Here is a 111,367-nt window from a genome sequence, read left to right as displayed (position 1 = left end):
ATATAATAAAATTGTTTAAAAATTAAATTACCAAAAGGCTTTCCTTTTATCAATTACATCTATGAAGGGAAAAGATGACCTAAAAATAGGAAGACCCAGATGCATAAGACTGTCACGGATATCATTTGTGAAACAGAAACTCATACTGAAGGTATGTTTTGAAGACATCTTAACTATCCTTTTTTGTAAGCATACTAAACTGATGGGGCTTTATTTTATAAATTACAACCATCCTTTCTGACAATGGATATAAACAAGATCTCTTCTTAGTAGTGGGAAAATGCAATTAACATGTAGGTGACAGTCACCAAAGAATTGTTATATGGAAGAAAATTATTTGCTGTTGTTTATGTTCTGGTTTGTCTATATTACTTGAACTTCATTTTGTCTTTATGTAAAGAGAATAAATTTCAGCAGACTCAGGTTTGAGACATCCTCAAATACTCATGTACTTTTGCCTTAACTCTCTTAAAAAATGTTTAAACCATCCAGCAATCCCATTATTGGGCATCTACCCAAAAGAACAAAAGACATTCTATAAAAAAGATGTCTGCACCCGAATGTTTACAGCAGCACAATTCACAATTGCAAAGATGTGGAAACAACCCAAGTGCCCATCAATACATGAGTGGATTAATAAAATGTGGTATATGTATACTCAGCTATAAGAAATAATGGGGATATAGAATCTCTTATGTTCTCCTGGATAGAGCTGGAACCCATTCTACTAAGTGAAGTATCCCAAGAATGGAAAAATAAGCATCGCATGTACTCACCATCAAATTGGTTTCACTGATCATCACCTAAGAGCACATTAGGGAATAACATTAATCAGGTGTCAGGCAGATGTGGGGAGGAGGATGTATGTATACATATGTATGTATGTATACATACATAATGAGTGCGATGCACGCTGTCTGGGGGATGGACATGACTGAAGCTCTAACTTGGGGCGGGGGTGGGGTGGGGTGGGAGGGCAAGGGAAATATACATAACCTAAACTTATGTACCCCCATAATATGCTGAAATAGTAAAAAAAAAAATTTAAAAAAAAAGTTTAAACCATCCCTGAAAACCAGTCCTTTCCTTCTCAAATTGCTACTGAAGACTCTATATCCTCCCCTAGTAACCCTGTTCAGTGTCTCAAGCTCATTACAAGATTTCACAATACCTAACTTAAATTTTTCTACAGTATAAGCCCACTTGCTTTGCTCTAGTTCTCTTAATACCATCCAAATAACAGTCCTTCAACCATCTGAAGATCCAAATTCCCAACCAGTATTCTCTTTTCCACACTTAATCCAGTTCCTAAAGCCTTTAAGAATCTTAAAATAGGAATGTAATAAAGGAGTGACCCAAGTAAAAACCACTTTTTAAACTGCCATTAAAACAGTCTCAGAAATCATGAACTTAGAAATCTGACAGTGTGCCATGTGTGGGGAACATGCTATGTCTAAATGTCTTCAGTGAATCCAACGCAGAATTTAAAATTTCAGTTTCCTGTGGTTACCAGAAAGTTGATGCTCTGGCACAGGTGAGCCCCCTGCAAACTACCACTGCCCAGACAGTGGTACACAGCTTGACCTTTGAGTGGAGTTAGTCTTTAACTCAAGTGAGTTGAGACTTCCAGATCATTACTCTTTAAAAACAAAACAAAACTTATATAAAATTCCTTATAGCTGGCATCTCATGAAAAAATGAGAATTTATCATAAACAAATATTGAAGAGTCAAAATAGTTATTTTTCTCATTTGTAGGATAAATTTAACAGCTACAGTTTAAATGATAGCATAGAATTGTGTATAAGATGGACATCTTCTGTAATTGTGTTATGATGAGTTTTTTGGGCTTGGCAACTTCATTTTTCTTCTCTTTGCTGAATGTATTTTATATGGTCTTTTCTATACCCCTTTGGAGGAGAATTCTTATCTACATAAATAGTCAACTTTGAGTTTTTCTGAAGTGTCAAATATCATCCTGGTTTGAAAAAAGAACCAAAAAGCTGCAACTAGAAGAATCTCAAAGATAAAGTTGGGTTTACTATTTGTTAATCATTTATCTTTTAGAACTTGTTTATTATCAAGAACATGGCAGGTATGATCTATCAATAATATAACCTAATGCACTATATGGTACTATATATATAGTGGTATAGGTTGTATTATACCTACTATAATAATATTTTTTCTATATATATAGTCTTTTTCTTTCACAAATTCAAACTGAATTTTTACCTTTTTATTGCTTTGTGTTCAATATTCCTGGGGATTAGAGAGACGAAGGAACTTTATTATCACTGAATAGTAGATGGTGAAACCCAGGAAAACTGAAAAAGTGACTTGTCTGTGTCCCCACTATCAATAACAAAACAAAATCTGTATTCTGGATCTCACTCAGCGCCCCTGGTTTACTCTACAAGACCTGGTGATACAATCAAGTCCCTAAACTCCCTGGAATGACTTACCTCTGTTTCCCTGGCTCAGTCCTACCTGTACTTCAAGGTTCAGCTCACACCTCACACCTCCCTAATGCACTAATTTGGATCTTTTTGCTCACTAAAAATCATGTATTTCACCTATTTGTTTTATGTCTGGAGAAAGCCAGCAAACTTTATACTTCCTTGCAGAAGTACTGAAGTGCCCAGCGTTTTCTACAAAAAAGGCAGTCAATTGAATTGCCGAAATTGTTTCAATCTTTTTTTTGAGATATAAGTATCTTAAATATCATAGAACCTAGTGATTCATTTTTATATTTTATTGCTTCGAATGCTCAAACTATGGGAGATCTTTGGTAAAAATAAAGACAATAAAATTTTCACAGTAACTTTACACAAAGCATTGCACAACAATGTTCTTCAGTACACATGAAATAGTATAGGAATGTTCAGAATCCTCAGTGAGGAAATTAACTGTACAATATTCATAGTTTTTCATTTTAAAACAAAACTGTTTTCATAAATATTTAAAATATTTCCTAGGTTCTTATCACATATTAACATTTGTATTTCAATCAATATGTAGAGCTTTAAAGTATTTATATTATTTAAATAAAAATCAATAGAAGTTTTTTTTTTTTTCCTGTTGTCGACTGTAGCATCAAGTCCCCTCCTCCCCAATTCTGCTTATTTCACATAAAACTAGAGGGAGGTAACTAAAATAAAAATCAATATGGTTCTCAGTCGAGCCCTCTGTGGAAAAGAGGAAAATGTTTCATGTCTATATTACACAGACATTTCTCTGGTGGTTTATTTGTGCAGTTTCAAACTTGACCAGCTTTAAGTTGATCTAAATGAGCTCTCAGCTCAGGACACAGTTCAATTAGCAGCAGTTCCATCAGCACCTGAAAAAAAAAAAAAGGTGGAAAAATGTGTTTTTTCTCCAAGGGTTTACTCAAAATAATTATTTGCATCTAGGAGAAAAGTCTAATTTTAGGTCTAAAATTATTCTCAGTACACAAGTGATTCTCAAGCAAAAGAAATTAATACCACATAAACTCTAGTTAACCATTATCAAACCATCAGCAGTATTTAATATTGGTAACTATAATCAGAAAGATGACTGGAGAAGAGTTGGCTCTGCTGAAATAAGAAAACCAAGCAGTCATGCAGAAATGTTGCAACAAAAGTCAAGAGAGTCTGGGCGCAATGGCTCATGCCTGTAATCCTAGCATTATGGGAGGGCAAGGCAGGAGGATCTCTTGAGGTCAGGAGTTTGAAAGCAGCCTGAGCAACATAGTGAGACCCTGTCTCTACAAAAAATAGAAAAATCAGCTAAGCATGGTGGTGTGTGCCTGGAGTCCCAGCTATTCAGGAGGTTGAGGCAGCAGGATCACTTGAGCCCAGGAGTTTGAGGCGGCAGTGAGTTGTGATGATGCTACTGTACTCCAGTCTGGGCAACAGAGTTAGACTCTGTCTCTTAAAAAAAAAAAATAAATAAAGTCAAGAGAGACAACTATTTAATAGTATGTAAGAATGAGAATGCTGAATCCACGGGGGGGTAATTTTTTTTTTAAACAAGTGAACAAACAAAATGAAGCAGAGAAAATAGGTTCAGAGTTATAAGTCATAAGAGTGGTTAAAAATGTGAAGAATGAAAATCTACCCCAATATGTGAACAGAAATATAAAATAGTGGTCTGGAAAACCTCCCTGAGCTTTAATTTACTCACATATAACAGATGCTTATTGGCTCTTGTTTCTTGCAGTGCATTGAATATTTTTATTATACCATGGCGGGCATTTTGCTGTCCAACAAGGCTCTGAAGCATATCTGAAAAATTAAGTTTATATTCTATGCTGCCATTGAAAAAATGACAATGCATAGATATTTGGTGAAAGAGATACTACATGATACATACACAATAAATAAAGGCACTGAGGCATGAGAAACATGAATGGTCAGTTCCCTCAAACACTTAAAAGAGAAAATAAGTTTATTTAGAATTTTTCAACGTAACTCACACAAACTACAATTTCATATATTGCTACTACCAATTTTAATAATTAAAATCTTAACATATTACTTAAAATGTTGCTCTCAAAACAATATACTTTAGTAGGACTTCTAAAGCACAAAATCTGTTGTTAGTATCTATTCTAAAACATTTTTCTAGTTAAAAAGTTCTTATTAAGATTCTCAGTACAACTTCTTAGCAAGCAGTAAGAAATGGCTTGAAAGAAAGGAATGTGATCTTTTTTCCATTGTAAATAATGTTTCCTGAGAGATATAAATGAAAAATGCCATAATACGGTTAATGTTCCCTCTGCCTCACCTGGAATGTTTTCGAGTAGCTTTTGCTGTGCTCTCTGTTTTGTTTCTTGACATTGCTCTTCACTTCTGATCTTGGTCGGTGGTGCCAATTTCCCATTTGGCCAAAAAGCATCCCGGAAAATATTGACGTAGTAAACCAACATTTGCTCACTGAAAATCCAATTCACTGTGTCCCGGATTTGTCTTTTAAAAGAAAAATATTTATTGGATGAGGTTTTAAAAAAATGTACTCTAGTCTCAAAAGGCATTTATCAATGGGTAAGTTAAGATACAGCCCGATCTAAATGTTTGATGAATAAACTAGGAATTGGATTTTTAACCTCTGGCTCTGAACGTTATTTTTTATTTTGATGAACTGGATGACCATTTATTTCAGGAGCTATTTTCATTGGCACTAACTTCTCCAAATGTTTGCCACGCAGTACCTTTCAATCTGTAAAGCAAGAACTGAGAGACTAACTGATTCGTTTGAAGACTGCAATTTATTTCTCTACGAAGCGTTATAAATTGAAAACATAAATCCATTTAAAGACTGTTAAAAGTGGTCTGGAAAACCTCCCTGAGCTCCTGAAGTCCTGGAGGAGAACCAGGCTTTTTCACTAGCTGTCTCTTAGTGTTCTCAGGGCAGATAATGCTGGGCAGAATACTCTGACCCGGAGGATGCACCTCACAGCTCACGAGACAAGGAAAAAGATACTCCCTTTCAAAGATACACTGCTCTGTGGTCAATGTCAAATTTCCACGGAAATGAAAAATTGGGCAGACATTTGACTTGCACAGTTATGCACAAAATGGCTTTTATCTGGTTACCCAGGTCTTCCACACAAGTCATTACTCAAACTTCAGGTTTTCTGCTGCCAAGAAACAAGTAAATACAGTTCAAAGAGCCCAAGAGTAGGTATGAGGTTGGGAGGAGAAAGTATCTCTGTTGAAAAGGGGGGAAAGAATCATCTTAGACTATTAATGCCAGAAAGACCTGAAATTTCAAACTCAATTCATGAATAATAATAAATCAAAAAGCCCTTTAAGAATCCAACATCCAACCAGATTTTTAAAGGGACAACGTAGGGTTTTCAGAAATGGTATCTGAAATAGATGTTTTAAGCCTAGTTCTTTGCACATAGTAATCAGTCACTATTGAATGAATGTCCAAACTCCACTATGATTCAAATTATAATGTGAATTCTGTTTGTAACTGCACATTTCCTAAGATCCTTTCCTACAGTGCTTTGAACTTTGCAATTGAAATCTAGAATATAAAATAAATTTATTAATTTAATGGGACTTCTGCTTTAAGGGAGACCTGCCTGCCCACCTTCCCACAATTTCAGTTTACAATTTAAGATTAGGTAAGTGGCTTTCACCAAAGGCCATCACCTAAGTATTTTCTACCAATTTAGGTCTGACTTTTCTATTAGCCAAAACCTGTAGGAAGCTTTTGAAGCAATTCTAGTAGGTGAAATTGTAGTCGCTACAAGGCAAGAGGCACACACTGTACTGCTGCTTAATTTTATGATGTGTCATCATCTGCCAAAGGCAAAAATAGCAGAGGACCAGGTGCTCCAGAATTCTGTACCTGATAAAAGCCCATCGAAATGAACAGCCTGAAAAGTCTCTACATGATGCTTCTCCTCCATCCCCATGAAAATAACTGCCAAATGCTTTCACCACTCACAAACCGCAGCTGCTCATTTTATAATTAAGAGCCAATATCATAAATAGGAACAAGGAAAGTATGCATGATTTGCTCAAACTGAAAAGAAAAATAAATCTGCAAGTCTCAAGTACTGAGAAAAATATGGCCATTTTTGAAATTTCTTTATCTAAGGCCTGTCAATACTGAAGTTAAGAGGTTTGCCTTAGACTAAAACAATCAGTTAAATACACCATTTTTTCTGATTAAAACAAAAGCCTATGATACTAAGCCAACTAAAACTTTTTTAAAATATTACAAATAAAATAGAAGTAAACTTTTGCTCATGAGCGCAAGGAAAATATATTCTATATGTAAATCAATAAAAAATAAGAATTTTTTTACAATGTTGCATATAAAAATTTATAAGCTTTATATGATAAAACTATCATACTAACCTTGTACAAATGTTTGACAACCAAATTAATCTTTCACTTAGGAGAATCTGATAACTTTACCTTAAAACTTATTTTGTTATACAAAAAAGTGATTTTTTTTCTTATTTCTAGAAGTTGACTCACAATTATTTCTGTTCTGCAGGAAATCATGATGTTTACCTCATGAAGAATTTTGGGTATAGCATTATTATTTAAAAGAACTCAATAGTAGCAGTTCCCAATTCTAGGCACAGGCCAGGAGGCCAGGTTGGGTCTGCTGACCAGTCTGGTGACCTCAGACAAGTCACTTCACCTCTTAGGTCCTGTTTCCTCACCAACAAAATGAGGAGTTCGACTTACCTCGAAGACTCCTTTCAGGCCTGAACCTATCTAAATAATTCTATTTGACTTCTACTGACTGCATGATTTTGCAGTTAAGAAAAATTCCAATAATTTCTTAGAAACTAATATTAATTGACAATGAGTTCTCAATAACAGACCCAAGGCTTTCATAAATGAATGACCAAAATGTGGATTACTTTTTATGAACACCAGAACACTCTGTGAAAGATCTATTTACATGTATAATGCTTTTATGTATATGGATAATGTAACATGGTTAATACTATACATATAGCTTATAACAGTGCTACTATGATAGAGATACACATACACCTGGTGGATTCTCAGATATTAACTAACAAGAAGAATTAACATTTTAATGCTATCCTAATTCTTAAAAAGTTAATGCATGGTTTGTATTTCCCTCCAAGCAAATACCTGCCATGTGCGCTCATCCTATTTTCATTGTGGCTTACAGTGTAAACCCTAAACTGATTTCCATATGACATAAAAACACTATATCCAAGACACTCCAACCAGTCATCATCATGGTCAAAAGGGAACTTTACAGGGCACAACCTTCTGGTCCTCACCAGCCAGAATGCCGGGGCTAGCGGATGCTTTCATCTAATTCACCGTCTATTCTGTGGGAGAGGGTCTTTTAGAAATCTGCTTCCCTATCCAATATTAGACTCACATCAAAAGCAAAAAGTAAGATAAAATAAAATACTTTCAGTAAAACCACCGGCTACTATACCATAAGGTAAATTGACTATTAAGGCAAAGAGCAGGGCATTGATCCAAATATTAATTTCAGACAACTCACTTGTTGATGGTTCTTCCAAAAGTGACCTGAACGAGGGCAATTAATGTTCTTCTCACCCATTTAAACACTAAAATATAAATCAGAGGAAAACTTTTTATCACAAGATATCATAATTATGACATTTTCATAGCTGTACAAAGCTTAAATCTCACCACTTAACCCAATCTGAGTCCTGACATCGAGTCAACGCTGTGGTACCTGCAGAATTCATGTCCAGGTTAGCAAACGGCCTCTCAGGAAAACTCTTCTAAGTTTCCATTTTCAACTAAGCAACTGATGAGATGAAACCAAAGAGTTTGTGCAGCTTTTCAATGCCTAAACAACAGCTGAGCTGGCAAGTGAAAATGATACCTCACTTCATATGTCCCTGGGCTACTGGCAACACATCGGTTTTCCACTAGCAGACAGCATAATTCCTATTTCAGATTTCTGTCTGGCTTCCTGAACCCAATTTTCGAACATACTACTCTGAATGAGAAACATCTGTAGTCAAATGTTGAAAAATATTTTGAAATATAAATGAATTGACGAGTCTAACTGCCCCCATTTGAATGGTAGTTTGTAGATCATCCTGTATTTGTGTATATGACATGTGTTTGGGGGAAGAAAGAGGAACTGCAAAGAGCCAGGATCCTGACTGAGATATGACTTGAGAGATCTCCTGTGTCACCTCCTAGAGCTGCTGGGCACAGATCACCTTCTCTGAACCTCAGTTTCCTCACCTGGAAAAGGACAGTATTAACATGTGCTTTTCTTTGCTCTCTGGGTCCTTTTGTGTGTGAAAAGTGTTGTGAAGGGTTCTACAGATATAAACTTTTATTGTTAACATGGAGACATTGTTATAGGTGTAGAATATGAACATAAATAAGCTAAAAGAAGGTAAAGAAATGATGTGATATTTTAGGTCTGGAAATTGGAATCTAAACCAACTTTTTCATTTATATATCCACCCCCACCCATTGAAATGTTTGGTTACTGACACAAGAAGAAATGAGAAATTCAGACTTGGCTATAATGGAGCCAGGAGTTCAAGGCTCCTGCATCCAGTAAGAAAATATGAAGGAGCAAATTCACAAATGTCTCTGTACAAGGGCAGCCGCACAAATAAAAATCAACTATCAACACAGACTTGGTACTTTAAAATGTTTTAAAGTCATTTCTAACTTTTTAAATGGGTCAAAATATCCAGTTAAAGTAGCATTAATCCCTCAGGTAAAGTTAAGTTTCGGAGTCAGAATCATACTTCAAAAATGCCTTAAACGTTTTGATGGAATTTGCTGGAATGCTGCCAAGCATGCAGACTTGTTCATTTTAGGTTGGCATTTAGGCTGGGATGAGCATGTCTGTCAGTGATGATAATGTCACTCTGCCTTTCTAGGGCAGGAGAGAGGCAGTTCATATCCAAAGGGTCTGAGAACAAATGCAACTCCAGGAAGAATGCCTAACAGCCAAGCACTTATTAAAAAAAGAGGGGGGAGCTATATTACTGGTCCCTTTTTTGTATACTGAACTAGAGCAGAAACCAAATGGATTTTGCTCCATATCCTCTCCCATCACGACAGCCCCTTACTCTACTACTTTTTCCTATCCTTCCGCCGTCCCCAACCGCCCTAAACAGCCCCATTACTCCTTCCAAAGGCTCATTTATTCAAAGCTACAGAAGCAGCTGCAGCAGCACTAGGATTTTGCTGATGGCAAATATACCACATCTCATTATAAATGATGTTCTATTTATTCCTCTCTGAAATGTTACTAGCAAAACCAGATATGCTCTCAGCAGGCATCCGATGGAGGAAGTGTACACTGCAAAGACAGGATTACAGCCCTGCTTCGGCCGTGACTAGCTCTGACACGTCTACCACATCTCTTAAGCTCCTTGCATCAATCACAAGGAACAAAATGACAAAGGGTGGGATAGCGCTTCTTCATTCTTACCAACTCTGTGGGAAACTGGGAGGATTCATGATTTAACGGCCCAGATTTCACTAAGGAAGAGTCAGACTTTGATGGAGTACTACTTTTTTCTGCCTATACTGAATCAAGGTAAACATCAGTAAATATCAAAGTTTCCAAAATATTTAAACACTACAGCCTTTTCATCTGAAAGGACTTTTCATATCTGGATAATATTCCATCATACGGATTATTTCCTAAATAATTTAACTCTCCCCTATTTCTAAAGCTTATCTTAGTTCTAACTTTTCATTATTGTAATTATGATAAAAATGAACATCTTTTTATGTAAATCTCTGCCTGCAGTTTAGAATTTAGTCTGTCGTTTACTGTGAAGTACATTTTTGGAACCCTTTTACTATAAATTCACTGAAAGTAAAATCTATACCTTGATATATTTTTGTTTCCCTACAGAAGTGCATCTAAAACAAAGGCTTCCAAAGTATTTACCGATTGACATTATATATTCTCCTAGATTTGATTCAGGAGGAGAAAAAGTTCAGTAACCAAAGATAATTCATTCTGGCACTTAAAATTTTCTTGCCTATGCACTCATCAGTGTATCCATCCAGGAATTTTATTGATCAGGCATTACAGTAGATACTGAGGATTAAAAGACACATTAGACATGTTCAAGTTTATAATAGTACTTGAAGTTTTTTCATGTAGTTCTTGAAGTGACATGTTAAGGGATATATAAGTGAGAAGGGATGTACAGCCCCATTTCCTATGTGAAACCCACTCCTTAGCCTATCTCCTTTGTCTCAAGGGAAAAGATGCTAATCTGAGTGGATAAAGCCCAGGACATCGGGGCAACATTTCACTGGTTGGTGGCATTACTGTGCCTTACACACTCTTGCTCTTCTCATTTGCTTCCTCTTCTAGGTGGTTAGGTGTGCCTGTATAGGTGTTAGGCACCTGCCATATCTCCACCTAGTACTGAGGCTCCAGGTCTGACCAAATAAATTGGCCTCATGATTTAGAGTGCTGGGGGGTTGTGAAGGTGTGGGCAGAGAGTAGTAAGTCCTATGCAAGACTCAAGACCAATCCATGTCGGCTGGTCAAGTGCAGTGGTGTTTACAACTAGTTGATCACAACCAGTTACAGATTTCTTTGTTCCTTCTCCACTCCCACTGCTTCACTTGACTAGGCCTTAAAAAAGCAAAAAAAAAAAAAAAGCACAAGCTATGTAGTCCAGTTTACCTTTCACTAAAGCATTGCTTTGGGGGATGGGCACTTGGACAGCTCTTAACAAAATGGTATTTTTGATCCTGATCTTGCAATTGTTTCTTCTAAGTACATCTCCTTCAGGAATCACTAGGGGAGGATTTCTCAACCTCAGCATTACTGCCTTTGGGCAGGATGATAACTCTGGTGAGGGCTATCCTGTGCACTGTAGTATGTTTAGCAGCATCCCTAGTCTGTACCCACTAGATGCCAGCAGCTCACCCTCACCCCAAGTTGTGGCAACCCAAAATGTCTCCAGATACTAGCAAATGTCCCTCCCTCCCTCCCTCCACTGAGAACCACTGCTCTAGAGTAAGAAAGGTGGTTGAAAAATAGGGTTGAGGCATTCCTGCATCCCTGGCCTTAATACTATCCTAGCAACACAACCTCACCTTAACAATGGGGTTTTTCCTCTACTATGCAAAATAATTTTTTGTATAACTTTTGGTGATAAGGCAATGAAGCCATGCCAAGTTACACAAAAAGAAATTCAAAGCATTCTGTCTTTCTGATTTCAGAGGAACATGGTGTAGGGTAAATAGGGACCCTAAGTTCCAAGAGCACAGAGATGTTATCTGTCTTAAGGGTGTATGCCCAGCATACTACGTGGCTGGCTCTTAAGACTATTTGTTGAATGAATGAATGCATGAATATATATACGTGGCCGATGCACTTCAGGAAGGGACATTAAATGTGTGTACGTGGGTGTGTGTACCACTTAACTAGCAAGTACCACTAAATAATAACAAAGAGGCTTACTTCCTCGAAGCTCAAAAATCTCCCCAATCAACATGAAACATGGTTCAGCCAAGGCGTCTTTCCTCCCATCCACATCGTCACCATAATCTGACAGGTCACTGTCCTCCTCTATCTCCTCCTGGGGATACAGGAAAGTCATAGAAAGCAGATCACTTATCCAAGAAAACTGGTAGAGCTACTCTCCTTCTGCAAGTATAAATTCCAAACTATTTGCTCATATTTTAACCTTACATAATCCTTCAACTTTGATACAGAAATCTATCCATTTTCAATACGAAGGACAGAATGAATCTAACCTCAGGGAAAAGCTGGACTCCAAAGCTTTACTCCAGGTTTAAAACATAAGCTAATTTTAAAAAACCTCTGTCACTGTATTAATAGTGTTCTAACCAGTTTGAGTTTTGAAAGTAAGACTTTTAACTTAAATAATTTTAAATTCACTGCTGTTTTTTAAACATGAACATTTCAAAGTAATTTAGTTATTTTTAAAGCTCTGATTCAAGCTTGTATTCTGTACTTCAGCTAGTCTCATTTCCTGATGTGCATCTCAGCAAGTTTCAGTTCAAAACTCATTCTGTGCCAGGCACCAGGCTAGTGCAAATGAGTGTGACGGGCCCAGATGTTCAGCGCCCATAGCCTTCTCAGGGGACTGACAGGTACACACACAAGTAGCTGCTTCCACAAGGCAGGACGAAGTGCCATCAGAGAGGTGCAAACCTCAGGTGGTGGAAGGACCAGCTGAAGAAGTGCATTCTAACGTCTGCACAGAGGCAAAACTCAAGTGTGGGCCCACGCAGAGAGCTAACGGCAGGACTCTGGGAGACACCTGCATCAGGTGAGCGGGGAAAGGACTGAGGAGAAGTCACAGGGGCAGGAGGAGTTCCCTAAAAACCTACAGCTTTGCAGAAGTCCAGCAACATCAAATGTCCGAAGAGGCTGAGAAAGGTGAAGACTGAGAGGAAACCGCTGGCACTCCCCTTCAGAGAGTCATTTCACAGAGTGACTGAGCCACATGTAAACCCCGCAGGGTTCGGGAATAAAAGGGAGGTGACAGAGGTAAGCCAGCCAAGTATAGACAAACATGAAGGACAGCAGTGGGAAAGAAGGTTGGGGGGGAGCGGGTTTACACGTGGACCTCAGCAGAGGTGTGGGCCTGCTCTGTGGTACGCACTGACTGCTCCCAGCTCGGGATGCGGGAGAGAAGCACACTCCTTTTCATCACCAGTTCCTCTGCCCAGACTCACTGAGCCAGTCCTCATGAAGAGGCAGTGGCATCTGGCAATAGGCTAAGGAGAAGCCACATTTCAGAGACGGTCTTGTACAACTGGCTAGAGCCCCAGACAGGGGCCTCCGTGGCCTACATGTGAGTTGAGAGCCTACTCTGGAGGAAGCCTGAGGTCTAGCACATGAGATCAAAACGTCTACAGTCTCTCCCTATTCACTCCTTTACTCCTACATATCAGTGCCTGATTCCTCTTCCTTCAAAAGATACCACAGTTCTCCATTTCCTCAGAAGACCGTCTAAACTTCCCAGCCTGGCAGGAACCGTGCCCCAACTTCTGCCCTTTCCCTTGTCTCCCACTAGAGCACTGCGCAGCCCTCCACTCTGGACCAATGACCTACGTCCTCCTCTCCTGAACCCTAATGGCAGTCCAGCTCCTCCACCATGACGGCCCTCCTCCCCTCCCCTCGCAGGCCTGGCACCTCCACCTCACGTAGAGCAGCTCCTACAGGGCTTCCCGTCCACATCTCACTTACCCACCTTCTTATTCATCTTTCCATTCCGTATATTAACTCCTCCTCTTGCAGGGGAGGACAAGTCGGTGCCCCAAAATATGACAGCGATAGTAACTAAAAATGGATATATTTGCTTTCCCCCCATTAGTAGCATGTGCCCAACAAGCATCTGTTACTCCAAACAGCCTTCAAAAAGATATCTGCTTAAACATGCTATGAAAATGGTACCACCTTTAGACGGCTCACCTCCTGGTGGGAGAAGAAGTCACGAGGAAGTCTTTCCAAAAATGAAGATAATGAAAAAGTGGTTTTTTTCCCCTGCACATCAATAACCTTGAGGTAGTCAGGAGAAGGGCTCAAAAAGGCATAAAGTGCTTCACTCTGACACAGTCTTTCATCTGAAAGCAGATTCTGTGGAAGAAAGAGGATGAATTGCTCCTACATAGGAAACTCTCTGTGCTGCTGGGAGCTACTACAAGTAAAGGCAAACAAAGCAGAATTGACTGTATCACAAATTTACTTTCATCATACTTCTGAACCCCAAACCACTTCCCTCTCCCCATGAAATGAATCATCATTTCTCAGTGATCTTAACAGCAAACCATACTGCCCAGGTCAATTGGTAGTGCCCTAATCACTCTGCTCACGGGGGCCCTGTGCAGATCGAACTCACCCCACTTTATACCATCTGGTGCAACTAAACAGTCTTACTTTGTGTACAGTGCACAGACCCTAGGTGCTACCACCTTTGAAAGACAACTTTCACCCATCTGTGTTTGAACAATTTAAATGTTTGCAAATTACACACGGATACCACTAAATTGCTCTTTTTTGGCTATGTTCAGACTTTGTACATTGGCTAAAAAAAAGAACTTTGACTTATTACATGGTGGCACTGCCTGCCAAGCAACAGTTTCATTTCGCTATGCTGCCACCTTCCAGGCAGTGCTTGTTTATGTAAGTACGCAACTGTTTTTATTGGCCCTTAAACTGGCAATTTCCTAAAGTTCTGTACGTACTTATTAGGCCTTAGGGGAGAGGAGAGCAGAACATAAATCGTGTTTATGTATAAGCAAGTGCTATGGTAAGACAGTAAAATTAACAACGTGACTACAGAACATTTAAGTCTCTAGTATTGTAAGATATAGGGTAAAGGAATAAATAAACCAAAGGGAACTATTGCCCGCTTCTGATGCAACCCCTTGTGGAACACTGGAAGCCAGCTATGCTTCTAATGACAGAAACTGGGCTAGAAGTGGAGGTTCAGGTCTGGTCCCGGAGCAGCTGGTTCATGATGGTCACGTCCTATTTGTTCAGATGGCAAATGACCTGACAAACCCTATCACCTTCCTGAGAATAAGCACCTTTGGGAGGGCCCAACACTGGAGACAAGGAGGTCTAGGGGCACCACCAGCATCCCAGCAGTCACCAGCTTTGTACACCCTGCAGAGGACTGGCCTGACATGGGCAGGTCCTGCCTGGACACCGGGAAGGAGATTAAGAGGGATGGGCCGGGCGCGGTGGCTCACGCCTGTAATCCTAGCACTCTGGGAGGCCGAGGCGGGTGGATTGCTCAAGGTCAGGAGTTCGAGACCAGCCTGAGCGAGACCCCGTCTCTACTAAAAATAGAAAGACATTATATGGACAACTAAAAATCTATATAGAAAAAAAAAAATTAGCCGGGCATAGTGGCGCATGCCTGTAGTCCCAGCTACTCGGGAGGCTGAGGCAGTAGGATCGCTTAAGCCGAGGAGTCTGAGGTTGCTGTGAGCTAAGCTGACGCCACGGCACTCACTCTAGCCTGGGCAACAAAGTGAGACTCTGTCTCAACAAAAAAAAAAAAAAAAAAAAAAAAAGAGGGATGGCCAGTTAGTGCCACCACTGCCTTCCCGTCCCTGCACCCCGCAGACAGGCCTTTATTCCTTTTTCAGAGTATTGAATGGTCAGTTCAACTTATATGTGAGGGTGGATTTGGAGGAGTGAGATATTCTCTCCCATGTCTTGATTTCCTTTAGCTAATCTACGCTCCAACATTATTTTATAAGATAGTAGGATATGATACTAACTGGTAAGTCTCAAATTTAATACGATCAATACAAATAAGGAAATCACCAAGGGGGATAAATCTTTGGGCTTAATTACATTCAATTATGAAGGAAAACAAAATTAAATATGTATAAAATAATGTTAGAAATGTGATCAAAGACTATATCTGTAGGCAAGGTAGTGATTAAATTGGGATTTTATCATTTATAAGCTCTCTGAGAACAGAATCCCACTCCCTGTCCTGAACTCCCCTGCCTCTCAAACATGCTATTCTAGTCTGGCAAAGATCTAAGACGGCTACTCCGTGGAGCCAGAGAAAGGTGTGGGATTCCAAGAAGTATGAACAGCATATGCACGCCCAGAAGTGGGGTGGAGTGCCTGTCGAAGGAAACCCAGCATGGCTGGAACAAGTGGATGTGCGTGGGAGGGATGGGGAAGATAGGGTGTAGGCAGGAAGCAAGACAAACATGACAGCATGAACAAGAATGAGCAGCTAGATTATTACTGTCTGTATTATTAGTACGCCTTGATAGGGCACCATAGGTCATATTTAAGCATTCAAGTAAACATACACTCAATGGAATCATTTTTCTCTGGAAGACCCTGGGGACCTAATATATCTGCCTTGTAGACTGACCATTTTGCATTTCACTTTTCCTGTCTGCAGTCTGTGGGATGATATATTTGAAACTACAGTCCGCTGTGTGGCCTACCTAAATATACTCAATAGTTAGCACTTTCAAATAAAGTCTTTGAGGAAATGAAAAATAATCAAAACATTATTTCCCGACTTAAACTTCTTTTAACTAGAAGGCAAATGATCACTTGAGACCACTGACTGTTTCATCTGGATTAGCAGCAGATTATTCTTGCCCTGAGCCACGCTCATACTACCTACCAGCAGTATGCCAGCGTGCATGCTTCTCTTGGCACAACAGCAGAACTCACTAACACATTTCCGTCCCTAACCACCCAATAAGAGCATATATCCAGTTAGAGTGAATAATATAAAAAAAGACAAAAGAAAACCAAGTGTTGGCAAGGATGTAAAGAAAAGGCAACACTTACCGTTCATGGAACTGTAAATTAGTATAGCCATTTTGGAAAATAGTATGGAGATCCCTCAAAAAATTAAAAACATAACTACCACATGATCCAACAATTTCACTACTGGCTACATAAGAAAATGAAATCAGTATGTCTAAGAGATATCTGCACTCCCATGCTTATTACAGCACTATTTATACAATAGCCAAGATACATTAATATTACAGATTCAACCTAAGCGTCCAACAATGGATGAATGGATAAAGAAAATCTGTCATATATACACAATGGAATACTATTCAGCCATAAAAAAGAATAAAATCCTGTCATTTGTGACAACATGGATCAACCTGGGGAATATTGTGTTAAGTGAAATAAACCACACATAGAAAGACAAATATGGCATGATCTCACTTATCTGTGGAATCCAAAAAAATAAGTTGATATAGAAATAGAAAGTAGAATAGTGGTTACCAGAGACTAGGGAGAGGAGAATGGGAAAAGCTGTTCAATGGGTACAAAGCTACAGTTAGACAACAGGAATAGGTTCTGGTGTTCTACTGCATAGTAGGGTGACTATGGTGGACAGTAAGGTATCGCATATTACAAAATTGCTAGAAGAGAGGTTTTTGAATGTTCTCACCACAAAGAAATGACATATGCATGAGGTGATGATGGGTAGGTTAACTACTCTGATTTGATCATTATATAACACATACATGTATCAAAACATGAAATTGTATTCTATAAATATGTACAATTACAATTTGTCAACTAAAAATAATTAAAATGACGAAAATATGCAAAGCATATAAAAGAAAGTCTCAGAACTTCTAGCTACTACTGCATATGGATAATGTGTTTTATGGGGTAAAGATCCAAGAATTTTAGGGCTTTATGGTCCACAGTTTAAGTAACATCTATACTCTGGACATAGATGGTACAGCTAAGGAAAGAATAAACAGTGGTTGCTATTGGGAGAACATACAACATATGGCCTTATTATTGAAAAACAGACTGATGGAAAACAACAGTGTTTAAATGAAGTTTATCTTCAGGGCCTTGGAATAGGAAAAGACTTCTTAACAGGTATAAAAGGCATTAACAATAAAAGAAAAAATTGATAAATTGGGCTAAATTAAAATTGGGAACTTCTATTCATTAAAAGAAATCATTAAAACAGTGAAAATGCAATCCACAGAAAGAGAGAAGATACTGACAGCACATGTGGTCTGACAAGGAACTCGTATCCAAAGCACATTCAAAACTTCTACAAAGCAACATAGAAAAAACAGGCAAGCCAATAGTACACACAATTTTAACAGACACTCACAAAAACAAAAAACTATCCAAATGGCCAATAAACATACACAATGTACTCAACTTCATCAGTCATCAGGGAAATGCAAATTAAAACCACAACAAGATACCACTACATACCCACCAGATGGCTAGAAGAAAAAGGCAAAAATAAAAAGTGTTAATGAGGACGTGGAGCCATCAGAACCCCTACACACTGTTGGTGAGAGCACAAAAATTGCTATAACCATGTTGAAAAACTGAAAAATCCCAATTCCCTAGGTATTTCCCAACATATATTCACCAAAAGACAAGTACTGGAAGTCTATAGAGGCACTCTTTGTAAGAGCCTCCAACTGGAAACTAGCCAAATGCCCATCAACAACAGAATGAATGGACTAGAGCGTATTCACACAATGAAAAACTTATATGGCAATGAAAATGAATGATCTACAACTAAAACACCACTGTGGATGAATCTCACGAACATAATGTTGAGTGAAAGAAGTCAGACACAAAGGAATCTGCACTGCATGGTTCTGTTCACACGAAGTTCGAAACCAGGCACCAGCCTATGTTTTTGGGAGTCGGGGCAGGAGCTGCCTTCGGGGCAGCAGTGATGGGGAGGGGCTGGAGGTACTGGAGACAGTCAGTTCCTTGGACTGGGTGCCAATAACACGGGGGTGGGTCAGTTTGTGAAAATGAAGACAGTTGTACACTTACGTGTAATTTTTTTTATGTATATTATACTTGAATTAACAAAAAAGACTAAAGATATTTTTAAAGTCTGGCACGAATTTCGAGAACAAAAAGCAAAATAGTAAACTCTTAGAATGATGACAGTTTAACCCCAAATAACTAATTTTTCCTCTCACATCTAAAACTTTTCACTTGCTTACCTGTAAAAACTTATTTAATTGATTCTTTGACTTTTCCATAAACTTTTGATCTATTGATTTGAAAGGCAGCTTGCTAAGAGAAGGCAACTGGACTTTTTTTAAAGAAGGGACACACTGTAGGGGAAAAAAATTAAATATTAGTATTTTGAAATTACATTTTAATCTTAAAGATTTAGAATTATAGCTAGAACAAACCAAATAACTTCCTTCTGTACATGTTCCCCTGAGATTTAAAACTTTGAAAAGCAACCTGTTCTAATCAGGCTGAAAGAATCTGGGGGAATGGGACATTAGGTGGAGAAAGTTAAAGCTTATTCCCAGACCTGCGGATACCCGGAAGCTGGGAAATAATGAAGCCGGGCTGGCGAGATGGATTTGTACAACACGCACAGTAGCACAGTGTGCTACATCTAGAAACCCACTCACAGAGAATTTTTCCACTACAACGCGTTGTGTTTACAACATGTCTGTAAAAAGTTAAACAAAAGAAAACAATGGAAAGAAAGAAACCTTGGGTTGTAGCTCTATTACTGCCTTTCAATAGCAAATTGTAGAATGGAAATATAGTAATAATAAAATACATTAATAATAGACTGCCCTTTGTGGATTAAATCCTACATTCTGCCAGACACTGTGCTAGAAGCAGGGCATGTGTTATTTCATCCTCACAACAGCTCTATAAAATTTTAGAGAAGTGAAACAGGCAGTGAGATTTGGAAGGGAAGATTACAGTCACTAGGGACCCAAAAAGGTGCTTCCTGTCACAGTTATCAACAGGAAGGGTTCTCACAACAGGAAAACTCAAAGTGTAGGAAATATTAATAGCAAGGGTAAGAGAAGTGCCCGGCTATCAATCCACAGAGGAGGAAAGATGACAATGAGGACACACATGGGCTTTTGTGTTTGTTTCTTCTAATGCGTCACTGTGATTGTTTTGATTTTCTAAGTACATTTTATTTTCCAAATACGTTTTATTTCAAAATCTTCCCTAAATTCCTTTTCCTCCTTCTGTTTTTACCTGCAACTCGACTGATACTAAACTTAGGTTCCACAATGGCTTGTCACAAGGCAAACACCACGTGTATTCTGCAGTGTCAATTTTTTTCAAAACTTCTGGGGAAAAGGCATTGTTACACTGAGATAAACATTTTGCTTTCCACACTGCTGGGGTGGACCAGAGTCCATCTGAGAAACGCTATAGTGTGCATGACACTTGGTTTTCGCCATCAATCCTTCGTGATTAAAAATCACCCTAGGAGACAAGATTAAAGGAGACACATTTCATATGCAAAAGAGGAGTCTGAGAGATGACCACAGGGTTATACCAGTGTCAGTTCATTCTGAGCAAAAGAAAAATTTTCTACCTAAATTAAAGTAGAAATGATTGAAGACTTTTTCATTGCTGGAGTAAAGGGCAGTTACCCCCAGTAGGAGAATTAGAGAAGATGCAGTTACTGAGGAAAAGTGGGAAGAATAATAAAAAGTCAGATTCTAATCCTAACTTGGCCACTATGTATACATCCTGTGATATGTCAGTTATGCTTTGGGATCAGTTTCCCTCATCTATCAAATAAATGGCCTACACTGTGAATTTCAAACATTTTAAACTAAAACCCACAGTAGGAAATACATGTGTGCAACCCATAATGCACATACATATATACATATAAATATATAAAACCAAAACAAATACTCTGTGAAACAATGCTCTTTACCACTACTACTACTAATGAAAACCACAATAATGGTTACTGTGTGCCACACATTCTAAATGCTTAATCCTTACAACAACCCTGTGAGGGAGGTATTATTAATATTCGTACTTTACTGATGAAGAAAAGAGGCACAAAGAAACTGAGTGTCACCTCCCAGGTCATACAGCTATAAATAGTAGAGGTAAGATTCCAAGCCGAGCAGTCTGGCTTTAGAGGTTGTGCTTTCAACCACCACACTTTGCTGCCTCCCTTAGTATATGTGATGAAATCCAATATAGTCTGTTCTCTTTCTATTGTTGTAAAGTCATGATTGATTTCACTACCCCTTAATGGGTCAGAACTGGTAGCTTCAAAACCACTGGCCCTAGATGATTCCTAGGTCTCTTCCAATCTGGGGTTCTATGGTAATTTACAATGAAAATAACACAAATTATCTGTTCTGACAGCACAAAGTAGACTAGATGGTCCGATCTATGAGTAAATTTCCAAATGTCAGGCTGAAAATGCCACTTTGCTAGTATCAACAGGAAAGGAGAAAAATTAATCAGTTTCCTTATGTGTAAAAATTGAAATGAGCTCTTGAATCTCTTCTTGCTCAGTAATTCTAGAATCCTGTCACAAGGATTCTACCTCATGAATATTCATACCTCACTAAGTTTCCGGTGTAAATTCTGAAACTCACTGAGCCTTCTTGGGACTGTCCAGTTCTTAGTTTCAACTCCTCCAACTTCTTGTAGGCTTACCATGACAAAGTAACATGGCATTTGCTCACCACTCTCTTCTGTAATCTTGAAAAACAAAAAATGAAAATCAACAATAACAAAAAGTACAAATGCACCAGGAAGATTTTTAACAGTCCCCTGATGAGATTTCCCTCTCCCTGGTACACCCTGTATGATGCCCTGTATAATCCTTGGAACTGTGAATAAGATGACTTTTACTCTGGCTATTTAGTTATGTTATATAGCACAGCAGGTCTTAAAATAGGGGGATTACCCAGGTGGGCCTAATCTAAAAGCAGAGAGTTTCTGCTGGTTAGTACTTGAAAAGGAAGTTGAAAAGATTCAAAGCTCAAGAAGGAAGCCAGCAAGAATATAGAGAATTCAGTTCTACAACCACAGGGAACTGAATTCTGTCAATAACCTGAATAAGCTTGGAAGTGGATTTTCTTCAAAGTCTCCATACAAGAACTCAGTGTGGCCAACATATTGATGTCAGCCTTGAGATACAATGAGCAAAGAACCCAGCCATCCTGTGCTGGACTTCTGACCTACAGAGGTGTGAACTAATAAAGGGGTGTTGTTTTAAGCCATGAAATTTGTTAAACAGCAAAAACTACCACCACAGACTTTACATCCTGTGTTTCCTTGAAAAAACAAATTAGCAGCAAGCAAACAGGTATCAGATGCACCTGTGAGAGCTTCCTCAGTTTAATTTCAGGATTCATCAAACCATGATTTCCATTCTCATGAAATTTGACACTGAGAGACACAATTTTCTTTACCTCCCCACTTAGACAATTCACATACACATGCGCGCACACATACACAATTCAGAATAGGCCACTATTAACATAAATAGATGAGAAAAAAAAACAGAAAATACATTGAATTTGAGCTTGAATTAGTATCAGAAATTAACTAGAGAGAAAGATTCAATACAAAAGGCAAAGGAAAGATGCAAGATTTACTGAGCCCCTGCTGAGCCCTGTGAGGCAGGATGATTATCCCACTATAACGACGATGGGAAGGAGAGGCAGAGGAAGGGTAACTTTCCTGGGACCTCACTTCCAGTGAGTGAGTCCGCCAGTGACAGAATTCAGGAGTCTGGCTCCATGAAAACGCATCTTCCACACAATCCGATGTGGGATTGCTCTGTGAGCTCTGGCAGTCAGGTGTAAATCACCCCCGTGATTTACATTTCTATTATCTTTTCAATGACCAAGGTGCCACAGCAAGCTCACGAATAACAAGTGACTTCCAGGGCAAAGGATACCTCATGAGGGTATCCTTCCCATTCCCTTCCTCCTAAATGAAATTATTTTTATAGACAAATGAAAAAGGATACAGTATATTCTGCAAACTTATCCCATTTCCCTCAAAGAATAGCAAAATAATTCAAGGGAAAAACATTCATTATTAAAGCTTTTAGAGCCACTGAGATTTAAGCAATTGAAGTCAGCAGGATGGAACAATCACATACACTTAAATTTTCAATCTTTCATCTCCAAGTTCCAAAAAGCGCTTTCCATTTTATTCCAACTCTCAATGGAAAAAATACATCGGTAATTCAAGAACATTAAATGTTCCTATGTCAAAGTTGTTTACAATTCTGCTGAAGGAGGATAACTACCTGTCTGAAATGAAGTGAGATCAGATCTACCAAGCAGCCTAGCAGGACTCCCAGTCATGGGCGAACTGGAGTGAAAATATGGGGGAGAGCAGGTAGGACGAGGGTGGTCTAAAAGAAGGAGTTTAAGTTTCTATACTCAATCTTAATTCTCCAGGATAAAATCTTGTCTTACAAAGTCAAACTTTTAAAATAAATTGGGAGGAAAAGCAGTCAAACCTACCTCTCCACTGGTGATGGACGCTTTCCACATGCCGAGGTTTTCACACCACCAATCTGTTCTTGCCATGTGCAGCTGAAGGTCTGTGCGTTCTTTCTCTATTAGAATTATTTCATCCTTCAACTTGGAAACAATCTGCCACAGGAAAACATCCTGGGAGTTATAAAAACACTTACAATGCTATGCAATTCAGCAAAATAGCAGGATACAAAATCAACACACGAAAATCAGTTGTGTTTCTATACACTAACAATGAACAATCTAAAAAGGAAATTAAGAAAGCAATTCTATTTACAATAGCATCAAAAAGAATAAAATACTCAGAGATTAACTTAAGCAAGGAGGTGAAAGATTTCTACAATAAAAATTATAAACCATTGCTGAAAGAAATTAAAGAAGACAAATATTTGCAAGGACATCCAAGTTCACAGATTAGAAGACTTAATATTGTTAAGATGTCAATAGTACCCAAAGCAATCTACAGGTACAATGCAATCCTTATCAAAATTTCAATGACATTTTTTGCAGAGATAGAAAAGTATATCCTAAAATTCATATACAGTCCCAAGGGATCCTAAATGGCCAAAACAATTTTGAAAGAGAACAAAATTGGAGGGCTCACATTTCCTGACTTCAAAAACTACCATAAAGGTACAGTAACCAAAACAGTGTGGTACCAGCATAAAGACAGACACAGATCAATGGAATACAGCCCAGAAATAAAATCTCATATATACGGTCAAAAGATTTTTCAACAAGGGTGCCAAGACCATTCAATGGGGAAAGGACAGTCTTCTCAACAAATGGTGCTGGGAAAACTGGATATCCACATGCAAGAGAATGAAGTTGAACCCTTACCTAACACTATACACAACAATTAGCTAAAAATGAATTAAAGACCCAAATGTAAGAGCTAAAAACTATAAAACTCTTGGAAGAAAACATGGGAGAAGGCTTTATGACACTGGATTTGGCTATGATTTCTAAGCAACAAAAGAAGAAATAGACAAATGGGTCTTCACCAAAATTTAAAACTTTATGTGTCAACACTATCAACACAGTAAAAAGGCAAAACCACAAAGTAGAAGAAAATATTAATATTTGCAAATCACACATCTGATAGAGGTTTAATATACACAGTACAAAGAGAACTCCTAAAATTCAACAACAAAAGACCCAATTAAAAACCGGGCAAAGAACTTGACTAGACATTCCTCCAAAGAGGATATACAACTAGCTAATAAGCACATGAAAAGATGCTCAACATCAATAATCATTAGAGAAATAAATATCAGAATCAAAATAAGATAGCACCTCACACCCATTAGGATGACTGCTATTTTAAAAAAAAGAAAGTAAGTTTTGGTGAGGATATGAAGATACTGGAACCCTTGCACACTGTTAGTGGGAAAGTAAAATGGTGTAGACACTATGGTAAGCAGTATGATAGTTCCTCAGAAAATTTAAAAAAGAATTACCATATGCCCCAGCAATCCTACTTTTGGGTATATAACTAAAAGAATTGGAAGCAGGATCTCCTGTACACCCACATTCACGCAGTATTATTCATAACAGCCAAACGGTGGAAGCAAATCAAGTGTCTATCGATGGATGAATGGTAAACAAAACCAAATGCAGTATACACATGCAATGAAATATTATTCAGCCTTAAAAAGGAATGAAATTCCAACACATGCTACAATAGGGATGAAACTTGAAGACATCAAATGAAATAAGCCAGTCACAGAAGAACAAATACTGCATGGTTCCACTCACATGAGGTACTTAGAATAATTAAAGTCACAGAGACAGAAAGCAGAATGGTGGCTGCCAAAGGCTGGGGAGGGGGCAATAGGGAACTACTGTTTAATGGGTACAGAGTTTCAGTTTTTCATGATGAAAAAAGTTCTGGTGATGGATGGCACTTATGGTTGCAAAAGAATGTGAATGTACTTAATGCCACTGAACTGTACACTTAAAAATAGCTAAATGGTAAATTTTGTTAAATATATTTATCACAATTTTTAAAGAATAATTTTTTTTAAATGCTATGCTCGCCATCTCCTTTGATCTCTTTTTGTGAGATAACCTATAGGGTTATGTAACTTTGTAATTTGAGGAGGACAACAGCTTTGCTCCAAAAGTCTCTGAATATGGAATCTACATCTCTTTCCTTCCCCAGAAAGCCTAACAGGAACCACTCCTTGTCTGTGCCATCATCCTGTGTTTTATCACCAAATAAGGTCTGTGATTATGTTTCATTTTCATGTGAGTATGTTTCAATTCCACAACCAACATGTCTGCTCCTTGAGGGCAGGCACAAGACTCTGCTTCATTGATTGTTCACCGTGACTAGCACAGCACTGTGCATTTGCTCAACATGTCTGTTACTGAGATTCTGTATGGTTATTGGTTTACTCCCAACATTAAACTAGAATTGGATCATTTGCTTCAGACTCACAAAAATCTCTGTAGAGAAAAAAAATAAAACCTAGGCAGATTTCAAGGAATCAAACTAAAAGGCTAACTTGACATCCAGTAGCTAATTACACTGCTAGTGCAGGATCTGTGAGAGGAGAAGGGTGGTTAATCAAGCCCCTGGCTTTCTTTTTGAGGGGAAGAAGTCTGTACCATTATATATGCATGGGAAGATGATCTGATTAATAATTAGATATTTAATCCAGAAAAGTCCTTCTATTACAAAATTTGGGAGGAGGGCATGTGTTCATTGCTAGATTACCAAAATCTTTTCAAGACCAATCTTTTTTTTTAAAAAAATTAACTAATTATTAACTTTTTACCAACATGAATAAAAGGCATAAAAGGAGGATGATGTCTCCTTCTGGAGAGAAGTATCAACTCCCTTATATCCTTAGGGTCCTCTGAGCCCTGTACACAACTGCCAGAAACAGGGTGCTCCCTTGAGCAGCCTGTGCACAATCTGATTTCACAGGAAATGTGGATCAGAGATTAGTGTTCAAATTAAGCTATAATCTCTCTAAATTTCTTTAGAATTCTTTCACATAGTTATACCTTAGAACATTTTATCCCATGATTATCATAAGTTCTTTTAAGAGAGGCTGATGTCTTTCAACCAAATGATGAATCAAACAGAAAATAATTCAATGAACATTCTCTAGCTCATCTTTCATACTGTTACCCATAAATACATTTTAGTTTATAATGAGATGAATCCACAATAAACAAGACAACTGTTCTTAAAGAACATGCCATATTGCAGGTACTGATCATCTACCATGCCAGCTAATTCTGTTTATCATCTCAAAGATGCTTGTTCTTGTCCCTACGGAGACCACGGGCTTTCCAAGTTCTATGCATACTAACTGGGAATGACTCCACATAAGGGAGAGAATGAACCTATTTCTTATGACAACCCAGGAAACTTGGCTATTTGTTTTCAGAGTATGACTAACAATTATTAAAGTGACTTTCACATTAAACTTCCTTTTCCTTCACAATTTTGTAGAAAGATTGCTACTGACAAAGACCATATGCCTTTGCAGGACTTTTTTCTTTTTTAAAGAAAACGTACTTGTTTAACTAGACAATAACTGGATTATAAATGAATAGATATTTTAACTATAAATTGTTGATAGGCTCATAATAAATACATTGTTTTCCTTACATCTTGTTTCAAGAATATTCTCTTACTACATAAGCATCTGAATGTCCACGAAAGAAGTACTAAAGATGGTTCAAAAGGATTGGGGACATGTTCATAGGAAACCCAATGTGACTCACTGAAATTGTTTTATTCAAAGTTGCTTTCCTGTTGGACTGCTTGAAACCCTCAAACACACATTCAGAAAGTGCCAGGGGAGACCAATTTGGCAGACCAAGAGCATCAGCCACATCCCTATTAGAGAAACCTCTTTGTTGAACTCTAAAGAGGCATAAACACAAAGCAAAAAGTCACGCCATAGCTTGGGTTTGAAAAATGCCAATTAGTGAGACGATCTTTACATTTGTAAATTTTCAAATCCTGTTGGCTTTTAGAAAAACAATTTATTTTTTGCATTATTCTGTAAGGTTCTCTAAATTGTACTTGCAGTAGTTGAAAAAAAAATTTTTTTTTTCCAAAAGATTGTCCTCTGTGAATTTAACTTACTTCCAGAAATGACTTTAGCACAAGAGAAAGCTTAACCCCCTTCCCCAAAGGCGCTGCAGGCAAGCCTGACACAAGGAACACAGAGTTCCAGTGGATGAATGAGAAAGAACTTCAAATCATAAAAGATTAAAAACAAATGTTTTCTAATTCTAGCCTAGAAGCAAAAACAAAAAACAAAAAACAAAAAAAACCCAAACCAAACCAATGGAACTTGCTAACAGTTAAAAAAAATTCTTTTTAAAGAAACTGACATTTCTCAACAGAAACTGAAAACTACTCTACAAAATTAGACAAATGGCAACTTTCAAAGACAACCTTGAAAGCAAAAGTTACCTTCTTGTCAGGTTTTGGTGCATTTTGAATAGAATTTAGAGCTTGCCTTTTATATTCAAGTTTCTCATTTAGTTCTCGTAGCTTGTTTACAGCAAAACTGGCTTGTTCATTAATCCGACTGGTACCTTCAACTACAGCTTCCTCACCAGCCTCACATCCTGGACCCTGTGGGGAAAAAGTCACATATCACCATTATCCTATATTGACAGAAAATTTAACATTACCTACTGTACAGATTCTGTATCATTACAATACACTGTTCCAAAGTAAGAAAAGAATACTCAAATAGGAAGCTTAGAGGCAGACCGCTTTTTCTCAGCAAAGAGAAAAATCAAAGTATTTGGAACCAAAGAAACTGGTAATCAGAATTACATTAAAAAAGGGAAACATTTAACAGCCTAAAGAAAGGGGGGAAAATACTATGCCATTATTAATTATCCAACTGCTGTATCTGTGGAAATCTACATGGAACAAGGAAAGCAACTGAGTTATCTTCTCAACTCCACCTGAATATTCTGTACCTAATTTTTGACAAAGACACCGAGATTTGGCTTCTTTCCAGTCTCCTAAGAATATAAAACTTATGCAAGTCCCTTTAAAAAGAAAACTTTCCAAATTCCCACTAGTAAGAGTATTTTCAGTACATACTTTCTTCAGCCCTTCTCTTGAATATGTATTTTACAAATCAATAGGTAGATTATAAGTAAAATAGCATTTGAAAGTGATTTAAGATTTGCAAAGAACTATATAACTTGGAAAAATGTGGATTATCAAACAGCATATGCATTAGATTCAAGAGCAGCAACAGCATGCAGGGCACTGAAAAGAACTGCTGAGAACCATCTCCTGGTTTGTCTACTCCTTATCTAATCTTTCTTCCAGAATTTTTTCTTCTAATTTTTATTAATTGCAACAAACATTAAATTTTTTTCAAAGAAAAATATTGATAGTCACAGAAAACAAGCTGTTTTCATTTTTGTATGCTCTCTCTACTTGTCTGTAAGTATATACATGACATAATTCTATACCTTGTATTCATTTTCATATAATGTATATTGCTGGGTTTTGAGGGTATTATAGTCTTAAAAAATTATAGTTTTTATGGCTGCATTGTGTTCTATTGCACTGATAATATACTGAGGCATATTTCTATCAATGCTCTTGCTATGGGGTTGATTCTGCTTTTTTGTTATCCCAGATGTACTAAAACAAACTCCATCATGTGTAAACTTTTTTCCTATATTTTAATTATTTGCTTAGGTTAAGTTTCCAAAAGTTCTCACATCTAGAGATTATTTGGACAAAGAGATAGGAGTTCTCAAAAGGTCAGTAATATATATTAGCCTTCTTTGAACCCTAGGGGAAGGTGGACATTTTTTCATGTTTGTTTACTGTTACCTCTCATGTCAACTGTTAGTTCAAGTACTTATTCAGTTTATCTGTTGGGCATAAGTGTTTTTATTAATTTGAATAATCTCGTTTACAGCATTTGCTATACTGTTAACCATTTTAAGTTTTGAAGTAGAGAGATAACACAGTTAAAACAAACTGTGACCTATCAAACATAAAATGCAAGAAGTAGGGATTTTGGGACCAATCACAGTTCAATGATTTTACATGTAAAAAAACCAAATCACAAAACTTTAAAAAAGAGTCTAAATGAAGATCACACAATCAACAGTTCAGAGATCACAAGCTGACTTCTAATACCGTGAAAAGAGCAAGTACTTCATTCCTTAGGATTAGAGATACAGTGAAATGGGCACAAAAAAAAAATCCAAGATAAATTATAATATTTCTATGTGAGATGTGTAAAAAAAAAGTTTGTTTTTCTTCACACAAATCTTATAAGCTCTTGTAAGCCACTAAGAGCAAATGATAGATGGTGACTAGAGCTAGTGATCAAGTATACTATAGGAAAACTAGACTTAAAGTATGGCTCAGCAAGGTTTCTTTTAGAGCATTTTAATTTCGTCTGATTTTTTTAAACTTCAAAATATTTCCTGTAACTCCACCCACATTCCCTTTTTCTCCTCGTTTTTCCCCCACCCCTTCTTTCTTTGGGGCTGGACTACATGCTACAGATTCTCTTAGCTGGTCTAAGCCACAAATATCCCACCCCACAGACTTTCCACCCTCACTTTTCAAGAGTCAAAGCAGGAGTGTGTCTAAAACAGACAGAGGGCAGGAGGTCTCTGACTCAATGCTGGCAGGTGGTAGCAAGTAGGTCAGAAGGACAAAAAGGGAAGAAAGAAGTACATAAGCAACAGAAAAGTAATTCAAGTTTACTTTTTATTTGATTTAAAGTCCTATATATCAAAAGATGAAGGTGTACATTAAATTTGGCTCATACAGTATGAGCCCACGTCCTCATCAGCTTATCCACTGAAAAGGGAACAGAAAGTTATATGTGACTCACCGTTTCATCCTTGTTGGGAGTCAACCGTGAGGCTTGTTTTTCTTCCTCTTTCATCATTAATTTCTCATATAGGTCACTGACAATAAATGAAGGGTAATACCTATCCTTTAGGGTCTCATAAACATCTCCCTGGATTTTGCAGAACACTTCAATACCTTTATTTCCCACAAGACATTGCTGGATTTCTTTGTAAAGCGATTTTTCCACAGGTATTTCTTTGCTCTCCACAAAGAAATTCTGATAAATTTCACCAACTAATTGTGGGATTTCATTCTGAAAAGAAAGGAAGATGAGGAAAGAGAGGTAAGGAATATCATCTCTGAGAGAAATTATTTTCCTCTGAATTCTCTGCATTTTAAAGCTGGAAGGAAGACATTTAGGAAGGACCCTGCTGCTGGTACCACTGTGGGGCTTAGGCTTTTGTGTCAACATTCAAGGCCAAAGGGTAAATGTCAGATTCCGAAAAAACATACAAACAAAAAACTCAACTGATTCCTTAAAATGAATACTTTATGTTGAATACTTAACATGCAATTTCTTTTAAGCTCTGGAGGGAAAAAAAAAAAAGAATGAGAACAGGTCTCTTCCTGCAATGGATTCCTTTGCAGGAAATCTCAATTCCACAGGGACAAAATTTATCAGTGAAAACCAATTTGACTTTTTATCTAATATAAATAATTAGAAGTGCCAGTTCTTACCCCAGAAAGTCAGTATCATAATTGCGCAATTTTAAAAAACAAGAAAAATATTCTTCAGAATGACGCCATCCTAATCAAGCTTACATTAGACAGCACAGTCTTCAGCAGTGCACGTGGGGCCCCACCAGCCTACTTCGGAAATGCAAACATCTTTTCTGGTTAACATCATCTTTACATTTCCTCTAGAGGCATGTCATTAACTCTAGGAATGTCACACAAAGTTTCAACAAAAGCAAAAAGCAAAGACATACAACTTAATGAATATAACTAATTTAACAAACATCCCAGAATGTTTATACTCAAACCAGTGTTGCTAGGTCAAAATAAGGCTATTTTGAGGAAGCTGTAGGCTCTTCCATTGAAATTTTTCAAATTGTCTTCTGTAGTTTAAGAAAAACTCTTTAGATTGCTCTTTATGATAATCTTTTGAGAGCAGCCAGAAGTCATTTGGAGTCAAGCCTGGTAATTAAAACGAGTAATAAAGTTGGCAAATACAATATTGGGTAAAATGAGGTAATTTGTGGCTTGTAAATTAACAACAGGCATTCTTAAGAAGACGATTTAAAAATACTACAAGACTGTATTTAGTTCCTTAACCAATGTGATTTGTGATTTATATTTTAAATTAGTATTCTAGCAACATTTATATACAAATGAGTAATTCAATGTACAAAATGCTCTTTGTGCTTATTTTAATAAATCCCTCAAAATGTTATATATTGACATAATATAGTGTCATATATGTATCTATACTATACATATTATGTTTATAGACATAGATATACATATACAGTTGTACCTTGGTATCTGTGGAGCACTAGTTCCAAGACTTCCCGCAGATACCAAAATCTGCAGAGGCTCAAGTTCCTAACATAAAATGTTGTAGTACTTGCACATAAACTATGTACATCCCTCATACACTTTAAGTCATCTCTAGATTACTTATAATACCTAACACAATGTAAATTCTATGTAAATAGTTATTATACTGTATTTTTTAGGGGATAATGACAAGAAAAAAAAGATCTGTACGTATTCAGTACAGCATAATTCCGCCCCCCCCCCAAATATTTCCAGTCCATGGTTGGTTGAATCCACAGATGTGGAACCCACAGATAAAGAAGGGGGACTGTATACATAAAGAATATATATATATATATATATATATATATATATAAAACTTTTAAACACATATTAAGAACTTGCCAGATGCAAAGCACCATGTTTATTGTTGGGTTCTTCATTGCAAGAAGCATGTGTAACCAAAAATGTTTATGTTCTTTTACTGAATCATATTTTAAATGAAATAAAAGTAGTGCAAAAAATGCACATTATGATATTATGAATGGCAATGTTAGGAGACTGAATGTAGGTAACAAGGCCAAATTCATTATAACCGCAATGTGGATATATATATGGTTTTTTTTATAGTGTATTAAAAAATAACTACCCAAAACTAGATTCAATCTTTTGGTACATTTATAAATCTTTTTTTTTCTCTTGACTACACATTTGAAAACATCTTCTGGAAAACTATAATATAATTTTATTTGCCATTATGGGCTAGAACATAATGCCAATATTACATTTGGTTTAAGATATTCTTTTATGTATCCTTATCTTTCAGCTTCACTGAGAAAAACAGATACACTGCCTCACAGGAAAGTTTTCACCAGCTACTGATTAATATTCCTTTGAGCGTATATACACCACCTTGTTAGCATTCTTCAAATGTTCCACAGACTCCCAAAAACTAATCAGAGCTCTCTTGTCCATCCTTTCCATGTACCTTCGAAAGTGCTCTCTGTAGAAAGTATTGGCCAAGATATCCTCAAACTGAAGAATCTATTAAGAGAATTTAAGAAAAAGTTTTTAAAAATCAAATTTTAAATTATCAGTTTGCTTTAACTTCCAATGGACTAATTTCTACATTTAGGAAAAGATGCATTTTTTTAAGGTCATAGCCAATATAATATAGTACCTCTGGGTAAATTGATATATCTCTTCTATCACCTTCCTAAATTTTAAATGGAGTAAAGCTTATTGAATTTTTGAAATGCACATAACCAAAACATCAATTTTCTATTAATCATTCACTCACTGAACAGCAATTTATTTGGTATCTGCTTGGTAGCAGGTACAGTTCTAGGAAATGAAACAGAAAAAATTCCTGCCCTATGGGATGTATATTCTATTCTAAAAGCAGTAAGTGCTAATAATAGGAAAATTGAAGAGAAATGTATAAAATACCAGGAAACTATAGTTTGTGTGGCATTTTTGCTTTCCAAAGTATTTTTACATAATTGAGGAATCTAAAAATGATTTTATATCTTGCCTTTTTGTTTACAATATCACATTCATTAAAAAAATCTCTTGTAAGCATCACTTTAATTGGTCCATAATATTCCACTATATGGGTACCAAAATCAACTCGTCTACTCTTTTGTTTACTATTTTGCATACTGAGAGAAAAAGAAAATGCAACCTATCTAAAGACATTGAAGGAACAATCTTGAGTATGGACTGCTATACTAAGAGAAAGCAGAAGACCTTCACAATACCTCATGACTCAATTAATTAAGAGAAATGCCTCAAATTAATTTAGATGGAATTTAAGGCTCATATCCTTAGTTATGAATTAGCAATAAAAAATTACATCTAATAAGTGGAGCTCAAATGCAATTAAATAAAAACTTGTATTTTGAAATTTTTAAAATTAATATTACGGCAGTTGGTAAATTTCCAGAAATGTTACTGTAAGCTATTTATAAAATCAAGAGCATACAATCAATGTATTACACTCAACTCTTCCACCAACAATAAGCCCTCGCTTAATCTGTTTTGTGGGCAGAATAGAGAAGGTACTTTCTCACAACTTCTGGTAACTAATTAAAGGAGATGGACATCCCTTCCTATGGACTATTAATAATTAGTTTCCATAAGTATTTCAGACCACTGGTATTCAGTTAGTTTACTAACTTTGGGACATCAAAACATCTGTCTTTACTTTGTGTAAACCCTACCAGTGAAGCATATGAAGTACAAATCCTAACCATATGTGCTCCAAAGAGGTTTAAAGGAACCCCAGCAGCACTGGCTAGGGAAGAAGGGCCAACAACTCCAGCATCAACAAAGAGAGTCAGGAAATTTTTCACACTCAAGTTTAGAGTCCTGGACTACATTCAATAGTGTTTATTTTGGATAAGCTATGGATCAAATAAATAGACTGATATGCAAATTGGCCTTAAAGAAAAGGTCAGACATTTACTGCCACTGATTTCCAACCTCCATATATTTTCATTTCCTCTACTCCCTTTATTTTTCCTCAAACTCTTCCATATGTCCATTTTGGGGCCATTTGGGGGGTGCTACCTTATTAAAAAAAATAAGGCAATACAGATTTTTGGTTTTCATGTTGGGATAAAAACAAAGCAAGATAGGATGGCAACACTGTACAGCTAAAATTGCTCAGGCTGTGGCACTAGACATCTCTAGGTTTGAATCCTGATTCTGCTACTTTCCAGTCCCAGGGGCTCTATATCGCTCCATCACTCTGAGCTCCAGTTTCTTTATCAGTGAAATGGAGATAATAGCACTTTTGTGAGATATATAATAGCTGTTGTGAATCACAACAGACAACAACAAAAGCTAATCAAGAAGAGTCTGAACCACGATTTTTGGCCAAGAGAGAGAAGGCACTGGCAGACGCCAAAAAATCAGAATAGTTAAGAGGTCACTTTCTAGTTGAGTAAATATGGATGAAAGGATTAGCAATAGATTTCAACCAGGGTCAAAAGAGATTACAAAGGGTGCAAAAAAATATTTGTGGGTGATGGATACTATCTTGATTGTGGTGATGGTTTCATGAGTATATACATATGTCAGGATTTGTCAGCTTGAACACTTTAAATGTGTAGTGCACTGTATGTCATGATACCTTAATAAAGCTGTTTAAAAAATAAATATTCCATCAAGGCTTGACAATATCATTGCAAATAAATGAAGTATGTAACGTTTACATTAAGGATCCACTGTTAGGAGAATTTATCTTGAAATTATTTTTTCTATTTATATATTACTTGATTTATTAATACTAATACTTTACTAAAAACTTTTCTGTCTAGAGTCCTGTGGAACATTGGTCTATAGTTTTCTTTCCTTATAATCTTTTTCTCTGGTTTAGTATCAAAGTTATGCTCATCTCCTATGATGAGTTGAAGAGTTCCCTTCTTTTCCATTTTTTGAAAGAGTTTGGTTAAGATTGGTATTATTTCTTCCTTAAATGTTTAATAGAATCACCAGTGAAATGATCTAAGCCTGGAATTTTCTTTGTGGGAAGGTTTTTAATTATGGATTAATTTTCTTTAATACAGATTGGGTTATTAGATTTTCTATGTCTTTTTGAATCAAATTATCTCATATCTCTACTGGATCATTTACTTTTTTATTTTATAATTATATGGGGCTCTTCAAGAACAGGGATTATTCATTTTATATCTTAGTACCTACCACCATAAGTAAGGGATTGTGGGCCCTCAATAAATGTCTGCTGAATGATGAATGAACAAATGAATGAATGAACAGGACATAAGACAAAGACCTCATCTATGAGAAATGTGGCTAGAAATTTACTTAAGAAGCCAAAAGCTGAGGAGGAGAAGGCAGAGAGGCAGTATTCAACCTGTCAAATCTCCTCTCTCTGAAGTTCACCAAAATGTGAAGTTTCTACTTTGGACCACAAAGCCAAACTCTCAGAAAGGTATATTTACTAACAGAAAAATAAACAGACCTCCAGTGGTTAGGGGACCCTTCCACAGGACAAGAGTTCCTTGGAGCTGCATTTGTACCACTATGTAAGATGCTGCAGAACTCTGGCCTGTGCTGGGGTTGGTCCAAAGATGGGGCAAAGAGCTTCCTGAAGCAGCTCTGATGAAGACCAGGGGAGAAACAAGTAAGAAGGTAAAGGCTCATCACTGGAACAGGAAGGCAGGAGAAAGTCACGGAGAAGCAGCCGAACTCAAACTGAGAGCGGAACAGGAAAAGATTAGAAGACTAAAAATCAGAATTGGTGAGGTTAGAGGCTATTGCCAGGGTTAAATTATTAATATACTGATGGTGGTTTCCCTGTGACTAAATGACACATTATGAAAAGAGAAGTTTGGCATTTGCCTTAAGGTCCTGTTCCCAGGGGTACAGCCAAGCTCCTCATGGGGTGCTGTGGCTGTTTCCTTCCATCCTAGTATGCCCAAGGTCTTGGAAGACAACCTTGGCCCTTTAGAGTTAGGACAGGTACTAAAGTAGGGCTAGAACACTTTCCTGAGCTCTATGATTTAAGGACTTAGGATCAACAGACAGTCCAAAGTTTTGTTGTACAAAAACAGTCATTGAAATATTATGGTTTAGTGAGAAAAAACTCAGATTTGTGAACCAACCATGTCTGGTTTTTTTTTTTTAAATCTAGTTCTGCCTCATTTTTCAGGTGATGAAATGGTACATTTCATTAACTTGCCTGAGGCCACACAGATAGGAAAAAGCCAAGTATGTTTCATAGCACTGTGGCAAGAGTCAAGTAAAATAACTTCTAACATGCCTACTACTTCATAGGTGGTTATTTTTATCCAATTGATAATGAGTAATTTATTCAACTCCTGTAAACATAAACATGTTCTTCTGGGACTGGGGGAGGACAAAGGAGAAATGGAAAAACACACATACATATATACGCATGCACACACACTCCACGCCTACCTACCACACCTATTACCTACCGTTCACACAAGTCAAGGACACCAAGAGGTGTAGCTCTTTGACTCAAAAGCAAATATATGAATCCATAGTTATGGAGCAGGTGTCTTAAGTTAAACACTAAAAAATTAAAAGACTGTATATGTGGTTATACTGGTGTTTACAATACACTTGAGATGGTCAAAACAAGAAACTACAAAGCTCTACCTTCTGGCTTTGAGGCCCTTCCCCCTCATCCAAGGCCCCCTCCTCTTGCTGGTCATAGGCAGGGCCTCCCAGGGTCCTGATTCTCTTCTCGCACTGCTTCTTTGCCACAGTCAGTTGGTTAATGTACCTTTTCATATTCCTGGCCCTCAGGAGATCAGCTTTCATTGCAGCAGTTTCTTTACCTTGAATAGGAGTAATGAACAGTCCCCGGTCAGAGGACAAGGCATAGAAGAGGGAACACAACAACTCTGAACCAGATCAGTGTCTGATGTGGTACATTTTGAACAACAGTGGATACTAAACAGAATCATAGCATAGAATTCATGATAAATACATATACATATACTTCCCAACACAAATACCCATAATTTCTAAATATACAACTGCCAAATGTTACTCAAGCATAAAACACTTTTTAAAAAAACCTCTCTACGCATACAGTCACAAATCGATGTGCATGTGTATGCATATACATATATTTAATAGCTTTATATGTATGTATACAGATGCAAATTCATGTATAAGCATGTACAGAGATTCTAACCCAGGCTTCTTTGAGGAAATGATATTCAAACAAACATGAATACTGGAGTAGAATGTGGCAGACAGAATAGCCAGTGTGAAAGTGAGAACCTGTGGCAGGAAGAAGAACAGAGCTCGGGAGGAACTGAAAGAAGACGAATACAACAGATGCAAAAGGAGCTGGAAGATCCAGAATGAATGGTTTAGGAAATGGATGCAGCAGCTTCCTCTTTAAAAATCCTCCTCTGAATTTTCTGAATCACAAGTCAGAAGTGCTGTAATTTAAAGAATGCATGAGGTTTGACAGGGGAAGAAGAAAGGAGGAAAGAGGGGAGAGAATGAGAGGGAGAGAAGGAAGGGGAAGAGAAAGAGCTTGTACAGCACAAGCTAGCTTGTCCACAGACTTCTCACGCTATTTTGGAAGCATTATCCATTCCAAGGTCTGGTTCTAGTTTAGAAATTAAAATGTTAAATACATTCAAAGTTGATTGAATCCCAAACTCCAGTTATTAATTTGTTCATTCTTTCAGTAAAGAATCACTGTCCATTATGGTGTTAGTCTTGTCGCTCTGTGTTGCGGATACAAAGGAGAATAAAACATACAGTCCGTCCTCCCTACTGGAGAGTTTTGCATCTTTGGATTCAGCCAACCACAGGTCAAAAATATTTCGCAAAAACCCCACAAAACAATAAAATATAATGATACAAAAATAAAAAAAATACAAATTTTAAAATGTAACAACTATTAACATAGTATTTACATTATATTAGTATTATAAGTTAAAAAAATTTAAAAAAAGGAGCTAGAAGATCCAAAATGAATCTGAAATAGGCAGGAGCCAGAAAACACAAAGCATTATAGGACAGAGAAAGAACTCTAGTCTTTAGCACGGGAGTACTGAGAAACTTGTAATGGGTTTTGGCAAGAGTATGCCATAAATCGGTTTGTATTTTAAAAGATTACAAAGGAAGCAGGATTAAAAAAAGAGATTGGAAGGTCAAAGACTGCTTGTGGAGGACTAGCTGGAAAACCATGGCAGTGACAGGCAGGAGGGAGGGAGGTAGTGATGGCCTATATATACTAGGGTCCTGGAAGGGCGGCAGAGAGGACTGGAGATTTGAGAACGGCAGACCCAGTCACCGGCTAGGTAGGTTGGAGGGCAGTTTGCTATAGAATTAAAAGAAAAAAAGGTGTCAAATGTGGTTCCTAGGTTCCCAACATGAGCAGTCATGGGGCTGGTGAGGCCAATTACTGAATCAGGGAACACTACCGTTGCCAAGATCACTAGTGACCTCCGTGTCAAAACCAGCAGAGAGCTTTCAGTAGAGTCTGCCTTTACAGTTAGATTGGAATCCAGGCTCTGTTACGTGCAAGCTGTGTGGCCTTGAGCAAAACGTTTTTAAAATTTAATTTAAAAACAATTACAATGGTTTGTTTCCTTAAGTTGACATTATATAATTTAAAGCAAAAAACTCATACAAAATTAATTTTTTAAAATGACTAAATATTCAGCATTATGTGTGAAGAACGGCTGGGTTAAAGAAAGGCTTTCTATTTTATTTTTTTTAAATGGGAGAGAATTGAGCTGGTTTTTTAACTGGTTTAACAAACCAGTTAAAAGTAAAGAAAGGTGATAGGGAATGGAATCCAGAAGACAGGTGATGAGGTCAGCTTTGGAAAAAGGCCAACTTCTCATGCATGTAGATACTGGGAAGTTTGCAGACTGGTGGCCCAAAGCTGGGGCAGTTCTCACATGGATTCAGTTTTCTCCCCATGGTGAGTGAGGCTGCCTGTGTGGAGTGAAAGCATGAAGAGTGAATGATCAGAGGCCTGAGGAAAGGGAAGTGTAGGATCCACTGTGGAGAGCAAAAGAGAAAGCTCACTTCGGAAACTCAGTAGAATCATGAGGCACGTCCAGGGCCTAGAGGACTGCAAGAGAAATGTAAATATTCTGATTTAAATAAGGTGACTACATATTTGGCAGGACAGATCACACTCTCTGGAGATGAGTCATAATATACTTGGCTTAGATCTGGAACTACCAATAATAAAAGAAGAGGGTCTGTGTTTTGTTTCCTGGCTCCCTAGCAGTGCAATCTGAGTAATGTTCTGCACATAGACAGACCTCCAATTCCCCAGCATGATCACTACCTCCTCACATCCACTCAGTCAAACGTACAAATGCATAAAACAGTACCTAGCCTGGCTGAACAAATTAACTGAAAAAACTTAGACATGGTACTATAAAACAATTTTATCTGTCAGAAGCAGCTTTTCCAGTACTTTTCACAAAGGGTCATAGTCAGACTTCAGGTTCACAGATAACCTTGTTGGAGATGATCTGTCAGATGTTATAGGATGTTTTTCCACATGTGGGTGCTGAGGAGACATTTTCATTTGACTTCAATAATGGTTTCTGAACTTGTGCTGTACCTGGCTAATGGAGAGATTCTGACCAAAGGACTCACTAACTTGGCATTTATCTCAACAGGAAAAAACAGAATCTCAGAGTTCCATAAAGGGGGGATTATGAATTAAGAAAGGGGGGGGAATATGAATTAATCTACTGCAAACTAAAATGCTTTGTGAGTGTACCTAAAGAAATGCATGCTTGGAAGAGCTAATTTTTAAGGGAAATTTTCACTTTTTAAACATATATCCTGTAACTCTAAATTCTGTATATAACATTTTAAATTACCCTAAAATTCAGGGACAAAAATTGCCTTTTATATTAATAAAACAAAACTAGACTTCAATTTTAATTTTGTGTTAAAACATGCTAATAAAGAGAGAGAGATATACAGGAGGAAACTGACACCCATTTATCAACCACCATATTCTTTTTTCACCAAGAAAGCTTAAAGGCCTTTCTAAGAGGACAAAAACTAGAAGCAAAGTCCAAAGAGAAAGAAGAAAGAAAGAGAATAAACCTTTCCCTAAAACCCAGCTGCAAGGCTCAGAAGAATATTCTGGAGTTCCCTTTGAATGTGGCCTGCTCAGGCGAATGCATTCTGTTTGTTAAAGGGCAATACAAAGCCATTGTCTCATCACAAAGCTTGTTGCTAACAAATGCAACAGCAGCTTGTTGCTTAGACAGTTCTGTTTATTTTTTGCCTCAGAAAACTAATACCACGTTCAGAGTTAAATGACTAACATGGAGCTCATGCAGCCCATGCTTCTGGCATGCAAAAATCCTTGTAAATCCAGCGATGCAGATGAATACATTTCTTTGTGGCCTTAAAACCCATTCACCCAAGAATATTCACGTCAAGAAAAGTATAGGCGAGTGGGCATGCAACAACACACTGAGACCCAGCGCAAACTAGTCCTATGGCTGTTTCTCTATAGTCTCAAGTAGCAACAGTATGCATTGTTAGAAACCGGGTTAATCACACAACATTTAATCTAGTTTAAAAAAAAAGTGACCAGTGAGACAACCGACAGCAGTGGCTCTTTAAACTGGTGCCTAGATGGACACACAAGTGATATAATATTCCAAAGCAATTAATTATAAATATTTACTGTTTTTTTCCTTCTAGATAGTCTAGATTCCACTGAGATTAGAGCAAAAGGAAATGGGTTGATTTGCTGAAAAAGACATTTAGATTAGATATTAGGTGAACCCTTTTGGCTGTAACACATTACAGTGGACTTATGAACAACATCATAGAAATGCTTTTTGCTATAAATCTTCTGCCCATGATATAATTCTTCTTTAAGCAAGTGAAGTGGCTTGCAGTAAAACAAAAACACCAGGGGACAACTGTTAGGTGCTATTTCTGAAAAGGCAACAGAAAGTGAAGTAACTTCTAGTGCAAACTTATGACTACAGAAATAGTACAAGTATAGCTGGATTAAAATGGCACCACTGTGTTTTCTAGGTATTAAAAAATGCCAACAGTAGATACTTTTCTTCTCTTATAGCATGCTATTACATTCCATGCATATCCTAACAGCAGCATTCTCAGCAGACTGACTGAGGAATTTAATGGGTAGCATAGAGTAGGGTTTCTCACCCTGGGCACTGCTGACATTGTGGGCAGGATGACTCTGTGTGGTGGGGGCTGTCCTGTGTACTGTAGGCTGTTTAGCAGCATCCCTGGCCTCTACCACTAGATGCCAGTAGCATCCCTTCCCCCAGAGATGACAACCAAAAATGTCTCCAGAATGTTGTCAAATGTCCCCTGGGAAGCAAACTCCCCCCTCCCCACTGCCACCCAGCCCCATTGTGAAGTACTGATACAGAGGTACAGCCGCTGTGACCATGAAGAGGACATGGCCACACACCCCTCCCCATTCCCCGACTCCTCAACACGGGTTCTCTTCTCCACTCTCTCCCCAGGATGCACAGGTTTTCTCGCAAGACCCAGGCCACCAACATAAGGAACAGGAACTTCCTCATTAGAAAATGCTGGGCCTGCATTCCTCAACCTGTACGCACACTACCGGACTGGCCAGCCTCTTAGTCTTTCTTGTACATTTAACTACAAGTTTTACTAAATCCACTTGACAGAGGAGTTCAAGAAATGAGTATATATTTACTTAGGGACCAGTTAAGATTCAAAATGAGAAAATGATACTTGACTTCTTAACATGAAGCTGGCAGCAATTCTCAGTCATGACCAATCATCACAAAGTGCTTCAAAATTACCTGGAAATCACCCCAAAAGCTTCCCAGGAACTCAAGAAATATTTACCTTACTTTTCAAGTTGAGGCCAGTATGTTCTTTTTTTAAAAGAACAAATGAGATTTTCTCATCACACCAAGCACCTGAAATTCCATAGTTTAAAGTGTCACTCCACTTCAGTGCAAAGTACATTTGAGGAATAAGCAGAAATCATAGCAGGAGTTGATGGCGGAACCACTCACTTTATAATGGAGAAGAGTAGAGACCTCACAGACCTTGTGCAGCCTAGTCAGGGCATGCCTACTGCATGCTTTTTCTTTCTTTCCTTTAATGTCTCAAGTGCTAGAACTTCTAGCACTTCCTTTGGTTTAAGGCCCTCCAACAGGCTTGCAATACAGATTTAAAGGAATAATATTATATCAATCAAATCCACATATAAAATTACAAGCAGAACCCTGTTCCCAAATTAGCACTGTGAATTGAACGGACTTGAGATACACACTTAGAGCACAGGTCTAGCCCATACAATGTTTGAGTTTTGAGCATGACTCTCATGGCATCTACCTGTGTGAATCAGCAGCACAGCAGAAAGAGTCAAGGACTGAAATCACAAGACCTGGGTTCAAGTTCTGGATCTGTGTATAACTAACTAGTTCTATTCAAACCAAGTAAGTTGTTTAACATCTCTGGACCTGAACTTCATTTGTATAAAAGGCAGGTGTTAGAATATGCAATGACTAAGGTTTTCTTGGGGAAGAGAGTGAGAGTAGAGTTGGCTATAAAATCATGATACTATAAAGAGTATAATGTAAGTGCCTGAGCCCTTAGTTTTCCAACACAGAGGACAGATGGGGGCTGGGTGGTGATACTGGAGAAGAAGTACTCACAGTAAGAAGGCTGGGAAGGGAGGGAGCCTGAGGTCTGGTTTTAGTCCATTTGGACTGCTCTAACAAAATACCATAGACTATGTGGCTCATAAACAACAGAAATTTATTTCTCACAGTTCTGGAGGCTGGGAAGTCCAAAACCAAAGCACTGGCAGATTTGGTGTCTTTTTGCTATGTCCTCACAGGACAGAAGGGACAAGGCAGCTCTCTGATGCCTCTTTTATAAGGGCACTACTAGGAAAAACCAACTCAAACTGTGTTTTTCCTCTGTTCTCACAACACAACAATCAACACAGAAGACTGCTGTGACCCAGTGTGTGGGAGTTTTTTCCCCCCTTCCATCAAGCAGCAGACACCAGCTAGGTGCCCTCCAATTCAATTCTGACTCTATCTATCTGGAGATAACCTCAAATCCCGCAGGTGGATGCTCAGTCTCACAAGACTGCCCCCCGTTCAGACACTAGTCGCAAGTCTGGGCCCCGGGAACTTCTGACCAACCAGCTACAAGTTGAGGTTCCCAGACCCCCTCTTTGGGTTTAATTTGCTAGAGTGGCTGGTTTATTATAAAAGATATTACAGAGGATACAGATGAAGAGATGCACAGGGTGAGGTATGGGGAAAGGGGTGCAGAGCTTCTAGGCCCTCCCTGGGTGTGCTGCCCCCCAGGAACCTCCACGTGTTCAGCTATCTGGAAGCTCCCTGAACTCTGTTCTCTTGGGCCTTTTATGGAGACTTCATTGGATAGGCATGATTGAAGACAACCATGTCAAATGATTTTGGGCAAAAAGGGCCTCTCTGTGCATTCCTTCCTCCAGGGTATGGGGCAGGACCCTCTGGAATGAGGGTCTTACGGCCCACAATCAGATTACAGTTCTGCCTTGGGCAGGTGAAAGGAGGACAGGAGAAGTTAAGAAAGAAATTCTATTTCCTGAGGCCTGCGTCTGAGGACTAAAATGCCCCAACATTATAACAAAAGACTGTAACAAGGGTTATGGGAGTTATAAGCCAGGAACTAGGACCAGAGACCAATATAAAATATAAATGTAAATATACCAAATAAATATATATCTCATAATATCATAGTCACTAATCCCATTCATGAGAGTAGAACCCTCATTACCTAATCACCTCCCAAAGGCTCCATCTTCTAATACTATCACCTTGGTGATTAGGTTTCAACATGTGAATTTGGGGAGGCACACATATTCGAACCATAACATGTCTTTTGTAAGTTTAGGTCATTCAAATCAGTTAGGAACTGTTTGTATCACTTTACTGCTATGCTATAAAATCAGATCATATCAAAGCATTAGAAAAGACCCCCAGAGGTCCACTAGAGTCCACAGATTAGCTAGTTCACTTCTTTCAGGCAGGGACACCTTTAAATCCTAGATTGGACAAAGAAGCTACATAATACCATTAAAAAATAATTCCTGGCCAGGCAGAGTGGCTCACACCTGTAATCCTAGCACTCAGGGAGGCTGAGGCAGGAAGATCCCTTGAGTTCAGGAGTTAGAGACCTGCATGAGCAAGAGCAAGACCCTGTCTCTACTAAAAATAGAAAAATTAGCCAAGGATGGTGGCATGCTCCTATAGTCCCAGCTACTTGGGAGGCTGAGGCAGGAGGATCACTTGAGCCCAGGAGTTTGAGGTTGCAGTGAGCTATGATGATGACACCGCACTCTAGCCAGGGTGACAAGGGAGATCTTGTCTCAAAAAAAAAAAAAAAATCCTAATGGAAATCATTTTGCTTATCAGCAAGTAGCACTGTGTCTGTGTATGTATTTATACATATTTGATATATTCTACAGTTCTCCTACAGTTCTACTTGATATATTAAATTCCAAAACTGTTTAGCTATACTTTAAAAAAAAATTGTCTAGTTACACTTGGGCAAGATTCACAATTTTACAAAATGAATAAAAAGGCAGAGCCTTCCAATCTATCACTCCCAAGTGTGTACTATTTATATATAGCAGCTTCCAGCCCACTCAAATCAACTTCATGTCCTTTGTTGTAGTCAGCTGGATGAACATTACTCTTGAATCACCTTAACTGTTCTTGGTAACATTTCAGGATTCAGAACAGCAGAAAAGCAAGCATTAAAGGGAGGTGATATTCTGGACCCACTCACATCAAACTGCAGGGGAAATTTAGCATAAGTCCATCACTACTAGAGTTCTTACACTTAGCCAGCTTATTTCAATAGACCATTTCTCAACTACTCCAGCTGTTCTCTGTAGTCTAGTTGTAAATAAAAAGCTAGAAGTTGGGTACTAAAACGCAAATACATCAATGGCTCTGTATCATGTATAGCAGTGATTCTCAAAATGTGTTCTTGGATAAGCAGCACAAGCATCTCCAGGGAATCTGTGGGTAAATGCAAACTCTTGGGAGTTGCTCTAGATCTACAGAATCAGAAATTTTCAGGTGAGGCCAAGCAATCTGCCTTTTAACAAGCCCTCCAGGTGAGTCAGATGCACACTATAGTTTGAGAACCACTGCTCTACAGGATTAAGTCCAGACTTCTTAAGATGACTTCAAGGCCCTTCAGGATTGGCCCTTGTCTACCTATCAAGCTTCATCTGTCCACTGCATGCCAAGCACCAGCACAGTGTCTCACATGACATAAACTATACACACGAGGCTGTACCACAACTTTCTTCTTTGTATACAAGTGGCACCATCTACCCACATCCCCCTGACAAGCCCAGAAGCAAATGAAAGCTACTCAATCTTTGACTCAACTCAGTATTACTCTTAAAGAAAAGCCTTTCTTGACCTCTGTTCCAGGTAGAGCTGACCACTCTACACATCTCTGCCACTACCAAATCCTGAACATGCAACTCTCACTGTACATATCAAATTGTACTGTCATTTTGTATGTGTGTCTACAAATTAGACTATGATCTCCTTAAGGTGAATGACAGTTTTTATTTATTGTACTGCTGTACCTAATACACAATGGCATTCAAAAAATGTTGAGTAACTGAAGACACATTTCTGGTGAATAAGATATCCTCCAAAGCTGTGGTCCCCAACCACCAGGCTGCAGCCTGTTAGGAAATGGGCCACATATCACCTCCTACCACCACCTGAGCTCCGCACCACCTCCCCCTTTAGTTTAAAAAAGTTCAGAAGTCAGGAATATCAGCTGTTTGTCCTAGCCAAAATCTGATAATAAGAGATTTAAAAGGATATTTTAAAAAAGAGCTCTATGGTCAAAGGTCAGCTTAATTATAAGCTGATATTCAAGCTCCTCCTTCCTCTTGTTGTCTTCTTTACCACATGAAGAAATCTATGAGACTTCTAATGACTTGGACCCCTTAAGGAACACAAAAAGGTGCCACTCACCCCTTTGGGGGGATTTTATGTCTTCCTGTGTAGCGTGACAAGTCGTGGACAGCTTCTTCACATGTGTAAAGCTCTTCTCTCTTTTGCATTACATTACCTGATCTCTTTGGATTTTAGGGTACCAGAGATTACTCTGCACTGTGAGAGAACACAACCTTTGGGTATGCAATGACTGACGGATCACTGGCAAGGGTTGTGGTTTTGGAGGTGGCTGACAGTGGTTGCAATAAATAGTTGTTACAAGGAGCTATTCGTTTCTTTGAGTGTTTACAGATAAAAAGGCAGGTTTGAACACTTGGAGGCTGTGAGAGTACTCACCACCAAGGGATAGGACTTCCATGGGGGATGGGCTGATTGCAGAGTCACCAGCCCCAGGGGAATGTCTTTGTGGTAAGGTGCGCTGTGGAAGCCTGTGCAGTCCAGTGTCATGGTGTTTCCTCTCTGCAGGGACTGAGATTCAGTGTAAAAGTGGGATCCTTGATTTTTTTAAAAATTTAGATGCACTGCCCTCCAGTTGTAAAGTAAGTAAGGAATGTCACTTTCTGACGGGCCCCAGAATCGCAGGATATTTTGGGACCTCGAGAAGAGAGGAATTCAACCAATTCATACAGGTATTACAGGCACAGTCTGATGTTGAATCCTTGGCGTGACTTCCTCCCCTTGAGAGGCTTTTAAAAGTCTAATCTGAAATTCATCATGACAAAGCTCCACCAAAGCCAACTTTAAAAGGAGCCTATATAGCCAATCACTATTCTTATTGCACTTTATGCAAACAACAGGCCAAATATAATACTAAAACTTTTTTTTTACAAGTAAATTGGTCCTATTAAGATTATCTTTAGTAGAAATGGAACTCGAGAGAGAAAAATTATTTTTCAGAGTAAAACTATAGCATACCTGTCATAAGATTTTAGCCCTGACCATTATTTTTGAGTTTTTAGTATCTGCCTACAATTTGGACTAAATGTGGAATTGTTTCCTGGCTACAAAAAGTCTCTAAAGAAGAACCTAGATTTAATTTTCTTCATGACATATTTAGCTAGCTCACTAATGGAACAGGGTTTGTTTTTTTTTTTTTTTTTTTGCTTTTTTCCCCATTCTGGCATACAAATTGTCTTTTTGGTTATAATCCTTATGTATTAATTCTTCCAAGAAATACCAAAATCATGGAATTCCGAACACCAGAGATGATTCAACCAGCAGTAGCAGCTATATAAATCAATGACTTGACTAAGGTCTCATTTTTGCTACTCTGTGATGCCATCCCAAATCGGCTTCTGGGTGCTCTTAAAATTTCCTAACTGAGAAGTCTCCTTTCCTTCCTTGATGAGGGATAGGACTATTGGGAAATGAGCCTTCCTGGCAATGAGAAACACCTTGACACTCAGGTCTTGATCATCAATGCTTTTAAGAAGACAGATTTTGATCAAAAGGGAGGAAAAGAAAATCTGAGGAATGCAAGCCCCTTTAAATTATCAGGCCCAGAAAGGCATTTGAAAAGTAACAGTTTCACATCTCACTCGCCCTTGAGCTAAATAATTACCTCTGGAAGCCTCTTGCTCTATGGGCTCTAGATGAACCAATGGCGGGCAGCCACAAAATGCCATGCACCCTATAGTTCAACAATTTACAGCCAAAAACTAACCAGTGTGATTTCTGTAAACCAGTAAGAATTCCCAATGAACAACTTTCATAATCATCCGCTCTCATGATTCATCCTTTTTCTCTTTAAAAACTGGAGCCTCTCTTTTGTTCTCTAGAGCACTCCCCAAGGCAAGTTGGACTTGTGTCCCCACCGCAGTCCTCAAACTTTAAAGAGAGTTTATTCAAGCACAAATTCTGACCTTTTTGATTATTTTAGGTAGACAGAAACTAGTACTTAGAATAAATCAAATAGTTCAGTTATAATTAAAATTCAACAAGAATACTCCACATTACGAGTAACTTCTTGCCACTTAATTTGTCCTTACATATATAACATGAGCACACATTCTCACGTTAAAATTTCATGTTAAATACTTAACATGTAAGAGCTAATCTTGGCAGTTTAACATTGCAGAAAGCAGGAAGACTGAACTCCTCTGGAGCACCATACTACGCAGACACAGAGGGTGATGAAGATAATCGCTAAGCGTAACCTCAGAGAAGTAAGGAAACCAGTCTCCCATGGTTGCTGTCCCAAGGCAAAATAGCTCCAAGGCCCCAAGTGTGCTTAGTTTGTTGCTCTTTCCCTCAATGCTTGAATAGTAGGAAGCCACGATCCTGAAGGCAGTTGTGAGGACAGCTTAGATGGAAAACGGAGACATGAGAGAAACAAGTGTCACAGAGAATGTCTAGTAACATACTGCTATGGGCTGAATTGTGTCCTTCTCCACACCCCCAAAATAAATTCATATGTTGGAGCCCTAACCCATAGTACCTCAGAATGTGACCTTACTTAGAGATAAGGTCTCTGTAGAGGTTAGTTATCAAGTTAAAATGAGGCCATTAGCATGGGCCCTAATCTAATAGGACTGGTGTCCTTGTAAGAATAGGAAATGTAGACACAAAGGAAAGATAGTACAAAGCAAAGAAGATGTGAAGACGCAGGGAGGCAGCCATCTGCAGGCCAAAGAGAGGCCAGGAGCAGACCCTTCCCTCACAGCCCTCAGAAGGAACCACCTCTGCCAACACCTTGATTGTTGGAGGCTCTTCCAGCCTCCAGAACTGTGAGAAAGTAAAATTCTGTTGGTTTAGCCACCTGGTGTGTGGTACTATAGAATGGTAGCCCAAGCAAACTAACAGAGTAACAAAAGAAGAAAGGTATTTTTCTGATTAAACTCATAACAAGGGGCACTAAAAAAACATAATGGTGGCAAGAAGACATCGCTCTCTAGTAGTCTCTGAAGTATCTATCAAACGGTCTGAAAGTGAAGCATCTTCTCTGCAAGAACGGTGAGCAAAAGAAGAGGAACAGAGTCCATACTCTTGTAGGAATTCATCAGATCAAGTCTCCTCAGCTCAAAAGCCTATAAAGACGTCCTTCCTCATCGAGAGTGAAAGCCAAAGCCCCACAGCACCAGTAAGGCCCTTTGTGGCTGGGCTCCCAGCCACCTCTGGGCTCAGGTTTGGCTTCGCTCCACTGACTGAGCCCTTTCTTCTGCCACATCAGCTTCCTCAAACACTGCAAGCTTTTGCCTTAGAGTTTTGCAGCTCCTCTTCCCCAGATACCCTCAGACTCCCAGATCACTGCTCAGAGGTCTCCATTTAGGGCAGATCTTCCCCAGATCACTATGTGAATGCAAAATTAGCCTCCCTTCCAGCAGAACCCCACCACCTCTTCCCTTTCCCTACTCACTCTGTTTTACTCCAAGCACACATCGTGTGAAATACTGTGTATTTCATTTGTTTATTGTCTGGTTGCCTCCCAGACTCCTTTAGGGACACGGAATGCAGAGATTTTGTTTATTTACTACTGTACGATTATCACCTAGTAGGGGCTCAGTAAACACTGCTGAATGACTGTATTTGTACACTCTTCCTTACTGGGCTGAGATTAAGAATTAGTGTCTCTCTTCATGGTCCACTTTCACTTGCTTTATACCGTGCCTACCTTCTGTCAGTGATGCAGAGAGACAAGTCTCCAGCCTGAGCTTCCTTTTGCTGCTGTATGCTAATGAGAAGCCTGGAAGCCTGTCACGGCCCAACTATTCCCTCTTCTTTTAGCCCTCTGCTCCCCGACAGGCACTTGGGCAGGTCTTGTGGGAAGTCTGCTCTACAAGGTGAAAGTAGTTGTTTGCTGCCTCTCACCTGTGAATCAAGACCTGCTTTGCCTAGATTTTAACATGTTCTCTAACCTCATTTATTTGAGGGGGAATGTTTTACTATCAGGCAAACTATAGGGAGTTGAGAGCTATCCTCATACCTTAATTATTCCTTAGTGTCAAGCCTGGGTAAAAATCTTACTTCATTTGAAGAGAAACAAACAGGAAAAAAAAAAATAGTCTTTTTTTTTTTTTTTTAATCTACAACACAAGAGTGGAAAGCGGAAAAAAAAACTACTAATAATCCAAATGCTTAAGAAAAGGAAAAGATTAAGTAAATTATGAAACACTGGAGTCATTTAAATGATTATAATTTTTCATGATAGAAATATTAATGAATATTAAAATTAAATTTCAACATAAGAAAAAATCATGTAATCATGTTTAATTTAAAAACAGAACAGAAACACTATATATCCGATGATTTTAATCTTCTAAAAATTATGTCTACAGATGAATAAAGTTTATAAGGGAATACAGAAATACAAAGGTTTTTGTTAGGATGAAATGATATTTACTTTCTCTAATGCTATTATATTATTTTAATAATTTAATATTTTAGTAAACTTGAACTATTTAAATGTAAGCCAAAAGAATGCTCATATTGCCAAAAATCAGACGGCGGGGGGCGGGGGGCGGGGGGGTGGATAGACCTAGGGCCATTAACATGTCACTGAGGAAAACAAACTGGTTCTTACCCTTGTGCCTCTTCATTTGGGGAAAGCTGCTAATTGTAGTCGCTTGGATTATTTCCACTACAATTTGATACCTGATTTTTAAAAAGAGAGAAAGAAAAAAGATTTAACAGGAAGAAAAACTATTTGCAGAAACACCATTATTTTATTTATTCATTTTCTTAGAGACAGGGTCTCGCTCTGTTGTCCAGGCTGGAATGCAGTGTCATGATATAGCTCACTGCATCCTCGAACTTCTGGACTTAAGGCCAGTGGTCCCCAACCTTTTTGGCACCAGGGACTGGTTTCAAGGAAGACAATTTTTCTATGGATGGGAGGGAGAGAATGGTTTCGGGATGATTCAAGTGCACTACATTTATTGTGCACTTTATTTCCACTATTATTACATTATAATATATAATGAAATAACTATACAACTCACCATAATGTAGAATCTAATGCCACCACTGATCTGACAGGAGGCAAAGCTCAGGCAGTGATGCGAGCGATGGGGAGCTGCTGTAAATACAGATGAAGCTCTGCTCACTCGCCCACCGTTCGCCTCCTGCTGTGAGGCCCAGTTCCTAACAGGGCAAGGACCAGTACTGGTCCATGGCCCAGGGGTTGAGAACTGCAGCTTTAGACTGTACTTATACTAAATAAACGTAACACAAGAGCTGTGAATCCTTACCAAGTCTCACTGAAACAATCCATCATGGATCGAGCACCTATAACAGGCCGGGCACTGAGCCACGTGCTAGTCATTTCTGAGGCCCTAATGTAAAAATCACACACCCACTTGCCCCCTCTCTACTCCCCATAACGGAAGTATTACTACCTACCCCTCACCGCGGGTAGAAACTCTGAGGTTTTGCTTAACTCCTCCCTCTCCTCCATACTCCTAGGCAAGCAGGGCCTATTGACTCTACCACCTAAATCTGCACTGTCCAATAAGGTGGCCACAAGTGCTTTGTAGCTATTTAAAGTTATTAAATTAAAAGTTGAGTCACTTTTCAATCACACTTGGTACATTTCACATGCTCAACAATCACATGTGGCTTGTGGACCATACTGGACAGTGCAAACAGAAAGAACATTTCATCACTTCAGAAAGTTCTATTGGATGGTGCTGTCATAAATGGATCTCAAAGCTGTCCTCTCCCCTGCAGCTCCACTGCCCCTGCCTGAATGTAGTCCCTCACTACTTCTCACTTATAAGTCGCTCCAGATCAGAATCAGAATATCTGCAATGGGACTCCGGCATCAATTAACATACATTCTTTTGCTTTTCAACTAAAATCCAGGAGACACAAATTCGTCACAGCCATAGCTATTTCATGGACTCCTCACAAATTCATATCTTTTTTATATCTTCACTTGTGTAATATAAATATCAATGCCTGACTCACCATCTCAATGGGTATGCTGTCAGGAGTAGTGTCGGTGTGTCACCCAAATATGGTGGCAGACGCTGTTGGTTGCACACACAACGTCCAGTCTCCTTTCCTTCCTTACTAACCCACAGGTTTTTTTGTTTGTTTGTTTGTTTGTTTTTTGAGACAGAGTCTCGCTTTGTTGCCCGGGCTAGAGTGAGTGCCGTGGCGTCAGCCTAGCTCACAGCAACCTCAAACTCCTGGACTTAGGCGATCCTACTGCCTCAGCCTCCCGAGTAGCTGGGACTACAGGCATGTGCCACCATGCCCGGCTAATTTTTTTTTTGTATATATAATATATATATTTTAGTTGGCCAGATAATTTCTTTCTATTTTTAGTAGAGACGGGGGTCTCACTCTTGCTCAGGCTGGTCTCGAACTCCTGACCTCGAGCGATCCACCCGCCTCAGCCTCCCAGAGTGCTAGGATTACAGGCGTGAGCCACCGCGCCGGCCTAACCCACAGTTTTATTAGGGAAAGTGACCCTCAGCTAAAAAGGCTAACCTTGCCCCCAGCAGTTAGAGCTGGTCATGTGACACCATTCTAGCCTGGGAGATACAGGCAGAAATGGCTGGGTGGGGATTCCAGGAAAGCAAACCCTCTCAACTTTTTGTCCTTGCCCATCCCTCATTTTTCTACATAAAACAAGGACGCAACTGGATGAAGGTACAGCAGCCACCTTGTCATCAGGAGATAAAAGCCACAGGCTAACAAATTTGCAGTAAGAAGACAGGAGTTGTTTAGGGCTCCAGTGACATCATGAACCATTTTAACAGCCTCCATCTGCCTATCTCAGGACACGTTGTTGCAGGAGGAAAATAAACTCATAACTTATTTAATTCACTGTATGTCAAGCTGTCTCATGGCCAAATGCCACTCCAACTGACAGAGAGCTCTTTAAGGACTCCATACACACAGACGACAAACTCTAGGCTGCACTCAGGCAATGTTTTCCAAACTGAAGTCTTGGTAGCACATTAATGACCAATAAAGTTTTTGCTGGAACTGCCTTCATTCCTCCAAATAATGGCAAACCACAAAAATAGCTCATTACGTGAGTAATTCTGTTAGTTACTAAATGGATGAGGAAACAGCTTATAAGCAGCATACAAAAACCTGGAACCATCGAAGCCCAAGTCCTTAATTTAACCTTGGGACTTAGGTTTTACTAGTGAACAGCATGGACCTTTCACACAACTCCAGCATGTGTTTCCAAACATCCCTTTGTACACTGCCATCTAGATTAGATGTCCTGCAAATGGATTTTCTTCCACATAGCAATTCCAATCTTGAGAATTTATTATCAATTTAAGGAAACAGGCCGGGCGTGGTGGCTCACGCCTGTAATCCTAGCACTCTGGGAGGCCGAAGCGGGTAGATCGCTCAAGGTCAGAGGTTCGAGACCAGCCTGAGCAAGAACGAGACCCCGTCTCTACTAAAAATAGAAAGAAATTATCTGGCCAACTAAAATATATATATAGAAAAATTAGCCAGGCATAGTGGCACATGCCTGTAGTCCCAGCTACTCGGGAGGCTGAGGCAGGAGAATCGCTTCAGCCCAGGAGTTTGAGGTTGCTGTGAGCTAGGCTGACGCCACGGCACTCACTCTAGCCTGGGCAACAAAGTGAGACTCTGTCTCAAAAAAAAAAAAAAAAAAAAAAAATTTAAGGAAACAATTAACAGAAGCAAAAAAGAAGAAAAACAAAAACCAAAAACTATCATATACATATTTGTTGTAGTAACTTCTACAAAGCATGAAAATAATCTATGTGGTCAATAATTCTTTCATTAAATAAACATTTGTCAATCTTTTCTTGTTCACAGGAATGAATAATACCAATATGTTCCCTGCTTTCAGGAAGCTCTGAGAATACATCAGATTAAAGGGGAAGCACTCAGCCAATAGTATTTATGATCATAAAGATTACATGAAAATAGAATTTATGATGAACTAATTTTAAAAATGCAAAATGGCACGTACATTAATGATTGCAGGTATGTAACCATGTAGGTATATATGAACCAGGGCTACAAGGCAAAATGCAGGTAAAATAAAGGGCAGTTGTGTTGAATTGGTAGAATTATGAGTCTTTTTTTTTTTTTTAACCAGTTTCCAGACTGTTTACCTACCTATCTATGCCTATTCAAACTAACTTTACTTCCTCTCCTGCAGAGTAAGTTTTCTTTACCTCCCCATCTCTGCACTATTACCATCATCTTTCTCAAGATGTTATCATCTTAGATATTCACCCTACCAGCAATCGTCAGTCTCAAAGCCAATATATTGATTGGCTTTGAGCTTTAAATAAGCTCCTTTCTTTCTGCCACCACCCTGTTTCAGGCCTCCTCCTTTCACACGTGGGGCACTACAATGGCTAAACAGTCTAATTGTCTCCATGACTTTAATCCTTCCCTCTCCAAACCACCTTGAGCACCCCGTCAAAGCACCTTCCCACAAGACCACCTTCATCTTATCTCTCCCTTGCTCAACACCTCTAGCCTGCCGTTCCCTCCACAGCTTGGCGCTGGCTCTCTTATCCAACCCAGCTTCTTTTTCTCCTTCATAGACACGTGCACATAAGCCGGGCCAGTTTCTATACTGTCCTCTCTATGGTCTCTCTAGGCTCTTGCTCATGCTTTGTTTGCTTCTTGAAGGCAATCTTCCTACTTGTCCACCTAATTAGACCTTATGTATATATCACTTCTTCCCTCAAGTCTTCCCCAATCCCGGTTAAGCAACTTCATACCTGCCTTCGCTGAAATCTTAAATTACTTATGTTCTTTAATAGTGCCTTTTTATTTACTATTTTACATTGTTGTTTTAAAGAGTCACACTCCCACAAAGAATGCTGTGAACAAAGAAAATGGTGTGTCCAGTATTTCAGGGCCTAATTCTCCTTTAAAAAATGGTGACATATTTTTGAGCCTAAGGCAAAAGTGTGACTTTGCCTATACTAAAGATATGCTACTTTTTTCTCCCCAACTAGATCATGAGCCTCTTAAAGATAGGAGTTGTGTCTTATATTTTCCTATAGAAACTAGTTTGGCACTAAACATAAGGTAGGCACTCAATAAATATTAATAAGCTACATTAACAAGAGTTAACATCTCAAACACTTAGCAGGTACAAATAATATTCTGAACAATTTGTTCTTTTGATATTTGTAATGATTCATGCTTTGGAACAAATGAATCATCAGTGGTACTGAAGAAAATACACACCATCTTAGTAAAGAGTTAAAAATTTTAAATAACACATTAAAATAATAATATAATACCAGCTAACAATTTTAGATTCCTTTCATTAAATAACAGGTATCTGTTTAGGTACTTTAATTTATATTATCTCACTTAATCCTCATAACAAAGTGCTATAATTATCTTCACATTACAGAGGAGGAAATTGGAGTTTAGGCGGATTAAGAAATCTATACAAGGTCCCATTGCTTCTCAAGCATTAGGGCCAGAATTATAATCTAAGGCTGCCTGACACTAAAGCTCATGCTCTTAACCATTCTCCTGCTACTCCAAAATTCAATATAGGTTAATACTTACCTTGCCCAAGGCTTTTCAAAATACATAAGCATGGTCAATGGCAGATAATCCAGCCTTTCCAGGCTTACTGCCTTCTATATCCCTCTTGGATACTGTTTCTGCCAAATCAGACCACATGCCATACCCCGAACACACTCCAGTTCTTTCCTGACTCCCTTCTCCTCAATATTTCTTCTGTTTTTTCTCCCTCTTACACACAATCACTCCTCATCTGCTGAAATCCTATTAACTCACTCAGTTCATGGCCATTCCTATCTATCTGCAGCTTTCTTAGATTCCTCTCTGTTATAAGATGAAATATTTGCTCCTACCGACTTCTTTAGCTCTTCTTACTCCACACTTCTGGGCATTAGTATCTTGCTTCCTACTTAGCTATTTATATGCTGGACTGCAAACACTTTGATGGCAGGGGGCAGAATCTAAGGATTCACAGCCTGTTCACCTTCATATACACCAGACTCCTTACATAGTGCTTTGCAAGTAGCAGGCATTTGAAGATGATTATTGAACTTGTTTAACTTACTTTCACTTGATACCAAGAGGAAATGATTGACTTTTTTCATTCTCATTTTTTTCTACAAAAACCACACAATATATATACACTGAACTACATCCCAATGCTGGCTATTCTTGAGGGCACAGGCTTCCCTGAACTCTGGGAAGCAATTCAGAGATACTGAGCACTCATTCAGCTTTCTTTCTCCAGAGGAGGATATGGCCTTCTAGGTGCTGAGTTTGGTTCAAGAATCAGGAAGATTGATATTTGTGTGCATATATTGTTAGTATATGTTTTTCCAAAATGATAATGTAAACTCAAGTATTAAGGAGAAGTGGTATAACAAGAATTCAGGTGGGGCACGGTGGTTCACACCTATAATCCTAGCACTTTGGGAGGCTAAGGCAAGAGGACCGCTTGAGGCCAGGAGTTGGAGACTAGCCTGAGCAAGAGTAAGGCCCCATCTCTACAAAAAATAGAAAAATTAACTAGGCCTGGTGGCAAGTGCCTGTAGTCCCAGATACTTGGGAGGCTTTGGCAGGAGGATGGCTTGAGCCCAGGAGTCTGAGGTTGCAGTGAACTACGGTGTTACAACTGTACTCTAGCCAGGACCACAGAGCCCTGTCTCAAAAAAACAAAAACAAAACAAAACAATACAAAAACAAGAATTCAGCTGTTTTCCAAATGTGGCAAGATCCTACCTACAGTATCATATCCTTTGTCCCAGGGACTAGGAAAAAGCCACATTAAGATAACTGCCACCACCTGCTCTTCTGAATTGCCACCCCCTCCCCCTTTAGTGTTACCCAATTGGCTAAACAGAGTGAGTTTGTGTTTATGAACACTCCCCACCAATCTGAAACTCACCTGAAATGCTACACAGAACTTCAAAGTATATAATTACCTTAGAAATCTATAGATTTATTGCCCTTCTACTCTCTACTGTTTAGAACAGCTTTGGAATTCAACTAGAATTGATTTCAAAGTTATTTGCATGCCAAATATAAAAAATCAGTCTCTTCATTTTCATTAGGCACACCTTATACAGATTTTTAAGAAATTATTAGAGTTTTCTGGGCATGCACATGGTGGAATTTCTTGGGAGAGTCAAAGGCCAGACAAATATTTACCATTTTAGCCCAATCAACCTAAGCCCACCAGGATCACTGTAGTTCAAGAAAATCAGGTTTGCTGACCCACACAGTGAGTGAGACACTACATACTGGAGGAACTGGAGGGTGTCTCCACAAAGGAAAAGATAAAGTTACTATGGGATTCCAGGGAAAAGTGGAGTTCAGAAGAAATTTAAAGGAAGCAGCATTTTGATAAACTCAAAGCAGGATTTTGTAAAGGGGTCAACTTTGGGCGGATACAAGGTCCCATTTCCTTGAAAACTATAAAGTTAAGATAGATATGTTGAGTCCAGAAACCCCTTATGTGCAGCTCTGCATCTGGGTTGTAAATAAAAGCTGCTTCTGTGTCTCAAACTGACTTAGATCCTCCAGGCAAGAGTAGGATGTGTCATTCTTACTGACATAATTTCAAACAGCAAAGTTCCTGACAGACTAAGATGTAGAGAACGAAGTTTCTCAGTGACTAAGAAAGCTCAAAGAAAGGGATCATTATGACATTTTAAAGCCATAGTGTGGATAGCTTGTATTTGGGAGAAATATTGTTTCCTGTTAACTTTGTAGCTGGCTTTAATGTCTGTTACACCAGCCTGATAAATGGCTGGGCAGATATTACTTTGTCAGTCTGAGCCAATTTTTTCTTTCTCTAAAATAACATATGTTCATTGAAGAAAATGAGAAAATACACACAGCACAACATTCGAAGTTAACCACTACTAACATTTGGAATATCTTTATAAACTTTTTTCTATGCAAATATTGTATCTTTTGTTTATAAGACTGGGTATACATACTGTTTTAGAGCTTTTTAACTGATTAATTTAGCTAATATCTTCCAATATAATTAAATATTCTAATATTACACCATTGCCAATACCTGGCAATCTATTGTATAAATGCACCAACTTTTTTTTTTTAACTAAATCTCTCGTTAGACATTTTGGTTATTTCAAGCTTTTTTCTATTTTAAATAACATTGCAAGAAACATTCTTGGAGAAATCTTTCTATACATTCGTGATTATTTCCTTAAATTATTAGGAGTAATAAATGGGTGAAAAAGAATGCATATTTTCACATTATAAAATTGTGTTACAGAAAGGTAATCATTTATACCCCTACCTGTAAAACATGAGGTTCTATTTTCCCACACCGTTGCCAACACTGTCATCAAATTTTAATCAACAATAACAATCACCACCAATATTATGAACAAAGAAAAGTATCCCTTTTTAGTGTTTATGTCTTTGAGTACTACTGAGGATATATAACAAGAGGATTCTGAGCTACCTTTTGATGAGGTATGTTTAGTGACATTAAGCAGGGAGTGTCAGAAGCACAAACGGCGGAAATGTTTTAAGTTAGGACTTGGAGGAATGAGAGGCTCTTTCGGCTCAAGGACTTGGCTTTTAAAACTGTTTTCCATCTTTCTAGTGTGCCAAAGGTGGCTGATTCCACAGAAAGACTAAGACATGCTTCCTAATGTTTTTCCACTCATAGCACACATATTAAATGATATTTGAACAGAACACGGGGGTAACCACCCATCCCAGACCCTCCCCAGCCACCCCCAAGGGCTGAGGAAACCATCTCCACACATCTATACGCTGAGTCACACCAGGTAGGGAGTTCTGAACCACAGCAGCCTGAGGTGAGGTGTCCTGAACTTAGGTAAACACTCCCCCCCCACACACACCCTTTCTCTCTCTCTCACACCTCCCTCTCACACTCCCCTCTCTTTCTCTCTCTCTCTATTCACACACACACAGAAAATAATCTGGAAATATATTCACTAAGTATAGTTTTTATGTTTATAAGTGATACTTTTCTTAATCTTGTTTATCTATATTTTTTATCTTCCTAAAATAACCAAATGTTACCATATTCATTTTCTAGTTCCCAGAGCTACAGAAATTACATGTTACAGAAACAACCAAATTTATGTCACCCTCAGCTAGCTGGTGCCCTTTAGTTAACCTCAAAAAAAACCAAACTTTTTCTCTTTGTTATCTAGTTTCGACCAGTATTCCTGATATTTTTATGTCAGCTACTATTATCATTATAAAGTATTTATAGATGTATAACCACTGCTAGGATTCATTCCTGATTCTCACATTAAGCATTTTTGTTCAGAATGTTTACCAAGTATCATCTTTAGTTGCCTACTTTTATGTTCTATACTGAAAATGTCCCAATGACTTTCCTATACATTTCGAGTAAAGTTTTTCTGAAATAAAATATTGTGTTGCCTCATTAATCCGATTCAAGTCAGGATCTGAGAATTTATATGCCTTCTTCTGACAATTGCTATTTTTTTTAGCTCTTCCTGGGAGCCTAGCATGACCTGAGAACTGTGTTAATGCATTACATGCATGATCTCATTAATTATCACAATCCTTTGAAATAGAAAGCATTTTCTCCAATTCACAGTTAAAGTTGAGGATCAGAGTTTAAATGACTTGCCCAAGATCATGCAGCTTGTGAGTAGCAAAGCGAAAATGCAAACCTGTTCTATTAAGTCCAGGTCAATCTGACTCTTGAGTCCAAATTCTTGGCCAGGGTCTACTTTAGATGCTTGACTGATCACCACAGGTTGACTTCTCATGTTGCTAACCCTCATCCATCTCTACAAGAACTGCACTTCTGTCTAGTGCAGGGCCATCAAAAGAGAAAGCATGTGTGGTTACCACTCAGTGCTGCACTGGAGCCAGTTCACAAGGCTTGTGCAGGCTCATGAGACCTAGCTGTTAAATTTTTAAGAATCAGGCTGGGTACAGTGGCTCACGCCTGTAATCCTAACACTTTGGGAGGCAGAGGCACGAGGACTACTTGAGGCCAGGAGTTCGAGACCAGCCTGAACAAAAGTGAGATCCTGTCTCTACTAAAAATAGAAAAACTAAGCCGGGCCTGGTGGCTCGTGCCTATAGTCCCAGCTACTTGGGAGGCTGAGGAAAGAGGACCACTTCAGCCCAAGAGTTCAAGGTTGCAGTGAGCTATGAAGAGGCCACTGCACTCCACTCCAGCCTGGGTGACAGAGTGAGACCCTGTCTCAAAAAGAAAGAAAGAAAGAAAGAAAGAAAGAAAGAAAGAAAGAAAAGAATTTTTAGGAATTAAACTCATTATTAAAAATCAAATTATACAAACTTACAATTAAGTGTATTTTTGAAAAGGTAATTAAGTACTCAAAGCTCATCATTTCCTAATAATTTTATTCATTTTATCATTACATATGCTCATGAGGTTATTTACATCTATGATATCAGTATTCTGGAAATACCATATGCACATATAATGGTGTGCTATTGCAAATCTCTTCCCAATTCCATGTCCAGTGATATCATGCTGGTGGCTTTAAAGCGGCCATGGCGGAATATTAACACTAGAGAAATCGGCAAATGCTACAAGTCAGGGTTTCTTACCCACCCAAAAGCCAGCTGTTAAAAATTAGCAGCATACCACTCTTCACTACCATTCCCTTAACAGACATTAGCAATTGCAAAATTCTCTTCTGCTGAGTAAGAACTTAGCACCACCTTTCCTCCCCTCAAGGAAAAGAGCATTACCCACCCCCCAACTCTTAACGTTCCATTCCAAATATAAGAAGCCTCATCCCTGGCCTCTCTCAACCCCTTACTCATTCCTCCTTAGTGAAGGAAGAGGTTGTTAACCTGACCACAGAGAAGGAGGAATTAGGCATGTGAAGCATAGGCCTTTCTTTTCTCTGTTCTCTTAAGGGCATGTATTCTCTGCCTCCAAGGGCAACCAGCAGATGGACTCTGGACCTACCAGGGAGAAGGGGCGGGAGGGGAACACAGGGACAAGGAAGCTATTCTGGTCCAGCATAGCTGGGCAGGAAAGACTGTCTAATCCTGAGGTTCTGTTTTAGAAAGCAGGCTGCTTGCACATATAAACTGCATTCTCCATTATCTGTTAAAAATAAGAGTGACATTTGGTCTTTGTTGGCCTTATTCCTCAGCTCTGAAATGGTTCGGACCTCAGGGGGAGAAGAGCATTGCTATTTATTGAGCCTCCTCAAACCCCAAAACTTAACACTGTACTCTAGCCAGCCACTAGCAACTGATTAGTGTTCATAATAAAATTAAGTCTGTTTGCAATCCTTGGTTTAATGACCATAACAACAGTAGCAGCTAACAATTGGAAATGTGTCAGATCTTGGGCCAAGGGCTTTATATAAACTGACTTGTCCCAACAGTCACTCATAAAGCAGATACATTTACCCACAGTGCTGGTATTGCTCCAATTATAAGCACATAATTAATTTTTTAATTTCAGAGAGATCATGAACTTCTTGACACCAAAATTTCCCCTTCTTATATCAAATTTTACATTGCTGCCAATACTCAATTATCTTTCTTCCTAAATAAAAATGTGTGTTCTCTGATATGTTTTAACTCCCACCTCTGTGCCCTCTGCTATTTCTTGGACACCAACAAAAGGAGCTATATTTCTGAAGTCAATATACTTTTATTTCTCATAAGACTGAAAAATCTTTCAGAACATTTTTCATAAGCAGCCACATATTTTATCAAGTTTTTCATTAAAACTAAATTTACATTCATTTATTCTTTCCATAAAAATTTGCCAGGATTCTCTTGGTTTTATACATGATGGTTTTTCATCTCCTTGTCCACCCACACTCATCTTTTCCTTAGCAGTTAATGTGTACTTATTGATTTCTGACACGCTGCATTAGTTTGTCTTGAGGTATGCTTGATTTCTTCTTTCATGTTCCTCTACGACGTAATCCTATTTTACTGCTCATGACTCACAATATATTTTCAGAATCAATGTTCAAAACACAGAACATTTAAATAATTTAAGTTCTTCTTCACAGAAGCATGCAATGTTAAGAATTTTAATATTTTAATATATTATCTTCATGTGTAAATGTACTAAAATAATTCAGAGATAAAAATCCATTCCTTTAATATCTAAAGAAAAAATACTTAGCAAACTCCATCAGTAGCCCACTCCATTGTTAATTATTATCTCTTAAATTCATCCATTCATTATGCCCATTTCCTCTAGTTTTACTCTAGCAAAGCAGAAAATACCACCTCAATCTCAGTATGTACTAGATAAAAGTAGATAAAAGGTTTTCTTTTCTTCTCCAAGCTAAATAATCCTTCATCTTTTCAATTTTAAACTTTCCAGCCATTATTAAAATTTCCTCCCTACTATTTTCAGACTCTCCATTTTGCTCTTTAAATAACGGATCAGAAATAAACAGATCCAGAACTGAAAAATCTAATAAAGATTGGACTGGCAGTAAATAAGATTATGGCAGTGGTAGTCTGCTCTGATTTTCTTTATCACTACTTGTTTATCTGGCAGTATATCACCGCCTTAATAACAGATGACAATACTTCTGATGGTATTATTCTCTGTCCAAAGGATTGGTGCCAGCCAAGACTCACAAACAGAAGAGTTATCTCCACACCTTTAGGAAACCCCAGAAAGTTGGAGCCCTGTGTCACTGCTGTTTTCTGCCCACCTGGTAAGCAAGCCACCCAGCTTTAAATACAGGATTTGAAGTCAGGCAGACCTGAGTTCAAATCCCAGCTATGTTGCTTATTAGCTCTGTGATCCTGGGCAAATGACTTTGTTCTCTTCAATCATAAAAGGGAATAATAATCTCTAATTCACATGCTTGCTATAATGATCAAGTAAGAGGATGATTATAAAGAATCCAACATTGTGCTTAATACATAGTAGATGTTCAACAAATGGTAGCTTGAAACACACAAAGAAAGTTTTCCCTTCTTGAGCATTTGCTTGGCATCTCTTTAACCTTGGCAAATGTCTCCTCTAGGAAAGTTGTATTTTTCTAATGCTTATGTGGAAAGTGGAGCTATTCTGTCTCACTAAACTATACAACATACAGTATGGTAGCAAAAATGGCCACTTGCCTATCCCATATATCCATTCTTCTTTCTTCCTTAGTAACAGAATTCTCCATTTTTCAACTGGGCCTAAAGTTGCCCAGAATAAGATTCCCTATAATATTTCAAGTGTTCTGACCAATAAAATATGAGCAGAAATATCATATAGTAGTATCCAGAAACTTCCTAAAAGACAGCCAGTGCATGACCTTTGCCACCTTCTATTCTTGCCTTCTCCCTGCCTCCTGGAATTAGGATATGATGAATGGCACTCTAGAATCCATCCTGGACCCTAAGGACTCTGGAACATACCCAGAGAATGGCAGAGCAGCAAGCTAGAAGGAGCCTGGGTCCTTAAGAGGGGTGGAGCCCCCATCCCAGTCCTGGACTGCCTATCTTACTATTCAGCCTTAAAAAAAGAGGAAATCCTGCCATTAGAGACAATATGGATGAACCTGGAGGACACTGTGCTAAACGAAATAAGCCAGACACAGAAAGACAGCTACTGCATGATCTCACTTACATGTGTAATCTAAAAAAGTCAAACCCATAAAAGCAGAGAGAATGGGGTTACCAGGGGCTGAAGGGGTGAGGGTGGCGAGATGCTGATCAAAGGCTCAGTTAATGGAGGAGGAATAAGTTCTGGGGATCCAATGCACAGCATGGTGACTATAGTTAGTAACACTGTATTGTATACTTGAAATTTGCTAAGAGTTGATCTTAAGTGTTCTCACCACAAAAAAACAATGGCAACTATGTGAGGTGATGGATATGTTCATCAGCTTGATTGTGGTAATCATTTCACAATAAATACATATATCAAAATTTTTATTTGTCAAGTATACCTCAATAAATCTAGGGGAAAAACCACTATACTTTGGATAAGTCATCATTATTTGGGTGAAAGGGTCCTATAACTTTCATTTGAATCAAATCTTAACAAGTAAGTACCTCCAATCTACTCATGGGGTTAAACCAGTGGCTCTCAATCAGGGGAGACTTTTTCCCCTGGGAACATTTGACATGTCTGGAAATATGTTTGGTCGTCACACCTGTATGGGTACTACTGGCATCCAGTGGGCCCAGGCCAGGATTCTGCTAAACACTGCACAATAAATAGACCAACAATAAAAAATTATCTAGCCCAAAATGCCAATTTTACCAAGGTTGAAAAACTTTAGGTTAAAAATGCCTCTCAGGAAGGTCAGTGATAAAATTCCCTTTGTTCATTACAATAAACACGGTAAAAGAATGAGGTATACTCAACAGTCACCATGTACCTCAAATAGTACAAACAGTTTTCAAAGAGTCAGAATACAATGAAAGACATGACATAATAGCTAGCCTGGACTTCAAATTGGTAGCGAGTGGGAGAACACTCCATTTGAAAGAGATCCTACTAGTCTCACGTTACAATCACTTGGGGGATCTTTTTAAAAATACTGATGCCCAGGTTCCCCTCCAGACAAACTACATAAAAATTCCAGGGGGCGAAGCCCAGGCACCAGTTTTTTATTTTTTTAGTGGAAGAGTAAATAATTTTCACTGGAGTACTTTTTACCAATAGGGTGAAGAATTAATTACCCAAGGCAGGCAGCACTGCATGCTTTCCTGGGCTACAATCCTACAATCTGCCCATGCCTTTATAAGATGTCTGCAAAGGCAGACCTTTCATTTCTCCTTTGGTATTCTTTTGACCCCACTTTATCTTCAAAATAAAGGAACACTCAGTATTTTCTCTGCTATCACTGTAATTGTCGAGTTTCACTGATGGACACACCTTCATTCTGAGCTCTGGTTTGCCTTCCTTAATTGTGGCATCATCTCCCCACCCACACCAGCAGTGGGAAATCTACTCAGCTGCTCTTTAATATCCTGTACCAAGATGGCATTCACATTTCTGGCTGAGCAGAGTTGGTCACTGTTCCTACTAGAAAACCATGAAAAACTAAAAATATTGGACCAGTGTAGCCACCACATTTTCACTGTGACATCTTGGATCCAGAAAAGAAAAAAAAGGAAGCAGCTACAAAGGACAAGAGGATATCCAACTGTACCCTTTTTTAAGGCCTGAGCAGTTCCAATATATAGCCAGGGTTAAAAACCACTAAATTTAGTATATTTAAAGGATGTATTTCTAGCTCTATAATCCTACTGTGAAAACACTTCATGCTGACTCAGAAAACAACCAGACTATTCCAGGACTGCACATATCACCCTCAAAGTTTTCTGTGTTTTTCTTTGTTTGTGTGGATTCTAGCCTAGCAGAGCTGAATGACTTTATTTCCTTTAGAAAATAGGCATCTATCTACCAAATATGTATGAAATAAAAGTGGATGTGTTCATCAACTACTGGGTCTAAATAAAACACATTCCCTGCATTAGGCAGCCTATGCCAAAATTTTACTCAGAGCAATTTAAAGATAGTGACCTAATATGCTAATAAAGTCAGACAACAGAGCACTCTAATTGTACCAAAAAAAAAAAGAAAAAAAACCACAACAGAACAGCTCAGACTATGATTAAAGAAAGCAACTCCACTGGTTTTGGGAGGCTGATAAGCCTCAACATACAGTGTAGACAAGAGTCTAATAAAAAGTAATTCCGACTGTCAATACAATAAGCAGAACTGATCTTTGAACAAGAGAGTAATTTTTTGTCAAACAAACAATAAGTAACCAAGTAACAATGTAACGCACGGAATGGCCTGAAAAAGGGTAAAATGTTTTAAAAGTTATCTCTTTAAAACCTCTCCCATTCTTTTTGGGAATTAAAACCTGCCTTCCTGCCCAAGGCAAGTAATCAGAGGGGCAGGGGAGTGTCCTTTATTCTTTGTACCACAGGAGATGGCACAAAGGAATTGTCCAGGGGCGGAGGTCACCAAATTGTCTTCCCTGGAGAAGGGATGGATCAGGACCATCAACTGTAGTTAAACAACAATAACCTGAAACAAACAAACAAAAACCCTATAAAAGCTCTGTACTTCTGCTTCTAGACAGGACATTGGTGCTTAAAGACGGAAGTCTGCCAACCTACTCATTTGCTGGCAAATTAATAAACCTTCCCTTTCCTTCTCCTCAAACCACCTGATGCGGCCTCAGGGACAAGTGCTGAACTTTTGGTAACAAGACAACTTATGTAACATCACCAACGTTTTGGGGCAAAATATCAATCTCTGCTATTGCATTTGTTCCTGACAGATTTTCTGTTACAACTGTGCACAAAGCAGAGAATAAAGCCCTTGGGTGTGCTCCTAAGATACAATGGATAAGACAACTGCCCCATGGATAAAAGACTTGCCAGTGCCACATCAAACAGAACTGCCTGAAATTCTACTACACAGCAAAGCCTAAGGAGTCATCTCACAGTTACAGGCCCAGGGAAGACGCCTTAGGATATGCAGAATCTGCACAAGTATTCAGAAATAACTCTGGATGTGTATATCTATCATTGAGAAAAATGCCCTGCACACTATTTTCTCCCAGGTTCTTTGCCAAGATTGCTAAGGGAACTATGAACTCTTCAGGATCACCATGATCCCATAGTTGATGTTGCCAGTTGCATGGAAAAGTTTATACCTCTCGTCACAAAAGAACTCTCAGCCCTTCTGCAGAAAGTTATCAACACATTTCCCAAGCTCTACATGAGGAACTGAAAGCTTATAAAGGGATGGAGGTCAGGACTCAGTCATTATACCAATGTAATTATATCTAAAAGTGTATTCTTTCTGTCTCTAATATACACTTTAACAGCTTTATTATCTAATAATTACAGTACCTCCAACTGCCCCCAGGCCAACTCTGCAAACTCTCCTGAAAACACAAAGCCTAACAGTAAAGTGAAAGACACAGAAGAGATACGACATATGGAACAGGAATAGTGCACACCAGGAATATCCCCCCTCTGCCTGTGTTCCATCAACTCCTCCTTGGTGGTAGAAAGAGATTAGGACTCTGCAACATTTTACCTTACTCTCCTTTATCAATAGCCACTGATAATGCTACTGAAATGGTACCGAAGAGGCTCAAGGGTCAGTCAAAAGGCATCCTTGAAAGTGCAAACAACCCAAATTGCCCATTAACTGATGAATAGATAGGCAAAATGTGGTATATTCATACAATGGCATATTATTCAGCCAAATAAAGGAATGAAGAATTGATACATGCTGATGGGGCTCAGAAACTGTACCCTCCATTGAAGGCCTCAGAAGCAAAATTTTTCTCTGACCCTCTCTTGTCCTCCTGCCTCTCAGTCCCATTCTCCTCCGAAGCTAACCAAGAAACCAGCATCCCTCTTCCCCAAAGAGGGCCATAGAAACCAGAATGCCTTTTCCCAAAAGCCAGCCATAAAACCTAAAATTATGCTGTGCAAAAACTGTCTATAAAGAAATTATCAGATCTACCTTGTTTGACAGTAAGTCGTAAGACCCCCATGGGGCCTGCTCCACACCCAGAAGGAAGGAATGCTGCTCAGATAGACCAATATGAATCTGGACAGACAGACCTTGCTGGGTTTCCCCACTCAGTCTACTAGCATTAGGTCATATCCTTTTTGTCCCAACATATTTCTACATTGAAAGGAAAGGAAAAAAAGGATTGCCGTCTTTACGATTCACTACACGGGTCTTAACTCTCGGTCTTCAAGATTAAATGCCTGCTAAGATTTTTTTTTTTTTTTTTTTAACAGCATTTGAAAAGAGATGAGCAGACAGAAAGTGTAAAAATCCTCCTCACCAGACCAGTTCAAACAGACTACTGATAAGCTACTCTCCAGGAGAAGAAAAAAAGAAAAAAATCAGAAGCAGTGGCTCCACAGCCATTTTTCCTATCTGTCTGCCACAACCAATTTTTCTTTTTTTCCCCCTTTTCCCCATAAAACTCCCAAGCTCCCCCTTCCTCAGAGCCAATACTTCCCCTCTCTTTCCCTTCTGTCTCTCTCTCTCCCCTTCTCTCTCTGAGAAAGTTAAATGAACTTTTTATTTCTTTCTATCCTAACTTTTGTGTTGAGAATTCTTTCTCATCCCATGTACAAATTCCCACATACATGGCTGTCCATACTTTGTTGTACTTAAGTATAAAAAAGGATAATTTCCTCTGTATCTTTGGGTATTAATTCTGAAGGCTTCCATGTATACAGGCTAAAATAAATCTGTATGCCTGTTCTAGAAATCAATCTGCCTCATTCCAGTGATTTTTCAGCAAACTTTTGGGAGTTCAAGAGTCTTGGTCCCTATAATACTATAACAACATGGATGAACCTTGAAAATATTATGCTGAGTGAAAGAAGACAGATACATACTGTATTTGCATAGGCTGTAAAAAGAAAACTAAACACACATAAACACACTCTCATCCCTAAAATATCTCAAATATGCTAAGGGAGATTGTGTTCCCCTTTAAAAACACTCCTGTAGTATTTTCAAATGTGTTCTTGAAACAATTAATCAAGAACTTCTTATTCCCAAACCTGAGTCTCTGCATTTTCTAAGAAAAGTGAAACCAACACAATGCTCTACATTGTAATTAAAAAATGCATCATCTCCTTTCAATGCTTTACTAAAGAGGCAGGCATGTGAGTAGCTAAGTAGGTACTCCTAACAACTGTAGCACTTTTAATCTATTATAACCTAATTACCACTGACTGTTGAACAACATGGGGTTGAACTGCACAGGAGCACTTAATGGGATTTTCTTCTGCCTCTGCCATCTCTGAGACAGCAAGCCCAAAGCTTCCTCTTCCTTCTCCGCCTCAGCCTACTTAATGTGAAGATGTAAACCTTTATGATAATCCACTTCCACTTAATTTTTTTCTAAGAGACACGGTATTGCTAAAGCCTGGAGTGCAGTGGCACAATCATAGCTCATTGCAGTCTCAAACTCCTAGGGCTCAAGTGATCCTGTCTCAGCCTCCCAATTAGCTGGGACTATAGGTGTGCACCACTACACCCTGCTAATTTTTTTCTTCCCTAGAGGACAGGGTCTTTCTGTGTTGCCCAGGCTGGACTCAAACTCCTGGGCTTTAGTGATCCTCCCACCTTGGCCTCCCAAAGTGCTGGGATTACAGGCATGAGCCACCACACCTGGCCCACTTCCACTTAATAAATAGTAAATGACTATGTAATCAATAAGGCTTCCTGTCAACAGTAGACTATTAGTAGTTAAGTTTTGGAAGAGTCAAAATTATATGTGGATTTTTGACTTGGAGGGTTGTTGGCACCTCTAACCCCTACATTATTCAAGGGTGAACTGTATTTGAAAAACCTAATACTTTGAAAAAAACTAATTCTAATTCCACTGTTAAGGAGAAGCTGGATAAGTTTAGTTGTCACTAAATGATAAGATTTATGGACTTCTTTTGTTTCCCTGATAGTCACTTTTTTTTTTTTTTTTTTTTTTTTACCTAACCAGGCAGGGGATGATAATCACTAGCTATTGTGCTGTAATTAAAGATCAAATACCTTAGTTGCTTCAAGAATTCCACATCAGAGTTGCTGTTTATAAGCTTGATGAACTCTTCATAAGAAGGAGCGTAAGTGTAGGCTCTCTTGTGATGTTCATTTATCTGTTCTCTGTACTCCAACTGGGCAAGTAGCATTTGGTTTATATAATCCGGATTACTTAGAAACTCCACTACTGGCTTCAAGACTGTGGGAAGGAGAAGAAAGCACCACTGAAAAAGGTATTCTTTGAATAATTGTTTTTATATTACATAATTAAACTACATTTGGCAAACATTTTTCAACTAGCCAAATGGGAGAAATTATAAACAATTAAGATATTCAAAAACGTGTGCACACACGCACACACACACACACACACACACACAGGCTGCCTATCTTTCCAGATACGTTACCAACTATGGCTACAATCAAGTGGTCATTTTAATAAATGAGTGAAATGTAAAGGAATAATGAAAGGAAGTCATTTGGAACCCAAGTTGCTAACAAAACTATCAAAATTAAGTTCACTGATTTCTTTCTTTCTTTCTTTTCTTTTCTTTCTTTCTTTCTTTTTTTTAATAAGGGTCATGTCAATATGTTTTGACCAGTTTAGGCTGCCAAAGATGAAAGTCAACATTCTCCCATGTGGTTAAAGCAGACTCCATGGAGGAAGTTGTTAAAAAGTCAGTGACACTATTACAAACCCATTCTAGTAACTTTAGATTAAAAATTATCTGTTTTCTCTGTGGTTGATTATATCAAATGATGGGCACAGTTGGCTAATTCCAATATGTCCCTTAGTAAACAAGGTTTGCATAAGTGTTATACAAAGTATTACCATATCAGTATGTAGCACATTAGTTTGCACACTTATTGCATTAGTTATATCAATTTCATAGGTCTACCTTTTGTTGTGAGAATTTCTGCAAGCATGATCCGTAAGCTGAGAGACTGGACATCCTTTGAGGGGAGGAGACAAAGCACCAGAACCCGAGAACACATTTGCAGAAATCTCACTTCATCATCTGAGTTCCTCAAGCATGCATGCAACACAAAAGGCCTTGGCTGTTCTTCATGTCTAAAACAACAAACAGAGGGAAAATTTCTAGAAACAATTCAGTTATGTACCATTAGGTAAAAAATATTTCAAATGGACAACACGTTGGTTATAACTCTGCCACCTCCTCAACAATCTCAATAATCAAATTTCCTCAATCAAAGACAACTTACGGTGAAATAAACACAAATGCATGGCCTGTTGGAATTTCAAACCAAACCATGATAACTAACTTAAGTAGCATCAAGGGTTATACGTAACTCCCAAATTGTAGTAACAATTCAAAAGGTATTTCTTTAACTAGATTATTTTTAAGTCTTCTAGATGGCTTCTTAAATGTGATCTACAGCTTTATTTTTCCAAAAAGAAAAAAGAAAAAAAGAAGCATAAACCAAGGTCACCAGGCAGCTTTCTTGACTGGAGACCACAGGATAAAAAGTCTATGGGCATTTCTAGTGAGAAGAGGATCCGTAAATTGATGCTACCTAATTTGATGGCAAATTGCCTTCTGGGAGACACCCAGGTATTTTCCAATCAGTCTTGCCAACCTTGGCTGTGGACTTCAATGTCAGCACTGAGCCAATTCCAGGACCATTAATGTGGAGGATCTGAGTAAAGAAGAGTCAAAAGTAGAACTTTCTATACTTCCCTTTTCCATAGTATCTAGACAGCAATTCAAGGAAGACTGAGATGCTCAGTTTTCTATCGTCTTCCAGATAAGGAGGCAAAGTGTAAGAGATTCTTACAGTAAATAGTGGGTAATACTGAGAAGGAAAAAAACCACTAAACAGAGAAGGATAAACATACTAAGTATTACACAGGAAATTAAATAAATAAATGCATACTGTTGCCTTTATGACCAATGTTTCTTAGATGAGATCGGGCATGTTCAGGGTGGTATGGCCGTAGACCCAATATCTCTTAGAAGTTAACTGTGGTTTCTTTTTGCACTAGAGACTGAAGACTAGTTTCTAGAGTATGTACACCAAAAAAGAAAGGTTTCCTCTTTGTCTTCTACAAGCTGGAGGAATTCTATCCTAATATGTGTAAAGCACTCTGGGAGGCCGAGGCGGGTGGATTGCTCAAGGTCAGGAGTTCGAGACCAGCCTGAGCGAGACCCCGTCTCTACTAAAAAATAGAAAGACATTATATGGACAACTAAAAATCTATATAGAAAAAATTAGCCGGGCATAGTGGCGCATGCCTGTAGTCCCAGCTACTCGGGAGGCTGAGGCAGTAGGATCGCTTAAGCCGAGGAGTCTGAGGTTGCTGTGAGCTAAGCTGATGCCACGGCACTCACTCTAGCCTGGGCAACAAAGTGAGACTCTGTCTCAACAAAAAAAAAAAAAAAAAAAAAAAAAAAAAAAATATGTGTAAAGCCAACACAACATGAAAAGAGATTTTTAAGAGTAAGCCTTTACGCATATACCAATTTATGCTGACTTCTTTAAATGGAATCTTCAATTATTTTAAACTCTAGCTATGTTGCCAGCTAGCATTGATATTTCAATGTAATATGATTAAGATGCTATCCCTTTATCATGACAAGGACTTTTAAAGGTAATTCTTTTATTTAAAATATAAATTTGGTTAAAACTTATTGGAGGAGGTCGGTATCCCCAAAAATCCACTTTCACAAGAAAAGCTTCTTTAAATAATAGCAAAATCCCTCTCAAGGTACACACAGTCCCCTGTCTGTACCAACAGAAGGCAGGTAATAAACAGCTTGGTTCTCAGACTGCCACAAGTTTCCCTCCCTCCTAGAGCTGAGTTAGGGAAAAACCTTTTGAGTCAAAGGCCAGAGAGTTGGTCAAACAAGCTTGATCTATAGAAAAAGGAATGGCAGATGCTTCCCTGGAATCTCTCTGCAAACTCCAAGCAGGATATTCCTATGATGCCGTTTCTAGTAAGTGGGCATCAAGTATGCTTTAAAGCCAAGAAAAGCTCATGAGGCATATGGCAACTTCTGAGTCAGGAGATGTCTAGCTAGCCTTCCAGGGGTCTGTACCACTGGTCTTTGCAGCATCTTTCTTCCGTTCAGTGTGGATCAATCATTTGCTTGCTATAATTCCCAATATTTGCCTCTGGGTTCTCATTCCTTGAGTAAGAAAAAGGACATTAACCTTTTATAAGTTTCATATGTACAATATTACTTAATCCTCCCACTTACACCAGGAAGTAGATATCCTCACCCACATTTTATAGATGAGAAAATTAAGATCTGAATAGTAAAGTGAAGAAAGTCACAGAGGTAAAAATGGTAGAAATAACTCTCAAGTCCAGACTCTACATGACACCATAATCAGAGATTGCAAAGATGAAAGGGAAGAAAATTTAAGAGATAAAGGAGGAAAATAAGTGAATATAAACATTCTTTGTTTTCCCCTCAAACCACATGCCAGTACTTGATCAGCAAATAAAATGCAGAGATTAAAAGAAAGAAACTATAAAATTAAAGATGCTATTGAATTAATAGTACAAAACCAATCATTTCTAGATTTTCCTGAAACAAGACAGATGAAACAACGGAAAAGGAAGCAAATGAAAAGAATTAAATGTCATCTGGATTGGCTTATAGCAGCAACAGAGTAACAGCCCAGAAATAAGGAAGACCGGAAAGCAGCCTCCACACAGTTGCCTGACAATCAACCAGAAGACGTGTTGTTGTTTTACTAATGCAATTTATTATTCTTTTGTCCAACATTAGCCAATTCAATTCGGTGCTCCCCAGGCTACCAAAGTCATTCTGCAGCCAACAGACATCTGCACACCAATGGCGATTTCTAGGACAAGAGCACTGTTTGTTTACCTGGGGCAGGCAGATACAGATATAGTCATCAAACCTGGGCCTATTGTCTGCTGGTCTCATTGTATGGTTTGTGTAATACAAAGATATTAGTTCTCCAGGACAAGATCGTCCATATGCAAAATGCCAGTGACCTACTAGCACATCTTCGACCATTCATACTCCCAGAGAACAGTGGTAGATATTTTTTCTTTGTTATTTATTCTTTGTTTTGTTGTTGCCGTATCTCCAACTAGAGCTACTAGGACTAGCCTAGATACCAGGAAAATAAATCTACCCTTGGCATAAAAGAACTAGAATCCCTAAGAGAAGGAGCTAATATGGAATCAGTTCTGTTTCTATTATTTTGATGTTTTATCCATAACTACTTTTATATTATCCACAAAAGCAGTGTTCCAATCTCTCCACATCCATGCTAGCATTTGTTGTTTTGGGACTTTTTGATAAAGGCCATTCTCACTGGAGTTAGGCTGTGGTTTTGATTTGCATTTTCCTGATGATAAGAAATATTGAGCACTTTTTTATGTTTGCTAGCCATTATTCTGTCTTCGTCTATAAAGTTTCTGTTCATGTCCTTTGCCCACTTTTTAAGGGAGTTGTTTGATTTTTTTCTTGTTAATTTTCTTAAGTTCTATACAGATTCTTGTTATCAGCCCTTTATTGGATGTATAGCATGCAAATATTTTCTCCCATTCTATAGGTTGTCTATTCGCTCTAATGATAGTTTCTCCTTAGCTGTGCAGCAGCTTTTTAATTTGATTAGGACCCATTTATTTATTTTTGTTGCTGCTGTGATTGCTTTGGGGGTCTTCTTCATAAATTCTTTGCCTAGGCCAATGTCTGTAACAGTTTTCTCAAAATTTTCTTCTAGAATTCTTTAGGTTTCACACCTTAGGTTTAAGTCTGTTAACCAATGTGAGTTGATTTTTGTGAGAGGTGAGAGGTGGGGATCCAGTTTCAATCTTCTGCATGTGGTTATCCAGTTTTCCCAGTACCATTTATTAAATAGAGATTCTTTTCCCCAGTGTATATTTTTGTCTGCTTTGTCAAAGATTAGATGAAAATATGAGGATGAATAAGACTACTTTTTATGCTCAAGTTAGAAGTGCTACAATTCATCATCCTCACACTTATTTAAAAGATACACATTTAAGATCCTATCAGTAAACCTAAGAAAATAAGATTTTGTTAAGAGCACAGAAATGGCTTTGTTGAAGTCTTCTTCCAGAGGCAGATTCTCACCTAATAGGCACGAAACTTTTTTAATGTAACAGTACAAAGGGCTAACATGCCTAAATATCAGTTATTTTCTTCTCTAATTAAAGCCCATGAGCTCCAATATTAAGTACCTTTAAAAATCGGTTTTCAGGATATTGGGATGCAATAGAACTAGTAACACAGCACTCACCAAAAAAACATGAACCAAATTTAAAATTCTCTAAAAATTGTAAACTCATTGACACTGTTCACATTATAAAATAATATATTTAAATTTTCTACTTCTAAATACCTAAAATGCTATAAATAAGATCATCTTGGTGCTGGCTCAGTAAAATTCATTTGACTGTGTATTTGCAAAATTAAACATATCTATAAAGTGGTTTTTTATTAGAAAATTTAAATAGTATTAGAAAGCTTTTGAAAATCTACTCTATCAAAACTCTATAGTTACTTCCCCTCAATATGTTTACATTTTTAAGCCAAATACTAGCAAGAGGCAGAATATTCTAGAGTTTTGTCTTGACTTTGACCTCTTACCCAATAAGAAAGATATTTTAACATGAAAAAAGGGGTGAGGTGTTCATACTGTAATAGTTACCTGGCATTAGCAGCTTTCAGGTCACAGAAGTGAGTGAGTAGAGTCCTTACAACATCATTGCAGACAACTTTAACCACATCCACGTGACTCAGTCTGTGGTGCAGCTCTCTGGTTATTTCCCAAAAGTCTTCTAAGAGCAGATGGTAAAGTCGTCCCTCATCTCTGCTGAGGTTTCCATACCAGGACAGAACGTAATCTCTGTAACTGTAGTCGAACACTAACAGGAATAAGCAAAGCAATGAGTAAAACCAACAGAAGAAGCAAATACCAAGACAGCATTTCTACTAGGAACTGGCCACGTACTGTTTAATATTCTCTGTTTAAAACTACGGTTCCCAACCCCCAGGCCGGACCAGTACTGTCTGTGGCCTGTTAGGAACTGGGCTGCACAGCAAGGCATGAGTGGCTGGTGAGCAAGTGAACCTTCATCCATATTTACAGTCGCCACATCACTTGCATCACCGCATAAGCTCCATCTCCTGTCCGAACAGTGGTGGCATTAGATTCTCATAGGAGCACAAACCCTTCTGTAAACCTTGAGCGGGAGGGATCTAGGTTACGGTCTCCTTATGAGAATCTAATGCCTGATGATCTGAGGTGGAGCTGAGGCGGTAATACTAGCACTGGGGAGCAGCTGCAAATACAGATTATTATTAGCAGAGAGATTTGACTGCACAATAAACATAATGCACTTCAAACATCCTGAAACCATCCCCCCACAGCCCAGTCCATGAAAAAATTGTCTTCCACAAAAACGGTCTCTGGTGCCAAAAAGGTTGGGGATCACTGGTTTAAAATATGAAGAGAGCAGAAAACAGAACTCAAGAGAAGACAGGTAATCTTTCTTAAATCATTTAAAATGGAAGATTCTCACATAACTAGAATGTTTGGGTATGGTGATCACATGTCCTGGATTTTCTTGGCCCTATTTTAAAATATTCTATCTTGATGCCGAACTACCCAAGTTTATCCAAAACAAAACAAAACAAAACAAAACACAGAGCATCTTATGCAGTGATAACACACCCATGAAGTGTATCAGTTATCAATCTATTGCCTTTGTGCTCCAAATTCAGCCTTTCTGCCCTGCTTTCTGATGTAGGACCTGAATCCTGCAAACATTTCTTCTTTGCCTACTGGCATAGTGTTGAGTTTGTCAGCAGAGTATGCTGGAAGAGTACTGGAGGAAGAAGGGACTTTTCTTCCTGGCTCCTGTGTGCTCTTCTCTGATGGTTCCTACTGCGTGCAGCAGACAGCAGCAGGCACGGCACCCAGTGGTGCTCACCGCAGGGAGTTCAAATGGCATCCACAGGACAGCTTCCCAGAGAATTCTGCTGGCTTCCTCTGGCCTGTGGTATCTGCCCAAACTCCTGAACCATCAAGTGTGCCAAGGTGGTGCACTCTCCAGTGAGACCAAGGTCTCAACCCAGGGTGAAGGAGGAGACTTCTTCCAAATTTATTCTGCCTGAAGGTGCTTTGCCTTAGCCCTAGAGGTAGTGGTTGTTTCTATCATCCGCTCTTCTTATATTCTTCAGAGTGCTCTTTACCCCTTAGTACTTAATCTTATGCTGTAAGTTAATAATTCTTTATATTTAACTTTCCCTTTTCAATTACTGTGTGGGTTCTGTCTCCTAATGAGACCCCCAACTAGTGCAGGAAGAATCCCATATACCAGTATCAGATATCACACTAGGCTCAGTGTCTATGGCCCATCACCTTCTCTGGAAGATTTCTAGTCCCCATTTTCTTAATTCTGGATCAGTTCTATGCCTTAGAATTAGAAAACCCTAGCTATAGAGCAGTGCTATCTAATAGGAATATGAGAGCCACAAATGTAATTTTAAGTTTTCTGGTAGCCACATTAAAAAAGTAAAAAAGAAACAGGTTACTGGACAGATGTGTTTGGAGGTTAAAAATAATAAAAATAAAAGAAAAAAAAAGAAACAGGTAAAATTACCTTTAATAATATATTTCATTTGACACAATATATTCAACATATTTTTTTCAATATATAATCAATGTTTTAAAAATCAAGATTTAAAAATGAAATATTTTCCATTATTTTTTCCATACTAAGTGTTGCAATCTGGTATTTGTTTTTTTAATTTTTTTTTAGAGGCAGGGTCTCACTCTGTCACCCTGGCTGAAGTCCAGTGGCATAATCATATCTCACTGCAACCCCAAACTCCTGGGCTCAAATGATCCTCTTGCCTCAGCCTCTCAACTCACTGGGATTACAGGCACATGCCAGCACACCCGGCTAATTTTTTGTTTTTTGTAGAGATGGGGGACTGAGTCTTCCTACGTTGCTCAGGCTGGTCTTGAACTCTTGTCCTCAAGTGATCCTCCTACCTTGGCTTACCAAAGTGCTGGGATTACAGGCATGAGCCACCATGTCTGGCCTGGTGCATATTTTATAACTTCAGCAATCTCAATTTGATTAGCCACGTTTTGGGTGCTCAATGGCCACACTGTCTAGTGGTTACTGTGTTGGATAGCTCAGCTCTAGCCCATATAGAAAGTGAAGCCAATGTTGATCTTTGCAAGCAACTTTTGAAAAATAAAATGTTACTGGCTTAAGTGGTGATTCCCCTCAGGCACCCCAGGGAGAAAACCATGCAGCCACACAATCCTGCTCCACCTCAAGGTCACTTTTCATCATTTCTTATTTCTTAAAGTTTTTTCTTTCATTTTTCAAACACTATTTGATTTGTCTTAATTTCAGATGTGACTATATATCATTTCAGATAAATAATTTATCCTCTTGTTTTTCTTTGCTTATCTGTACACTACTTTATCCCCAGGAATCTTAAGGAACAAAATGTAACTTGTTAACCAGATCTACTTCACAACTGGCATATAAAGGACTAACCTATAATTGTCAAGTAATTTTTTAGCCTGGGATTTGGTGCTCATTGTATTCATCTTGGCTACTATATACCAATTTAGAGGCTTAAGAATAATAAATTTAGGTGGGGTTTTTTTTTGGGGGGGGTGTGGAGAGTTGAGAGGGAGAGTCATGTCTCGTAGGGAACTACACAGCAAATGGAACGTCGTGCTCAGGACTAGCGTCCCCCCATGTGAGGATTCCCCATATATGCAAGAACCCAAAGGTCAAAGGAAGCACCATTCTTGTTTCAATATTCTGTGATAGGTTTTTTTCCTCTCAAAACATCAACCATGAAAGCATATTCAATCCTTTTCTACATTTCTAGAATTTTTGCAATGCAGCTTTATAACAATTTATAAAACAGAATCTTAAATCCCACAGCCCCAAAACATAAATACAGCCTCAACAATTTTGTTCACAGACACAGATACATAGGTTTAGGTAAAGTTTCAAAGTGATTCCATCAGCCTCAGTCTTCGAGTTAAGATACCTAAGCTAACTGCCTTCTAGCTGAGAACAATTAACTACCAACTGCCAAAAAAGATACTACCTCAATCTTTCACCATTCAGTAAATAAATATTTATAGAGGGCTTCCAGCATGTAAGTAGAATCAATATCTGCATCACTAACCACTGAACATGAAAAAGAAGCCAAAACAAAAGTAAAGCCAACAAACAAACCATCTCCTAAAACTCTCTCAGCCATTTTCTGCTAACTTCCAGATATTAATTTAAATAAATGGCTGTTATGTTTTCTAGATTTTGCAAAAAGTAGCCATATCTCATCCCTAACCACTGTTCCATTAAGAAAAAAGCAGAAACAATTTCTGACTCAGATGTAAGAAATTATGGCAAAAATAGGAATGAGCCAATCCTATAATCTCATTTATTGGTGACAACAAACAGACCTATCTTCTGTTATCATGATCATGGCCCTTTGGATAATCTGGACAATTTACTTACAGGCACATTTACCATCGAAATTCAAAATAGACATGTAGTTCATTCATACTGTATCTGAACTCCTAAAATAGAGTTTTTACATTTTAAATTGGCTAACAGAGTAATAATATGCTTTGCTCATGTTCCCTAAGTGTGCCATTTAACTTCCAGCATCTGTAGCTTTAGCATTTCTTAACTGCTCCACAGAAAGGCTACCTGTATTATTTTGTTCTGCATTTTTGACTACTACTATTTTCTTCTTTGTAATTCAATCTGTAAAGACTTAAAACAAATCCTAATTTATACTGAGCTACAATACAAGCACACTTGAGCGACCAAAAAAATCCACAAATATGTAGACTATGTATGTATACATGTGTGGACACACACATACGCCTTATATATTATTCAACACTTTGAATAAATCTGTTTTTAAATTATACATTCTAAAAGCAATAAAATAGATATATAAAGATAAAATGGTACAATAATGCTAGTTTAAATTAACTTCACGAGGAAATTTTTAAATATTCATAAGCATTTCATATCAACTGAACTCAAATTACTAAAGCCTTAACGTGTACTGTTTTTAATGTTCTGTAAGCATACAAAGAGACCCTCAATTTTATCAACATTAAGTCTATTGTTCTTAAAAATTTAGTCTATTATACCTAGCTATTAATAACAACATTTTGAATTCCCCTTAATTATACTGGTACCAGGGTTTAGAAATGTAAATTAAAATATGCTAGAGATACAAATCATAACCATAAAGATTTTCTAAATGTTTATGAAATCTCTTAGTCCTCTCAACATACATTTCCATATTCTAATTTCCTATAAAATTAATGGACCAAATTTTTAAGAGGCGATTCTAGTTTTGGTTTGTTTGTTGTTGATGTTGAATAACAACTGCCAAATGTATAAATTTTACTCCCAATAACCAACTTTATGGAAGCTAATAGCTCTCATTTTGGTAGATGATATAGTATATAACTTCCCGAAAATTATTTTGCTTAAAACAAAGGACAGGAAATTTGAACACTAAGAATGTGGTAACAAAAAAAATTGTATCAAAGTGTAATTAACTAAAGCTCTACCCAAAGGCTTTGGATAATATTTTCCTTTCAAAAGAAATCACTGCACAGAAATTAGCTTGAGGATAACAAATTATTTGTTTGTCAGCCTCAGCCCTTATTTTTCCTTTTTTTTTTTTTCCCTCACAAATACTTCTGAACCAAATTAGCCTATCCAAGATAAAGGTCATGTCTAAGTGTAGAGAAATTTCTAAGTATTCAAAAATTTAAACAGACACTCTTGTTCATAGAAGAATCATTCACAATAGCCAGAAGGTGGAAGCAACTCAAGTGTCTACCAATGGATGAATGGATAAACAAAATTGTATACACATACAATGGACTATTATTCAGCCTTAGAAAGGATAAAAATCCTGTCACATACTACAACATGGATGAAACTTGAGGACATTATGTTAAACAAAACAAACACAAAAAGACAAATACTATATATAGGACTCCACTTACATGAGGTACTTAAAGTAGTTAAATTCGTAGAGACAGAAAGCAGAATGGTGGTTACCAGGGGCTGGAGAAAGGGGAGGGTTTGTCATTTAACGGGTATTGGGTTTTAGTTCTGCAAGATGAAAAGAGTTCTAGAGACTGGCTGTACAATAATCTGAATGTACCTAACACTACTGAACTATATACTTAAAATGGTTAAGATGATAAATTTTATGTTATGTGTATTTCAAAAAAAAATTAAAAATGTTTTAAATATTAAGGGAAGATTTCCAGGAATGGTAGAATAGCTTATATCAGATTAACAATTAGGAACTCTGGAAAAAAAATCAGAGCACTACAGATGTTCCTCAACTTATGAGGGTGCTGAATCTTGATAAATCCAGGATTTTTCATTGTAAAAACTGTAAAATTGAAAAATGGGCTTTAAGTTGAACCATTGTAAGTTGGGGACCATCTGTATTTAACGGCACTGGAAAGCAAAGAATAGATAGAAATTGGAGGGAAATCCGCTTTGTTTTGTTTTTGTTTTTTTTTTTTTTTTTTTGAGACAGAGTCTTGCTCTGTTGCCCAGGCTAGTGTGCAGTGGCATCATCATAGCTCACTGCAATCTCAAACTCCAGGGCTCAAGTGATCCTCCTGCCTCAGCCTCCTAAGTAGCTGGGACCACAGGCAAGCGCCATCATGACCAGCTAATTTTTTCTGTTTTTTTGGCAGAGACGGGGTCCTCACTCTTGCTCAGGCTAGTCTGGAACTCCTGACCTCAAGCTATCCTCCCACCTTGGCTTCCCAGAGTGCTAGGATTATAGGCCTGAGCTACCAAGCCCTGGCCAGGAATCCACTCTTGAAAGAAGGAAATGGCACTAGGTAAGATCCATGTTTATATAACTTTCCCCTGAAGGCAACAACAGTACTAAACGTATAAGACAGTTTGAACTCAGTGAGAATGTCTTTTTTTTTTAAGATATCAGAAAAGAGACTAGGCATGGTGGCTCATGTCTGTAATCCCAGCACTCTGAGAGGCCAAGGCAGGATGACTACTTGAGCTCAGTTGTTTGAGCTGAGCAAGAGTGAGACCCCGTCTCTAATTAAATAGAAAAACTAGAAAAACTAGATGGGTGCAGTAGCACACCTGTAGTCCCAGCTACTCAGGAAGCTGAGGCAGGAGGATCACTTGAGCCCAGGATTTTGAGGTTGCAGTGAGCTATGATGATGCCACTGCACTCTAGACCAGGTAACAGAACAATACCCTGTTCTCAAAAAAATAAATAAAAGCGTTGAGCAGATACTTCGACCACAGTCTAGATAACAGAATCTAGAATGTCTAAAAAGTAGCATCCACGCTGTTCAGTACACAATCGAAAATAACTAGACCTGAGAAGAAAACCAGAAAAAGTAACATATAGTCAAGAGAAAAAGCAATCACTAGAAACCATCCTCAAAATGTTAGAATTAGCATACAAGAACTTTAAAGCAGCTACTATAAATACCTTCAAGGAATTAAAGATAACAGTCAACTGTGACCACAGATATATCACAATACGTATCAAAATATATCACAAATATATTATGCTAGTCTTGTGAGTATAAAGGAACACTACCCATAAATAACAACGAATAAGCTGATATACACAATTTGGATGAATCTCAAAAACATTGTGCTGAGTGAAGGAAGCCCAGCATCAAAAAATACACGATGATTCCACTTCTATAAAGTTTAATAGGTAAAATGAATTTATAGTGATAGAATCCAAACAACGGAGGGTAGGTTTTGACCAAAGGCAGGCATGAGACAAATTTTCTGGGATGATAGAAATATTCTTTATTTTGATTGAGGTAGTGTTTACAAGGTTATATGCATTTATGAAAATTACTGAATTGTATACTTAAAATTTATGCATTTCAAAGTATGTAAATTTTTCCTGAAATGCAATTAAGAATTAATACTGTACTCTAAAACCATGATTTTGAGACTATGAATAATAAAAATCAGATTTTAAATCCAGTAAGCTTTTAAAAATTATTGCACTTTAACTACTAATACAATAGAAGTATTTTTAAAGTTTAATTATAGTCCCCAAGGTTTTAAAATTCTATGAATCCACATAATTTCAAACTGTTTCTGTACTTACATAGTACTCGTCTTCAGATTTTAAAATGGTGATCTCTATGAACTACAACAAGTAAAACGTATTTGTTTATGCATGTAACACTTACTCAGTTCTCTTAACTCATGTCTAACACCATGCACTCACCTGAAAAACTCAGACTTTTTTCCTGAATAAATTGTCAGTGTTTTTAGAAATTTGATTGTAAAAAACCTTTTTAAACCTTAATTTGATCCTCAAAATATATTACCTTTCTAAACTTTAATATTTATAACTACACTTACTTATTCCCACTTCCAGACATATAACCATATTGTACCTTCCACCATCCACTCTCAGCCTTCTTCAGTACAAGCTTCATTTGTATGTTCTTCATTCTTCTATAGTATTGACTGCTATCACTTAATTTGGTTACTTGGTTTATCTATGAGTGAGCCTAAGTCCATTTATCCCCAACACAACTTCTCTAGGTTTTATCTAGAAAAAAAAATTTCTAAAACCTATTTTAAGGAACAGGGAGGGAGTAGATCCATGCTTCATATGGTAGAACTAGCTCTACATGGCTGGATAGCTTCATAAGATCTGAAAATTCCTACTCAATAAATGTTTAAATCCCTTCCATTCAACCAAAACATTGATGTATTCAGTCATCAAATACAAACTCATGAAGAAAACTCCTCATGTTGTATGTAGACAAGAAGGATAAATTTGCTAGAGATTATATTTTCCTTTTAGAACATAATGAATTGCTCTACACAGTAATTATAACATATACTCTCATTTAATCCTTACCTTCTTTCAGAGCTTTATCCATATTATGAGAAATTACTACTCTTCTAGACTGAGCTGACTCATGTGAGTTACCATAAAAAGGACTCTGAAATGTAAGAAAACAAAACCAGATTACTGAATGAATAAATCACATATAAAAATAAAACTACAGGTATGAAATGCCATCTAAATAAGCATTAAGATAAGGCTTAACAGGTTATAAAGTTCTTCTGAAAAAGTACATAAATGCATAAGGTTAAATTTTTGAAAAGAAAGAATTAAGGGAGAATGTTCCTTACCAGATATCAAAACAGTATGATGACAGTGTAAGACTAAACAAATCAACAGAAGGGTAGAAAGTATAAAAACAGATGCACCCATATGGAAATTAAGAACATAATAAAGAAAGAATTTGAAATTAATGAGGGAAAAACATTATTCAGTAAATGATGTTGGGGTAATTTGCTATTCATATTTGGAAAAAAGATTATAGTCTTATACTTTATGTATAAATAACTCCAAATTGATTAAAGAATTAAAATTTTTTTAACTAAAAACGTATTAAAAGGAAATAAGGGAGAAGCCATTTATAATCTTGGGATAGAATAGGCTTTTCTAAAATAAGACAAAGTTCAAGAGTTATGAAGGAAAAGAAAAGACAATTATGACTATTTAAAATAGAAAATTCCTGTTTGATAAAAGATGCTATAAACAAGATATAAATGATAGACTAGGAGACAATGTCTGCAATGTATGTAACAAAAGACTATCATTTAATAGAAATATAACTCCTAAAATTAGAAAAGTAACTCAAATAAAAACCAAGCAAATAAATTGAAAGGGCAATCATAAAATATAAACAAATAACCAATAAGTACATGAAAAAATGCAATCCCCTTTTTATTAGAGGAATGCAAATTAGAGCAATGAGGTACCGGCAGACAGCCAAAGCAGAGGAAAGACTCACATATCCAATGTTGGTAAGGACATCTGGAAATGGTTGTTTGCATATATTGTTGGGAGAATGTCTATTTCTACAAGCTTTTAAGAAGGCAACTGAGCCACATTTATCAAAATTTCAAATTTTTTTTTTTTTTTTTTTTAGACAGAGTCTCGCTCTGTCACGCAGGGCTACAGTGCCATGGCATTAGCCTAGCTCACAGCAACTTTAACTCCTGGGCTCAAGTGACCCTCCTGCCTCAGCCTCCTGAGTAGCTGGGACTACAGGCACACACCACCATGCCCAGATAATTTTTTGTATTTTTAGTTGTCCAACTAATTTTCTCTATTTTCAGTAGTAGAGACAGGGTCTTGCCCTTGCTCAGGCTGATCTTGAACTCCTGACCTCAAGCTATCCTACCACCTCAGCCTCCCAGAGTGCTAAGATTACAGGAATGAGCCACTGCGCCCGGCCAAATGAACTGTCTTTTGACTCAGCGATGCCACTCTTAGGAAACTGCCCAACAGAAATACTTGCACATATACAAAAACGTATATGTGTAAGGAATTTCACAGCTATATTGATTATAAAGGCAAAAATTGGAAATAACACAAGAGTATATATCAATAGTCAAAGAGTTAAATAATAGTATACCATTAAAAAGAATGCTTTCGGCATACATGATCTTCCATGATGGGAAGATATTTGGAAACACAAACATCAAACTATTAAAAGTGAATTCCTCTAGCCAGGGGCATAGAATTTTAACTTCTTACTCTATGTATGTCTATATAATAACAAGTAATGTTTGCTTGGTATTTAAGAAAAAAGGACAGAGTATGTACAGAATTAAAATCCCACTGTCTGGCTAGTAAGATTATATTAAAGAAAAACATTTTTTAAATAATCACATACCAAAGTAATCAAAAGTGTATATAATACAATTGGGGTCTACTTATTGGTTTGAGAAGGAAGAAAACCTAAAAAGTTGTAGAGCAATTTTTTGTGCATGAGAAATTTTACAGGTGTTTGACCAGCATTACCGTATCACTAGGAGATCTAAATTTCTATCACCCCCATCCTATAAACAAGCATGAAGAAACCAATTTGTTCTCAAGCAGGCCACAACAGCACAGCTGCAATCAATCCCATGGCTCTAGGCCAGTCAGCTGGGGGTGGAGAATTTCAAGTTTCTGGCCTAGTCTCATGCTATCCATGGGACCCACGGGTGAAGTGCCAAGGTGCCATTCCTGTTCATGCTCGTTATTATTAAAAGCAAACAAAAAGCCATAGCTTTAAGACTTCTTAGTGAAAGTGCTTTTCAAAAAAATCTTATGATGTACATTTTACACCTATGAAAGAAAAGACATTCTTTTATGCTACAAATTAAAATACAGCATTCAACACTGTCCCAATGAATTTTTTTTAAAACTTAATCATAATCATGTATAGACAAAACCACTTAATGCATAGAAGAAAAAAGAAAAAATGCATTTAAAACTATTTTCTAGTCTCTGGGTAGCTCTCTACCAAATTAAATGGTCAGTAGATTTTATTACAATTGCTAAAAATTTTTATTTAGCTCATGAAGAAAAAAACTGAAGAAATGAGGAATTTTTAAATTATAGTGCTTTTTAAACATCAGGCAGATATTTAAACAACTTATGAATTTTTTGGATAATGTTCACCTGAGTTAGATACTTTCAGAGGGCTACACTTATAATTTTAATCACAACTTCTCAACACTTTGGCAAATAGTCTGGTTATAGTACCAAATACAGGTATGATAGTTTTAATGAATAATACTGACTGGATGATAAAACCAAAGCCAAAGAACATTTATTTAAGAAGTTCCTGACTATGGATTCTTAAAATGGAACCTATCTTTAAGGGCTAGGAGAGAAATAGGCATGAATGTGACTGACAGGCAGTGCATACATTATTTGAAGCATCCTCTGTATACGCGTTCGTTTTTACAACTCCCTCCAAAACTTTTAATTTTTTTTATCTCCCTAGTTTTGGATCAACTAGCTCTTGCCTTTTGTCTGCATATTTTTCATTTCTCCACTCCACACTTTAGGCGATATATAAACATATATTTGTCACTACTGACTATAAGGCCTTTGGTCTCTTTAATTTAAAAAGCTTGAAACATAAAGTAGAATGGTGGTTGCCAGGGGCTGGAGGAAGGAGGCAGGGGAGATTTACTGTTTAATGCATACAGGGTTTCAGTTTTACAAGAGGAAAAGAGTTATGCGGATGCATGGTGGTGATGATTGCACATTACAAATGTATTTAATTAATATGACCTAATTATACACTCAAAAATGCTTAAGATGGGCCAGGCATGGTGGCTCATGCCTGTAATCCCAGCACTCTGGGAGGCTGAAGCAGAAGGACTGCTTGAGGCCAGGAGTTTGAGACCAGCCTGGGCAACACAGAGAGACCCTATCTCTACAAGGCAAAGTAAAAAAATATCAGCCGCGCCCGGTGGTGCCTGCCTGTAGTCCCAGCTACTTGGGAGGCTGAGGCGGCAGGATCACCTGAGCCCAGGTGTTTGAGGCTGATCATGCCACTGCACTATAATGACTAGGTAACAGAGAGATACTCTTATTTCTTAAAACAAACAAACAAACAAACAAACAAAAAACAACAAAACCTTTTTGCAAACCAGACCACTGTCATATAAAAATACACCTTATTTTTTACTTAATTAAAATAAATGCAGGCTGTCTTCATTTTAAGACTTAAATATAGATTAAAACCAATTTATCAAGATCATTTTTAATTGCTGAGTTATCTGGAGAGAGAAAATGTGAGGCCTTATTTTAAAAACATTTCTAAACTGTTTTCCAAAGACAGGATAAAACCTGAAAGCTTTTCTCTAATATATGTAACTAGATCCTCAGCATCAAAAAGAGCAGAAAGCATATCAATAAACCCTTTCTAAATACACATCAGCTTTCTGTTTACTCCTGAATATCAGCTTTTAGGCTATCGCCATAATACACTCAAATTATCTTTGAGTCAAGGCTAAAGACATCCTCTCATGAAGAAACATCCAGGGAAAAGCCATGCAGAGAAACCTGGTTGTTCTAACACCATTAGCAACTAAACAACCAGGAACTATTTGGAATCCAGCCAATACATACACCTCATTGTCCATTGTTTTTAAGAATGACACTGCTCACTGTGGGAGCTAGAACAGCTAATCTATGATTTGTAATTCTGTTTATGCCAATTACCTGGACTACTCAAACCAGTGTTTCTGCCCTTCATTACATACATACATACATATCTTTTGAACTTTTAATGTATTCTTGTTTATTTTGGAAAGGAAAACAGTTGCACAGAGTTCAAGGGGTGATAGGTGTAATATCCTATAAAGCTGTTGATATGGTAATTCATCTTACAAAGACAAAAACAAACTGCCAATAATCCTCATTAACCACATGGAGCTGTCACATGGCTGAGAGTCTTTCCAAGCATACTCAGCATCTTGACAAGCTACTGGGATCCCATGACTAATATTCTCATTCTTAAACTATGATATTCTCAGAACCACAGCTCCTTGCAAAACAACAATATTCTGCCTTAGCCTCAAAAAATAATGTATTCAAAACTGAAGAAATGATGAAAACATGCATATTATTCCTCAGAAGGATGGGAAAGGTCTAACAAACTTGAAAGGCCACCTAATTTGACTAAGATGCTGACAAAAGACCATGACATGAGCTATAAAAGTCACTCCCAACCTTGAAGCGGAGCAGCTGTGTTAAGAAAAAGAACATGGGCTTCCCAGTCAGAGAGGCCCAGCTGTGCTGTCTACTAACAGAGGGTCCTTGACCCAGCCACTCCCCTCTCTGGCTTAATTTTTAAGTGGGCTAATTGTACCTCAGAGGATTAAATAAAATAACTAATATCAAGGGTCTAAAAAAAGAAAAGCCCCCCCCCCAACAAGTGGCCTAACAAGGACTATATTACAATTGCTGTACTGCTAGGTGTTATTTTTTTTTCCTGCAAAAAATGGATGTCACAAATTTTAGATGATATCTCCAACTGATTCCATGTTATGTATGACAAACACTGCGGACCTCCACTATTTGGGCCAAACTGTGAGCCACATTCAACCCAGGGGCATTCAGTCCGTAACTGCTTGCTCTCATAAAGCACTGAGCAGGGGTGCAGACATACAGCAGCAAAGTACAGCTATTATCACAAATAAAACTCAAAAGGTTCCAACTTTCAACAAATTGGAAGTGGGCTAATGGCTGGTGGGATGACTGGTTGGTTGGTTTTCTAAAGGGACAGGAATGAAAGCAAGAAAAAAGGGTTGAAAAGTTAAGCAGCCAGAGTAAGACACAACATAACAGAACGTAACATTCTTGAAGGATTTTCACCCTCTGAGACTATGCTTTACAGAGAGGAAAGAGCACATTCCCCGGAGAGGTTCTGTTGTGATGTGCCTTTACACAGGTAAAGCATTTAAGTATTCAAAACAAAACCTGGTTTGACAGAAGACAGTTTTTTGGATTGTGCTTTCATTATGCTTCATCATGAACTAAGAGTATCTTGTTTTCCTAATTGATAACAGGAAATTGTTAAACACATATACTGACAGGTTACCATTTAAGAGAGATTGTACTGATAGAAAATAGTGGTATTTATGTCTTTTTCCCCCCTCTTAATCAAGCATAATTTCTATTTGATATATAAGAGAAGCTATTCTTTAAAATTCAAACCTATAGATTTTCTCATATTGCTCTTTTTCTGGATTTCAAACATGCTACAATTTCTTTTTGAAATGTTATTTCCAATTATACGAGCAGCAGAGACACATTCTATAACATATTATAGATGTAAAGAACTAAATTGACCCATAATACCACCATCCAGAGATGATCCCTATTGACATTCTGGTGATTTCCTTCTAGTCAGTGACTACAAAACTTACAATTAATATATAAACTTGAGCAAGTTACTTTTTTGTACCGCAACTTCCTCATCAGTAAAACAAAGATAATAATAACACCTATCTCTTAGGATTGATAAGAGCATTAACTGAGTTAATACACATGAAGCACAAAATAATGTCTATCACTAATAAGTTATTATTTTTCCATTTGCATACTTTATAACAGAAATTGGGATCATAGGACACACAATTCTGTATCTGGCTTTTTACACTCGATACTATATCATGAACATCTTTTATGTAATAAAAGACTCAGAATATAATGTGGGGTTTTTTCGGTTTTTTTGAGACAGAGTCTCATTGACTCTCTCACCCCAGCTAGTGTAATGGTGTCATGATAGCTCATGGCAACCTCCAACTCCTGGGCTCAAGTGATCCTCCTGCCTCAGCCTCCTGAGTAGCTGGGACTGCCGACGCATACCACCATGCTCGGCTAATTTTTCTATTTTTGTAGAGACGGGGTCTTGCTCTTGCTCAGGCTGGCCTCGAACTCCTGAACTTAAGCAATCCTCCCACCTTGGCCTCCCAAAGTGCTAGGATTACAGGCATGAGCCACCGCACCCGGTCCAGAATATAATGTTTTTATATGGTTTATACCATATAAAATGAATGGTTTATACCATAATTTAACTATTCTCTTATTCTACATTTAGTTTGTCTCCAACTTTTTTTATCTTAAATGAAAAGTATTTTCATTTCTATGCTATTGGTCTTAGTATCAACAAAAATGTTCTAAAAGTTACTAAACGTTTTTATGAAATATATAATTGGATTTGGACTCTGATTTCATCCAAAGGATTAAATGCCTCGAGAATTTTCTTGTGCTTCAAGGGGAGTCTTCTAATAGCTGAGAAGAAACTGAAAGAATAAAATTTGAGCTTTTCTAGTTTTGAAGCACAAACGATGCATAGGTGAATAAGAAAAATCCCTTTTCAACCTCTTCAACCAACCCTAAACCATGTGTCTTGAAAGCCCAGGTACGCTGTGCAGGGTACCTCCAGAGGGAGAGATGAGAGGCAGCATGAAGCGGCAAGTCTGGGCCTTCTATACCCGAGGGCTACTCAGACAGTAAAGCCAACTCAGCTTCCAAAAGTATAAATCCCCAGCATGACTGCACCTCAGATTAACTTGGCAAGAGATGAATGGTAGATTAGATAATCAGAAGCTTCTGTAATTTATTACAGTACTTATCAAAGTATGTCTTGTGTTCAGGCTAAAGGCCAACCATGCCTGCACAAAATGTAGGAATCAGGTTCTGTTCATATTTCCATAATGAAAGATAATCATCTGTTATGATAGATCCTGAGACTAGATCCTATGAAGGGATGAAATCAGACCTTTTCTCTGAACAAATGTGATATTCAAATGTACTTCATGCTGGGGTACAATCCCCTTATTATTACTATGGCAAAAGCATATGACATCATGACAGTGGCAAGAGCACTCAATAAAAATCCAGAAAAAAGTAGGCTGTAGTTGATTCTTTCCCATTTACTTGCTGAGCTATAATCAACACGTCCACCTCCCTGACATTCACTTCATCTTAAAATAATAATGTCTGCACTATTTAAAGGATACTTATGCATTTCAAGGATAATGCATGTAAAAGTACTTTAACAACTATAAAGCAGTATACAGATAAAGGCTGCTATTACGTATGGTTCCAAAAATGATAGTCTAAATTTTTCACAATGTTAATTTCCTTCCCCAAGAATGACTATATTACAAGGGATTGGTATGATCTTTCATTCTTTCAGATTTTACTGTTACATTCTATTGAGATTTGGATTAAAAAAACAAACAAAAAAACAGATTGTACCGTCAGAAGCAGATTCTTTTAGTGATGTTTCTTGAAAATTAATCCACTTTCTAAAAGAAAAATGAATATGAACACAAAGGCAAAATCTCTATTAAAACAATCAACAGATGTAGATTTTGAGGTAGGTCAATAATACTTAAGATTGATTTTCTATTCAGTGGGAGAATTAGATTCCTCCAGGAGAAAAGCATGTTTTATTTCTAATTTCAAAGATTCAAGTCTGAAGATCCTTAGAAAACACACTCCACTTGATTACAAGAGAAATTTAAGTATATTTCAAACCAGACATGGACTTGGAAACTGAAATCATAACATCCACTTGAAAATACACAGGCTGACAGCAATTTGCTTAAATTGGCAAGTATAGAACGAATACCGGGACTGGAAAAAAATGAAGAAAAGCAAATTGGCTTATTAGGAAAAGATAATCAAAAACTTTGATGTTAACTTTTTGCATTCCTGAGAAGATTTGTGTGATAAAAATTCTGTAACCATTTTATCACTGGCTTCTATTGTAATTTTGAGTTCACAAGGGAAATCATAGGTTTCTATAATATGAAGCACATTTCCAACAACTCATTCAGTCATCTAACATTTAGTAAGGACTCCCTCTGTGTACGTGGCATGTAGTTGGGTATTGGAGAGTCAAGGGTAAATAAATTACATCCTATGTGCTCAAGGGACTTAATCTATTCTTGATGGAAGCTCGTAACTGAGTAACTAATGAGCTAAACCGTAAAAGCCTGGGTTTAGGGATTCTACTACATTTCCTATTCTGGTATCCTCTCTACATTACATTCTCTAGCCCAGGTCAGAGAGGAAAAATTACACAAGTATACAATCAATCCATAAGGATTCCGAAGTTAAAACATATTGAAGTATATCATAAAAATCATTCTCATTTCGTAAGTATTCTCACTGATACCACTGAACATAAATGATAAAGGAACCAGAGCTCCTTCAAAGCTTTCATGTAACTGAAAAGCTAGATGAGTCATGTAGAATTGCTTTTTTCACTGACATCTTTAGCAATGAAAGTAATCACTAGTTTGTACTTCATTACTCTCCTGGAATATGGAATAACATAATTCCATTTTCTTAATTAATTTACTGACTGGCTTTTAAATAAAAACCGATGATAAAATATTTAGTATCTAGATAGAAAAATATTATGTTGGTAATTTGATTCAGTGGGATCTGTTTCCATAGTTCCCTTGAAGTGAGAAGCTGAGCTCCACACAGGTGGCCCAGATAACAACTACGTATATCTTGAGATGTGTAAGATGAATTACTGCCATAAAATACTAGTTGCATAAAACTAAAAATACAATTCAGTTGAATCAACTCAAAGAGGTTGACTTTTACATCCTTTTAACTGTTGAGTCAGCCTAGATCTACATCATAAAAATTACTTCTTCTGTTTCTATCTAAAATAAATATGTTGAAATTCAAAGACTAAAACCTGCTCTTAAAAGAAACATGTGATCAAGACAGGCCTTTATGCAGCAGTCATTCCACCTCTTAGGTAGAGAGGACTCAGAAATGCATCCTTGTGCATGTGGGTACATAAACAAGTATTAAATGTGACTCTGAGTTTCCTTGGTCCTTGATGACATCAGGAAGCCCCTATGCATAGTTTAAAAACACTCTAAATCAATTTTCAAGAATCATTTGAGGAATCTGTTCAAATGCAGGTTTCTAGACACCGCTCCCTAATTAAGAAAGTTTAGGGTACGTCTTTGAAATAAGCACAGTATTTTTAACAAAAATTCCTAAATTATTTCTGTGATCCTTAGACCACACTTGAAGAAACATTGCTAAATGGTCCTGATAACAAAAATTATGATCCCTAAAAAAAAAAAAAAAAATGAGAAAGATTTATTTTAATGTAAGAGTATAGCAAATATTCTACATAAGTTGGCAGCAGGGTCAGAAAAGAGTCACTTATAACTTAGACTTTGCTTAGTTACCTGCAATGATAACACTTCATTTGTATTCTCATAAAGAAAGGAGGTAGTATGAATTCTTTCTTTACAGAATTTTTATTCTACAATGATATTAACAAACCATTAGTCACTTTAAAAGGAAAATCAGTTAAATTAAGGGGAGGTTGTTTTAAATACAGTGCTTGAATCAAAAATTATTTACTTTCCTGGAATGGCCTCATTGTGTATGGACACTGAATAAATCCATAAATCCATTCTTGGACATTTAACATGGCTAAAACATACTCCTCTGAAGAAGAGACACAACAATTCTCTTTCCCAGTATCTAAGTTCTATTGCATTTAATCAGTACAATTGTTCCTGAGAACAGTTATAAGCGAAAGCCCTAAATGACACTGGTATAGCCAGAGGTAGCCTTGGCTCTACCCACACACAGCCTCTCCCATTCCCTGTGATTTCATAATACATAACGCAATCTTCCTTCCCTGGTAACATTTTACCAGAGAACTTCTGGAGGCAATTCCTTCAGTCAAAAAAGGGAAACATGACATCAAACACTATGGAATGCTGGGACAGATCACACCCACGCAGAGCCTGGACTCCTTACCTCCAGCACCCATCACCCATTCTTGTGGCCACATGGAAGGCTTTGGCATGATGGTTAGGACACATCCTGTCCTTTTGACCCTTCTTTTTCTCTAAGCTCTCAGCTCCCTCCCTGCGTCAGTTCCTCCCTGGCTGAGACTTGAGCAGCTCTCATCACACATTCTTGCACCCTGACCCTCTGCACCATGCCCACAGATGTCATCTTCACTGTTTCCCTTCAGGAGTTGAGCGCTCCACCTACAAAAATCTTACAACCTTGCCGATGGGTGTCAGCATGCACTTATGGCCTCGAACTTCACACCTTGGCCCTCTCCTCTTCAGCACTCAGCCCCTTCCTTAGCTACACTGCTTCTCCCTGCGCACAAAGCACACAGACCAAGAGGGCTGGCTCCGGCGGCCACAAAAGCGTAACACCATTTCTCACTTGCACCATTCGCTAGCTCTGTCACCTTTGGCAAGTCACTTGACCTCTTTAAACCTGTTCCCTGATCTATAAAATGGGGATCGTAGTACCTTTCTCATAGGATAGCTGTGAGGACTAAATGAGAATGTAAAGTACTTAGTGTAGTGCTTGGTACACAGTAAGTGCTCAATAAATGGTTTTGCTGTTATTCTCCCCAATGATTTTTTTTCAAACCTTTTACCACCTCTCTTAAAATTACCCTCTACACATCATCCTCAACATCAGTAATTAATTTTGCTTCCTGCTTGCCAAGGTATTTGAGGCTATCCAGCTTGAAATATCTTAATTCTCTGCCAACCTCCTACAATGTTCTATGTGCCCGCTTTGTGACCTCTCTCCCGTTAGTCTCAAATCTTACTTTCCTCCCCCCTGTGCTCTGAGCCTGTCTTCCTGGACACTGCTCTATCAATCTTCCTCTATCTCTGCGAGTTTCTAGCCCTTCCTTTCTACTTTTCAATCTTTCCCTTAACCTAGAAATGCGCTCTAATCTCTCCCCCCAGCAACAACCAAAATCCCATAACACACATTCCATCTCTTCTTTCCTTCTCAGCTAGGCTTCTAGAGAACGCAGTCTACACACAGTCTGCATCCTCGCCTCCCACCCTTCAATCTCAGCGAATGTCATTTCTGCCCCAAGTCCATCCTTACCTCTCTACCCAATCCCCAAACAACACGGTCTGGCATGGATCTGCAAAGACCTCCAAGATGGCCAAGTCCAGAGGACACTCCTGGATCCTCCTTCGGGACCTCTCTGTTCCACCTGACACTGTTGGCTGTTTACTCCCTGCTTCTCTTGCCTTCTCACAGCCTCTGAATGCTCTTTCTCTCATGCCCTGGTGGGCTGCTCCTTCTTCACCTGCTAAACTTTGGCTCACTGTTTCTCAGCCATTACACACTATACACAGCAGTCTCATCCACTGTATAGTTTCAACTGCCACGTGTACACTGACCACCAACAAATCTACTTGTTGAATCCTGATCTCTCCTTCAAGCTGCAAACCTGCACACCTAACTGCAAGCTGGCATCTCAACATCTACATGGCCAAAACGTACTGCATCCTTATATTCCACCATCCCAAACCTGCCTGAAGGGCATCTGCACCCATTCAACCCAAGCCAGAAACCTGGAATTAATCTCTACCTTTCTCGCTCTTCTTTCCCTCAATAAATGTTTATTGGGCAGAACTGAAGAGGAGAATGAAGCTGACTGAATGGAAAGGCAATTGAGCTGGACCTTTAACCAGCAGAACTGAATGCACAAAAATGGGAGCAAAGGCTTTCCCAGGGAGATAAGCATGCCCACACATTTATGCCACATAAAGGTAAATTCAGGAATAGCAAGTACTTCAGCTTAAGTGAAGAGTGAGCGAGTACAAGTGCAAAAGGCTAAAAAGGGAGAGGTTTATGCATGGTCATGAAGACCTTCACTGTGAGGCAAAGTGTTTTGACTCCATAATCTCCTTCCTCTCTAAAAGACTGACCTGGGCCAATCACAGAAATCCTGTCTTCCTTGCCACCAGTTCATTAGGAACAGGTCCCTGCCTAAACCCTGCCAACAAGATGTGAGGGGAACACTGCCAGGGGCATTTCTAAGGGCATTTCTCTTATTCCAAAAAGGGACTTTCTTCCTCTGGATATCATCCTCCTGTGTGGCTGCGGTGCCTGAAACGGATGCACCAGTCATCTGGCCAACAGCCCGAGAAATAACCCGACTCACAGTTGAGAAACATCCAGAGAAATGGTACTAAAGGCTTAATGTTCTCCACATGGAGGCTGCCCTATCACTGGGCCTGTCCTAGCTCTGGACTGTGTGCTATTTCCTAAGATAATAAATTTTCTTACTGTTTTTTTTTTTTTTTTTTTTTTTTTAAAAAAAGGGAATACAAGGATCAGTCATGTTTAGGAAACACTAGATTAAAAACAATTTCACAAGTTCCTTTACAGTAGGATTTCTTAGAATGTTTATAATAAAGCACATTGTAAGGCTTCAAGAATTTAGTTTTTTCAGTCTTATGTGACCACTAAACCAGCCTCTCAAGCTTTCTCTTCTTTGTTTTTGCAGTGTACCTAAAAGCATCTCCCAGGATTGAGTGTTAATGGATCATAGTTTGGGAAACTCTGATTTTGAACAAAAGAGATAAAAGAGTGAATGACTGACCATTATGATACAGTATAGTGATGACACAGGAATACAGGCACCAAAAAAAGTGATACAGGAATCCAAAAGAATCACTGCCATCCAATGAGGTTCTCACTCGGAATGATAGATGGGTTTCACACAGTGTGCTGACTCCAGTACATTTTTAGTGGCTGCCTGCATGGAATGCTGTATAGAGAGGGATTCTGTAGACTCATTCAGATTAAGCAGAGTGGGGGGAAAACCTTACCTGATTAGTAATGATTGTCATGAGCACAGAAGGGGCAGTTGTGACATCATTCAAATTCATTGTAAGATCTACGAAGTGACACTTACTCCTAAGCAGATCCTAGAACCATCCCAAAGATTCCCAAATCTTTTAAAACTGCAATCAGGCCAGATTAACCTTTTAATAATAAAAATAGTAATAAAGTGGTTAAGTATATAGATTTCAGAGTTGGGTTTAATTCTTAGCTCTTCCACTTGCTATGTAGCCTCAGCACATTATTTAGCCTCTCTAAACCTCAGTTTTCCCATCTGTAAAATAACAGTCCCTACCCTCACATGATAGAAGTAAAAATTAAATTGGATAATATAATGCAGGTAATGCACCTGCAAACAGCAAGTATACTATTAAGTCTAGCTATGCCAATTACTTATGCATTCACTTTATGACAATCACATTATGATCCCTGTAGTACATATATTTATCACAGTATTCACAGCCACGGATTAGAATGAAACGAATCAAACTGAGGCCATAGAAATCATTTCCCTGAACCCATTAACTATGCTAACATATGCTACGATAAGCAGCAGCAAAGAAGATTACAAAGCACTGTCCAAAATAAGTGTAACTGGCCCTTAAGAAGACATATAAAATATATAACTCTAACTACTGGGTGATTATTTCCTGTAAAACACAGATCTCACATGTGGTTTTTTTCCAGATCTACCCATAGAGGTCAAGAAAAAATGACCAGCCCAATAACAACAAGCCTCCATGACACCCAGAATGAGCTCTTGAAATACCACTGCCCATTAAAAGAAATCAGGACTCCTTTCGGAGAAACAGCTAATTCCAGGTATGAGCAGAACACATTCAAAACAGGCATACGATGATATATCACTTATCTCCAGTAAGAATGGCCTTTATCAAAAAGTCCCAAAATAATAAATGTTGGCATGGATGTGGAGAGACAGGAACACTCATACTACTGCTGGTGGGACTGCAAACTAGTACAACCTCTGTGGAAAGTAACATGGAGATACCTCAAAGAACTACAAGTAGAACTACCATTTGATCCGGCAATCCCATTACTGGGCATCTACTCAAAGGAACAAATGGCATTCTATAAAAAAGACATCTGCACTCAAAGGTTTATAGTACCACAATCCACAATTGCAAAGATGTGGAAACAACCCAAGTGCCCATCAATACATGAGTGGATTAATAAAATGTGGTAAATGTATACTATGGAGTTCTACTCAATCACAGGAAAACAATGGTGATCTAGCACCTCTTGTATTATCCTGGATAGAGCTGGAGCCCATTCTACCCACTGAGTGGAAAGTTTGCTAAACTTTAATTTTTCAATCAGAATTGTATAAATGGAACCAACTAAGATGTCTATGGTGTTGGCTATTGTTTCTGCTGTTAATCGTTGGTCCTCTTCAACTAGGGTATGAACAAGATTAATTTTTTGCTCGAAAATTGATGTAGGTGGTCTGCTGCTTTGGGCTTCATCTTCAACATCTTCAAGTCCCTTCTTAAAACAAGTTATCCATCTGTAAACTGTGACTTCTTCGGGGCGTCATCCCCATAAACTTTTCATAAAGCATCAGTGATTTCACCATTCTTCCACCCCAAGCTTCACCATAAACTTGATGTTTGTTCTTGCTTCAATTTTAGCAGGATTCTGATAGGGATTCTTTTCAAATTGCTGTCTCATCCTTCATAGTGCCTCAAACTGTTCAGACATGTTGTAACACGTTAGTACAAGTCACTTTTGGTGAAAAAAATTTTTTTTTTTTTTTTTTTGAGACAGAGTCTCTCTCTGTTGCCCAGGCTAGAGTGAGTGCCGCGGCATCAGCCTAGCTCACAGCAACCTCAAACTCCTGAGCTCAAGCGATCCTCCTGTCTCAGCCTCCCGAGTAGCTGGGACTACAGGCATGTGCCACTATGCCCGGCTAATTTTTTCTATATATATTTTTAGCTGTCCATATAATTTCTTTCTATTTTTAGTAGAGATGGGGTCTCGCTCTTGCTCAGGCTGGTCTCGAACTCCTGAGCTCAAACGATCCGCCCACCTCGGCCTCCCAGAGTGCTAGGATTACAGGCGTGAGCCACCGCGCCCGGCTGTTTTGGTGAAAAAAATTTTTGAAATCCATACCTAGCTTTTTCATAATACAGATTTTCCATGAACTTTTTGAAGACTCCTCATACTACCACATTCTTCCAAATAACCCTCAAAGGTATTCACTATCTTTGTTTTTCAGGTGAGGAGACTTTTCATCTCTTAAGCAAGAAACCTACTGTCATAAGAGTTACTAGGAGAGAGCCAAGATTCAAAATCCAGATGAATTACTAACTTCAAAACCATTCTCTTAACGCCTATGTTCTACTGGTTCCCAACTATTCATTCATTCAAAGAATATTCATTGTTCATCCACTAAATCACCTACCTAGGTGTTAAAGATACAGACGAAAGTTTTTTGCCTTCATGGAGATCAGTGGTTAATGAAAAAGACAAGGAACCACCCAAATGAGCATAAAATGACAATTGTGGTAAGTCCAATGAAGGAGAAGTATGTGGCACCATAAGAACATATAAAGTTAGAAGATAGAGAAACCTTCTTTGTAAAAGTGATGACTGAGGTCTGAAGGAAGAGAATTTAGGTAAAGGGATCAGCAGAGTGCTCAAGGTAAAGTAAAAAACATATAAAGTCCCCATAAATAGGGGAAGCTTAGCACTTTGAGGACTGAGGATGGAGCATGAGGAGTGAAGGTAATTATGACAGGAGATTAGGCTAGGAACTAAGAACAGAAAGCTACTGAAGGGTTTTAATTAAACATGTTGCTGAAGGAGGATTTGATTAGGCTTTCGTTTTTAAAAGAATCAATTGAAGAGGGCAGCAACTGGAGGCAGAGAGAACAACTGAGAGGTTGCTGCAATCATCTGGGTGGACATGATGGCAGGTGGGACCAAGCAAGAGAAATGGAAATGAGTAGGGGGATACAAGGTATTCAAGAGGTAAGAAGACAGGACTTGATGGAGTGCATATGAGTATGAGAAGGAGTTGTCAAGAAGGACACCTAGGCTTCTGGCTGTGGGACTTGACTTTCAGAGGTGCCAGTCACTGACATATCAACAAGAGGAGAGACACTGATCACAAGACGTCTTGGACTCAAGTTTCGAGTGAGTCTGAGGCCCCAAAAGAGATCTGAGCCTCAGGAATAAAACTCTAAGTCCTCAATGTAGAGACAGTTATTGTAGGGGGCTCAAGGGGGATACTGCCCAAGAGTAAGAGAAGACAAAAATGAGACCTCAAGAATGACCAAATTTCAAATCTGGAAAACAAACAAACTTCCTGAGCTATCTGGGGGTTTAAATCTCAGAAAGAGGCTGAGCACAGTGGCTCACACCTGTAATTCTAGGACTCTGGGAAGCTGAGGCAGGAAGATGGCTTGAGCTGAGGAGACTAGGCTGAGCAAGAGCGAGATCCCGTCTCTACTACACGTAGAAAACATAGCTGGGCGTCGTGGGGTGCCTGTAGTCCCAGCTACTTAGGAGGCTGAGGCAAGTGGATTCCTTGAGCTCAGGAATTTGAGGCTGCTGTGAGCTATGATTGACACCACTGCACTCCACCCAGGGCAACAGAGTGAGACTCTGTCTCAAAAATAAATAAATAAATAAATCTATCTCAGAAAGAGAAAGGTTTAATGAAATAGAAAAAATCAGAAGGAAAAATGGGAGATTATCAACTCTGCTTCAGGAAAAATACATGCAAATTTCTAGCATATTTAAGATGTTAATTTCATGTGTAACTAGTTGGCAAAGCCTGCAAGCAGCCCACAGGTATATATTTGCATGAGTTAATTTGCCTAGGAGGAAGAGGCCCTGTGGGAGGTAGATTATGTGTAGAGGCTCAAGGTTGGAGACTAGAGAAAGCCCTGGCTTGATTCCAGGGGCCGGTCTGAGCCAGATGGAGACAGGAGCCAAAGGCAATAAAGAAGCAGCTATCTTAACAGGAGGTGCCAACATGGCCATAAGCTCCTCAGCTTCCATAACAAGGTGAAAAAAAAATTTTTTAAATATGTCTGAGTGAGAAAAACAGGGCTACACTCCCAGCTTCTATAACATATCATGTAGTTTGGCCCAGAAAACCCCAAAGGACCAGGCACACCTGGATATGCAGCCTTGGGGGATTGAGACAGTAAGAAGTACTCCAGCAGGAAATGTATGTTCTCACAAACCAGCAGTAGTGGCCCCGCGCAGAAGCCTCTCTCAAGTGCTCTGCAGCCACCAGGAATGACAAATGAGCATACGTGAGCTTATTTCCAAATACATAAGACTGCCCACAGCCTGTGGACTCCCAGAAGTGTTGGTGAGGGGCGGGGTGGGAGAGGTGGTAGGGGTACTGCAAGAGGATGAGGTTCTGTATAAGCAGATAGGAGCAAACGCTTATAAAATTTTAGTGACTACTATTTATGTAAACTCACACATACAGGTAGGTGAGAACTACAGAAATTCACATACCTTAAAAATGAGTATTTGTAAAAATTTATCTTATTTTTCCAAGAGGTACATTCCACACTAAAATAGAAAACTTATTAAATAGATCCTAGTAGTCTAAACAAGTTTATGTGTCTTTTCCTAAAAATGCACAATTTATTCCTTTTTTCCCCATTGGCCTCAGAAGCATTGGAATACTGCATTCATTTTTCTTTACATCCAGCTCATGGCTACTCATACATAGAAACACTGGTCTGACACATGTACCAGGACTGCCTAGTGCCTACAGTAGCTGGGGAGTGCCGGCTAGCCTAGGGACAAAGCAGGCGCATCAAACAGTCCTAGCTACATTCTCCCAAAGCAGCACCTGAACTGAGAAGTTCACCAAAATACACTGGGTTTTCTGGAAAGCTCCCCTGTGCTTAAAGAAACTACAGAAGCACATACCCTCAGAATAAGGCAGGGTGTAACTTGAACCAAAAACCTGGCCCTCAGAGTATCCAGGAGAGCCTCTGAGAAGGGCTGCCTATCTTCCCATCATCCCCAATCAACCTATTTGGGAAGGTGACCTAATAGCAAAGGGCAAAAATACAGGTTCCAAGCTAGCAATTTTTTTTCCTTTCAAAAGTAAAGTTGTAATTTAAACCCCACCCCAGCAAGTTTGTATGCAATCATTTTAATACCAACAGCCTTCCACAGACACTCTTCATTTTCTGTAGCTTGAACCTCAGCACCAAACTTGCTGAGTCACCTTTTTAGTACAACGGTGTACACCATTCTGACTATAAGGAATTATACACTTTAAGGAATCTAGGACACTACCCCCAAAATGATATGTTTGGGAAATGAAACCTAAGATATTTTTAAGAAGGAACATTCAATTCCAACATGACATCACAGTATGCTCCCAAAACAAAAGCAGCTTAAGATTCAAGAGAGTTAGAAATAAATCCCCTGGGAATGACTAGAATTAAGAAGGCTCCAAGTAGAACATTCAAGTTTGGAGACTTCTGTCTTCACATTTGTATGTAAACTGTGGAATCCTTTGTTTGGGGTTAAATTTATTGTTTAAAAGGATGCTAGGATACTTGGGAATATTCTTGAACCTATCTGTATTGATAACTAATATCAAAGAAAAATCTCACTCACTCTTGAATTTATTGCTTCTCACCTCCATTCATACAGCTTCATTAACTCTCACCTTTTATCACCGTAGCTACACAGTACTTCTCTTAAGTCCATCCCAATCACATTTCCAGTCAACATTTCTAAAGCCCAGCTCTGATCCTATCACTCCCATGCTCAGAAAATGTCAGCAGCTGGCATGGCAACAGACTAAAATCCAATTCTACTCCCTCATTTGAAGACTTCATAACCTGGCCAAAACTACCTTTCCAGTCCTCACTCCTATGACTCATCTCACATACTCGCTGGCAACTCAAATCTCAAAAGGTACATGTACTCTGTCTCAAACAGCTTTTCAGTTTAGGGTTTTTTTGTTTTTTTTTTAGAAATTATGAAAATACATATTGCTTCCTTTAACCAGTTTTGCTAAATTCAAATACACACTTTCCTCATTACATAGGATACATTTGCTGTTTCTGATTAGCATATTTTATGTCCTAGGTTTAATTATATACTGTATCTTCCCATTTTGAAGTTGTCATCACTATTCATACACAACTTCATCTTATGTTTACTGACCTTAAGGAACAGTTCCTTCACAAAAGAAAATACAGAAAACAATTTTCCTTTATGTGTAATCACTGTTCATATATTAAGAGATTATAGTATCAGAAACTTCTCTTTTGAATATATATTTGTATTTGCTTGTATGTGTGTAAAATATATCTGGAAGAATAAATAGCAACTATTAATAGTGGCTGCCCATAAGGGAGTTTTTTTCACTGCATACCTTTCTATATGCTCTGATTTTTAATGTGATTATACAATTAATGAAAAAAATTAAATTAAAAAATTATGAATAGTATGAATTTAAAGTTAAACAACCCTCACACCACAGAGAGATAGGTAGGATCCTATGATTTAAGGGGTTTTCAAAAAGCCAACTTCCTCAAAAATACTCTTCTCACTGGCCACCATGACCTAAATCTCCTAGTTAAATCCCCTAGTTTATGCAAAAGAATATTCTGAAGACAGTAAATATATTATGCCATTATCCATTAGCAAATAACTGAGGATTAGTTTATCACATTAGCATAATAAAGGAAAGCCACAAAGAGGCTGTGTATAATCTCCCTAATTCCTGTTTCTTTTCCTTTTCCCTTCAAGTAACTAAATTAAGTTTGTTTTACTCAAAGAACATTTGTATTAGTAAAAGAACTCATTTAGGAATTCTAGCAGTCCAACCCAAGCCAACTGGAGCAGCACACTGCTGTGTGAATGTGTTTACTGTCTCATCTATACACATCTGCTCTCCCATCCAGTCTTCTCTGTGGGTCTAATCTACTCGGCCTGAGAGGATGGGCACAGGCAATACTCTCCTTCACCTCTGAAAGCTTCCCAACACCAAAACCAGTGAGTGCCATGCATTTATAGAAAGCAATTATCCAAGCTCTTAATGCCACCTATTGCAAGGCTCTGACCCTTCTCTAGGAAACTGTGGTCAAAATTTCAGACGTAAAAATGTCTGTTAGACACTTAAAATTGTTCTCATCAAAATCCATCTATTGAGAGCATACTATGTGCCTGGCACTGGCACTTAGGAACTAAGTAAAAAGTTATCTAACAAGATCAGAATATGACCTAGGTAGCAGATATTCAGTAAATGCTTACTAATCAGATCTGATGAACTTCTTAAACTTCTATGGCTAAACTTCAAAGTCTTTCATTAATGTTTTCGTCACATGGCAGTGGCCGTCAGTATCCCATATGCATTCAACTTTCATGGACTTTCTTATATCAGCCCTCCAAGCCTCATTAATTGCTTATTTATTTTTGTTTTTTTTTTTTCATCATGACTGTTATCAAGAGCTTATTTATTTTTGAACTTACAGGACATAAATCAAGAAGTATCTAGTAAACTATAGCGTAAAAGAAAAGAGAAAAATCCATAGGCTTATGTGACAGAAAAATTGGCAAAGAAGTTATTCTCTCTTACCATCCTATCATCAAAATGTTCTCTTTTCCATTATGAGAAGATGCACTTTGAATTGCTGGCCTTGTGATATTTATAAGTTTTTCTAAACTACTGATTCACCCTTGCCCTGTTTCTCTTGCTGTTGCCTTGGTTGGATCACGTGCTGGAGTAAAGTAACTGTAGTTAGTGAATCTGAGGCTCAGACTCAGATGAGTTGACTGGCCTGGCAGAAGACCAAAGGACAACCTTGGATTAGGAATGCCACACTATGACAGCCCGCTCAGCAAAGCTGGACTAACAACTGTCACACCAGGGGTAGACAGGCCCCATAGCATCACGGCCCCAGTCTGCTGACCTGTAACAGAGTTCTAGTTTTTCTAAAGTGGGAGCCAGATATCAACTATCAAGGCATTAGCATCAGCCTTCTAACCTTACACAAAAGCTTCCCTGGTATCTGAAAATACCACTGGATGTCTGGGAGGAAATTTCTATCTGGGATGAAAATTATGTTTACTATTTTAATCAAGAGTGATTCCTATCCAAGTAAAATTAAAATCCATGTGCACCGGAGATGCCTGATAGATACTAGATAAATTGTAGAGAAAAACCACTTAGTGGCTACAGGCAGACATAATTTTCTTCATTATCATCAGCAAACACTTCTTGAGCTCCTACTAGGTGTGAGGGATAACAAAAGGTACCAATCATAAGTCCTAACTAACCTCAGGGAGTTTACAATTGAGAATTACTCCACTGTGAAGTGAGGCATTCAAAAGCACTTGAATACCTCCAGACATGAAAATACCTTTTCCCTTTTAGGTTAGGCTTCTCTAGTTGCCTGCTTTTAATAGTGCATGCATTTTTTGCTCTACAGAAGGCAGCAAGAAGAAAAAAATAAAGGGAGGGAAGGAAGAATGAATAGATAAAAGGATGGGACCCAGTGTCTAACATGTCTAGTTCTCACTAGAAGAATTCAAAATAAGAATAAACAAGGATTCTTTTCATGCTGAATCCAAATTTCTGTAGTAGTCACTGTTATTCGAAGAGGCTCCATTTGGTTCACTGCTAAACAGCCTCCCCCTCCACATATGTTAGATGACCTGTGCAGTCCAGCTCCCACCCCCACAGAACGGACTGTAGATATTTTATACTACACCACATGCTTATGCTTCCCAGCCTTCATTCATAAAGAAGAGAACGTTAAAACACACAGAAAAATACTGGAGATACAGCACAACTACAAGCTTGAGTAAATAGCACCAGTACTACAAAGAAAATATAATTTCATGTGAATAACATGTATTTCAATTATAAGTAATATATAACTTAGTAATTTCCTAACGCACTTACTTTCTTATTTAAAGCTACTGTAGGAAGTTCAAAAAGAATGACTAATAATCACTTTCTTTACATTATACTTCACCTCTTCTATTATCAGAAATCTTCTTGTAGTATACATGAGAGATTACATGTAATGATTCATTTTCTCTGTCACGTTTAAAGTACTATTTTCTCTAATTCCTCTATTAAACCATCTTTGCAGATGATAATCCCAGTTTTACCTATCCAGAGAGCTAGATTTTCAGAAGCATGCATTTTCCAGGGAACAGAGTGGTAACCCACAATTATGAGGCTTCCAAGGCTCTTTCAGAGGTTAACTAAAAGACCATGATTTTGATCCTGACTTCACCCTCTATACTTTCTTCCCCCACCTACTACTAGTCCATCTTAATCACTTAACTCTTAATCCCTTTTTGTTTCAGAAGCATTTATCACTACCCCAAAGTATCGCATTTATTTATTTATTGCCTAGTCCCACACAAGAATATAAACTCCAGAGACCGGGACATTTACATGTCTTATTGATTCAACACTAGCTTCCAGAATAGTACCTGGCTCATACAAGATGCTTAATATGGACTGAATGAATTATAACTTCTTACAAGACTCAAGAACTGGGACATCTTTTATAGATCAATAAGCCAACTAGTAAAATTTCAGGGTCCTTACCTATCACTGCAGAAAAAAAGCAAGAGGAAAAATACATCTGCTCACCAACTCCTGATAAATTAAATATGAAAAAAATGGAGAGCCAGGTAAAGACTTTTAAGACAAACAAACGTCAGTAATTTGGGGGGCTACTTATGAAAACAAGTTTCCTGTGCCTTAATATACTGAATTACTTGATCCACCTTACCAGTGAAGATGCCTGCCTTACCTACAACTCTTCCGCCATTATCTCAGTGCTGCATTCTGAACTGACAGACTTGGAAAGAGTAATTTTGGTGAAGTGTGATGCTTTATTACATAGGAGTAAGCAAGTCAAATCCCAAGCAAATACAAACCCTGGGGACAATGCTCACACTAACAAATATTCTTATGAAGCTGAGCCACTGCCAATTCCCTTACCTCAAAGTGCTTGGCCAATTTCAGTTTAATGATGGTATCAGTCAAGTAGTGAGAATCAAGCTATGATAGAATAAAGTTCCTTTTAAAGGGTTATGAGAAAAGCTGGGAGGGAGGTAGACGAAGTAGTGGGCTCAGCACTGAAGAGCAGGGCTCATTTAAAATACTGTTCTATCCTGTATTCTCTAACCACAGCCCTGATGTCCCATACCGCACTGAGAAGAGCATTTCTTTTGTTGCAAACTACAGTGCTTTCTGGCATCCCTTTTCCAAATCACAGAAGCCAGCCGGGACTGCGTTACTACTTATCAACATGGTGGGAGACAGCATGGTGTGTGCCGGCTTGGGGGTGAGGGGCTCGGTGGCTGACCTAACCAAGTTTCTTCATCTGCAAATGGTCATAAAGTTACCTCCGACCGAGAACCGCCAGAAGAACCAGATCCGATAACCAATACCGAGTGCAGTGCCTGCTGCCCACGGCGACTGCCGTGTCCCCTTCCTGCCACTCTAGAACTGCACAGCAACATCGAAGATCTGGAATGACTCCTCAGCTCTCAAGGCTGGGACTGAGGATGGCGGCGGAGTAACTACAGAGCCCAATAAAGCGCATCTCGGCAAACCGCCCCCCGAGCCAGCCCCGCCGGGGGCGAGGGACCGCTCGCGTCCACCCGCCGGGCCCATGCAGTCCAGCCCCGTGGCTCTAGGGCTTCCAGCTTCGAGGAGGGGAGCCGGGCCCGAAGGAGGGCACGCCGCGGCCACCCAGGTCCCCGGGAGCCGGCGGCTCGCACCGGAAGCGGGGAGGGCCGGGCAGAGGCCGCGGGCGAGCGAGGCATCCCAGAGACTCGTACTTACTCCGGGCGGGCGGCGGGCAGCCGTGGTCACCGCCAGCCAGCTCCAGGCGGCGGCGAAGTCGGGCGGCGTGGCTCGCGGGCTTCGGTAGACCAGGGCGACTAGGGTCCCCAGCAGGAAGGCGGCCGCGGCGCCGCTCAGGTACAGGCTGAACCTGACCAGGACGGTGCACGGCCCCGCGCCTCCCGCCGCCTCCCAACAGCCAGGCCCCAGGAAGGAGAGGGCCACGGCTGCAAGCGCGGCCAGGGCCGCTGGCACCCGCCAGCTCCAGCTTCCTGAGCCCCTCGGCGCCGCCGCCGCCGCCGCCGCCTCCGCGTCCCCTTGGGGCTCCGGCCGCCGCTCAGCCCCGGAGCCCGGGACAGGACGGCTGCCGGCGCCTGAGGCCGACGCGGGACTGAGGCCGGCGCCGCTGCTGTGGGTGACATCGGGGTGCATGCTGCTTCCTGTGCGGCTAAGGACAGGCACATCTCCTGCCCTGCTGTCCCCTGGCGCTGCCCTGGACGGTGGCCTCTGCGCGGCGCCTCCTCCCCTCGCCGCTCCCGCCGCCGCTCGGGAGGCAGAGGGAGCCCGCGCTCATGCCCTCGCCGGCGGCCCACCGAGGGAGCGGCTCTCACAGACGCCGCCGAGGTGCTCTCGGCGACCCCTCAACGCCGCCACCCGGCGCCGGGCCTGCAGCTACCGGGCCGGATGCGCCCAGGTAGCCGGAGCGTGTTGTGACTGAAGCCGGCAAAGCCTGACGTGGGGCGGGGGCGGCCCCGCAGTGCGTGTCAGGGTGGGGGCGGAGAGAGGCCGCGGCCGCTGAGTGACAGCTGGGAGGTGCCCACCCACCGCGCGGGGCGGGATCCGACGGGCCGGCCCCACCGGAGGGGCCCGACCACAGGCCGCGGAAACTGCTCTTTCCCGCGCTCCTCTCTTCCCGCCTCCCCCCAGGTTCCCGTCTGTTAATGGAAAATTTTGCTGCAGGTGTCAGAAGCATTTGTGATCCCTTAATTCTCGCTCTCCGCTCACCACGGACAAGTAACCCCCTTGCCTTGCTTATTGCTCGCAAAATTTCTGCCCTGTTTTAATCCGCTCTTTAGATTAAATAGACAACCATTCCCGAGCCTCATTTAGAGCGTTTCTCTTTAACAACCTTCCCTTTCCCACCCTGCCGCCTTAGGTAAGGAATCAGACACATGTGTTGGAGTAAATGAAGCCTCTGATTCCTAGTTATGGAAAGGTCCAAAGAAGTCTGCCTGGTGCCACCGGGCGTACGCAGCTGCCATAATCACTTTGGCTCCAATTCTGGTTTTGGTGGGGTTTTTTTGCCAATTATTCAGTACAAATGATATTACTCACGCAAAGGAAAGTGGTCCAAATAATTTTTAGAGTACATATTTTCCTCTTCTATCATAGTCTCAGCCGGTAATATCTAGATAATGATTGCTGAGAAGATAAATGCCAATATGCTCCATAAACACTGGCAATTACTGGTGAGAACAATAAAGCAGCAGATGCATCTTTTGTTTTTAACATTAACTGGTATTCATGAGGCACTTCATTCTCTCTTAAACCTTGCAAATCAAAAATGAGATAATGAGTCCCTCATGCTAGATGTGACTTTACCAGGCCAAGGTGACGACACCAAATGAAGTTACTACCTTCCTGTCTTCTTTTTTTATTTTTTAAATAAAGCAGTGTAACTGATTTTGAAAAAGCCCTTTTGCCTCTAAAATAGTTGCTCATTTTTGTCCCATTGGGGCTCCTCAAAGTATACCCTACAAGTCCAAATTATTTCAAATAAAGCATGGTAGCTTGTTATCACCACCAATCATATCTATAGTTTTTGATCATTTACACGCCAGGGGCTGTATCTTGAAGGCTTTATATATTTTCCAATTTAAACTCTAGTTCACAGAGCAAGTAACTAATTGAGCACTTACTGTGTACCAGATACTGTTCTAAGTACTAAACATACTTCATTGAATCCTCACAACATCCCTGACAGACACTGTTAATTCCATCAACATATGGGGAACTGAGGCACAGGAGGTGAAGTAACTTGCTCAAAGTTACAAAGCTAATAAATAATAAAGCTAGGATTTGGTTATCACTCCACGTGGTCTAGCTTCAGAGCTTGTGCATTTAGTCACTATGCCATGATGCTTCCCTAAGAACTCTGTGATTTAGTCATCTCATATCACAGAGGAGGAAAAACAAGGTTTAAATTCAGGAGCCCAGTACTTATATTCCATGCTTAAAAGTGTTTAGTTTTGGCAGGGTGTGGTGGCTCACGCCTGTAATCTAGCACTCTGGGAGGCCAAGGCAGGAGGATCGCTTCAGGTCAGGAGTTCCAGACCAACCTGAGCAAGAGGGAGACCCCTATCTCTACTAAAATAGAAAAAGTGGCACATCCCTGTAGTCCAAGCTACTTGGGAGGGTGAGGCAAGAGGATCGCTTGAACCCAGGAGGTTGAGGTTGCAGTGAGCTATGATGACACCACTGCACTCTAGCCAGGGCGACATGAGCAAGACTGTCTCAAAAAAAAAAAGTGCTTAGGTTTGTTGCTTTGAGAGAATAGCAGTACCTTACTCAGCCCTCTATGATAAAGGCTAAGTGATTATAACTTGTATCAGTAAAGGGGAAACTGGTCTGACATTGAGAGCTGCAGGCCTGTAACTCTTAAGACCATGATCTTTCCAATACACAAATATATTATTTCTAAGAGTAATATAGATCTAGAAAAATATAAACCCATGGTCAGAAAACTTCCTCAAAGCATATTTGTATATCTTCTTTGGAGAAATATACTGCTAAGTCAGCACTGACACTTCATACATTTCCTTAGCAAATACTAGCTGGGCCTCTACCCTGTGCATGGTTTGAGGAACAGTGAGAAGTGAGGTAAGATAAGGGTTAATTGTAGGTGTTCATTTGACTGGATTAAGGATTACCTAGAGAACTGGTAAAGATTATTTCTGGGTGTATCTGTAAGGGTGTTTCCAGAGGAGATTGGCGTTTGACAGTAGACTGAGCGGGGAAGATCCACCCTCAATATGGGTGGGCACCATCCAATCAGCTGGGAACCCAGACAGAACAAAAAGGCAGTTTCCTCTCTCCCCTGGAGCTGGGATATACTCTTCTGTCCTTAGACATCATAACTCCAGGCTCTCTGGCTTTTGAACTCCAGGTTACACCACTGGACCCTGGGTTCTCAGGTATTCAGCCTCAAACTGAGAGTTCCACCATCGGATTCCCTAGTTCTGAGGCTTTCAGACTGGGCTGAGCCACGCCACCATTATCCCAGAGTCTCTAGCTTGCCTGTTGTGGGACTTCTCAACCTCCATAATCAAGTAAGCCAATATCCCTTCTCATATTGTCTACCTACATCTGTATCTGTCCGATAGGTTCTGTTTCTCTGGAGAACACTAGCACACCTTCCATTCTGTCTGTCCTGCAGAACATCTTTATGTTGTAATGTGCAGTCAGAGGAACACAGGTCTCAAAGCTGAATAATATTCCATTGTATGTATATACCACATTTTGTTTATCTGTTGATGAACACTTGGGTTGTTTCTACCTTTTGGCTATAGTGAATAATGCTGCTATGAACACTGGTGAACAAATATCTGTTTGAGACCCTGTTTTCAATTCTTTTGGGATATATATCCAGAGGGGAATTGCTGGGTTATATAATTCTGTTCCATTTTTCGAGGACATGCAATACCATTTTCCATAGCTGCTACACTATTTTGCATTCTAACAAACAGTACATGAGGGTTCCAATCTTTCCACCTCTTTGCCAATCCTTGTTACTGTTTTTTTGATGATAGCCATCCTAGTGGATGTGAAGTGGTATCTTATTGTAG

At 38.7% G+C, this 111,367-nt stretch overlaps 1 protein-coding gene across 4 annotated transcripts; it reads right to left on the bottom strand.

Annotated features, from left to right (window-relative positions):
- Positions 1 to 3,088: 3,088 nt before the first annotated feature.
- SNX25 (sorting nexin 25) lies at positions 3,089 to 108,195 on the bottom strand. Of its 4 annotated transcripts, XM_069493742.1 has the most exons (19): positions 107,523 to 108,195; positions 83,564 to 83,648; positions 75,294 to 75,510; positions 70,517 to 70,689; positions 69,630 to 69,816; positions 50,682 to 50,752; positions 36,789 to 36,970; positions 32,550 to 32,681; positions 30,139 to 30,411; positions 27,720 to 27,884; positions 23,261 to 23,392; positions 21,336 to 21,476; positions 18,974 to 19,087; positions 13,929 to 14,093; positions 11,946 to 12,063; positions 8,007 to 8,073; positions 4,770 to 4,951; positions 4,167 to 4,267; positions 3,089 to 3,339 (listed from the first exon to the last, which is right to left on the bottom strand). In XM_069493742.1, exons 1-19 carry the CDS (start codon positions 107,952 to 107,954, stop codon positions 3,259 to 3,261), a joined length of 3,018 nt encoding a protein of 1,005 aa, XP_069349843.1. In that variant the 5' UTR covers positions 107,955 to 108,195; the 3' UTR covers positions 3,089 to 3,258. The 4 variants fall into 4 exon arrangements, with proteins under 4 accessions (XP_069349843.1, XP_069349845.1, XP_069349844.1 ...); XM_069493744.1 differs by lacking the exon at positions 13,929 to 14,093; XM_069493743.1 differs by lacking the exons at positions 3,089 to 3,339; positions 4,167 to 4,267 and adding an exon at positions 4,647 to 4,714.
- Positions 108,196 to 111,367: the final 3,172 nt, after the last annotated feature.

Source organism: Eulemur rufifrons, chromosome 18 (genome assembly GCF_041146395.1).
Source record: "Eulemur rufifrons isolate Redbay chromosome 18, OSU_ERuf_1, whole genome shotgun sequence".
NCBI lineage: Eukaryota > Metazoa > Chordata > Mammalia > Primates > Lemuridae > Eulemur > Eulemur rufifrons.
This window is presented reverse-complemented; position numbering and strand designations above follow the sequence as displayed.

Excerpts from the sequence above, each read along its gene's own strand:
- SNX25 (XM_069493742.1), bottom strand. The coding sequence starts at position 107,954 with ATGCACCCCGATGTCACCCACAGCAGCGGCGCCGGCCTCAGTCCCGCG. Across the intron at positions 50,753-69,629 it reads GAATTCTTGAAGCAACTAAG|GTATCAAATTGTAGTGGAAA; the intron begins GTATTTGATCTT and ends TTTAAAAATCAG. Across the intron at positions 21,477-23,260 it reads CGTCCATCACCAGTGGAGAG|ATTACAGAAGAGAGTGGTGA; the intron begins GTAGGTTTGACT and ends TTGTTTTTCAAG.